Genomic DNA, 120,759 nt, shown 5'->3' with positions numbered 1-120,759 from the left:
TTCAGACTGTTTGTCGGAGATTTTAGCCGGAGCGGCGGTGCTATACAAGCTAGGGCGACGGCGGCGACGCGGAAAACGAGCGGGAGCCCTCGTAAAGCTGAGGCAGAGAGGGTTCCGTTCTGCCCTACCGTCAATTCATCTGGCGAATGTCCGCTCCCTGGCGAACAAGATGGACGAACTGCTGCTCCTCACTTCAAGGAACACGGACTTCAGCAGATCCGCCGCGCTGTGTTTTGTTGAGACGTGGCTTAGCGAACGAACCCCCCACCACGCCATGGAGTTAGCTGGGTTTCGGCTAACGCGTGCAGATCGCAGCGCGGAGCTCTCCGGAAAATCAAAGGGAGGTGGTCTCTGTTTCTACATTAATGAACGTTGGTGTACCGATGTCATGGTGTTGAAAGAGTTTTGCAGCCCTCTCCTAGAAACACTTTTCATAAACTGCCGGCCGTTCTATTCACCACGGGAATTCTCCTCGATCGTCATGGCGGCTGTTTACATCCCACCACACGCACGTGCGAGTGAAGCCACGCAGATGCTGGCTGACCAGGTGACAGACATGGAGAAACTTCTACCAAATTCACTAATCATTGTTCTGGGTGATCTTAACAGGGCGAACCTCGCACACGAACTCCCCAGATACAGACAGCACATAACGTGTCCCACCAGAGGGGCACAGACACTGGACCACTGCTACACCGTAACTAAGGATGCATACCACTCTGTGGCTCGTGCAGATTTAGGACTCTCGGACCACTGTCTAGTTCATCTGATCCCTGCCTACAGACAGAAACTAAAAACTTCTAAGCCTGTGCTGAGGACTGTCAGGAAGTGGACAGTGGAGTCAAGGCAGGACCTCCAAGCCTGCTTTGACTGCACCGATTGGAGTGTTTTTGAAGCTGCAAATTCAGACTTGCATGAACTCACTGACACTGTCACATCATACATCAGTTTTTGTGAGGATCTGTGTGTGCAGACTAAGACCTTCTGCACGTACAACAACGACAAACCTTGGTTTACACCGAACCTTAGGAGGCTGCGCAAAGTCAAGGAGGAGGCCTACAGGAGCGGCGACCGGGACCTGTTCAAGCAGACCAGAAACACACTGAACCGAGAGGTCAGGAAAGCCAGGAGGTGTTACGGGGAGAGCCTGGAGAGACACCTCTCTGCCAATCCTGATCCCTCAACAGTGTGGAAAGGCCTGCAGAGCATCACGGGCTTCAAGAAACGAACCCCCCGTCCTGTGGAGAGCCCAAGGCTCGCTGACCAGCTAAACAGGTTCTACTGCAGGTTTGATCGGTCCTCCCACACAACGGGACCTCCTGCAGCACAATCCACACAATCCACATACTCACCTCCCCCCACAACTGCTCTGTCCACACCTCCATCACCGTGGTCACCGACTCTCTCTCTTGCAGAGGCCGCGCCCACACTCCAGATTCGCGAGGAGGAATTGCGCCAGATGTTCCGGAGACAAAAGATCAGGAAGGCACCGGGCCCAGACGGCGTGTCACCTTCCTGCTTGAAAGTCTGCGCTGAGCAGCTGGCGCCCACCTTTGCACGGATCTTCAACCGTTCCCTGGAGCTGTGTGAGATGCCCTCGTGCTTCAAGAGCTCCACCATCGTTCCAGTAGCCAAGAAGCCCGCCATCACAGGTATGAATGACTATAGACCTGTTGCACTGACATCTGTGGTCATGAAATCTTTCGAGAGGTTAGTACTGAACCACCTGAAGGATGTCACGGGCCCCCTGCTGGACCCCCTCCAGTTTGCCTACCGGGCAAACAGGTCGGTGGATGATGCGGTCAACATGGGACTGCACTACATCCTGCAACACCTGGACACCCCAGGAAAGTACGCCAGGATCCTGTTTGTGGACTTCAGCTCGGCGTTCAACACCATCGCTCCTGACATCCTCCAACAGAAGCTCATCCAGCTCGCGGTGCCTGCCTCCACCTGTCAGTGGATCACCAGCTTCCTGACCAACAGGAGACAGCGTGTGAGGCTGGGGAGCATCACATCTGACACCCTGACCACCAACACTGGAGCCCCTCGGGGATGCGTCCTCTCCCCACTGCTCTTCTCCCTCTACACCAACGATTTCTCCGCAAGTGACTCTTCCGTGAAGCTCCTGAAGTATGCAGACGACACCACTCTCATCGGACTGATCCAGAACGGTGATGAGACTGCGTACAGACAGGAGGTGGAGCGGCTGGTCCACTGGTGCAGCCAAAACCACCTGGACCTGAACCCGCTCAAGACCGTGGAGATGACAGTGGACTTCAGGCCAGGCCCTTCACCACTTTCACCCCTCACTATCCGCAGTAATACTATTCTCTCATCAGACACCTTCAAGTTCCTGGGAACCACAATCTCTCGGGACCTGAAATGGACCGGCCACATAGACTCTGCCCGGAAGAAGGCCCAGCAGAGGCTGTACTTCCTGAGACAGCTCAAGAAGTTCAACCTGCCACGGGAGCTGCTGAAGACCTTCTACACTGCCATCATCCAGTCTGTCCTCTGCACCTCCATCACTGTCTGGTTTGGAACGGCCTCCAAACAAGACAAGCACAGACTGCAACGGACAATAAGGACTGCAGAAAAGATACCGTATTTGCCAGTGTATTGGTCGACCTTTTTCGATCCAAAATCAACCGAAAAAAATCGACCTCGACTTATACACCGAGTCATAAAATTTAACTTCGTATTCATCGCTTCAAATGTGATGGTAACCAAGGCCGTTTCTCATGCATCTCATTGTGCGTTGCACTTAGAAAATTTGAACCGGGCGGCGTGCGCGAGTGCGCGGCCCGCTGGAAGTCGAATGAGGCGCCGCGATCTCCTCCGCGGTGCTTATAAACAGCCGATCCGCTCGGCGGGGGCTATTTACGGCCACTCGGCGCGTGCACACGGGCTCCCGGATGTGCCGGGCGGCGTGCGCGAGTGCGCGGCCCGCTGGAAGTCGAATGAGGCTCAGCGATCTCCTCCGCGGTGCTTATAAACAGCCGATCCGCTCGGCGGGGGCTATTTTCGGCCACTTGGCGCGTGCGCACGGCCTCCCGGATGTGCCGGGCGGGTGCGCGAGCTCGCCGGCCGCTGGAAGTCGAATGAGGCGCCGCGATCTCCTCCGCGGTGCTTATAAACAGCCGATCCGCTCGGCGGGGGCTATTTTCGGCCACTTGGCGCGTGCACACGGCCTCCCGGATGTGCCGGGCGGGTGCGCGAGCTCGCCGGCCGCTGGAAGTCGAATGAGGCGCCGCGATCTCCTCCGCGGTGCTTATAAACAGCCGATCCGCTCGGCGGGGGCTATTTTCGGCCACTTGGCACGTGCGCACGGCCTCCCGGATGTGCCGGGCGGGTGCGCGAGCTCGCCGGCTGCTGGAAGTCGAATGAGGCGCCGCGATCTCCTCCGCGGTGCTTATAAAGTGCCGATCCGCTCGGCTTGGAGCTATTTCCAGCCTCCCGTTGGTGCCGGGCGGCGTGCGCGAGCTCGCCGGCCGCGATCTCCTCCGCGGTGCTTATAAACAGCCGCATGCGCACGGCCTCCCGGAATTTGAACACATCCATCCATCCATCCATCCATCCATCCATCCATCTTCTTCCGCTTATCCGGGGTCGGGTCGCGGGGGCAGCAGCTTTAGGAGGGACTCCCAGACTTCCCTCTCCCCAGCCACTTCAACCAGCTCATCCCGGGGGATCCCAAGGCGTTCCCAGGCCAGCTGAGAGACATAGTCTCTCCAGCACGTCCTGGGTCGTCCCCGGGGTCTCCTACCGGTGGGACATGCCCGGAACACCTCCCCAGGGAGGCGTCCAGGAGGCATCCTGATAAGATGCCCGAGCCACCTCATCTGGCTCCTCTCAACGTGGAGGAGTAGCGACTCTACTCCGAGTCTCTCCCGGATGACCGAGCTTCTCACCCTATCTCTAAGGGAGAGCCCGGACATCCTGCGGAGAAAACTCATTTCGGCCGCTTGTATCCGAGATCTCGTTCTTTCGGTCACGACCCATAGCTCGTGACCATAGGTGAGGGTAGGAGCGTAAATCGACCGGTAAATTGAGAGCTTTGCCTTTTGGCTCAGCTCTCTCTTCACCACAACGGACCGGTACAGGGTCCGCATTACTGCCGACGCTGCACCGATCCGCCTGTCGATCTCACGCTCCATCCTCCCCTCACTCGTGAACAAGACTCCAAGATACTTGAACTCCTCCACTTGGGGCAGGATCTCATCCCCGATCCGGAGAGGGCATTCCACCCTTTTCCGATCGAGGACCATGGACTCGGATTTGGAGGTGCTGACCCTCATCCCGACCGCTTCACACTCGGCTGCGAACCGTTCCAGCGAGAGCTGGAGATCACGGCCTGAAGAAACCAACAGCACCACGTCATCTGCAAAAAGCAGGGACGCGATGCTGAGGTCCCCAAACCGGACCCCCTCAACGCCTCGGCTGCGCCTAGAAATTCTGTCCATAAAAATTATGAACAGAATCGGTGACAAAGGGCAGCCTTGGCGGAGCCCAACCCTCACTGGGAACGAATCCGACTTACTGCCGGAAATGCGGACCAGACTCTGGCATCGGTGATACAGGGACCGAACCACCCTTATCAGTTGGCTCGGCACCCCGTACTCCCGAAGCACCCTCCACAGAACCTCCCGAGGGACACGGTCGAACGCCTTCTCCAAGTCCACAAAACACATGTGGACTGGTTGGGCGAACTCCCATGCACCCTTGAGGATCCTGCCGAGGGTGTAGAGCTAGTCCACTGTTCCACGGCCAGGACGAAAGCCACACTGCTCCTCCTGAATCCGAGGTTCGACCTCCCGACGGACCCTCCTCTCCAGCACCCCTGAATAGACCTTACCAGGGAGGCTGAGGAGTGTGATTCCCCTGTAATTGGAACACACCCTCCGGTCCCCCTTCTTAAAGAGGGGAACCACCACCCCAGTCTGCCAATCCAGAGGCACTGTCCCCGATGTCCACGCAACGTTGTAGAGGCGTGTCAGCCATGACAGCCCCACAACATCCAGAGCCTTTAGGAACTCTGGGCGGATCTCATCCACCCCCGGGGCCTTGCCACCAAGGAGTTTTTTAACTACCTCAGTGACTTCGACCCCAGAGATTGGAGAATCCGCCTCAGAGTCTCCAGGCCCTGCTTCCTCAAGGGAAGGCGTGTAGGTGGAATTGAGGAGGTCTTTGAAGTATTCTCCCCACCGACTCACGACGTCCCGAGTTGAGGTCAGCAGCACGCCATCCCCACTGTAAACAGTGTTGACGTTGCACTGCTTCCCCCTCCTGAGACGCCGGATGGTGGACCAGAATTTCGTCGAAGCCGTCCGAAGGTCATTCTCCATGGCCTCACCGAACTCCTCCCACGCCCGGGTTTTTGCCTCAGCAACCGCCGAAGCCGCGTTCCGCTTGGCCATCCGGTACCTGTCAGCTGCCTCCGGAGTCCCGCAGGCCAAAACGGCCCGATAGGACTCCTTCTTCAGCTTGACGGCATCCCTTACCGCCGGTGTCCACCAGCGGGTTCGGGGATTGCCGCCACGACAGGCACCAACGACCTTACGGCCACAGCTCCGGTCGGCCGCCTCAACAATGGAGGCGCGGAACATGGTCCACTCAGACTCAATGTCCCCCGCCTCCCCCGGGACGTGGGAAAAGCTCTGCCGGAGGTGGGAGTTGAAACTCTTCCTGACAGGAGATTCTGCCAGACGTTCCCAGCAGACCCTCACAGAGCGTTTGGGTCTGCCAGGTCGGACCGGCATCTTCCCCCACCATCGGAGCCAACCCACCACCAGGTGGTGATCAGTTGACAGCTCCGCCCCTCTCTTCACCCGAGTGTCCAAAACATGCGGCCGCAAATCCGATGACACGACTACAAAGTCGATCATCGAACTGCGGTCTAGGGTGTCCTGGTGCCAAGTGCACACATGGACACCCTTATGCTTGAACATGGTGTTCATTATTGAAAATCCATGTCGAGCACAGAAGTCCAACAATAGAACACCGCTCGGGTTCAGATCGGGGGGGGGCGTTCCTCCCAATCACGCCCTTCCAGGTCTCACTGTCATTGCCCACGTGAGCATTGAAGTCACCCAGTAGAACGATGGAGTCCCCAGAAGGAGCGCTAATTTGAACACATTTCGTCAATAAATTTCCCATATTGAATTTTGAAGTTTAATATAATGCAACAATTGAGCTCGACTTATACAAAGGATATATCATAAAATCGTAAATTTCCGTCGAATTTTAGGGGGTCGACTTATACACCGAGTCGACCTGTACACCGGCAAATACGGTAATTGGAATCAACCTCCCATCTATCCAAGACTTGTACTTGTCCAGGACCAGGAAACGTGCAAGTAACATCTCAACAGACCCTTCGCACCCAGGTTGCAGCCTGTTTGAACTACTCCCCTCCGGACGCCGTTATAGAGCTCTGTACACTAAAACCAGCAGACACAGAGACAGCTTCTTCCCCCAGGCTGTCGCTCTGATGAACTCACACCACTCTTAGAGTCTCAGAGTCATTACTGTGCAATAACATCCCGCTTGCCACACCTTTTTTGTCTACACTGTTTGTACTATGTGTCCTCTCTGCATCCATTGCAGCCTGGTCATCCTAGAAGAGGGACCCTTCCATCTGTGGTCTCTTCTCAAGGTTTCTCATTTCCCCTAGCTGGAGTTTTGAGTTTTTCCTTGCCCTCTTGGGAGTTTAAGATCAGGGGGTGTTTGAGAATATCTTTCGTTCTTCACATGTCCTGAGTGTTGTTGTTAGTCACCTAAATGTTGAACAGAGGCTGTGATTTACCGAAGTCAAATTCCTTGTTTGGCACGCTCAAACATGGCGAATAAAAAACTCTTGAATCTTGAATCTTGAGAACCGCACTCGGGCGGCGACTTCGGGGAACAGAACCGCGCTCAGGCGGCGACTTCGGGGACAGAACCGCACTCGGGCGGCGACTATGGGGAACAGAACCGCGCTCGGGCGGCGACCTAGGGGACAGAACCGCACTCCGGCGGCGACCTAGGGGACAGAACCGCACTCTGGCGGCGACTTGGGGGACAAAACCGCACTCGGGCGGCGATTTCGGGGATAGAACCGCACTCGGGCGGCGACTTCGGGGACAGAACCGCACTCGGGCGGCGACTTCGGGGAACGAACCGCGCTCGGGCGGCGACTTGGGGACAGAACCGCAATCGGCGGAAACACAAACATGAACCGCACTCGGGCGGCAACCCAAACATAGAATGCATTCGGATGGCGACTCTGGAAGTCCGTACAGTAATTGGCAGCGATTCTGGAAGTCTGTACCTCGATCGGCGGCAACTCTGACAGTTCGTACCGCGATCGGTGGCATTCGGAATGCGGGGCTGTGCGCGGCGGCAAGAGCCACCACGCGCCACAGCAGTGGGAGTGGGGCCAGGGACGATCGCGGGTCCGGCGCAGCTGGCTTGAAATCTGGCGACGCCCGCAGGTCCTGCAACGCTGGGATGGAGCCCGGTAATGGCCGCGAGTCTGATGGGTCCGGGAGGCACTCCGATAGCGGCTGCGGGTCCGGCGTCGCGGCAGCGAAGTCCGATGACGGTCGCAGAGGCGATTGTGCCGGGAGGAACTCCGATGGCGGCCGCAGGTCCGGCGTCGCGGCAGAGAAGTCCGATGACGGTCGCGGAGCCGATGGCACCCGGGGGGGATTCTGATGGCGGCCGTGAGTCCGGCGTCGCTGGAGCAAGATCCGATGGCAGCTGCAAACCCATGGGGCTGGAACAAGCTCGGACGACGATCGGGCGTCGCAGCGGGAGCTGGTGGTGGAGGGGGGTCCAAGCGCTGGTCGTTGTGATGGTCGGATCATTCTGTCACGGTCGGGTGGAGCATGGAGCAGGACGACCAAGTGCAGCTTGGACCAGGGTTTATTGAAGCAACTCAAAAGGCAAACTGACATGACTTAACACACAATAACTTGACTGACTGACCGGGACGTGAAACAAGAAGACAGCAGGACATGACGGCATCAAGACAGTACGACAACCCTGAACGACAGCAACCAACACGACAGCAACCAACACGACAGCAACCAATGATCCGACAGGGAGTGAGGGGCAGACAGGACTTTTATACACGACAGGTAACGAGAGGCAGGTGGGAATAATCACACTGATCATGGGCACACAGGAGGGGAGGGGCGAGCACACAGACAGAAACCAAGACAACAGACACATAGTGGAGCAGTTGGGGACGAGACGTGACACCATCGACCAATCATCTCACAATGTTTTGCATGCTTTAATATTCATATTGTGTTTCTTTAAAACTGGGCAACCCGGAAGAATGTGTCGTCTTTTGGTGGTCACAAAAACGCACGAGTTTTAGTGTGAGGGACCCGGGACCCAGGCCTGTATTAGTGCGCTTTGTCAGGAATAAACAATTGGTAAATTTGGTCTGATTGATCTACTGGTCTTCTCTTTGACAGAACGAACTCGCAAAATTGTTAGGTGCGCCAGTGTGTGGATTAGGACATAGCAATTTATGTGTTAAGTGTTGATCGCAATTTGGAGTCAGATCAATAACTAAAATCCGTAACCTAACAATACAAATTTATAGTTTTAGGGTTCTCAGGTTAAAAGAGGCAATGCGTGATTGGCATGTTTTTGCAGATATATTATTTCACTTTATCTTTTTTTTGGTTGCTGCCATCACCACTAGATGGCGACTCTAAGAAAAAGGAGGTGAACAAAGGTGCGGGTGTAGGGGCAATTAAGGGTAGAAAAAGAAGTGAAGCATGATGCTAGTGTTTTTTTAATCTATTTTTTACTTAATTTATCATGCTTTGGTTTTGTAATGACTAAAGGTACTATATAAACAGTTCTACAAATCCTGTTTGTATGTGTGCCACACGTTTGTCGCAATTAAGCCCGTGACTGAAGATGGCGTGTGCGGTAAAGACGGCGGCCCGGCAACTTGTACAATACATACTTACCTGGCAGGGGAGACACCGTGATCAAGGAAGTGGTTCGACCAAGGTGAGACTCAACCACTGCACCCCGGTTGTGCTGACTCCTACGAATTCCCCAAATGTGGGAATTTCGACTGCATAATTACTGGTAGCGGGGGACTGCATTCGCGCTCTCCTCTGATTTAAACAAAAATTACGCGCAGAAGTACGTGGAATTTAAGTCTGCGGCGCTGTGACTTAGCGATGTGCACTTCAGGAAGTGATTCGTTCACTGAAAAGATTCGTTCTTTATGAACGAATCTTTCACTCACGAGCCAACAGTAGTTAATGTTGCTGATTACTTTGAATTGAATATTATTTATTGCTGTTTTTTAATTTAATATTATGTATGTGTTTTTTTATTGTATTTTTTCAGCATAAAATGGCAGTTGGTTAAGAGTTTAGAGTTTAAATATATTTTTTTAATTTCAGGCAAAGTGATGCACATTGAATCTGTTCTGTTCTGTTACAGACTGAAAAACAATGTTATTAATAAAGTTGCTCTGTTTTTTTAAGTTGATCTTTTTTATTTATTTTTTTGTTTTTCTTTAATCATTAAAGAAACATTAATGTTAATAAAAAAGTCAAAGGCTGCTTTATTGTCAATTTCTTCACATGCCAAGACACACAAAGAGATCTAAATTACGTTCCAACTATCCCACGATGGCAAGACATAGTTCACGATCTGACTTTTTTCTGACTTTGAAGTCTGAGAATAAAGTCAGAATTCTGACTTTTTGGCGTGGCGGCGGCAATGTCAGTTTGTGGTGTGGTTTTGACCAGCGAGGAGGACATGTCAACGAGTTCTTTTTAGCGTGGCAGAGGATATCATTTCAATCTTGGAGGAGCAGGGGCTGACTAAATAAAGGTACAAATTATTAGATGCAAGTATTTGAAGTTTCCTGTCCCACCAAAAACAAAGGAACTGTAACTCAAAACGATCAATAATATTTACCCAACCAAGAAACCTTTGAAGACGAAATTTAAAATGGATGTAGGGAACTGTGTTTTTTTGTGGAGGTGAAATTGAAAATCTTTTCTTTTGGTGTGCGTCATCGTTTTAGCGATTGATTTGACCCACATGCAGGAAACCAACTCAGCAACTCAGAATGAGGGATGAGTGTTTACTGGAGGAGATGCGGTGGGGGCAGAGTAGGAGGATCTGAGCCAGGAGCAAGGAGCGGGGGCAGCAACGGCGGAGTGTGAGGAGTTCAGCCAGACGGGGTGGATCTTGGCGGTGAGCCGTGTAGGGAATCTGCGAGCTAAATACACAAGACTTGGTCAGAGGATTCGACGTGGCTGTGGCAGAGATCTTACTGCAGACCGGAGGATCAGGAGAACGTGGCGTCGATGAGTAAGAGGTTATCAAGGAGCTAGCGGCACAACCGTGAAGGTGATCACAACAGGTAGGACACTCAGGCGACGTGCGGTTGACAGCGTGCTCCTTAAGAGCCCTCCTTTAACGAGCCTGATGAGCCGCACCTGGGCCCTCTGCCACTCTGCTCACGGTTGCTCCCTGTGGAAAAAGGAGGTACACCACCCCGGACCCTGACAAAAGCATTGTGTTCATTTTGTTGGCTGCTGCGTATATAACTGACTCCGTGTAGCATGTAGCTCCGTTGCTAATTGATAGCGCTTGAGGGGATGCGCCGCATTTACACGTGAATAAGCATTATGTGTATCTTTGTTCATTCAGTAGTCAGTTTTATTAAACGGACCACGTCACGTACGCTATATACGTCACGGTAACGTCACAAATTGTCGGTAAAACACTGCAACTCGCGGCATCAAACCACTTATGCCATTTTAAGTATGTGCACACTCACACACATTAAGTCAACTGATGATTGAAATAGTGTATGAAATTAAATAAAAAGACACATATAGACTTCAGGTATAAATGTAGCTTAATAAATTCTTCATTAAAAATTAAACAGTTGCAACATGTTTGTCGGGTGTAGATTTGATTTACAATAAGTATTATATTTGTGCTTCCTTGTTTAAAATTAAGTTATTCTGTGTGACTGAATTTTTTTTCTATCGTCGTGCAGATTGACAGCGATCTCAACGCACTGATGGACGATGCCACCCTTGCCAATTTCGGAGACTGTATTGCACTAAACAGCCTACATCCAAAGGAAAAAATGGACTTTTAGAAAAACTACGTGGAAAAATGAAACTCAGGAAAGAAAGTGACAAAGAGGACACTACCTCAAAGACACAACCACAACAGACAAAGAGGCAGAAAACAACAAGAAATATTGCCATCGGATAGATACGCAGTGAAGGAAAGATGACCAAACAGGTGAGGGAGAAGCAGGGAGAGGGTATCAGAAAACTTCGAATGTCCATAGAAGCTGGGTTTAAAGACATTTATAAGGAAGGAAAAAAAATGTTTTTCCCAGATGGAATTTCTCCCAAAGTATCACAACTGGACTTTGAGTTTGAGGCGTGGGATTTCAAACAAAACTGCCTCACTGCTGACACCTGCCACTTCATCGGCAATATGTACGAGGCTGCAAAGCTAACATTGTTGCGCTTTTACATTGCAACAAGACAAAAGACAACCAAGATGATGTCCACACACATGTGGAAGTTTCGTCAGACAATGGCAGTGAATACAATGCCGCAAAAACTGACAGGGTTTACCTGCACAAGATTAAGAAAGCAGAACTGGATAAGAGTTTTATCCAGAAAATTTCCTATGTAATGACCATCAACCTGAAGAGTTGGAAATAAATTAATCCAGAACCGTGCGCTCTGTTTGCGAAGGGTGGACCCTTCAATGCGCTGATTGGCAGTACTTCTCCCGTAAACAAAACTTTTCTTCCCAGCAAAATTGTCAAGAGTGGTTTTGTCGCAAAAACACTTGCATCTGTTCAACACGGCCATTTTCTGTGCCCGTCTGCACGGATCCTCTCTGGACATCCACCAATGTGAGAAACTGTTTTGATCAAATAACTTGCAACCACCTTCGGATCACTGTTTGTGGTATAGGCCTCTGCCCATAACACATACTGGCTAAACCCATCAATACAACCATTGATGCAAATCCCATAGGGAAGTGATGTCCAAAGTCCGGCCTGCAGGCCAAATCCGGCCCCCTGTCAGATTTCATACGGCCTGCAGCTTCGGTCTTATAATGTATTATTTATGACCTGCCTACAATGTTAAACTGAATAAAAAAAAAAAAAAAAATCATGAAGCTTAAAACTGTAATTCGTTCTATTACCAAAAGGTGGCAGCACCACCCTTCTCTGCTCATTTCTACTACGGCGACTGGAAAGAAAACGAGGAAAGTTGACATTGAGGGCCGTCGCTTTCAAGAGAAACGGGAATTATAATACTTCTTCACTGAAAATCAAGGCAATTGTGTTTGTCTAATTTGTAAACAGACGGTTGCCTTGCTTAAGTATTTCAACCTAAAGAGACACTATCAGACTAGACATGCTAACACATACGACAAGCTAACAGGTAGTGACCGCACTGGTAAAGTGAAGCAGCTCCAAGCTGAACTGGCATCACAACAGTGATTCTTCACGCGGGGCTGTGAGTTAAAAGTAAATATTAATATTAAATATTACGAAGTGGCCATGTTAATACTGTTGACGTTATGAACCTGTAGATATGACACAAACTATTACTTTCTGAAATATATTGTAAATGACGAGCAAAATGTTTTAAGTTTTAACAACAGCCAACTTTGCATTACTTATAACTCCTGTTTAAAATGATCATGAGGCAAAAATTGTTACGACTCGTCCCCGATCGTGTCATAGTTTTGTTCGTGTGTCTGTGTGCTCGCCCCTCCCCTCCTGTGTGCCCATGATCAGTGTGATTATTCCCACCTGCTTCTCGTTACCTGTCGTGTATATAAGTCCTGTCTGCCCCTCACTCCCTGTCGGATCGTCGATGTCGTCACGTTTGCTGTCCTTGTGGTTCCTGTCTGTTTCGAGTCTGTTTCTGTTTGCCATCCCTGTCGGTCAGTCTGTCATGTTATTAGTTTGCCAGTTCTCGTCTGTTTCCCTCGATGCCTCGTTCCACTTCCCTTTTCCCTCAATAAACCCTAGTCCAAGCTGCACTTGGTCGTCCTGCTCCATGTTCCACTCCGATTCGTGACAGAACAATCCGACCACTACAACGACCAGCGCTTGGACCCCCCCTCCTCCATCAGATCCTGCTGCGATGCCCAATCCACGACCACCAATCCGTGCATGTTCCAGCACCATGGGCTTCGCGGCAGCGATCGGACTCTGCTGCCGCAACGCCGGACCCGTGGCCACCATCGGACTTTGTTCCGGCGATGCCGGACCTGCCGCCGCCATCAGACTGCTTCTGGCGCCAGCGGCTTTGCGGCCGCGATCCGACTCTGCTGCCGCGATGCCAGACCCGCGGCCGCCATCGGAGTGCCTCCCGGCGTGATCAGACTCACGGCCGCCATCGGGCTCCACCCCAGCTTCGCAGGACCCGCGGACGTCAGCAGACATCAAGCTAGCTGCGCCAAACCAGCGATCGTCCCTGACTCCACTCCCACTGCTGCGGCACGTGATGGCTCTTGCTGCTGAGCACAGCCACGCCTTCCAGAGTTGCCGCCGATTGCGGTACAGACTTCCAGAGTTGCCGCCGGTTACGGTACGGACTTTCAGAGTCGCCGCCGATTGCAGTACGGACTCCTAGAGTTGCCGGCGATTGCGGTACAGACTTCCGGAGTTTGCCGCCGATTGCGGTACAGACTTCTGGAGTTGCCGCCGATTGCGGTACAGACTTCCGGAGTTGCCGCAGATTGCGGGGCATTGGATTAATTGTCACAGCCCCCCAATTAAATGTACAATATCTACGAAACCGTAGCAGAACAAACAAAAGTTTTTGTAGCACAAACGAAGCAAAAACGAACGGTTCCATTTTGGGTCCATTGGAAGTAAATGGGGTGCTGAGTGACGTCATCGCTATAAATTAAATGTGTAATATCTACGAAACCGTAGCAGCACAAACAAAACATTTTGCGGCACACACCAGCACAAACGAAGCACAAACGAGCGGTACCATTTTGGTTCCATTTGGAAGTAAATGGGGGGCTGTGTGACGTCATCGCTATAAATTAAATGTGTAATATCTATGAAACCGTAGCAGCACGAACGAAAGTTTTTGCAGCACAAACCAGCACAAACGAACGGTACCATTTTAGGTTCATTTGGAGGAGATGGGGTGCTGGGTGGACTCTGGATGACCTAAAAAATAATCTTTCATCACTAAAAAAACGTCGCAGCACAAACGAAATTTTTTACGGCACAAACCAGCACAAACGAAACAGACTATTTTCCTTAAATTTTGCATGGAGTGGGGGGCCAGCTTCACGCAGGTCTTTGACCTTTATCGTTGTTAAAACTCATCAATGGGCAGACAAAAAAGAAGATATTGACAGTTTATTTTAAAAATACCTTCAAAGGCTTTAAAACTCAAACAGAATAAGCTAATATTGGCCCTCCCTGTGTGGAGTTTGCATGTTCTCCCCGGGCCCGCGTGGGTTTTCTCCGGGCACTCCGGTTTCCTCCCACATTCCACAAACATGCTTGGTAGGCCGATTGAAGACTCCAAATTGTCCCTAGGTGTGAGTGCGATTGGTTGTCTGTCTCTGTGTGCCCTGCGATTGGCTGGCAACCAGTTCAGGGTGTCCCCCGCCTACTGCCCGATGACGGCTGGGATAGGCTCCAGCACGCCCGCGACCCCCGTGGGGACTAAGCGGTTCAGAAAATGGATGGATGGATGGTAGAGGAAAACTTTCATAAGTCTTCAAAGCATCTGCTGAAGACTTGTACATGATCTGACCGACTGTACTCACAACTGCTGTAAACTGTGACAGGAGGTCGTCAGAGGCGGCACAGAAGAAGGTGTCCGACAACCATCGGCACTCCCACTTACTGGGCTTAGACCCTTACTTTACAGAAAGTCATCCAAATGGCCGGGTCAGTTCATTTCAAAGAAGCCACCTTTTATCTTCTGAATCCAATTCCTCACAGAGGCGACTTTGAGGAGCTTCCACAGTTCTCTTTGGCGCCTCTCCTGCAGACCCATCAGGACTAGTTCACTCTCAGTGCATCTCCTGCACCATGCCTTCCACCTTCGGAAGCAGATCCATGACGCGCTGACGACAAACGCCCGTCTTACTGCTAGAATTAAACGAGCAAAGAGCATGTGACTCTACAGAAAGTTTGATGAGCGTCGATTCTTTTGAATGTTTTTTTTTTCCGATATTTTGATGCAAAATGTTCCTAAATTTGATCCCGCTCCAAAATTTAGGCACACTCTCTGCCGGACGTTAAGACGTGGTTAGGAACTATTAGGACTTGGTTATGGCGTTGTTTGGACTTGGTTAGGAACTGTTAGGACTTAGTTCAGGACTGCAATGAAAGACGAAGGAAAGCAATTGCAGTATAGAAGATTACATTTGACTCTACATTACAGTACACTCACGTTTTTGTCAAATAGATGTTTTAGCAACTTCTTCTGCTCTGAAGTGGATGTAAGCGTACATCAGTAGCTGAGGTGTGTATAGAAGTCTCGAAGCTTCGTCTCATAGAACTGCACCGCTTGTACCACCAGACGCAAGATTTTCTGACCATCCCCTGAACAACACTGCTCTGGGTGCCAGATGGAAAGTTTCATTTCATTAAGACACAAAATTTCTCAGAGGGGAAAAGATGCATGAAGAATCCAAATCTTTTGGTTTCTCTCTCAGCTTGCACAGCATTTCCATGGCCTTTCCTTCACTAATAGAAAAACAGGTCAAGTTAACAGCGCAATTGTTGGAATAATTCAAGTGAAGCCTTGGCCTGCCAGACCTGGAGGTCTTGTCTTTACGAGTTTATGACTTTACTTTTATCTAGGTTCTTCCTCTTTAGTGACAGGGATGTCTTTTGATCCCTGTCAGCCATATGTATCCTTGCTGTCCTTATGTTGTCTGTGTGTTTTTGTTCCTGTAAGAGGCCTTCACTAACAATGAGCAGAGCTTATTTGCATAGGCGAAATGTTCTTATTTGGTTCAAAGAAATTCATTCCTTTTAGTTAACTGTAGGTTTGGTTCATAGATTGTTGTTGATCAGAAGTGTTTTTCTATGTTAAGTATTATATACAGTTTGAAGTAGTTGCATACAAGTTATCCCATATTTACTCAATGTTTGTTTAAGGAACTGCATACCAGTTACCTCACATTTACTTAATGTGTGTTGAAGTGTTTAGGACAGGTTACTCATTATTATTGTGTGTTAATTTACCAAGTAGATAAAGTTAGCAAAGGTTTAGTTGCATTGTTCCACAGGAAAGCGGCAATCAACGTGATTCAAGTTATCTGATCACAGTCGAGGACGAGTCAGCCAACCATGGGGGAAGAGAGCTGGTTGAGGAAAGAGGACAAATTCTGCGGGGGTCACGGGCCGACAATGAAGTGCTAATTCACACCACACTACGTTCCTTAGCTAATCAGCGTTGCTACAGCCACAATCTCCCCTCCCTTTAGTGTAGCAACGCCTCTGTAACCAGGGCAACCAAAACATTAAAAAGAGGAGCACGTGGAGTAAGGACTCAGAATTGATGGAGATTGTTACTGAGGTTCCTTTCTCTATCGTTCTCCTCGCGAGTAAACCTGTTCTGGTTGTCTTCTCTTCCTTCCAGCGTGTGATTTAATGTCTGATGGTACTTAGACCTGACAGCAATTCTCAATAACTGTTGTGTTAAACATTCATTGGGATGTGACTCACAGTGTGTCCAAAGCGTCGCCGCTGAACATCCAGAATCTCTTATTGCAGGTGCATCATCTCCTCAAGTTCACTTACTTTGGTCTGCGCACACGCACACACACACACACACACATGCGCACGCACATACACACACGCACGCACGCACGCACGCACGCACGCACGCACGCACGCACGCACGCACGCACGCACGCACGCACACACACACACACACACACACACACACACACACTTTTGTACCTGACCACAGCTACTGGCAGTCTGCTCCATTTCTCTCCACACTCCCAGCAGTTTGTCGGAAGCTAAAGAATGTAAAGAATTCCTTATTTATGTTTGTCATCAGACGAAAAATTTTATGTTTTTACCGGAGCTGTGTAAAATACAGATTGTCGGCAGGATTTGAACCTGCAAAGGGAAACCCCAATGGATTTCTAGTCCATCGCCTTAACCACTCGGCCACAACTACCCAGTAAATACTTTGGGGCAAGGTCCTCACTTTGTCGAAATATATATGGCAAGGATCGAGCAACAAAAGATTTTAATACAAAATCTATATGTTTGTTGGCAGGATTAGAACTTGCGAGGGGAGCGCCCAATGGATTTCTAGTCCATTCCCTTAACCACTCGGCCACAACAACACACGCTGTGATACGCACTGTCCAAATCCATATGGCGAGTATCTCATATTACACCACGAAATTATAAACAAATACTTGAATCGTTGTTGTCAGGACTTGATTCTGCGAAGGGAAACCCCGACAGATTTCAAGTCCATCGCCTTAACCGATCGGCCACAACAACAAAGTAAACAATTATGGGAAAGGTCCTCACATTGTCAAAATGCATATGATGAGGATGTAGCAACACAACAAGATTCAAGAATTTTTATTCGCCATGTTTGAGCATGCCAAACAAGGAATTTGACTTCGGTACATCACAGCCTCTTTTCAACATTTAGGTGACTAACAACACTCAGGACGTGTGAAAAATTACAAATATTCTCAAACATCCCCTGATCTTAAACTCCCAGGAAGGCAAGGAAAAACTCAAAACTCCAACTAGGGGAAATGAGAAACCTTGAGAAGAGACCACATCCCTCTTTCAGGATGACCAGGCAGCAACGCATAAGAATGGAAATACCTTAGATCTGGTATTATCCCGGGGACTAGGAACCTCAAATATAACAGTACTGCCATACACTACTGTTCTGTCTGATCATTTTTTAATAAAATTTGAAATTTTAGTTCCTTGTCAAAGACAAGAGAGCAATCAGAATTATAGCAGCCGTAATTTTAACTCCATGACTGCAACTGCGCTATCGCCATGTTTCCCGCGTACAGTGGCTCTATCGATAATCTTACAAATGAATTCAATGCGACATTATTAAAAGCCATCGACTCTGTGGCACCGCTACGTCTGAAAACTCGCCGTAGATGGCCAACTCCGTGGTTCACAGATGAAACACGTACGTTTAAACAATTATGTAGAAAGCATGAGCGCAGATGGCGTTTAACCAAACTTGAGGTTTTCCATCAGGCATGGAAGGACAGCCTCCTGAAATATAAAGATGCGCTTATTTTAGCAAAAACTCGTTATTTTTCGCAAGTCATTAATCTTAATAAAAACAATCCTAAATACTCACTTCACTGGTTTCTTTTATATCAAACAAATTGTTTTAGGTTATTCACCTGACATGTTTCGGCGGTTTCTTCCGCCTTCATCAGAGTGTCACAGATGTGATAGTGACGCGTCTTTATCAGCTGATGGATGAAGGCGCCCGAGAACCATCAACAGGGATGAGGGAGCCTATATGCTCTCTCAAACCTGGAACAGCATTCTGGAGAGGTGAATGGACAGCAGAGGGCGTGGCTCACCTGTCAAATCTGACAGGTGAGCCGCGCCTTCATCCATCAGCTGATAAAGACGCGTCACTATCACATCTGTGACACTCTGATGAAGGCGGAAGAAACCGCCGAAACATGTCAGGTGAATAACCTAAAACAATTTGTTTGATATAAAAGAAACCAGTGAAGTGATTAAATAAGGAAAAACAAAACTTAGTACAATTAATCCTAAATACTTATTTGATACAGTGGCAAAGCTAACTCTGCGCCAGCCGACCCCCGATAGCTCCTTCCACTCAGCTGACGAGTTTATGAAATTTTTTGCTCAAAAGATTGAGTCCATTAGGGACGAGATCAAGAATACCATGCCAATCGCTCCGCCGGTTACTAGCGCTGGGGATCATGCAATAACCCTCTCAAATTTTAAAAGTGTGTCCCTTGAAATGCTTACAAAATTGGTTAGTACGGCTAAACAAACAACATGTTTACTCGACCCGCTTCCAGCCAAACTACTTAAAGAATTATTTCCAATTTTAGGACCGTCCGTCTTAAATATAATCAATCTGTCTGTTTCCTCTGGGATAGTGCCAATAGCCTTTAAAACCGCTATTATTAAACCACTACTTAAGCGAGCAAATCTTGACCCGGACTGTCTCAGTAATTATAGGCCAGTTTCAAACCTCCCATTCATAGCAAAACTTCTCGAAAAAGTAGTAGCACAGCAGCTTATTGATTACATGGTCGCTAATAATCGATATGACTCTTTTCAGTCTGGTTTTAGAGCTAATCATTCTACAGAGACAGCACTTGCTAAAGTGACTAATGATCTCCTCATAGCTATGGATTCAAATACGTCGTCTGTATTGTTACTACTTGATCTTAGTGCTGCCTTTGACACTGTATACTTCGATATTTTATTAGGGCGTCTTAAAAGTTGTGTTGGTATCTCAGGGTCAGCACTAAACTGGTTCAATTCCTATCTATCAGGCAGTGGTCCATGGTAATACGTCCTCTGAGCTTTATAATGTTACGTGTGGTGTCCCACAGGGATCGGTACTCGGACCGATTTTATTTAATATTTATATGATTCCGCTTGGGGACATAATACGTAAATATAATATTAGTTTTCAATGCTACGCGGATGACACCCAATTATATATGCCTTTATCGATGACAGATCCACAGGACTGCTGTAATCTCGAGGCGTGCCTTGCGGAGATTAAGCAATGGATGTCTCTCAACTTCCTTCGTCTTAACCCGGATAAAACTGAGATGTTGATAATTGGTCCTACTCGTTATCAACATTTATTTAAGGAAACCACTATAACTATAGATAACCGTACTATCACTCAGAGTGATACGGTAACTAATCTCGGGGTAATATTTGACCAAACGCTCACCTTTCAAAAACACATTAAGAATATAACCAGGATTGCGTTTTTTCACCTTCGTAATATTGCTAAGATTTGTCCTATCCTCTCGACCGGGGATGCGGAAACTATTATACATGCGTTCGTCACGTCGCGCCTGGACTACTGTAATGTATTGTTCTCTGGTCTTCCTAAATCCAGTATCAAAAGTCTACAGTTAGTGCAAAATGCCGCTGCGAGGCTGCTCTCACGGTCAAGAAAATTTGATCACATTACCCCAATATTAGCCAAATTACATTGGCTCCCGGTCCATTTAAGATGTGACTTCAAGGTTCTTCTACTAACCTATAAATCACTGCATGGCTTAGCGCCTTCATATCTCGTCGACCTAGTCGTTCCTTATGTTCCGTCTCGTAACCTTCGTTCGCAAAACGCTAGTCTTTTAGTTATACCGAGGGCCAAGAAAACGTCTGCAGGGTCTAGAGCATTCTCTATTCGGGCTCCAGAGCTTTGGAATGCCCTACCAATGGATATTAGAACTACTACCTCAGTAGAAACATTTAAGACACGTTTAACGACACATTTCTATGAGATGGCCTTTAACTAACTTGTGATGGCCAATTTGGCCGGAGTTTGTTCTGTTCTCTCTGCTCACCTCCTCCCCGGCTGGGGAGGGGGTTAGGTGGCTCAAAAGCTGATAGCGGCTGGCTGGATTCTCGGGGACCAGTTCGGGATGGGGGAGCTGCGGCTCGGCCCCCTTGAGGACACTGCCAGGACAATCGAGGGCACCTCCGACATCCATTTTCATTGATTTTCATATTATGTATTACTTGTGCACTCTCTGCATCCATTACAACCTGGTGATCCTGAAAGGGGGATCCTTCCATCTGTGGTCCCTTCTCAAGGTTTCTCATTTTCCCCTGGCAGGGTTTTTTTGAGTTTTTCCTTGCCCTTTTGGGAGCTTATGATCAGGGGATGCTTTGAGAATAATTGTCAATTTTGGCTATGTGAAGCCCTTTGAGACTGTTTGTGATTTAGGGCTATACAAATAAACTTGACTTGACTTGACTTGACCAGGCTGCAATGGATGCAGAGAGGACACATAGTACAAATATTGTAGACAATTCAAAAAAGGTGTGGAGAGCATGATGTTATTGCACAGCAATGACTCTGAGACTCTAAGAGTGGTGTGAGTTCATCAGAGCAACAGCCTGGTGGAAGAAGCTGTCTCTGTGTCTGCTGGTTTCGGCGTACAGAGCTCTATAACGCCGTCTGGAGGGGAGTAGTTTAAACAGACTGCAATCTGGGTGAGAAGGGTCTGTAGAGATGTTACTTGCACGTTTCCCGGTCCTAGACAGGTACAAGTCTTGGACAGATGGGAGGTTTATTCCAATTATCTTTTCTGCAGTCCTGATTGTCCGTTGCAGTCTGTGCTTGTCTTGTTTGGAGGCCGATCCAAACCAGACAGTGATGGAGGTGCAGAGGGCAGACTGGATGATGGCAGTTTAGAAGGTCTTCAGCAGCTCCCGCGGCAGGTTGAACTTCTTGAGCTGTCTCAGGAAGTACAGCCTCTGCTGGGCCTTCTTTCGGACAGAGTCTATGTGGCCGGTCCGGGAATCTAATACAAAAGCTGTATCATTGGTGTCAGGATTCGAACCTGCAAGGGTGAACCCTCATGGCTTTCTAGTCCATCACCTTAACCACTCGGCCACAAAAACACAACAAATGCATGTGGTGAGTATCTCCTAATACACCACGAGCTTCTAATTAAAACGTTTGGATTGTTGTCTGCAGGACTCGAATCTGCGAGGGGAGGCCCCAACTGCCTTCAAGTCCATCGCCTTGACCACTTGGCCACAACAACACGCATTGTGAAGGTCCTCACATTGTCAAAATGCATATTGCAAGGATCTAATTCAAAATCCGAAATGCTGTCAGCAGGATTCGAACCTGCGAGAGGAGACCCCAACGCATTTCAAGTCCATTGCCTTAACCACTCAGCCACAACTACACAGTAAGCAAGTTTGGCCAAGGTCTTCACATTGTCAAAATGCATATGGTGAGGGTCTGGCAACACAACAAGATTCTAATACAAAAGCTATATCGTTGCTGACAGGATTCGAACCTGCGAGGGGAGATCCAGGTGGATTTCAAGTCCATCGCCTTAACCACTCGGCCACAACAACACACGTTGACTAAGTCCTCACATTGTCAAAATGCATATTTCAAGAATCTAAATTAATAATCTGAAATGCTGGCAGCAGGATTCAAACCTGCGAAGGGAGACCCCCTATGGACTTCTAGTCCATTGCCTTAACCACTCTGCCACAACAACACAAACTGTAAGAAACACTATTAAAATGCATGTGGTGAGTATCTCATAATACAACGAGATTCTAATAAAAATTATGTATCATTGTCGGCAGGACCTGAACCTGCGAAGTGAGACCCCAAAGGATTTTGAGGCTATCTCCTTAACCGCTCGGCTACAACAACACACACTGGCGAGGTCTTCACATTGTCAAAATGCATATTGTGAGGAGCTAGCAAGATTCTAAATCAGACTATGAATTGTCAGCAAGATTCAAACCTGCGAGGGGACCCCATCGCCTTAACAACACACTCTGTAGCACACAATGTTCAAATGCATGTGGTGAGTATCATAATACACCACGAAAATCTAATAATATTGGATTCTAATAATATATATCTCATATTACACCACCAGATTCTAAAAAATGTGGGTCGTTGTCGGCAGGACGCGGACCTGCGAGGTGAGACCCCAATGGATTTCTAGTCTCCTTAAGCACTCGGCCACAAGCACACTCTGTAATACACACCGTCCAAAAACATGGTGGATAATGCGATGATGGACTTCAAATCCATCGGAACTTCTAATACTATCTTCGCTGCTGATTGTACTTCAGTCCATTTCTAGTAAGGTGTTAGGGTTTTCCAGGTTATCTTTATCGTAGGATTATATTGGAATGTAACCTGTAATAATTACCCTCGCCTGTCCTGTCTTAACAAAAGTAAGCAATCAAAGTTGTTTTGTTTACACAACATCGTGAAGGACCCCCTGCTGTGCTTTGATCAGCCAGGGGGTTCGGCCATTTGTCAACTCTGACCCCCACTCTCACCCCCACTCTGTTTCTCTCAATAAAAATGGTCCTGCAAGAGGCCTGAGTCAGACCTCCATTTCGATCATCGCTGCACGCACAGCGACGAATGGACTCTTCACCTGCAGGTGTCCAAAAGGACTTACTTGTCTCCTGTGTGGTTCTTGCAAAATAAGTTGGAGTGAGCAAATCTCTAACATAAGGTCCACCATCAAATTACATTCAAATTCAATTAATCCAATGATCTGTTCCCATTCAAAGAAACAGACTTAACATCATACCAATTCCAGTGGCGGTCTGCTCCTGGTATTTGTCCATGTCTATATGAAGGGTGGCGTTGAAGAAGTCCAGCTTGGCCATGAGTCTCTGGTGCATGGACAGTATCTCGTTCTTCTGCTTGGACAGGGATGAGTTTTGTCTCAGCAAGCTCATGCTGGGAGGAAAATATTGTCATTTTTGGATACAGTTCACACATTCATGTGTGTGCGTGTGTGTGCGTGTGTTTCCTACTTGGCTGCTTTCTGTCCCTGCTGCAGTCTCTGCCATTCCTTCTTCACGGAACGGATGGTGTGCCACGCCTGACCACAAGTCCTCCTCAGAGGGCTGTAAGGCAGAACGCGCTCTGGATCCTTTTCTGGTAAAGAAGAAGACTACAATAATTTTACCATTAATAAATATCATAAAATCTAGCTTTATATCTGATAGGTTTTACAAAAAAAAAATAATATGATAATCAGGGAGTTAAAATAAATCAAACTGTGGAAAAAAAGAGTAATTTTGTAAATTTAATTTAATTTAAAGTTGATTGTTAAATGGTGACAAATTCAATACTTGTGTTTCGTACACAGTATTTTTACAATATATTTGATATGAATGTTTTTTATTTACCCGTTAGCCCTTTGTTAATGTTCAAACTGAATAATGTTACATTGACTCACGCGATGAAGCATACTTTTCAGTAATACAATTTTTGCCTTATTTTTTATCTTGGTAATTCTAATGCTAAGAATGTTTAAAGAGTTACACTATTCTATGGCACACACTAAGAATAAAATACATTTTAATTCCAACAAAAGGAGGAGGAAGACTCATGGATAAAACTAATGTTTTCAGGGAGGACGCGAGGAGTGGTTCGTAACTACAAGATGAGCGATCAAACAGGAAAACGAGAGGGAAGTCTGTCCGCCGCCCATCTATCTCCTGCACATAGTATGAGATTTGAGACATGATGTGCCATTGATATTTTTCATGCGAGAAGTTCTATCAATCAATCGATCACTATGCCAGTGCCTCTTGAATTTCTTAAAAGTAACGAAACAGTCAATATTATTCTAAGCCACATTGAACTTTGACAACTGAGAAAAATGTCAGAAAAAATGAACTGTTGAACCAATATGAGGCACATTCAAATTAAGCATATGTATCAGCATACAGTTACATTCAAGTTATTTATATCAAGCACATTCAAATGATCACTTAATATTAAAAAAACAAACTTCATATGTTTTGGTCTCAAATGTCATATATTTGACAAATCACCAGCAATATATATTGATAACATTCCTATAACTAACGTGTGTTCTACACGATTCCTCGGCATTACGATTGATGGATCATTGTCCTGGAAATCTCATATCATGACTATTTCCACAAAAATGGCCATGAGAATTGGTATTGTACGTAAAACCCGTCATCTAATCAGCCCCGAGGCAGCCACTATGCTATACTATTCAATGATCTATCCGTATATTTACTATTGTAATATCACTTGAGCTAGTACTCACCAGAACCAAACTTGAGCCTATATATCATCTGCAGAAACGAGCTCTGAGAGTAATATGTTGTGTACATCCGAAACATTCATCTCAGCCTCTTTTTACTCGGCTAGGTATTGTCGTGTAACATGGGGGTAGAGATGGTCCAAATGGTAGAATATGGATTGTTCACAGGAATAAATTGGCAGAGCTGAAATTCCAAATTTGTCCAAAAGATGTCGCCAGACCAAAACGGGAGACCAATAGAGGGGCCAGAATAAGCTAAACCGGTTAAAATGGATATAAAAAAGGAACACGGTGTCAGAGTGTGAGTCACGCATGGAAGCACAAATGTGATTTTTATTTTTATTTCTTTGCTTGGCTAAAAATGTATTCTGTAACCGCTTTAAGCAATATTATTTGTCAATTCGATCAAGAGACCCGTCACTGAGAATAGTGGCGTGACATAAATTGTTTGGAGAAGCACAAATGTGATTTTTATTTTTATTTCTTTGCTTGGCTAAAAATGTATCCTGTAACCGCTTTAAGCAATATTATTTGTCAATTCGATCAAGAAACCCGTCACTATAGAATAGTGGCGTGACATAAATTGTTTAAGAAAGTAGGTCAAGGGTGAAAAGGGGAAGTGAAAGGTTTTACCACTAGCTGTGCATTTGGTGGAAAGTACTGCGTGGTCAGGGCGGAAACAGCGGCTGAAGGCCACAGATAACAAAGCGTGGGGAGGCTGGCCAGTTCCCTCTATGGGCGTGGGAAAACTGGCCAGTTCCCTCTATAGGCGTGAGAAAGCTGGCCAGTCCCTTCTATAGGCGTGGGAAAACTGGGCAGTCTTACCCTATAGGGAAAGTACCGGAGAAAAGAAAGGGGAGGGGGGGGGACGGAGAGGTCTATAAAAGGTCCTGCAGGAGCAGCTTCAGGGCTTTTTCCCCCAAAAGAGCTCTCATACGTGAAGAGGCCCGGAGGAGTTTCAAGATTTTTTCCAAAGTCCCAAAGATCTTTGTGTGAGACGCAGGATCACTGGACTGAAATTAACTTGGATTTACTCCTAAAAATTGGACTGGACAACTTTAAACGAGAAATTGGTGAGGATGACCGTTTTTATGTATTTTAGCGAGAGGGGGGAATAGTCATCGGGCCGCCGGCTTCCTCGTGGCCAGCCTGTTTCTCTAATTTGGATTTTAGAAGCAAGATCGAACTGATCACTCGACTTTGCTTCCACCAAAAATAGCACGCAACTGGTATTTACCTCTTCCCTTTTTTATGAACTGTGTTTTGCAATCGAATTGTTCTGGGATTGAATGATTTTATTAACACGGGTATCAGTGAGTGAAATTGTTCAGTTTCTGGAGTAATTGAGATTTGTAATTCTATTCCATGTTTCTTCAATAAATGTGTTTTGTATATTACTTACTTCGTTGTGCGCGGATTTGTACTAAATATGCAACCGAAGGCTCAGGCCCGCTTCCCCTTTTAGACGGGCCGCGTAAAAAGGAACTCCGAACAAGTTAGAGACTTAAATAACTTCCGTAGTTATCTGAGCCACGAGTGAATTTCGATCCGTTCGAAAGTTGTTTCGTCTGAATAAAATTAAAGGAAGTGTTTAAATCAGATTATTGGTTTTGTGTAGAACGGAAAGTTATTTAACTATTTGAAAGGCTCAGGCCCGCTTCCCTGTCATGCGGTCGCGTTTATTTTTTCAGTTTTTTGTCTCGTCAATTGTCGTAACTTTACTTCCGGTTTTATTTTGTCATCCCTTCCGTTTCAGTTCGTGTTTCCGTCCTCGGTGTTTGGTTGTCTTGTCTTCCCTGATCCCGATTGTGTGCACCTGCGTAATCGACACTAATTGTCATCACCTGTGTCCCCGCCCTTTTGTGTGTATTTAGTCCGTGTCTTCCCCTTGTCTTGTGCCAGTGTGTCTTGCCTCGTCCCGACCACCAGCGATCCCTTGATGTCCGAACTCTCTGTAAGAACCCTCCTTTTTGTCTCGCCACCGAGCGACGCTTTTGTTTGTGCCTTGGTCCCCATCGCCTTTTTGTCTCGCCCCAGTGCGACTCCTTTAGTTGGTACTTTGTGCTACGTGTTTTCCCTCGTCAGAGGCGTTTTGATTTGTACTTTTAGCCTTTTGACTCGCCTCAGTGCGACACCTTTTGTTTGTACTTTTTGCCACGTGTTTTCCCTCGCAAGAGGCGATTTGATTTGTACTTTTGCTCAGTGTGCTTGCTGGAATAAATCCCAGAAAGAAACGACTCTGCATCCGAGTCCTCCGTCTTGTCCCCTGCCTGACAGTACACACTGGCCAGTCATGGACTCGGCAGAGTCGGAGCACCTGTGCGCCGCAGTGCGTTCCCATGCCTCACAGCTCGCCCAGCACCAGAAGCAAGTGGGCGACTTGGGGAAAGAAATCCGAGGAATCGCTAAGTGCCAAGAAGAATTCAGAGGAGCGGTCGCCACCCAAATAGCACAGCTGGGTCAGCAAATGCAGGACGTGCTCTCGCTCTTGAACGCGGGACCAGCAGCGACTTCCAGTACACCCGCTGCTTCCTCAGTTACTCCCCTTGCCATAGCTCCCATGACCGGCGGTGCCAGACTGGCTCCTCCAGAGCGCTACTCCGGTGAACCCGGCCTTAGCCGGGCATTTATTACAGAATGCGGGATGCATTTTGAGAGGGCCCCAGCAGATTTCCCCACCGAGCGCTCCAAGGTGGCCTACATGGTTTCATACCTGACGGGAAGGGCCCGCACGTGGGCCACCGCGGAATGGGCCAGGGATTCCGTCTCCTGTCACTCTCTCCCCGCGTTCATCAAGGCTCTGCGAACGGTGTTCGATCCAATCTCCGCTGACCGAGAAAAGGCTCGCCAACTCTGTCAGATAGTCCAGGGACAAGACACCGTCGGGGACTACGCCATCCGGTTCCGCACGCTGGCCGCGGAGTGCGGTTGGAACGCGACGGCACTATATGACGTCTTCCTCCGGGGCCTCTCTGGGTCCATACAGGATCAGCTAATCCCCTTAGACCTTCCCACCGACCTCGACGCCCTCATCGCTCTGGCTATCCGCACTGGCAACCGGCTGCAAGAGTGGAGGAAGCACCGAAGCAGGACCACCCCCGCCTTCGTCCCAGTAGCCGGCCCTGACGTTCACCACTCCAGGCTGGACGGGGATCGGCAGCGCCAGGAGCCAGAACCGAGGCAGTTGGGCAGAGCTAAGTTGACCGAGGAGGAGAAGTTACGACGACGCCGAGAGGGAAGATGCTACTACTGCGGTGAGCTCGGACACCTCCTTCTCTCCTGTCCAGTAAGGAGGACCCTGAAGGTGAGCGCCTTCTCTGCGGCTCCGTGCCCGGAGCGAGTGCTTCCCAAGGGCAGGATTACACTGTTGGGAAGAGAAATAGAACTCGAAGTACTAATAGACTCAGGAGCAGATGAAAGCCTGATAGACTGGGCATTTGCTCGCCGGTGGGGGGTAAAGACTGAGCTGATGAACACCCCCGTGAAAGCTAAGGCACTCAATGGACAGGCACTTTTTGAAATAACTCACATAACAGAACCAGTCTCGTTGTCGATAGGTCCCCACCAGGAGAATATAAGGCTACATGTCGTGACCTCTCCAATGAACCCTCTCATTCTCGGGTATCCATGGCTTCAACGCCACAACCCCGTCATAGACTGGGGATCAGGGGAAATAACGGGATGGGGTCCCGACTGTCATGATTCCTGTGTCAGGTCTAACCCGCGCGCTGTGCCTCCTGCTCGAGACGCGCAAACCCCCGACTTAACCGGGGTCCCTGCGTGTTACCACCCATGGGCCGAGGTATTCAGCAAGGCCAAGGCTACCTCCCTACCTCCCCACCGTCCGTATGATTGCGCCATTGAACTCCTGCCGGGTTCAACTATACCTAAGGGGAGGCTTTATTCTCTTTCGGGCCCTGAAAAGCAAGCCATGAACGAATATATAGACTCCTCCCTGCAAGCAGGACTGATTCGACCATCATCGTCGCCTGCCTGGGCGGGGTTCTTTTTCGTGGACAAAAAGGACGGCACCCTACGCTCCTGTATTGATTATAGTCCTCTCAATCAGATCACAATCAAGAACCGGTATCCGCTCCCACTGATGTCGACCGTGTTCGACCAACTACAGCAAGCCCGGGTGTTTACAAAGTTAGATTTGCGCAACGCATACCATCTAGTGCACATCCGAGAAGGGGACGAATGGAAGACCGGGTTCAACACCCATCGAGGACACTTCGAATACTTAGTCATGCCATTTGGTCTCACCAATGCTCCCGCTGTGTTTCAGGCCATGATCAATGATGTTTTTGTATATGTATATTTGGACGATATTTTGATTTATTCCCCAGATCTGAGGACCCATAGGATTCACGTCGAGACGGTGCTGCGACGTCTTCTTGCACACAAACTATACGTAAAGGCCGAGGAAAGTGAATTCCACAAGGACACCGTATCTTTTCTCGGCTTCATCGTGGCCCCGGGCAAGGTTGAGATGGACCCGGCGAAAGTCAGCGCGGTTAAGGAATGGCCTACCCCCGACTCACGCAGAAAGGTGCAGCAATTCCTGGGCTTTGCCAATTTTTATCGGCGGTTCATCAAGGGCTTCAGTGCCACGGCGGCTCCCTTGCACGCACTCACGTCTCCTAAGGTCCCCTTCCGCTGGTCAGCAGAGGCGGAGGCGGCCTTCCAGGAGCTAAAGAACCGTTTCAGCACCGCTCCCATCCTCACGCTTCCTGATCCGTCGCGACAGTTTGTGGTGGAGGTGGACGCCTCCAATCAAGGAGTCGGGGCCATCCTATCACAGAGAGCCAAGAGCGACAACAAACTACACCCGTGCGCGTTCCTGTCTCGACGGCTGACGCCCGCCGAACAAAATTATGATGTGGGGGATCGCGAACTGTTGGCAGTTAAACTGGCACTGGAAGAATGGAGACATTGGCTGGAGGGTGCACAGCAGCCTTTTTTGGTTTGGACAGACCATAAAAATCTTGAATACATCAAGTCAGCGAAAAGATTGAATTCCCGCCAAGCCCGCTGGTCACTTTTTTTCAATCGCTTTAACTTTTCTCTATCTTACAGACCGGGATCCAAAAACACCAAGCCTGACATCTCCGCTTGCCCAGGTCCCTTGCAGTCCACCCCACCTTTCACGTCGGGAAGGTCAAGCCGGTGGTGGACAGTCCATTGGTGCCGGATCCTGCGCCGCCTCCGCCTCCGCGGACTGTGGGAGGTGGGACGGTCTACACCGTAAAACAACTATTGGATGTGCGCAGAAGAGGCCGGGGCTGGCAGTACCTGGTGGACTGGGAGGGTTATGGGCCGGAGGAGCGGCAATGGGTGCCGCCTAGTTATATTTTGGACCCGGGACTGTTTGATGACTTTTATGCGGCTCACCCTGGGGCTCCTGGGCCGTCTGGGATCCGGCCCTAGGGGGGGGGGGGTTCTGTCATGCGGTCGCGTTTATTTTTTCAGTTTTTTGTCTCGTCAATTGTCGTAACTTTACTTCCGGTTTTATTTTGTCATCCCTTCCGTTTCAGTTCGTGTTTCCGTCCTCGGTGTTTGGTTGTCTTGTCTTCCCTGATCCCGATTGTGTGCACCTGCGTAATCGACACTAATTGTCATCACCTGTGTCCCCGCCCTTTTGTGTGTATTTAGTCCGTGTCTTCCCCTTGTCTTGTGCCAGTGTGTCTTGCCTCGTCCCGACCACCAGCGATCCCTTGATGTCCGAACTCTCTGTAAGAACCCTCCTTTTTGTCTCGCCACCGAGCGACGCTTTTGTTTGTGCCTTGGTCCCCATCGCCTTTTTGTCTCGCCCCAGTGCGACTCCTTTAGTTGGTACTTTGTGCTACGTGTTTTCCCTCGTAAGAGGCGTTTTGATTTGTACTTTTAGCCTTTTGACTCGCCTCAGTGCGACACCTTTTGTTTGTACTTTTTGCCACGTGTTTTCCCTCGCAAGAGGCGATTTGATTTGTACTTTTGCTCAGTGTGCTTGCTGGAATAAATCCCAGAAAGAAACGACTCTGCATCCGAGTCCTCCGTCTTGTCCGCTGCCTGACATTCCCCTTTTTGACGGGTCGCGGAAAAAGTAACTCAGAGGAAGTTGGAGAATTAAATAACTTTCGTAAATATTTAAGGGAGGAGTGGATTTCGTTAAAAGTGAATTGTTGGAAATTTACTTCTTCTAAATAAAATAACGACGACGGTTAAAATAAATCAGTGGAGTTGGAGGAGAATAAAAGTATTTCGATTGTCCGTCGGGCGCGGCCCAGTTCCTAAAATTGTCGGGCCGCGTCAAAAGCTAAACGGGACACGATCAAAAAATAGACTTGCCTTCCAAATTAATTATTGGGCAAATCTAAACAGAGCACGACATTTTTATCCGGTTTAGAATAAGTTGTTATTCTTTTTAAAGCAATTAAGAGGGGTGAAGAACTCCGACGGTTAAGAGCTAGATCTGCGTATACGAAGTTAGAATTAATCATATAAAGGGCATTAATTTTCTTCTTAAATGCTATTATTGTCACACTTTTATTAATTCGATTCTCTTTCGAATAAAAAAGTTGGTCGGCTCGCTGCATGAGCGACCAAGTGGAACGGACCCATATCAACATTTACTTCGGCAAAACTAGTGCTTGGGTGCGCTATACAAACGAATCCCTGAGGTCTTAACAAAGACATCTAAAAAATATCCGTAACGAATAAGAACTTCAAACATTAGCGGGGAGCCATCAATACGATGCGGTCACTTCGAAGTCCTGCCTCGAATTGAGTTACTCGGCACGAGCTTCGGGTGACTTGAGAGGGATTGGCGTCGTACAGAAATTAGATTGATTCCGGAGGAGTTAATTTAACTCGGGTGGTTAGATTACGGACAAATCTCCGAACCCGGCTAAAACAAACCCGTTACTGGGAAGCCGGGGGCACCTTAATCCGAGAGGTGCGTTTGACATTTTGGCGCCCAACGAGTAGGAGGGGGGTTGTGAGTAAAAGTTTAGAAAAAAAAAAAAAAAATAATGAGACAATAGAAGAACATTTGTTTTTTTTGTTTTGCTCACAGCTCCAAAACGAACCTGTGTGGAGTTTTTCAGTTTTTTCTTCCCAGAAACTGTCTTAATTCCGCTCACTGATACAAATAAATGTCAGAACGGCCTTGAGTGACATAAGTACAGTCTCTTTAAGGAATAGAGTTTCCTAGAAAAGAACCTTGATAGCACGGGAGGATTAGAACTGTATTGTGTCATGGTAAACGGTGACCGTCACCCCTCAGCACATTACTTTAAGCATGAGTAAGGAGGAGATCCTTCACAGCTTGTACTGTATGGGGTGCTGAAAGTAATGTTTGTAGTGTACGCAGAGTATGCGGCAGAACTTGCAAGAGAAAGAGGGGCCGGTACATGGGCATAAATAAAGAAGATGAACCAGTCGATGAGGAGCCTGCAAATGTTTTGGATTTCATGCCAAAACCAAGGCCAAAGAGAAGGCAACCAATTAGGAGACCGACCGAAGAGAGGCCTTTTGAAAGATCAAAAGAGAAGACTTGTCTCCCCTCTTCCTTTTCCTTTTTCTTTCTCAATTTAACTTTATAATAAACCTTCATTTCTCCCTTACAAAATTTTTTTTTTTTTTTTGTTCCCGGACACTTGTGTGGATTACAAATTTTTTGTTCCCGGACACCTATGTGGATTACAAATTTTTTTGTTCCTGGACACCTGTGTGGATTACAAATTTTTTGTTCCCGGACACCTGTGTGGATTACAAATTTTTTTGTTCCCGGACACCTGTGTGGATTACAAATTTTTTTGTTCCTGGACACCTGTGTGGATTACAAATTTTTTTGTTCCCCGACACCTGTGTGGATTACAAATTTTTTTGTTCCTGGACACCTGTGTGGATTACAAATTTTTTTGTTCCTGGACACCTGTGTGGATTACAAATTTTTTGTTCCCGGACACCTGTGTGGATTACAAATTTTTTTGTTCCCGGACACCTGTGTGGATTACAATTTTTTTTTTTTTTTTGGTTCCCGGACACCTGTGTGGATTACAAATTTTCTTGTTCCCGGACACTTGTGTGGATTACAAATTTTCTTGTTCCCGGACACTTGTGTGGATTACAAATTTTTTTGTTCCCGGACACCTGTGTGGATTACAAAATTTTTGTTCCCGGACACCTGTGTGGATTACAAGGATTTTTGTTCCCGGACGCATCAGAGGATTACAGATTTTTGTCCGCTGAACTCACAAAAGGATTTTTCTTCTTTCCGCCCTTTTCTCTTTTTTTCCTGCTGTTGAAGACTACACTTCTAAGGCTTGTATGGTTCATGATTCTTAACTGTTGGCGACCCTCTGTGACTTACAGGTTCCCAAGAATTGAAAGGCTGAGTGGCTTCGGGCTGATGATTAGTCGTCATTTCCTGTTCGCTACAATAACGTTTGAATTAGAATTTGCAATTGAATGTACCCTTGTTAGAATTTCCTGTCAGTAGAAAACCTGGTGGGGAAAAAAGAAAAAGAGAAAGAAGGGCATCCCGCCGTTGAGAGCATCAATAAGCGAGGCAAAAGTTCTCATATTGGTGTTCTGAGTAGAGGCGACGCAAAGGGCGCCGCTGAGTAACTAAGAGCTGGATCGACCCTGTTCCGAATGCGCACGGAAAGGCTTCGAAAGGAGACAGCTCGACCCTACAACTAGAGAAACTGCTATTCATTGAAAAGATGGCTAGCGGTAGAAGGAGATTGGATCCCGAACCTGGAAATCCTATGAAAGGAACCGGAAAGGAGGGGTCTAATCCAGACTCTCCAAGACGACATGAAGAACCAGCATGTGTAATATTGTATGGAGGAGGCTTAGAGAAGTGGCCTCAGAAATGGACTGAGTACATAGTGGGATCAAACCCGTCGATAGAGGCGGGATGCCTCTCGACGCGGATGAAAGAAGCCATCGAAAGGGATGGAAGATTTTTTGCCGAGCAACCAGGAGAAGATGGACTATGGATGAAGAGAAGCCCTATGAATGGACTCTTTACACCGATGGGTCAAAAAAGGAAGGAGAGCAGAATGCCCACTGGGGTTTTATTCTGAAGCAAAATGGAGTGGAGCGTTGCCGCCGCAAAGGAAAGACACCCGGCAGCGCGCAAGCAGGAGAGGCCACGGCAGTGTTGGAAGGACTGTTAGAAGCGGAAAAAAAATCACGCTGGACGCGTAAGACTTATAACTGACAGTCATTATTGCGCGCAAGCTCTCAAATTCGATCTAGCCGTTTGGGAAGAGAATAGCTTTGAGGGCGCAAAAGGAAAACTAGTGGCCCACTATGAAGTGTGGAAAAAGATAGCCGAGTTACGGCTAAATTTGAGTCTGGATGTGGTTCACCAGAAATCTCATGTGAAAGAAGGAGCTTATTGGAGAGGTAATAACGAAGTTGATCGATACGTCCAGAAAAGAAGAATAAAAGTTGTAGGAGCAGAAAAATGGGACAAGACCCCTCGCGGAAAAGTGGTCCCAGATGAGAGCGTGAGGCAAGTCGTGTCGGCAGTGCATGAAGCACTAGGCCACGCGGGTCCACTGCCTACGCGAAAAAAGTTAGAGATGCTGGAACTCTGGGTCCCTGACCGGACGATTCGTGCGGTCCTGCGGGATTGTAATCCGTGCAACAAATACAACGCAGGGCGAAGAGGACGACGCACGGATGGATTGACGATTAGGAGTACTGTGCCGTGGGGCTCGGTTTGTATGGACGTAGCTGGCCCCATGGGAATAAGTGGCGCAAAGGGTGAGAAATACCTTGTTGTGCTGGTTGACTCGATGTCAGGACACGTCGGGCTGAAAGCAGTGAGAAAAGCCAATGCAAACAGTGTGACCAAGACACTAGAAGATGGGTGCATGTGGCTAGGAATCCCAAAAGAGTTGAGAACAGACAATGGAACACATTTCAAAAACGCCCAGGTGGACGAATGGTGTCGTAGGTGGGGAATAGTCAGAGTCTATTCGCCTCCTTATACACCACAAGCAAATGGGGTGGCAGAATTCTATTGGTCTGGTCAAAACCTGGTTGGGAAAAAATGCAAACGGAAAAGAGTGGAGTACTAAATTGCTTGATTTGGTTGCAGACCTGAGCGGGAGGAGCAGAAGCAGCCGGCCCTCCCCGTCCGAAGAACTGAACCAACGACTCTTTGTGTCACAAGAAGTGGGCAGAACCCAAGACGGCTCGTCCCAGAATAAAGAGAAGTGTCGGTTCAGCGTTGGACAGAAGGTGTGGATCAAGTCGAGGGACCTGAACAGCAACACGGCAGTGAAGGCCAAGTACGACTGCTCGGACATAGTTAGTGAAGTTTTGGATAGAAACACAGTACGACTAAAGAAGAAAGGTATCCAAGGAGTTGAACAGCTGAAGCCGTTATCGGCTGACCCGAGTCAAGCCAAGAAGTAATTTAAATAACATATGGCAACGGACCACGGAACAATCCCGGCCTTCGTGCGCATGGCCGCACACAAAGGTGCGGTCATCGTAAGAAGAACACCAAATGGGATCCAAACCGGAAGGGCCCTAAATCTGGTGAGATTGGCCAAGCGGGGTTGCACACCCGGTGGACCAGAACATTTTCACTGGACATGGGTCAACGAAGCTTGTGTCATTTGTTTGACACCCAACCTGTTGCCTACTATGTGGTCGGGAGTAGGCTTCATGATGCCACCTGTACTGACCACCGAAGTAAGAGAGCTGGAATTTGCCCAGAGAAATGAGGACAAGCTTCCAGTCAAAGTATTAGATGCCATGGTATGCCACCAGTGTCGAATTACCATCTTGGCACGAATGGTGTTTTTTTCACAGTGGGAGATCGGACCAACTACGGATGTACGGGCTCGACAAATTAACTCGTGCACGTGTGTGTGGGACGGCGATGAGCTGAAATATTGCCTCATGTGTTTAGATCGCATGGCAAGAGGAAAATTATTGAAAGTCGGAGAAGCAGAGTGATGGCAAATCACCAGGGCAATGACCCCCCTGGCGACCCTCTATCCAGTGTTGGGAGGAGCATCTTGGCCGGCATATGATAATAATCAGGCCATGAAGAACCTTTATCTGGCCTTGGGCCATTGTTGGCCTTGGCCAAGGCCAGTCGGCCGGCCTGCCCCCGACAGTTATACAGAAAAGGCCGACGAAATGGCCTTGTTTGCTCGTGAGTCGGTTCTTTCCGCAGGAGGAACCGCAGTCCTTGGGGACCTGCTTGAGGGACCTTGGAGGCCCATGACTTGGGCTCGGGCTATAGCCCAGTTGTTGGCGTGCAAGGACGCACCATTGGTCAAAGTGGAGGCAGCCCCTGCGGAAACAAGCCCGACCGTGAGCAACATGTACTGCTATCGAAGTGTTTTGGACACGAGTAACAAAGACTTCCAGTATGTGACCAAAAAGGGAATATACTGTTTTGCCCCTGGGAATAAAGTCGGATCAGTCCTTATAGTGAATGAGGGTGAAGCAGCACTGGTAGGGATTACAGTGAAAATGGCAATCATTCCCTACGAAGTAATATATTCCCTGGGAATCAAATTGGAGGCCAAAAGGCTTAGCCAGTTTGCAGTCATGGGAAACATTGGGCCCCAGGTACAAGATATTCCTGGTGAACAAATACAAACAAGGAAAGAGCCAGACACAGTAGCAGCGATGGAACCTCAAGGAAAGGCCAAACAGACGGATGACCTTGACCAGTCGGAAGTAAAAGAATGGAAAGAAGGTCCCGGCCAGGAGTTGGCACAGAAAAGTCCAGCTGTAGGGAACATGCTCCGGTCAGTGTTGGTGGAGGGAAGTGACGTTGAAAAAGGCAACACTGAAGCGGAAAGTCAACCCACTTCACTCCTGCCAGAAGTGGAAGTCCAAGTGGAAAGTCAAACCACTTCACTCCTGCCAGAAGCAAAAGTCCAGGAGGGAAACTTATCATGTCCAAAAGCGGAGGGCGGTGGCATAAGTGACCAACCCAGGAAGATTTTACAAGACTGGACCCCTTTTGATTGGACGAAGTTGTATCCGGCAAATTGCCCTACTCCTGGCTGCGACGGAAGCGGTAGCGCCCGACCAGGGGCAACACACCACCGCTCATTTAGAGCTTGCCCGGTGTATGTGGGGAGCCTCGAGATGTGTCCCACGCCTGGATGTGATGGAAAAGGGAACACCAGATGGGGTCCGGAGCGTCACCGCACCCTTAAGACATGTCCAGTGCTGGCAGAAATGAAGCGCAAAGCCTCCGAAACCAGGAAACAAGCCGGTAGCCAAGAGAACAACATGTCGAATGATGCGGTAGACACCAGGCCCGAGGAACCAGGTCCGTCTGCATCCGATAGGCCGCTGGGAACGTTGGCTCGAACGGCCTCCTATTATGCAGTGTGGTCCACAAAAACAGAACCTCAAAAGAAAAAGAGGGGTCGGGCCGCAGTAGAGGAATTGACTAGGCTGTCGAGCCGGCCAGATTCCCAGGGGGAGAACGACTGAAAAAAAAAAGAGAGAAGAATGTGTACATACATGTATATAAAAATGAGTGTGCATATAACGGTGTGTGTATACATGTGTATATAGAAGTCCTATAACAATGTATTGTTAATGGACTGTACATAACTAATAACAGAAAGAAAACCAGACGGAGACCGCCGGAGGAAGGGCCCAGCCGAAGAGGGGAACGGTTTCTTTGGCGCAAGGGAGGAGCTTGGGAAGGAGGAGGGGCTGGAAGACCTCCTATGAAGCCAGGAGAGAAGAGCCAGATCTTCATTCAGGCCTGAGGAGTGACCCACCATGAACTACCCGCGCGGAGCCAAGAGAAGGAGAACAATGACTCTGGAGAGTGGGGGGTCACCAATGACCCTCCCAGGCTACACGGATGATCCCGCTGGTGGCGACCTAGCGGAACCGGCGGTTGGGCGAAGCCCCTGGACCAGGGCTTCCACAGACAACGATGGGAAGAACTGGAGGAATCCGTTTTTTATGGAAGAAGAGCAAGAGATTTATGTAAATCAGGAATGGATAGCTCTGGAGCCAATCTACGCGAACGCAGTTCCCGTGAAAAAGGATCCAGAGCCGAACTTTGAAAGTCGAGGAGCAACTTTATTTGCAGACAGCGGGTATGAGATTCCCAGCACTTCGCCTTTCTGCAACGAACCACCGAATCTACCCGACAACCCTCCAATGGATTGGAGTACAATTGAATGGAGACCATCTACTTTCCCTCAGCCGGCGATATCATGGAAGAAGAATCTGGTGACGGATTGGCTGACAGCTATAATACTTTCAGTCATTTTGACAGGCATCCTACTCAGCTTCACACTTTGGAAGAGCGCGGCCCGCTATGACCCGATGGAGATGATCAATATCGAGTACGATGGAACGAAGCTCTTCAATCAAACCTGTTGGGCAGTGCACTTTGGAAGCGTCACCGTGAAATGGAATACATCCATAGCACCAGACATCGCTACCAGACAATATTGGACATCGGTGCTGCGACGACGAGAGAAGATGATCGCCTTGCCACTGGAACCAGGAGCAATTCCGCGCGCAGGAGACGAGGAGGAAAGACGGTATAAGACAAAAAGGGAAATAGTGAGTGAAGTAACTCACTTTCCCGATCATTTGGGTCTCGTGAATTGGACAGGGCAAATAATGAGTAACATCAGTGCTTGTGATATGAGGTATTTTAAAGCGCCAGAAAACTTTGCTAACCTAACGATAAGTTTGATTTGCAAGAACAAACGTGAAGAGAAAATTGTTAAAAGAAATTGGATTTTGAAAGTGGGCGAGGAGCATGCGGAATGGTATAGCAATGCCTCGTGTGTCCCGTTGCCCGAATCAAAAGGAGGGTATTGGGAGAAAAGTGGAAAAAGGCCGGATGAATTTTCATTCCCGGCCCCAATGAAGAACTCCACGTGCCGTGGCACTTATCCCGGATGGGAGCCGTGCTGGAGTTGTTTAGATTTGGTTTGCGAAAAAACTCAGGATTATTCAAGTAAGCGTCGCCTTAACCGGGTGCCGAGAAGCCTGCCCGACAGCCAGAAGTCAGTATTTTGGGACTGTCAGAGAGTTTTTAGTAGGCTAAATGCGTGTTACTTTAACGTGGGACAATTTTGTGAAAATAATTATCATGTGATAATGTGGGCATATAAATTCCAAAAGATGAAGTCCCCTGTTGCGGTGTCAACAAGGGGAGGGAGGAAGTTCAACCCAAATAAGGAACCAGTAGATTTTGAATTTTGGCTAAATAATTAATTTCCATGGTTATGGCAGGTAGAAAAACGGATTGCTGTGCCCAGCAGTTACCAGGGCAGACACCGGTTATACCCGTCAGCAAGGCACTTATGGGTTCAACGGTTACCCACTCCTGCCGATTTGTTGACGGTAACTCCGGGAGAATTTGACAAAATTGACCAATGTGTAGTGGGGAAAATTTATGCTGGATTGCATGGGAAGGATTGGACAGCTGGGAAGTCACCAAGATGTGACCTGGATGAGATCAAGCGATCCGTCTTGGGCACCAGGTGGGTTCACAACTGTGCCAGTCTCTTAGTAAACAAAACAGTGAAAGGAATTTTACAGGCATGGTCTGAAATAAACGTTCGGGACCCCACCAAGACATGGTGGGGATTTAACGGGTATGAGATGAAGCAATGGGTTATACCCTGTTTAAACGTAACAACAAATTACTGGGTTCAATACCAATTTATGTCAACGGTATATTCAAAAGAGACTGATATCAAGCCCACAGGAATTTACTCCCCATATATTTATGTGAATCCCCGGCCCTGGTCGATGACTTGTAACACTGAGAAAACAAAATGTTTGATTACCTTAGCTCGTGAACAATGTGTTACACTGCCTAATTGGAAAGAATATTGTTTAGATAAATATCAAGATGAAGGATACAGGAGTGTGGAAGGGGCTTTATGGGAGTACGTCTCGCCACAAAACAGGTGGAGGCGTCAGCCCGCTAGAGACCGGGCGCCTTGTACTACCTGGGTACAAAATGAAGGATTGCTAAATCTAGGCGAGCCAGTGTCTATCCCATATCGGCTGCCTGCGCTGATGCAGATTGCTGAGGGACGTGCGTTCCGAAAGAGTCTGTGTGAAGGGCGGCAGTTTATAGGTTTTGATTGGATTGGCCCCAATAGAATTTTTAATAATGGAACATGTTTCTCCCCTTCAGAGCATTGGATAAAATGTGGCCATGGAGAAAACATTCATGATTGCACTTGGTATGAGAAAATAGGGGCGGCGCTTCAGTCAGCAACAAGTGCCGCGGTTGAGGCCTTTGGTGATGTGATCAGCGGTGCATTGGAGGTGGTACTGGGGCCAATCTGGGCGTGGGTGCTAGTAGGGTTTGCGTTGATAGGAATAGCAACAACTCTGTGCATTGCCATAAAAGGTAGTATTAAGAGGCTTTTGTTTTACCCCCGCGAGAGAGAGGCGTCTCTAGTTAGGCAAATGACGGCCCACAAGAGGGGTGGTCGGAACGTCTTATTAAAAGGAGAAGTCGGGCGGCCGTCGGGCATTTGAGCCTGACAGCTCAGAGACTGGAACTTCAAGAGACAAAAGAGAGAGAAAAAAAAGAAGAACTAATCATGGCAACAAACAGCTCAAGCGGGTTTTTAAATCCAAGAGGGAGGCCAGGAGCGATGAGAGTGAGTAACGAAGTTCAATATTGGGTTTTATTCAGTATCTGGACAGCCTACTGCTGTTCTGGGTCTTGGGATTTGCAACAACTCACTCGCCCCGTGATTTTGGTCATATCAATATTCAAGGTTTTGATTTTGAGATTTTTATACACAAGACACACGATGGGTTTGGGTCTTTTTGTAGTCTACATGCATGGCCGAATGTATGTTGACCCTGATACCCCCAGAGGTATCGCCAAAATTGTATTGCTTATTTTGTGGAGTGTTTTGGAAGTGGTGTCAATTTTTGTTTATTATGTTGTTTTCGGGGTTGTCATATTAGAAGCAATATTAGTGATAGGAATGGCCATGTATGTTATAAAGATGGTAGCCAGACTTGACCAGCATGCCCGCACCTCTGTCGCGTGGAGATGGCGTACAGCCAAACTCGTACTCTGGTGCATAGTATGGGGGTCATTGTCTGTGTTACTTTGGACCGAAGTGGTGGACCAATTGGCAATGATAACCTGGTTTTTTACATACTCTGTTTTTTTTCCCCTCCCGCCCCGAGAGGCGGGAGGGCAGCCGCCGAGAAGCCCCTCTATTGTATACCGAGGGGCTGGCAGAGGGGTGATTGTTTGATGTGTGACATGAAAAATGTTAAAATTTGTGCTTCCATGTGTTACAGACTGTACACCGTATTACGGATGCACCTAAATGCATCCTATGCGGGATGAGCCACATGAAATTGGCCTGGGTGATCGGGAGATCTTATGTGGGAAACTGTTGTTATCAGGCCGGCTTTAGTTTGGCTTGGCTGGTCCCTGACGGTCTGTATGTAAAAGAGGGAGAGCAGTCCAGCTTGGACCATCTCGGATGGGAAGGATGTGCGGATTTGATGACCACCGCGACTCTGCTCGAGACAACTACAGGGCCCCTGATGGCACGTACGGTTCTCATGCATGGAGCAGGAGTAACCCACGGCACTATTTGGCCTTTGATTCACATGACCTGGCGTCAACAGAACGGCACCCAATGCGTCACTTCACATTGGCAATGTGGGCGCTGTCTGACGGTGAGCGCTCCTCATCGCTTTCTCCCGGCTGACTTTTACACGCACCCAAACGCAGGATATGGATTACACCGACCTATGGGGATGCCCAGCGAGGCCCCTGTGGGGCTTGTCCGGCCTGCGCGTCGGGGAGGAGGACGGTGTGTTGGACATTGGACCCTGGATGGGTCTTACGTCCGGTGCAGAGAGAAATGCGAGGGTTGCATGGGGCGTCGGGATCCAGACGGCAGCCGTACGTATGGAGGGCCTGGCTACAATGATGATCCTCCCCTCGACTCGCCCACCAGCCCCATACGGCTGATAAGCCCGCTGGATGTGGATGCAGCTCCTTCTGAGTCTGAGGACGATGATGAGGCTCGAGACGGAGGACGCGGGAGCGAGGCTGAAAATGAGGAAGCAGATGTCGAGAGTGTGGCCACGGGGCGTTCAACACCGGAGCTGAGAGCCCTCGCCGTGAAGAACCACGCTGACGACGACAACGCTGCTAGTCGGTTGTCGCGCCTGATCAACGCCCTCGCAGAAATCGCCCGACAGGGAGACATGGCAGCGGCCTGCCCTACTTTAACGACCGCTGAGGTTGTGAATATCTCAGACGAAGACGACGACATGGCTGTGTAGCTCTTGGGGATCAGGGATAATTTATACCTGTTTTCAATCCAAGGGGAGGGTGTCGTGTAACATGGGGGTAGAGATGGTCCAAATGGTAGAATATGGATTGTTCACAGGAATAAATTGGCAGAGCTGAAATTCCAAATTTGTCCAAAAGATGGCGCCAGACCAAAACGGGAGACCAATAGAGGGGCCAGAATAAGCTAAACCGGTTAAAATGGATATAAAAAAGGAACACGGTGTCAGAGTGTGAGTCACGCATGGAAGCACAAATGTGATTTTTATTTTTATTTCTTTGCTTGGCTAAAAATGTATCCTGTAACCGCTTTAAGCAATATTATTTGTCAATTCGATCAAGAAACCCGTCACTATGAGAATAGTGGCGTGACATAAATCGTTTAAGAAAGTAGGTCAAGGGTGAAAAGGGGAAGTGAAAGGTTTTACCACTAGCTGTGCATTTGGTGGAAAGTACTGCGTGGTCAGGGCGGAAACAGCGGCTGAAGGCCACAGATAACAAAGCGTGGGGAGGCTGGCCAGTTCCCTCTATGGGCGTGGGAAAACTGGCCAGTTCCCTCTATAGGCGTGAGAAAGCTGGCCAGTCCCTTCTATAGGCGTGGGAAAACTGGGCAGTCTTACCCTATAGGGAAAGTACCGGAGAAAAGAACGGGGAGGGGGGGGGGACGGAGAGGTCTATAAAACGTCCTGCAGGAGCAGCTTCAGGGCTTTTTCCCCCAAAAGAGCTCTCATACGTGAAGAGGCCCGGAGGAGTTTCAAGATTTTTTCCAAAGTCCCAAAGATCTTTGTGTGAGACGCAGGATCACTGGACTGAAATTAACTTGGATTTACTCCTAAAAATTGGACTGGACAACTTTAAACGAGAAATTGGTGAGGATGACCGTTTTTATGTATTTTAGCGAGAGGGGGGAATAGTCATCGGGCCGCCGGCTTCCTCGTGGCCAGCCTGTTTCTCTAATTTGGATTTTAGAAGCAAGATCGAACTGATCACTCGACTTTGCTTCCACCAAAAATAGCACGCAACTGGTATTTACCTCTTCCCTTTTTTATGAACTGTGTTTTGCAATCGAATTGTTCTGGGATTGAATGATTTTATTAACACGGGTATCAGTGAGTGAAATTGTTCAGTTTCTGGAGTAATTGAGATTTGTAATTCTATTCCATGTTTCTTCAATAAATGTGTTTTGTATATTACTTACTTCGTTGTGCGCGGATTTGTACTAAATATGCAACCGAAGGCTCAGGCCCGCTTCCCCTTTTAGACGGGCCGCGTAAAAAGGAACTCCGAACAAGTTAGAGACTTAAATAACTTCCGTAGTTATCTGAGCCACGAGTGAATTACAATCCGTTCGAAAGTTGTTTCGTCTGAATAAAATTAAAGGAAGTGTTTAAATCAGATTATTGGTTTTGTGTAGAACGGAAAGTTATTTAACTATTTGAAAGGCTCAGGCCCGCTTCCCCTTTTTGACGGGTCGCGGAAAAAGTAACTCCGAGGAAGTTGGAGAATTAAATAACTTTCGTAAATATTTAAGGGAGGAGTGGATTTCGTTAAAAGTGAATTGTTGGAAATTTACTTCTTCTAAATAAAATAACGACGACGGTTAAAATAAATCAGTGGAGTTGGAGGAGAATAAAAGTATTTCGATTGTCCGTCGGGCGCGGCCCAGTTCCTAAAATTGTCGGGCCGCGTCAAAAGCTAAACGGGACACGATCAAAAAATAGACTTGCCTTCCAAATTAATTATTGGGCAAATCTAAACAGAGCACGACATTTTTATCCGGTTTAGAATAAGTTGTTATTCTTTTTAAAGCAATTAAGAGGGGTGAAGAACTCCGACGGTTAAGAGCTAGATCTGCGTATACGAAGTTAGAATTAATCATATAAAGGGCATTAATTTTCTTCTTAAATGCTATTATTGTCACACTTTTATTAATTCGATTCTCTTTCGAATACAAAAGTTGGTCGGCTCGCTGCATGAGCGACCAAGTGGAACGGACCCATATCAACATTTACTTCGGCAAAACTAGTGCTTGGGTGCGCTATACAAACGAATCCCTGAGGTCTTAACAAAGACATCTAAAAAATATCCGTAACGAATAAGAACTTCAAACATTAGCGGGGAGCCATCAATACGATGCGGTCACTTCGAAGTCCTGCCTCGAATTGAGTTACTCGGCACGAGCTTCGGGTGACTTGAGAGGGATTGGCGTCGTACAGAAATTAGATTGATTCCGGAGGAGTTAATTTAACTCGGGTGGTTAGATTACGGACGAATCTCCGAACCCGGCTAAAACAAACCCGTTACTGGGAAGCCGGGGGCACCTTAATCCGAGAGGTGCGTTTGACAGTATCCTCACTGTTTTTCAAGTCAATCATCTTCAAATTGGTCATTTTGTTCGTGGCTCATTGGGGAGAGCCCTTTCCCTATTTTATCGAGAGGGGCTGGACTCTCTTCCACTCTGGAGTTGCCCACGGTGAGAGGCGTCGAGCAGGTGTGTGCATACTTATTGCCCCCCGGCTGGGCACCTCCACATTGGGGTTCACCCCAGTGAACGAGAGGGTAGCCTCCCTCCACCTTCGGGTGGGGGGGACGGATCCTGACTGTTGTTTGTGTCTATGCACCAAATGGCACCTCAGAGTACCCACCCTTCTTTGGGTCCCTGGAAGAAGTGCTGGAGAGCGCTCCTTCTGGGGGCTCCATCGTTCTACTGGGTGACTTCAATGCTCACGTGGGCAATGACAGTGAGACCTGGAAAGGACTGAGTGGGAGGAACGGTCCCCCTGATCTGAACCCGAGCGGTGTTCTATTGTTGGACTTCTGTGCTCGACACGGATTTTCTATAATGAACACCATGGTCAAACATAAGGGTGTCCATATGTGCACTTGGCACCAGGACACCCTAAGCCGCAGTTCGATGATCGACTTTGTAGTCGTGCCATCGGATTTGCGGCCGCATGTTTTGGATACTCGGGTGAAGAGAGGGGCGGAGCTGTCAACTGATCACTACCTGGTGGTGGGTTGGCTCCAATGGTGGGGGAAGATGGGTTTTTGGACATTTTGGGTTGCCGACCCCTGGCCTAACACGTGAAAGGTCCTCAGTTCGAGACTGGGTAGAAACAGCTTCTTCTACTATTTCTTGGCATTGTTGGTTCCTTTGCAAAATCCATGACACATTAAAACAATTTTGCGCTGCAATTATGTTGTGGTACCTGTTAGATAAATTGTATATATATGTTATCACGCGTTCCCTAATGAGTACTTATTAATAACGTTATTGCACAGAATGCTTGCTGTTTCGCCTTGCAGACATCACCCAGTCCACAACAAGTCAAACGATGCTGTCTGGAGCTTCCTGACCTTCTACACCTCTGGGAATCCAAGAAAGCTGTTGATAGCTCAAACTATTTTGTTGATGTCTGCACATGGCATTTCGTCTATGCACTCTTCATGTTTCTCATGGCATCCTGTCTGCGACTTCTAGTTTCACATAGAATCTCGTTTCTTCTCTCATGAGACAAAGCCCACGCTTCCCCCCCCCCACCTATCAGGGGCTAGTCTCACATTGTAGGTAGGGCATTCCTGAATAAAAAGAGTGAGGAGTGTAAACAGACCTTCGGTGTATTTCGGGACTGCTGTAAGTCTGAATGCACTCCTCGCGAGAAAAGACTCAACATTCTGCCTCACTGGTTTTGTCTGCTGATCCTTTTTCTGATTTTGAACCTAACATATTTTTGGGGGCTCGTCCGGGATCTCAATAGACCTATTTCGGGGTTCCGGCCGACTTTTTGACGCAGGACAAGTCCTTGGCCAAGGCATATAGATAGAGAAACCCTTTTCACGGGGCTGTCTCGATCAGTCGGTTGGACACCGGAGTGGTTGACGAGATCATCCCAGGAGAAGGCCCAGCGGACTGTGAGTACGAATCTTGATTCTGTTGAAAGTAATGAAAGTGCAGTGACAAGAGGTCACTTAAAACCTTGACAATTCTAGACCCTATCAAGTGCAATTAGAAACAGTTAAATTCCGCTGGGATGATGGAGTCCCCTGACTTAGTCAGTTAAATTCCATGGGAGGGCGGACTCCTCTGTTTTCTAAAGAAGTACAGGTAATTTGGAGCAGTTAAATTCCGCTGAGGTGTCGTGGGGCCTCCTAGTTAACCTTCCTAATGTGTTAGCTTTCTGCTGCCATCTGGGGTGTTTTTTCTTAACTCTTGTTTAGCTGGTTTGGCTTCTTTATCCATGAAAAGATAGGTTTTATATCTACTTTAAGAAAAAGGCAAAAATAAGTTTTTCTTACACAATAGGAAGGTTAAAGAGTTTAGAGTTTGTTAAGATCCACGGGAGGGCGGACTCCCCTGCTTGCCTGTGGGAAGATAAGAATGCGCATTGTGTGTGTGTGTGTGTGTGTGTGTGTGTGTGTGTGTGTGTGTGTGTGTGTGTGTGTGTGTGTATGGTTTGACTGAGAGTGATCTCATTTGAGCTCTCCTTTATGTAAACAGTGGTTTTGTGAGAGCAGAGGAACGGAGACTTACCACTCATTGAATATTTTACCACTGTCCTGTGAATAAAGTTGGCTTTAGGACACTGTAGGTGCCATTCGAATTGCCAACTCCGAAATTTAGAAAATAAACCATGGGGACAGCAAGTAGCAAACAAAAACCGCTACCCCGACATGAATTAAAATGCAAAGATTGGAAATTGATGGAAGAAGTCGACACCGAAAAAATAAAATATCTTGACAAATGCATATTTTGGAGAGAGGTGGGGCATTGCATTATGCGACGTGGCGGTGGCGAGGCTCTCCGCACTTCAGTTGCTCCCCCCACCCTTGTTATCAGCTGGGAAGATTGTCATGTCTATGTTGTGGGCCCGTGTGTTTGTTTCTGTGTATGTTTGTCTTTGTGTATCAGTTCGTTATAAAGGATGGAATTGCGTTAAATTGGTGCACGAAAGCGGTCGTCACCTTATCGTGGTGGAGGGGTTTGCGTGCCCCTATGATCCTAGGAGCCATGTTGTCGGGGGCTTCATGCCCCTGGTAGGGTCACCCATGGCAAACGGGTCCTAGGTGAGGGGCCAGACAAAGCACGGCTCACAAGCCCCTTATGATGAGTAATATAAATGGACTTAGTTTTCCCTCGCCCGGACGCGGGTCACCGGGGCCTCCCTCTGGAGCCAGGCCTGGAGGCGGGGCTCGAAGGCGAGCGTCTGGTGGCCGGGCCTTCGCCCATGGGGCCCGGCCGGGCATAGCCCGAAATGGAAACCCTCACCTATGGTCACGAGCTATGGGTCGTGACCGAAAGAACGAGATCCCGGATACAAGCGGCCGAAATGAGTTTTCTCCGCAGGATGTCCGGGCTCTCCCTTAGAGATAGGGTGAGAAGCTCGGTCATCCGGGAGAGACTCGGAGTAGAGTCGCTACTCCTCCACGTTGAGAGGAGCCAGATGAGGTGGCTCGGGCATCTTATCAGGATGCCTCCTGGACGCCTCCCTGGGGAGGTGTTCCGGGCATGTCCCACCGGTAGGAGACCCCGGGGACGACCCAGGACGCGCTGGAGAGACTATGTCTCTCAGCTGGCCTGGGAACGCCTTGGGATCCCCCGGGATGAGCTGGATGAAGTGGCTGGGGAGAGGGAAGTCTGGGAGTCCCTCCTGAAGCTGTTGCCCCCGCGACCCGACCCCGGATAAGCGGAAGAAGATGGATGGATGGATGGATGGATGAAAGCGGTGTGCTAGACAACGGGTTATCAGATTTGCATTGTTAAATGTAAAAAAATAGAAATGATAGAATAAACTGAGGGTTGTGGTCAGAAACTCGTCCAACGAGGAGAGTGCCCAGCCCTCATAAAAATGTGAGAGTAAGAGAGAACATACATTGTAGAATTGGATAAAATTAAATTATTGATTGGTTATGACATAAGACTATACAAGGACACATGTAAGGACAAGTCAAAGATTTGAATAACTTAAAGTTGAGTTAAACTTGAGTTAAAAACAACATTGCAAGGGGGGCACTTTTTATCAAAAGGACACCAAGTAAAGTATTAAGTTGTGGGCATTCGTGATTGGGATTGAATTAAGGATAAAATTAGGTCAATGATTAGAAATCAATGGTGCTTTACACAAAAAGGCTTAAATTTTAATGGGGAAATATTTGGAGTACTGTGTTGGTCTACATAGGTCATGGACCTAGTTTATTTGGTTTTGATTGTGGTTTGGGTTTATTTTGTTTATTGTTAAGGTGTTCCTTGTTATTCTCTTATCCCCTGCATTGCAAATGTCTTCTTGATGCAGATAGGTTAACAGGCTGGGACTTTAGTGAGGAGATAATTTGTCGATTGATGGGGGTTAGTAATTGTCCAAATTCTAGTCACATGTTTTGAGGGACCACAGCAGCAACATTATATTTAATTTCCAGGCCATTATTTGGTATGATATGACAGTGTCTAGCTAAGTAGACTGTTCTATCAAAAAATGTGAGAGTGAAGGAGGACGTTTGATTTGTAATCTGACATTTGGGTCCCATTTTGAAGAGCATAGATTGTTTTTGTTTGTTTATTTTTAAAAGATATGTTTAACAGTTTATCTCGGTGCAGTAAGGATATAGCAATGTTGCAAGACTTAAAATTAAAAATTAAAAAGCAAAATTACATTCTCATTTTCCCAGATGAGAGGAAAATCGAAAGATAAGGAAGACGAAGAAAAGATAAACAAGAACTTGCTGTTGCACAGACAGGAAGATGATAACACAGTGTCAGCACAAGCTCGCTTAAAAACCGCAGCTGAGAATGTGATGAATGAAAATGAGAAAAATGATCAAATTACAGAGACAGATGTTGTGGCACGGCAAAGCGAACCATCCTTTCCGTCTTTGTACCCCAAATTAAACAACTCATTGCTTCCTATAATTTGAGAGGTGATGAAGTACAACAGGTTTTCATGGCATCCTTAACCAAACATTGGGCAAGCGTTAAAGGCACCTGGAGTCCTTTTGATCTCCAGGGCCGTCCATTGGAATATAACGGGGTGCCATTACAAATACAAATTGACCAACTATTGCAGGATAGAAATAATATTTCAACGTAGAGCAAATTACAAAGACATTGGCCGGACTAAACAAAAACAAGATAAGTTGTTTGAAGACTTTAGGCACAGACCAGAAAGAGTGTTCAACTGATGTCTATGATCAACAACTCAAAAATGCTCTACATGAATATTTGCGACCAGTATTATGTCGACAACGAATAAATTCGACAATTTTTTTCCCTATAGAATGGTGCCGTTTGGGTTTGAAGTACATAGTCGCTTCAAAGGAGGAAAAGCATGATTTAAGATACGCGATTGATCTATGAGAAGGCTATCCCTTGTGCCAGGGGTGTCAAACTCATTTATTCGCGGGCCGCGGTTTAGTCATGGCTTCTTTTGGAGGGCCGGTATGACTGTCATACTCGAGTAGATGTGTGAGCGCCTCATATTGTGGGGGCTGCGGAACAAGCTGACGAGTACCTCGCTTTCAAATCAGACAAGTAAAAACTGGTCTAATATTTAAAATTTAACATATTACTAAAAGTGAAGATAATTTGCGATTCGAGTGATGGCACATGAATATGAAGCACAATTTGACACCTGTGCCTTATACAAAGGTAAAGTTGGATTGGAATTTGATGAAACGGATACCTGTGTGGTTGATTGATTGATTGATTGATTGATTGATTGATTGATTGATTGAGTGAGTGAGTGAGTGAGTGAGTGAGTGAGTGAGTGAGTGAGTGAGTGAGTGAGTGAGTGAGTGAGTGAGTGAGTGAGTGAGTGACTTTTCTGTCGCCTGCACGTCATCTTTCCTGCATGGCTACGTTGCTGTCTCAGCCGCACCTGACCGTTGAAAGATGCGAGACACTCAATCCTGCCACTCTCATTCCCCTTCCTGACGACGGCGAATTCCATGATTGTGTCGATGCTGCCCAACAAATTGCAAAGGCTCGGCCTGATTTGGAAGATACGCCTCTGCCAGATGGTCATGTGGTTTTTGTTGATGGGTCTTCTAAGAAAAATGAATCTGGTGTGACCCTTACTGGGTGTGCCATTGTTACTGCCGACGTGGTTTTGGAGGCTGCTAAACTGCCATCCAATATGTCTGCGCAGGCCGCTGAGCTCATTGCTTTGACTGGGGCCTGCAAGTAGTTTGCAAACAAATCCGTCACTATCTGGACTGATAGTCAGTATGCTTTTGCTACAGTGCACGTTTTTGCTCATCAGTGGAGCAACCGTGGCATGATAACTTCTGCAGGGAAGCCCGTCACCCATTCCACATTACTGACTCAACTTTTGGACGCTGTCCAGCTACCTTTAAAGGTAGCGGTTTGCAAGTGTGCTGCTCACACTGCGAGCTCTGATCCTGTTTCTCTCGGTGATGCTTTTGCTGACGAATCCGCTAAGGCCGCTGCAGAGGGCCTGCTCCATGTCCTCTCGTCTCTCACAGCTCATGATTCGATGTCACATATCTCCCCTGATGTGTTGCTTGACATGCAGTCTCAGAGCCCCTCCCAGGAACGGCTCTCTTGGGAAAAACGGGGTGCAACTAAAAACACTGTTGGTCTTTTTGTGTGACCTTTGGGCAAACCTGTCTTGCCTCATAACTTGTTCAAATGGGCTGCTATTTCGAGTCATGGGGTCACCCATGTCTTGACGGGGGGTATGGTGAAACAAGTTGAAGCTATTTATACAACATATGGCTTTGCAGCTTTTTCACAACAATTTTGCAGAGCGTGTTTGATCTGTGCTAAACATAACCCACAAGGCAATTTAGGACCTCAGAGAGGGAAATTCCCGGCTCCGTTGTATCCGTTTCAGACAATACATATGGATTATATCCAATTACATAAATGTGAAGGGAAAGAATATTGTTTGGTCATAATAGACGCATTTTCTAAATGGGTAGAAACATTTCCTACCAAACATGCTGATGCACTCTTGGTGGCAAAGGCCTTATGCAAAGACATCATTCCAAGATACGGTATTCCAGAAAAAATTTACAGCGACAATGGTCCAGATTTTGTAAATCAGATAGTGCATAACATTGGGAGAATGTTCCACATAAATCTAAAGAACCATTGTTCCTATCGTCCACAATCAGTTGTTGAGAGATCTAACGCGACTATAAAAAACAGATTAAAGAAATGTATGGAAGAAACCAAACGACCATGGACTCAGTGCTTAGACCTGGTCAAAATGTACATAAATATTACAAGTACAACAGGGCTAACTCCCTATGAAACTATGTTTGGAAGACCTTACAAGCTTCCTCAGTTCAAGAACACATGGGAGATCCCCGAGAAAGCCGCGTTAGCTGATTACATGAGAAAAATTTTGGAACGTCAAAAGAATCTAACCAATAACACTGATGGTGAACCCATTTCTCCGCAGGAAAACCCCAAAGTGGTACTGGGAGACTGGGTTTTGATCAAGAGTATCAAGAGGAAGAATTGGCATTCACCCAAGTGGGAAGGTCCCTTTTTGGTACTACTCACGACACCTAATGCTTTGAAAATAGCCGAACGCAACACGTGGATTCATTTATCTCATTGTAAAAAGGTGATCTCTGCAGACCCAACCTAAGTACGGAAGGTGAGCAAAGTCTGGTAATAGTGCCTGATCCTGGTGCCAAGATCCATCGTTGACACGAAAGCTAGCAGAAGCCAATTTCCAAGACACCAACCCGAAGCTCAGGATGTTGACTGAGGAGATCCAAAACATGAGCATTAGAGAGTCATTTGGTAAGTGCTTTAATCGAGCTGTAGCCTGCGCAAAGTCTACCATGTGCTTTTGGTTGCTTTTGCTGGTTTGTGTTACCATTATATTTTTTTTCGGGAGTTATTTTATTTGGAGGGATAGAGTACCATGAGCCTCGAACATTCTTCTCTCAGGCAGCTACCAACGCTAATTCTAATCGATATGGCTCATGGGGAAAAAATTGCTAGACATAAGCGCGACACTAAATCCCCTTTTAATCAGGTTGTTTGTATTCCAGAAACCGTCTGCGTTCCAACTTGCGTACCATGGCTTTTGTCTTGGACTTACAATAAGTCATTAATGTTTACTGTGGCTCCTAATACATCTTCTTCTATTATTTTACCTATGAAAAGTTTGAAAGGTTTCGAAATGGTCACCCCGCTCTCTGGTTCCAGTGAAGAGGCTGTGTTCTTTGCTAAACGAGTGACTTTGAAAAATCAGGGCAAAAGCCGCCTTTTGACTCTTACACTCCCTGATGGTCAAATTGGTCCTCTGGAATCGATCCTCGCTTTCCTATTGCTATTTGCCTTAATAAAACAATGTCGGTCGCAGACCGTCCCGTTACAAATAATTACATCCTGTCAGCAGGAGCAAAAATCACAAGTATGCTCCTCACTGATGTAGACAGCTATTTTGTAGCCTCCACAGGAATAAGCGGTCAAACCAACAACTGGCTTCTTATGACTGAGCAGGCCGCGAGGATGGCTAACACCAGTTGCATTGCATGCATGGGTCCAAGACCTCTTTTTGAAAATCATACCTGCAAATATAGTTCCTAAGTGTGCTGTTGTTTTAATGTTAAACTCATCCATTTCACCCACTCATGATTGTTTTAAATGGGATAAGGTTTACCCTGTTGCCTCTATGACAAAATCTAAACCCCTTTTTTCGTCTGATGTAGCTAAGGGTAATTTTACATGCATTAGATTACCTGGTACCGGTGAGAAGCTCGGCGCCCTACCTACTCCATGGTGTGGGTCCATGGCCAATGTCACTGCCCCTTTTTTGCCCATTGTTGTGATGTCGTTGTGATATTTGGTTTTGGTGTAATAGTAACAAACTTTATGATAGGTTGCCTTTCAACAGCTCCGGAATTTGCGCTTTGGTAACCCTATTGCTACCTGTTCATTTGATACCGATGTCCTCTTATGATCTAACATCTTTTGCTAAGTCCGTAGTGCCCGTATTCTGGCCGAGAACGAAACGAAACGCCGAATGGCGGGGCACAGCTAATCCAACCTACATCGACGCCATTGGTGTTCCTAGAGGAGTACCGGATGAGTACAAGCTGGCGAATCAGATAGCAGCTGGTTTTGAATCCGCCCTGTGTTGGTGGTGTACTATTAACAAAAATGTTGACAGGATTAACTACGTCCATTACAACGTGCAGAGGCTTGGTAACTGGTCCAAGGCGGGTTTCAAGGCGGTCCACTCCCAACTGGCCGCTACTTCCCTCATGGCTTTCCAGAATCGAATGGCCCTTGACATGCTACTCTCAAAGGAGGGCGGTGTCTGTGCCATGTTCGGTGAGCAATGTTGCACGTTTATTCCGAATAATACTGCAGCCGGCGGAAGCCTGTCCCAGGCCCTTGAGGGCCTGGGGACCTTGAACGGGAAGATGAAGGAACACAGTGGGGTGAACACAGAGGTTTGGACCGACTGGTTGAACGTGTTCGGAAAGTACCGCACCCTGGTCTCCTCTGCCCTGGTCTCCATTGCCGTTTTCTCTGCCATTTTGACCTTGTGTGGATGTTGTTGCGTCCCTTGTCTCCGATCCCTAATTAACAGGCTAATTACAACTGCTATCTCTCCACCAGCTGAGACTTTCCCGTTGCTCCAAAGGGATGACCTTTCGATTGACGGGGGTTCCTTCTCTAGTGACGACCCCGTCGGCGATTCTATTGTGGTAAACCTGTCCGGCGATTCTATTGTGGTAAACCTGTCCGGTTTGTTTCCTGAACCTGGCTTTGCCGATTATGACTCAGTTTCCTCCTGAGTGTAAGTTAGTTCTTGCGAAATGTGATCCCTTGGCTGAAAATCTTTTTGAAGTGGCCATGTGGGTGATGAGTTGGTCTCCGGGAACTTATGATAAAACAGGGGGGAATTGTTAGATAAATTGTATATATATGTTATCATGCGTTCCCTAATGAGTACTTATTAATAAAGTTATTGCACAGAATGCTTGCTGTTTCGCCTTGCAGACATCACCCAGTCCACAACAAGTCAAACGATGCTGTCTGGAGCTTCCTGACCTTCTACACCCCTGGGAATCCAAGAAAGCTATTGATAGCTCAAACTATTTTGTTGATGTCTGCACATGGCATTTCGTCTATGCACTATTCATGTTTCTCATGGCATCCTGTCTGCGACTTCTAGTTTCACATAGAATCTCGTTTCTTCTCTCATGAGACAAAGCCCACGCTCCCCCCCCCCCCCCACCTATCAGGGGCTAGTCTCACATTGTAGGTAGGGCATTCCTGAATAAAAAGAGTGAGGAGTGTAAACAGACCTTCGGTGTATTTCGGGACTGCTGTAAGTCTGAATGCACTCCTCGCGAGAAAAGACTCAACATTCTGCCTCACTGGTTTTGTCTGCTGATCCTTTTTCTGATTTTGAACCTAACAGTACCTGATTTGAGACTGGGTGAAAACTGGAAAAGCATATAGAAATGTAGGAATGTAGATCGTCTCTCTAGTGACGCTGCGGCGCTCTACGTGGCAAACCGGTACAAAGTGAGGTTAAAAAGATGTAAAATAACACAAAGTAATAGAGAGCGAGTCACCGAGGTGGCCATCCGCGGCGCCATCTTACGATGCAATGATATCAGCCACCGCAGCTATATAATAACTCTGCTGCAAACACTGGTTAACGCACATGGGTTGAAAACCTGCTTACATAAATTTGTAGTCGTGCCATCGGATTTGCGGCCGCATGTTTTGGATACTCGGGTGAAGAGAAGGGCGGAGCTGTCAACTGATCACTACCTGGTGGTGGGTTGGCTCCAATGGTGGGGGAAGATGGGTTTTTGGACATTTTGGGTTGCCGACCCCTGGCCCAACACGTGAAAGGTCCCCAGTTCGAGACTGGGTAGAAACAGCTTCTTCTACTATTTCTTGGCATTGTTGGTTCCTTTGCAAAATCCATGACACATTAAAACGGTTTTGCGCTGCAATTATGTTGTGGTACCTTATTTGAGACTGGGTGAAAACTGCTGACTCTGTTAGATTCCATTTGGTAGCTCTTAGCTGTGTCTAAATTCGCATCACGTGTCACACAAATGCAGCCTGTAATTAATGAGCATGTGACATTGGCCTGTCGAAAATGGCAGAGCACGGGAGACAGCTGTGTTTCAAAGTAGGCCTCATTCAATAGTTGAACCCGAGACATCTCGCGCCCTAAGCGAGAATTATGCCCTTCGACCAACGAGCCCCGTCTCAAATTAGCTGGCTCTGTTACATTCCGATTGGTAGCGAATATGACATGGACCTAAGGACTGCATTTCGCTGATTAATGAATTTTGATAAATATCTTAGCCAGTTTGCGCATATCCTTTCAGGGTCATAATTGTATGTCTACTGCTGCCTCGTGGCAGCCAGGCCTAAAAAAATGATAGGAATGCCTGAGGGAGTTTCACCAAGATGAATTAGGAAAAACTTTATGAAATAAAGTTGATATTAAAACACAGGTGGACGTAATGTCTGGAAGCTTGTGTTTAACAGAAGGCTGTTTGGCAACAGTGAACAACGGACAAATTCAGCAAGGTAACTTAATTAGGCCGTGACCCAAATTCGTTCCGGGGATGCTGCGGCCACAACGCTATACGATCATGCAATAGCATACAATGAGTTTAGGGTCTTTTCTTTAGGATCTTCAGCCAGGACACCCAGGCATACCATGAAAAAATGTTGATGTTAAAACGTTGGTGGAACTATCAGACTGCGCAGATCCGATGATCCCAAAGACTTGAGATGAGACAACATTGGAAAAACTTCTTTGTTGACAGTGTCTGTAAGTCACTTCAACGCATAAGTTTCAAGTGCACATAGCTAATGTTGACCAAAAAATGGCATGTAAGCTAGCCAGGAATTGAAACTAGAATCTTCTGTTCCATAGTCAGATGCATTATCCATTGCGTCCATTGCCCCAGAATAGGTTGTACCCTCTACGTTTGTGTGTAACATTTTTGCAAAAATTATTCAAACGGGGGTCGGCTCGGTGGCGCGCTAGGTAGCACGTCCGCCTCACAGTTAGGAGGGTGCGGGTTGGATTCCGCCTCCGGCCCTCCCTGTGCGGAGTTTGCATGTTCCCCCTGGGCCCGTGTGGGTTTTCTCCGAGCACCCCGGTTTCCTCCCACATCCCAAAAACATGCTTGGTAGACCGATTGAAGACTCCAAATTGTCCCTAGGTGTGAGTGCGAGTGCAAATGGTTGTTTGTCTCTGTGTGCCCTGCGATTGGCTGGCAACCGGTTCAGGGTGTCCTCCCCCGATTGCCCGATGACGGCTGGGATAGGCTCCAGGACGCCCGCGACCTCCATGGGGACTAAGCGGTTCAGAAAATGGATGGATGGATGGATTCGAGCGGGCTGCGGCCACAACGCAGAGTACTTATCACTATACAATCATGGCTTATATGCGGAAGCATAAAATGAGTTCAAAACCTTTAGTATCTTCAGCCAGGACACCTAGGCAGACCATGAAAGAATGTAGATGTTAAAATGTTGGTGGAATTATCCAACTGCGCAGATCCGATAATCCCAAAGATTTGGGGTGAGACAACATTCAAAAAACGTTTTTCTTTGTTGACAGTGTCACTTCTTTTGTGGATTACCTCTTCTTCGTTTCACATCTAAAGTATTGTATCATATTACTTTGCGGCTTATACCGCACCGCACATACCATATCATGCCGCCCATACAAGTCATGCATGAGATGCGGTGGCTGAGATATTCAGGTGATGTGTTGCTACCCCATTGTGCTCTCCACTCATGATTTCATATCACATCCTCGCCGGATTTTCATTATCTTCACATCCAAAGTATCTTGGGACAACGTACATAATGTGATGTGTCAACACAAGTTGTCCAAGACGAGGTGGCCGAGAGTTTAAGGCGACGGATTGATAAACCGCTGTGCTCTGGACGCATTAATTCCCATCCTCGTCGAAGGGTGATTTTAAATCTGTAATCCGACTTGTATTTGACTCAACATAGTAATATTTATACTCTTTGGCAGCTCGGTGGAACACTGGTTAGCACGTCCGCTTCACAGTTAGGAAAGTGCGTGTTCGATTCCACCAACAGCTGTTGCATGTTGTTGATGATGTCTGTTGTTGGGTAAGGAAAACTAAGATGTGGAGTAACGGTTGGTTCTTTATTGGCAAGATCTTGGGTTGTTTAATGGCGGTCAATGCACATGGCACTTCAGCAGATGTAACAACACCCCCCATCTCCAGGTCAGAAGATTTTATACTGTCCGGAAAAGGCGGGAAAGCGTCACCTGACCATTTGGTATCTATGTGTATTGGAGAGTCACTGCCCTGTGTGTGTGTGCGTGTGTGTGTGTGTGTGTGTGTGTGCGTGCGTGTGTGTGCGCGTGCGTGCCTGTGTGTGCGTGTGTGTGTGTGTGTGTGCGTGGGTGTGTGTCTATTCCATGGTGTAATGGTTAGCACTCTGGACTCTGAATCCAGTGATCCGAGTTTTAAGTTTCAGTGGGACCTCAAATATTTGGTCTAATAGTATTTGATAAAATAATCACATGTTCTCCGAGTTACAATGTCAACTGGTGGACCTTACTTTAGATCTTGGATGGTTCGAAAGCAAATGCTCTTCTAGATTACCGTGTAATGTTGGCATGGTGTGATTGTGAGCACTCTGAAATTAGCAATACAAGCTCAGGTCTTGGTGGAACTTCCAATTTGTATTCATTTACCTGGAACAAAAATTTGGAAATTCCAATTCAGTACATTGTGTACAGCACTATGAGTGTGTAATCACTGCTTCCAATAATTTTGTCAATTTAGTAAAATGAGCGCCTTAGTGCATTGTGCTCAGAAAATTTATGTTCCTCCTTCTGTCACTGCCAGGGTTCCATGGTGTAACGGTGAGTACTCTGGACACTGAATCCAGCAATCTGAGTTCAAGTCTTGGTGGGACCTCAAATATGTTGTCATATAGCTGGGAAGAAATTGCGAAATGGTCTCTTGTGTGCTGCCCCATAAAAGCCTATGCTTCTATACACCTGAGGGTTTTTTGAACACTCTGGACTCTGAATCCAGTGATCCCAGCTCAAGTCTCGGTTGGACCTCAAACCTTTGGTCAAATGCAAAAGTTTCATTCGTATGCAAAATCAATTTCAAGATTTTCCTTTTCCTGTTGGATAAAATGTATATACATTATCACGCACTCTCGAACCAATGCTTTTATTGCAATACATGCTTGTTGTTTTGGCCTTGCTGTTTTCATGATGTGCAACAGAAAGAAGAAGGACACGACTGGGTCGGGCAGGATGCGGTTGACAACTCAGCAAAAAGCCACCTGCTGAGTCCTGAGGCACTTCACCAAAAAAGGATGTTCTGTTGCCTTTGCGAGACCAGTTCAGATATGCAAATTTATAAATCAGGTGTGTTTGGACCTCCGCAGTGGAGGCTCTGCCGGACCCCTGAAACCGACTCACCGAACCCCTAGGGTTCGACCGAACCCAGGTTAAGAACCACTAGCTGTTATTTCTGCAAAAGCAGGATCTACTAAATATTGATATTGAAATATTGTCATTTTTCTCTTGGGGTGCCCAAATGTCTGTACGTGCCTACTTTTGTTGAAATAATGATTGCACAATGTCTGCAAATCCAATAAACTTCATTTCACTTCTCAAATATCACTGCCGCCATCCACCGGGTATGGATTCGGGCTAGCGCCCAAGATTAGATTGGGCTAGTTGATCAACAGCAATGTTTTAAAGAAGGGCTCGTCTGGGAGTTGAACCCAGGACCTCCCACACCCAAAGCAAGAATCATACTCCTAGGCCAGGGGTGGGCAAACCTTCTGACTGGCAGGCCGAATTTGGTTCTAAGTTTTGATCGGGGGAGCCGAACCAGGAGCAGATGGATGTAGTGTTTGTGTGAAGTAATAGAAATGACATGTAAAGGTCATTGCATAAAAGGTTTGTACTTTTAGTAGGGAGTAAAGCATGAATATTCAAAAAAGCTTTTTGAAAACAAATGCATTTATTAACAGCATTATAAAAATATTTCACCAAAAAACTACTATCAGTGATTCTCATTAAATACGACACTGTTATTGTGAATAATGGTTTCCATCACTTCAGCGCCTGCATGTCAGATTTATGAAATATGTTTATCTAATGAGGCAAAATCACATCAAACGGCAAACATTCTGACCAAATACATCATCTTGAAGAATCAGTGAAAGAATACTTCTAAATAAAGTAATAAATAAATCAATAGTATTGTTGGTCTCCCCCTTTTTTGCTCGTGCATCATGGTCTGGAGTAAAATTTGTTGTGGTAATTCTTAGGATAGAGCCGAGGTGTCGGCCCGTTAACCTAGAGCTGTGACGGGCTTTGTTGACGTTCATGTGGCGGAACGTCTGCTCACACACGTAGGTCGAGCCAAATTGTCCTCTCTTTTTTTCTAAACACTCGGCACTCAGTGTCCACCTATCTTTTCCTCGGGCCACTCATTTTACTGGAAGGATTCCAGGGGAAGGTTTGTGGGTCGCATTAATGTAAAACTGTATCTGAAAGCTCAGCGCGCGAATTACGAGAATGCTGACGTCACAGCCCACACTCGAAATTCGTCACTGATGGAAATTGAGCGCGGAGTGCGCCGGGTCCGTACTACTTAGTACATACACGCACTTGTGAGTGTGCACCGAGCTTTCTAACACGGCTTCCGGGAGTAAATGCGCGGGCGGGCGCTTCCCCATCTATTGGGGAAACATACTAATTGCAGGTAAAATGACCCAAAAAAAAGTTCAATAATACAATTTATTCAGGTTTGGCGGCCGGATTAAACGGCCCCGTGAGCTAGATGTGGCCCGCGGGCCGTAGTTTGCCCATGTCTGCCCTAGACCAACGAGCCACGACGAAAGCTTACAGACCATGATCATTCCGTGTAACGTTGGCCTGTCAAACACTCCACATAATGATAGACAACAGTGTTTCCAAGAAGAGCTCGTCTGGGAAATAAACCCGAGTAATCATGCACCCTAAGCGAGAATCATTCCCCTGCACCGATGAGCTCCATAGTAGACCAGCTGACCCCGTTACATTCCTATTGGTAGCCCATGTGACATGGACCTGAAGACTGTCATGTAACATGGGGGATGGGGAGGACAGATGGTGCAAAAAGTGAATATGGATTGCTCACAGGAATAAATTGGCAGAGCTGAAATTCCAAGTTTTTGCAGCAGATGGTACAAAAATTGAATTAAGGATTATTGAATAAATTGGCATTGTTGAAATTCCAAATTTGTCCAAGAGATGGCGCCGAACCGATACATGAGACCAAAGAGGGCCAAGATAAGCCGAACTAGCGGAAATAGAGATAAACAGGAACACGGGGTCGGATTGTGTGTCACGCACGGAAGCACAAATGTGGTTTTTATTTTGATTTCTTTGCTTGGCTAAAATGTATTTTGTAACAGCTTAAGCAATATTATCAGTCAATTTGATCAAGGTGCCCGCTACTGTGAAAATGGTGGCATGTTAAAAATTGTTTGGAAAGAATGATACAAATGTTATTTTTATTTTTAATTTCAATTTCTTTGCTTGGCTAAAATGTATTCTGTAACAGCTTATGTTAGGGTTTTCCAGGTTATCTTTATCATAGGATTATGTTGGAATGTAGACTATAATGATTAACCAATCTTGTCTTGCTCTCACAATGCAGTAAAATAAAGTGGTTGCTTCCTCTGCTTGAGTGACCAGCTGCAGAGGAAGCAATCAAAGTTGTTCTGTTTTCCACAACATCGTAAAGCACCCCCTGCTCTGGTCTTACCAGAGGCCGGGGGTTCACCAAACCTGTCAACTCTCAACCCCCACTCTGTTTCTCTTAATAAATATCCTCTTGCACGAAGGAGAGTTCAGAGCTCTATTTGAACATCGCTGCACGCACAGCGACGAATGGACTCTCCACCTGCAGGTGTCCAAAAAGGACTTACTTGTCTCCCGCGTGGTTCTTGCAAAATAAGTTGGAGTGAGCAAATCTCTAACAGCTTAAGCAATATTATCAGTCAATTGGATCAAGGTGCCCGCTACTGTGAAAATGGTGGCGTGTTAAAAATTGTTTGGAAAGAATGATACAAATGTTATTTTTATTTTTTATTTTTATTTCTTTGTTTAGCTAAAAGGTATTCTGTAACAGCTTAAGCAATATTATCAGTCAATTTGATCAAGGTACCCGCTACTGTGAAAATGGTGGCGTGTTAAAAATGATAGAAAGAAATAGATCAAAGGTTTGGATTTTTTATTTTATGGTTGATTGAAGTGTAACTTTGAAGAGTTATTTTCATGAAAAGGGAAGTGAAGAAAAGAGGAAGTGAGGGGTTTTACCAGGGGCTAGCTGTACATTTGGTGGAAAGTAATGCGTGGGACAAATTAAGGGCGGAAACAGCTGCTGTAGAGCAACAGGTGTATGGGCGTGGGAAACTGGGCAATCTTACCCTATGGGGAGGGTATAGGTACCAGAAGAAAGGGGGGGGGGGGCAGAGAAGTCTATAAAAAGACCTGCAGAGGCAGTTACGGGGCTTTTTCCCCCAAAGATCGCTCATACGTGAAGAAGCCCGAAGGAGTTTCAAGATTTTTCCAAGTCGCGGGATCTTTGTGTGAGACGCAGGGTCGTTTGCTTGGATTAACTTGGATTTACTCCAAAGAATTGGACTGGACAACATTGCATGAGGAACTAGGTGAGGGGAACGACTTTTCTGTATTTACGCGAGGGGGGGAACCTATTTCTCTAATTTGGATTTTAGAAGTAAGATCGAACTGATCACTCGACTTTACTTCCACCCAAAAATAGCACCCAATTGGTAGCTACCTTTTCCTTCTTTCATGATCTATGTCTTGCAATCAAATTACTCTGGGATTGAATGATTTTATTTGCACGGGTATCAGTGAGTGAAGCTGTTCAGTTTTTGGAGGAATTGAGATTTGTAATTCTGTTTCATGTTTTGTTGTGCGCCAATTTGTACGCTATGTGCAATCGATTGTTTGGGGTTGATTTGATAATTTGAGTAATAGACGGGTGATTATTATGATATAAAATCGTACCGTAATAAATAAAAATAGCGAATTAAAATTGTAGAATTAAAAGTACTTTAATTGTCCGTTGGGCGCAGGCCCGTTCCTAATTTTGTCGGGCCGCGTCAAAAGTTAAATTGGACAATTTTGGGGAGTAAATCGCCTTCATAATTATTCGAGGGATGAATGAATCTCGTTAAATATTTAATCCGTTCAAAAATGTACTGCATCTGAATAAAATAACGAAGGGGTGTAAATTACTTTAATTGGATTAGTGTAGAATTAAAGTTAGTAATACTCCGGTGGGCGCGGGCCCGTTCCTATTTTTGTCGGGCCGCGTCAAAAGGTAAACTGCACGAATTTGAGGGATAAAATTGCCTTCAAAATTAATTGCAGGATAAATATAATTCGAGTAGGACATTTTGATTCGTTTCAAGAGAGTTATTATTCCTTTTAAACAATCGAGTTGGTTGAATCATTTCGACGGTTAAGTGTTTAGATATACGTATAAAAAGTTAGAATTAATAATTTAAAAGCATTAACTTTCTTCTCAAATACTATTACTGTCATGCCTCTATTAATTCGATTATTTTCCGAATAAAGACAAGTAGGCTCGCTACTTGAGCAACAAAGTAGAACGGACCTATATCAACAGTTACTTCGGCAAAACTAGTGCTGGGGTGCGCTAGACAAACGAATCCCTGAGGTCTTAACAAAGACATCTAAAAATATCTGTAACATAACAAAAGCATCAAACAACCAAAGGGGTGCCATCATTACGGCGCAGTCATTTCGAAGACTTGCCTCGAATTGAGTTACTCGGCAAGCGCTTCGGGTGAATTGAGAGGGATTGGCGTCGTAAAGAAATTAGATTGATTCTGGTAGAATTAATTTAACTCGGGTGGTTAGATTACGGACGAGTCCCTTCACCCCGGCTCATCGAACCCGTTACCTGGTGGCACTTTGATAAAAAGTGTGCGTTTGACAAGACTGAATGTCAGTGATTAATGGAATAAATGGAATCTGGTTGGCCTAAGGCTCCTAATTCCCTGACTTCAAGCCCTAATGCTACTTCTAAAACCCTAACAATAACCAAACCCTAATAATTAACCCCTAACCTGCTAACTCGTTAACGGTAACCCCCTCACCTTTAACCCTAACCTCTAATGCTCCCCCTAAAGGTAGTGCCCTCTAAACCTGAAGGCAGGCATATATGAACCAGACCAGCAGATTGCCTCATTTCAGTACTGTTTTAGAAAAGTTTACAGATGGTTAAAATCCACATAATAGTTATGCGCGCATGTGTTCTGTGAGCGTTCCCCTTTCTGCCTCCTCCCTTTCCTTTCTCCCACCAAGCAGTCCATCTTGCCCCAACACAGTTCCTCGTTAGTATCGTGGATAGTATCTCTGCTTGTCGCGTGAAAGACTGGGGTTCGGTTTTCAACCCAAGTGTGTTAACCTATGTTTGCAGCAGGGTTATTATATAGATGCATTGGTTGTGCGTTCATCTGAACTTAAGTGAGTGACCTGTACGTTTTTCAAAATGAACTCAAACTTTTATCTGTAGCCGCCTTCTACTAAATCAGTGGTCCCCAACCTTTTTTGCGCCACGGACCGGTTGTCAGAAATATTTTCGTGGACCAGCCTTTATATAAATAAATAATACATTTATATACTATGTGCCTTCTTATTTTTACTTTGTGTATTGTTTACTTGAATGTTTTGTTTGTCTGTGAACCAATTGGGTGTAATATGTCTTGTCTCCACCGTGCGATAGTAGGAAACGCAATTTCGATCTCTTTGTATGTCTTGACATATGAAGAAATTGACAGTAAAGCAGACTTTGACTTTGACTTTGATAATGCCTTACAGTAGTCCAGGCGCGACATAATAAACGCATGTATAATAGTTTCTGCATCACCGGTCGAGAGAATCGGACGAATCTTAGCAATATTACGGAGACGAAAAAGCGCAATTTTAGTTATGTTCTTAATGTGCTTTTGAAAGGAGAGCGTTTGGTCAAATATTATCCTGAGATTAGTTACTGTATCTTTCTGAGTGATAGTACAGTTATCTAGTTATAGTGCTTTCCTTAAATAAGTGATGATAACGGTCTGGACCGATTATCAACATCTCAGTTTTATCTGGGATAAGACGGACGAAATTGAGAGACATCCATTGCTTGATCTCTGTAAGGCACGCCTCAAGATTACAACAGTCCCGCAGATTTGTCATCGATAATGGCAGATACTATAATTGAGTGTCATCCGCGTAACATTAAAAACTAATGTTATATTTACGTATTATGTCCCCAAGCGGAATCATATACATATTAAATAGAATTGGTTCGAGTACCAATCCCTGCGGGACACCACACGTAACGTTATAGAGCTCAGAGGTCGCATTACCATGGACTACTCGTTGTTTTGCTATGAATGGGAGATTTAAAACCGGCCTATAACTACTGAGACAGTCTGGGTGCTAGTGTTGTTGGACCTACGCTGTTGACGAGACCTATTGCGAGCTAGCACGCCTAAGATTATCTTCTATGTCGGGTGCTCTGCCTGCAGGGATACACATTACCGTGGCTGGATTTTTAAGTGCGATGTTTTTCGGGTAATGGAGTAATGACCAAGGTGCGAGAGCCAGTAGGCCGAGATGGCTTGCGACGGCTATGCGTCTTAACTGGCTCATCGCGGTTAGCAAGCCGCTTGGGGCTAATGCTAACTGGGCTAGCAGGCTGACTACAGTGGGCATCTGTGTCCGCCACATCTACTGTTATCACACTATTCTGCTCTAGCTGGTGGACACGTCCCTCTAGCAAGGACAACCTCTCTAAGAGAAGGGTGCAGTTGGTGCACAAAGCCGTGCAAACCTCTTGATCAGCAGCCATACTTACGTGTCCGATGATCGACGGTAGACAAACAGCCACGAAGCCTCCGCTGAGAGCCAAACAGTGACGTGTTTGAAATGGCAGGAATTGACGGTCCGTTACTTTCAACAATAGTAAACTCCCAAAAGTGGAGTAAAAAACGTAAAAAGCGAGGAAAAACTAGAAAAGCATATAGAAATGTAGGAATGTAGATCGTCTCTCTAGTGACGCTGCAGCGCTCTACGTGGCAAACCGGTACAAAGTGAGGTTAAAACGATGTAAAATAACACAAAGTAATAGAGAGCGAGTCACGAGGTGGCCATCCGCGGCGCCATCTTACGATGTAATGATATCAACCAATGCAGTCATATAATAACTCTGCTGCAAACACTGGTTAACGCACATAGGTTGAGTTTTAGGGTTAGCGTTAGGGCTTGAAGTTGGGGAATTGGGAGCCTTAGGCCAACCAGATTTCATTTATTCTATAAATCACTGACATTCAGTCTTCAGGTCCATATCACATGGGCTACCAATCGGAATGTAACAGTGTCAGCTGGTCTACTATGAGGCTCATTGGTGCAGGGGAATGATTCTCGCTTAGGGTGCTTTTATTACCCGGGTTCAACTCCCGGACCAGCTCTTCTTTGAAACACTGTCGTCTGTTGTTGTGTGGTGTGTTTGACAGGCCAATGTAACATGGTCCGTGAGCTTTCATTGAGGCTCGTTGGTCTAGGGCAGGGGTGTCAAACTCATTTTTGTCGCGGGCCACATTGTAGTCAAAGTTTCCCTCGACGGGCCATTATGACCTTCAACCCAAATAAATAAACGCCTCATATTATATACAGTATAAGCTACAAAACAAACTGACAAGTAATTGTTTTTTCAAATCAGACTCGTGTAAACTTTTCAAATATTTTAAAAAGATGATTTTTAAAAGTTGACTATTTGCAATTTTAGTATGACTTAAATTTAATGCACAATTTGTCTTCACGGGCCAAAGAAAATGTTACGGTGGGCCATATCTTGCCCCCAGGCCTCAAGTTTGACACCGGTGGTCTAGAGGTACGAATCTTGCTTTGTGTGTGAGAGGTCCGGGGTTCAACTCCCAGATGATCCCTTTGTTAAAACATTGCTGTTGATCAACTAGCCCCATTTCATCTGAGGTGCATGTCACATGGGCTGTCAATTAAAACGAAACGGGTTGAGTTAATTTACCTTCTGTTGTTTTGATTCTCATCACTTGCCGTCATCTGTCATCCATTGCGCCACTCACCCTACAAGACTGTATCGACTGTAAACTTGTGTGGAAAACTGTCATTGTCAAGGCTGTTTAGCAACAGTGACCAGCAGACAAATTCAACAAGGTAATTTGATTATGCCATAACCCGGATTCGAATCGAACACAATGGAAGTAAACACTACACGATCATGGCCTGTATGCAGTACTATTAAATCAGTTGTGCATATTGGCCATGATCGTATAGTGGTTAGTACTCTGCGTTGTGGCCGCAGTAACCCAGGTTCAGATCTTGGTCACGCCATAATCAAATTGCTTTGTGGAATTTGTCCTTTGGTCACTCTTGCTAAACTGCCATCTTTTGGACAATGACGATTTTCCACGCAAGTTTACGGTCAATAGCCATAACTAGGCTCAGTGGCCTAGTAGTAGAGTGTCCGCCCTGAGACTGAACGGGTGTGGGTTCAAACCCCGGCTGGGTCAAATACTATACCAAATACTATAAAAATGGGACCCATTGCCTCCCTGCTTGCCACACAGCAGTAAGGGTTGGAATTGGGGGGTTAGATCACCAAAATAATTCCCGAGCACGGCACCGCTGCTGCTCACTGCTCCCCTCTCCCCCAGGGGATAGATCAAAATCACATGGGGATGGGTTAAATGCAGAGGACAAATTTCACCACACCCGGATGTGTGTGTGACGATGATCATTGGGACTTAACTTTGTAGGGCGAGTGGCACAATGGATAAAGCATCATGGCGTATTCAAATAATGTCACAATTTTTTTTTTTTTTTCATTTTTGCAAAAGTGTTACACACAAGTTCAGATGGCCCTAATCCATGCATGGCGGATGACGACAGTGATCAACACAGTGATATTTGGGAAGTGAAATGAAGTTTGTAGGATTTGCATACAGTGTGCAATCATTATTTAACCAAAAGTAGGCAGGTGCACCGCCCGAAGAAGAAACCATGGATAACTGATGAAATATTGGAGCTATGTGATAAACGCAGAGAGCTGAGATGGAAAAAGAACACAACAGAGGGCCTGACACAATACAGAAAGACCAACCTACGAGTTAAAAAAGAAATAAACCAAGCTAGATGTTAGGTTCAAAATCAGCAAAAGGATCAGCAGACAAAACCACGTGAGGCAGAATGTTGAGTCTTTTCTCGCGAGGAGTGCATTCAGACTTACAGCAGTCCCGAAATACACTAAAGGTCTGATTGCACTCCTCACTCTTTTATTTAGGAATGCCCTACCCACAATGTGAGACTAGCCCCTGAGGTGGGGGGAAGCGTGGGCTTTGTCTCATGAGAAAAGAAACGAGATTCTATAAACAAAAAGTCATAGACAAGATGTCATGAGAATCGAAAAGAGTGCAAGGACAAAATGCTATGTGAAATAAGAAGTCACAGACAAGACACCATGAGAAAAGAGTGCAAGGACAAAATGCCATGTGCAGACATCAACAAAATAGTTTGAGCTATCAACAGCTTTCTTGGATTCCCAGAGATGTAGAAGGTCAGGAAGCTCCAGACAGCATCGTATGACTTGTTGTGGTCTGGTGGACGTCTGCAAGGCGAAACAGCAAGCATTCTGTGCAATAATTTTATTAATAAGTACTCATTAGGGAACGCATGATAACATATATATACAATTTATCTAACACTAGAGAAGCGTGGATTGGAGACCAGTGCAAAGATATTGAAGACAGCCTACTCAAAAACAACAGTAAAAAGGCCTTCCAGACAATCAAAGACCTCACCTCCACAAAGCAATCAAGGACCACAATAATACAAGACTCCAAAGGGAATTGCTTAACCGAAGAAGCACAAGTGAGACAGAGATGGACAGAATACTGCTCCGAACTATACCCCCTTAAAGAAAAGGGAACCCAAAAGTCCTTACTGCCCCTGCAGCAACAAACAATCACAAGTACCCTATACTGCGAGAAGAAATAGTTACAGCAGTACAGTCACTAAAACCAGGAAAATCACCAGGCGTGGATAACATCACAGCGGAACTGATCAAGGCGGGGGGTGACCCGATCATAGATGCACTTTTACTTATCTGCAACAAAATCTGGACAACAGGCGAGTGGCCAACATCATGGACACAATCACTTATTATCACCCTTCTCAAAAAAGGCAACGTCCAGCTCTGCCAAAAATACCGCACTATCAGCTTCATCAGCCATCCCAGTAAGGTAATGCTAAAAGTTATATTAAGAAGACTAATGCCTAAGCCGAAAAGATAATAGCAGAAGAACAGGCTGGATTCAGACCAGGTCGCAGCACCACAGGACAAATATTGAATCTTCGGATACTGTGCGAAAAGTACCAGCAACACCAACAGGATCTTACCACGTATTCATTGACTTTAAGAAGGCATTCGACCGCGTGTGGCATGAAGCGCTTTGGGCAACCACGAAACTCTATAACATCAATGAGAATATAATTGCAGTCATTGAGAACTTATACAAGACAGCCACAAGCGCGGTATACCTACAAAACAACATAGGAGAGTGGTTTAGGACAACAATAGGAGTGCGTCAAGGTTGCTTGCTATCCCCCATGCTCTTCAACATCTTCCTTGAAAGAATAATGACAGAGGCCCTTGAACAACATGAAGGCTCAGTGAGCATTGGAGGCAGAAAGATCACCGATCTCCGCTTTGCGGATGATATTGATGGTCTTGCCGGCGACGAACAAGAACTAGTCGACCTGATCCACCGATTAAAAGAGACAGCCACAGACTATGGCATGGAGATAAGTGCAGAAAAAACAAAACTAATGACCAACAACCCCAACGGATTCACCGGAGATTAACAACCAGACCCTAGAGGTAGTCAACAACTATAAATACCTAGGTGCTGTGGTCTCAGAGGAAGGATCTAAACCCGAAATACTTGCCAGGATTGCCCAAACAACAAATGTAATGACCAAGCTGAAGACCATCTGGACCAACAAAAATATCTCTACTAGCTCGAAGATCAGACTAATGCGCTCCCCAGTAATCGCAATCTTTCTATATGCTTGTGAATCCTGGACCCTAACAGCAGACACTGAAAAGCGAATCAAGGCACTGGAAATGCGATGCTACAGAAGACTCTTTGGAATATCTTACAAAGACCACATCACAAACGAAGAGGTAAAATCATGTGTAAAGAGTGCAATCGGACAATACGTCGACCTACTAACGACAGTCAAAAGGCGGAAACTGGAATGGTACGGCCATGTCACAAGATTAACAGGACTTGCCAAGGCGATCCTGCAAGGCACAGTGAACGGAGGCAGAAAGAGAGGGAGACAGAAAAAGAGATGGGAGGACAACATAAAGGATTGGACAGGCCTAAAAACATACGAGCTATTGAGAACAGCGGAGAACAGAGAGGAATGGAGAAAACTGACTGTCAAATCCTCAGCGGTGCCCCAACGGACAACGGTCTAAGGGATTGGAAGTGGAAGTGGAAGGCAGGTGCATACATTTGGAAACCCCAACAGAAAAATGACATCAATATTTAGTAGATCCTCCTTTTGCAGAAATAACAGCCTCCAAACCAGTGGTTCTTAACCTGGATTCGGTCAAACTCTAGGGGTTCGGTGAGTCGGTCTCAGGGGTTCAGCAGAGCCTCCACTGCGGAGGTCCGAACACACCTGATTTATAAATTCTTGATAACGCATATCTGAACTGGTCTTGCAAAGGCAACAGCAGAAGTCACACTGATTTGCTATGTCATTTGTCGTGAATTCATGCATTGTGTTGGTTTTATTATTTGAACAAGGTGGTGTTCATGCACGGCGCATTTTGTGCGCCAGTAAAAAACATCTGTCTTGAATTTGAAAAAAAAAAAGAAAAAAAAATCATTAAAGTTATTGCGCATAAGAAAGCGGTGGGGTTGAGCGGCTCCCTGGGAGAACCACCTTCTTGATCACAGTGTCTCCCCTGCCAGGTAAGTATGATTTGGACCAGTTGCCGGGCCGACGTCTTTACCGCACACACCATCTTCAGTCACGGGCTTAATTGCGACAAACGTGTGGCACACATAGACACTTAGTGGATGAAACAAGATTCGTAGAACTGTTTATATAGTACCTTTCGTCATTACAAAACCAAAGCATGATAAATTAAGTAAAAAATAGATTAAAAACCACTACCATCATGCTTTGCTTCTTTTTCTACCCTTAATTGTCCCTACACCCACGCCTTTGTCCACCTCCTTTTTCTTAGAGTCGCCATCTAGTGGTGATGGCAGCAACCAAAAAAATAAAAATAAAGTGAAACAATATATCTGCAAAAACATGCCCATCACGCATTGCCTCTTTTAACCTGAGAACCCCAAAACTATGAATTTGTATTTATTGAAAACCTCCAACATTACCAGTGAATAATATTTTTTTTTTCTGAAAAAGTTTTGAAAATGACATTGTCTTGAAAATTTGAGAATAAGAATTGGAATAAAAATTCTTGAAACAATGATAGTGAAGGAATGGGGTCGAAATACAAAAAGTCCTGCCTAGCTACAAAAACAGATATGCTCAAACCTCATTGAATAAAGTACATAAGCAGACAAGTATATTCACATATTAAAGCAATAAAAGAAATATTTTAAGCATATAATTATACTTACACACCAAATCAATAAAGAAGACATAACTAGACATTTTTGATAGGTGGTAATGACTTTATGATCTGATATGTATTTATGAGCACTTTGAAATAACAATAATGTTTTTGGATATATTGCCTGAATAGCTTAATGACCCTAAAGGAACTGTTTAATGCATGCCTGATGATTTTCTAAATCACGGACACTGCCAAAGTCATCTAAAAATGTTCAGTACTTGATTGTATCTTATGTTTTGACTAATGCTAGACGCCAGTTTTCGATGACTTCTGAACTTTCTGGACAGAGGGAAATATTTTGCCTAACAAAGAAAAGATATGGTTGAAAGCATGATTAAACTAAGAATATGATGACGTAAGCAAGTACATGGAGTATCAAAAGAACGAACAAACAAAAACATGGTAAGTGGTGAGTACAAACTTTCCATAGTCAGGGAACATTAATAAATTGATGATGTCACAGCCATAAGCTCACATAATTCTGTACAAAATGACAAAATTGAAAGAATGATGATTGGGCGGTGTGCGGCAGTGGGCGAAGTGGATGTATGTGCAACAATTGTTTACAGGAAGGACACTTGGAGATAAAACCGGTAGAGGTGCCAGAGGAAGAACGGCTGGAGGAAAACAACCAAGAACCCGGCCAAAGGTGATCGCCAAGGCCGAAAGACGGGATGGAAAACAACAGCCCCCACACACACCGAATCGCCCATAATCAGCACCCACCCACACGGAACCAGCTCTCACCAAACCAGTACCCACTCTCATGGAATCAAACTCTCCTGCGAACTTGCCACACGCCCTGACTCATCACCCATCAAACTCGGCCCACACTGGCATGTGCAACTGAATATAAGCTAACCAAAGAACCTTGAACGTTGCCTTTTCTGAATGGAGACTTTCTGCTCTTGAGCATAGTCGCACGAAAGGCCCAGCGCTGTATTGTATTTTCCTGAAAACAGAGCTTTCTTAACAAGAATTGTGACTGAACTCAACCAACCTGTGTCAGTCTAAATTTTGTTTCGGTGTCTTAGCCTTTTCCTAAAACTGAAGAAATAAAACGAGCACGCGGTGAGTAAATTGGATAACAGGTGATTGGCTATGGCTTTTACCGTGAAGCTCGGATAGCGCTCTTCCCAAATTGTGGACCAAAAATCGAACAAATGGTGACCATCCGACGTGATTTCTTCAGAAGGGAAAGTGCATGCCCCAGGAAGGATTCTTCCTTCTCCGCTCTTGCTCAACAATATTGCAATACAATGGGCACCAAAGGTAAGAGGGAACCTTTTTTTTCAATAAAATCTCCCAGTTCAGCAATATTGTGGCGTGAAAGCAGAGTAAAATTAAAAATGAATAATTTTAGCTCTGTGTGCAGGAATGGTGGTTGTATATACATTTACGATTGTATGGATGATTTCTTTTTGAAAAGAGAAAGGTGGTGAGGACTTTGTCTGATCAGCGAAGGGCGCTCACACCGCTGGAACTTGTGGGATGCCAATGGCTAGCATATGGGCACCGGAGTGGCCTCAATAGTAGACGCTTAGGGACTTTACTGTTGACTAGGGTCAGGGTCGATTAGATCGGCCAGGCCACCAATAAGAGTCAGGGACTCGTGAAAAAAAAAAAAAAAAGGTGAAGGCATTGCTGATATAGAAGGACGGATGCCTGGCGACCTCAATAGTGCGACCTTAGTGACTTATATTGTTGTCCAGGGCGAAGGGTAACTGGGTTAAACAGGTTGCTACATAAGTGTTGAAGTGTGTCTATGTTGATATTGTGTGGAAAGCAGGCTTGGCTGTCAGATGGGACAGCGACGCAGCTGGAGACGTAAGTGATTAGTTGTGCTGCTGCTGTTCATAGGGTGGAAGTGATGATTTGTCGTTCATGAAGAACAATAAGTTGATTTGTATAAAATTGTTGATTTTTTTATTTGGCATGTGAGTTGGAGTCAGAAAAATGGCTTAACAATAATTTGATAAAGACTGTATATACAATGCTCAAAAAAATTAAAGGAACACATCAGATTTCAGTGGTAAAGTTTTTTTGGTTGGATATCTATACTGATATGGACTGTTTAATGTCTCAGGAACAAGATGGCGGCGCGTGCACACGCAGCGGCCACTCTCTGTCCCGTTCGGTGTTGTGTGAGTGTTTACTGAGTGTTTGTCCGGCAGTTTTGTGTGTGTTCGTCTCGTGTGATACGTCGTGCTACTAGTGCGGCGGGCATGTTCTGCTCAACATCGGCGGAAGTGGATTTTATGGCGTTCTGGACTTTGGTGCGGAGAGATTAAGGGCGCTCGGACTGCTTCGTCATGGAGCGACGCCGGACTGGCCTGCTCTTCCTCCCCCGGTTGGACTGTGTCGTGAGCTCGGACTGCTCTGTCCTGGAGCATTGTTGGGATGCGTCGGCAGTGGGTCTGCGAAGCAGCAGAAGAGGGGCCAGCACGGAGACGTCGGGCCAGGCTTGCGGCCAACCCAGCTCGCCCAGCGTTCCATTCTCCTGGCGTACGTTCGTTCGCGACAAGATGGGTTGCGTTCGTCTGATAGGATCCACGAACCGGACAGTGCGTGCCTGCTGTGTGCTCGTGTTCACAGTGGCCTGGTTGACTGTCATCTTACCGGACTCTGCTGTGCATCGGGAGCGACTAGCGTGCTATCACGCTTATTGTTCATGGATGTTGACTTCTTGTGTTATTTTTCCCGTGTTGTTTACTTGTATGTGCGTTGTGAACTCTGTCTTGTCACCCTGGGATAGTGAGAAACGTAATTTCGATCTCTTTGTGTGTCTTGACATGCGGAGGAATTGACAATAAAGGAGACTTTGACTTTGACTTTGACTTTGAAAAGGATGCCACATCTTTTGATGGAATTAAAGGTTTTCAGCCTACAGAGGACTCAGTATACAGACACCCCAAAAATCAAAGTGAAAAAAATGATATGGCAAGCTCGTCCTTTCTGCCTAAATTCAATTTCTGCAACTCAAAATTATTTTCAATATCTTGTGTGGCCCCCATGAGCTTGTATGCATGCTTGACAACGTCGCAGCATGCTCCTAATGGGACGACGGATGGTGTCTTGTGAGATGTCCTCCCAGATCTGTCTAAGGGCAGTGAGCTCCTGTAAAGTCTGAAGAGCAACCTGGCGGCGTATGATGGACCGAAACATTATGTCCCAGAGGTGTTCTATCGGGTTTAGATCAGGTGATCGAGAGGGCCAATCAATTGTTCAATTCCTTCATCCTCCAGATATTGTCTCCATACTCTTGCCACAATAGGCCGGGCATTGTTGTGGATCAGGAGGAACCCAGGACCTACTGCACCAGCGTAGGGTCTGACCATAACTACAAGGATTTCATCGCGATACCTAATGGCAGTCAGACTGCCGTTCTCTAGCCTGTAGAGGTCTGTTCTTCCCTCCATGGAAATGCCACCCCAGACCATCACTGACCCACCAGCAAACCGGTCATGCTGAATGATGTTGCAGGCAGCATAGCGTTCTCCTTGACTTCTCCAGACCCTTTCACGTCTATCACAGGTGCTCAGGATAAACCTGCTCTCATCTGTGAAAAGCACAGGGCACCAGTGGCGGATTTGCCAATTCTGGTGTTCTATGGCAAATGCCAATCGAGCTCCACAGTGCTGAGCAATGAGCACAGGAAACACTACAGGACGTCGTGCCCTGAGGCCACCCTTGTGAAGTCTGTTTCTGTTTGGGCAGAGACATTCACGCCAGTAGCCTGCTGGAGGTCATTCTATAGGGCTCACGCAGTGCTCAACCTGTTCCTCCTTGCACAAAGCAGCAGATATCGGTCCTGCTGATCGAATGAGGACCGTCTACAGCCCTGTCCAGCTCTCCTAGAGTAACTGCCTGTCTCCTGGAATCTCCTCCATGCTCTGGAGATTGTACTGGGAGACACATCGAATCTTCTTGCAACAGCACGCATGGATGTGCCATCCTGGAGGAGTTGGACAATCTGCGCAACTTCAGGAGGGTTAAGAAATCGCCTCATGCTCCCAGTCGTGATAATGATTCTAGCTAAAGCCAACACTTGTGAAAAAACAGTTAAAAAAGATCAAGAGGGAGGAACTTGAAATGGCCTCCACCTGCAAAATCAGTCCTGTTTTGGGACCATCTCGTTGTTGCCCCTCTAGTGCACCTCTTTTTAATTCCATCAACACCAATGCAGCTAAAACTGATTAACAACCCCCTCTGCCACGTACTTGACCAAAACCTTATCAGAAAAGTCTAATTGAATTCATGCGATACCCTGATAAAAAAACGTTCCTTTAATTTTTTTGAGCAGTGACAACTGGTGACAACACATATTTTGGTCTGCCAGTGAACAACTGGGTACTTTACTGTTTTGACTTAGTAGCTTCGCGATGACACATCCTAGGTCGACTATTGCGCTGTTGCGTCATGTCACCTTCCCGCTTCTTTCCCGGAAACAGGAAGTGCCCTCGAAGTCTAACTTACCCCTGTTTTTTAGCGCAACTTAATATCAACAAGACAGTGCTACAAACTATATACAAATAACAAGGAACAAAAATAAATTCACACAAAAATAATTTGCACACCATGCAAAACTTGAAGCTTCGCCAGAGCCACAACAGCTCTACCCAGCGGTGAAAGACACAACTGCTTCGACTTCGGCAGTTACACCAAAGAAGCATCATGTGTCCATCACTACTCAAAAGCGTTCAGTGTGTCACAGCACTGTCGACCTAAACTCCGTGTGCGTACTACTGCGCAAAAGTTTTGTTTTAAACAGAAAGCACTAGCAGAAATTATGCAGTCGAGATTCCCACATTTGGGGAATTCACAGGGGTCAGTATGTGGCATTAGCATTAGTTGCTATATGTAACTGGAATTGGTAGTCTCTTCATTTAAGTCGTTGCCTCAGACCCATTTCTTGCTATCGCTTTTTGGCCTTTAGGCTAAGATCAAGTGTAGTATCTGTCCTTATCAGTTTAATATCTGATATGTCCCCTCACTGGGGACCACATATTAAGTTGATTTTTGGAGTAGGGAAACGGGGAAGGGGCTTACTCCACTCCACGCATCAACCTGGTATTGTAGTACTTGCAGGAGCGGTGCTCCACCTCTCCTGGTCAAATCCGTAATTCATATTGAAGGAATGGGGTCAAAATACAAAAAGTCCTGCCTAGCTACAAAAACAGATATGCTCAAACCTCATTGAATAAAGTACATAAGCAGACAAGTATATTCACATATTAAATAAATAAAAGAAAAATTTTAAGCATATAATTATACTTACACACCAATACATTTTTGATAAGTGGTGATGAGAAAGGTTTTTATAACTTTATGATTTGATATATATGTCTGAGCACTTTGAAATAACAAATGTCTTTTGATATATTGCCTAAATAGCTTAATGACTCTTAAGGAACTGTGTAATGCATGCCTGATGTTTTTCTCTAAATCATGGACACGGCCAGAGTCGTCTTGACCATTCACTACTTGATTGTATCTTATGTTTTGACTAATGCTAGACGCCAGTTTTTGATTACTACTGAACGCTCTGCACAGAGGGAAATATTTTGCCTAACAAAGAAAGAATGAGGGAAGACAGTGTATGTCCAAGATTGGAGAAGAATGTTCACAGGAAGGTCACGTGGAGATAAAACCAGCAGGTGCCAGAGGGAGCCAGCCAAGGACTCGGCCAAAGATGATCGCCAAGGCCGAAAGACGGGATGGAAGACAACAGCCCCCACACACACCGAATCGCCCATAACCAGCACCCACTCCCATGGCGAACTTGCCCCACCCCAAAGACTCATCACCCATCAATCTCGGCCCACAATGCGCAACTTAATATAAGCTGAACAAAGAACCTTGAACATTGCCTTTTCTGAATGGAGACTTTCTGCTCTTGAAGGGCCCAGCGCTGTATTGTACTTTCCTGAAAACAGAGCTTTTTGTACAAGAATTGTGATTGAACTCAACCAACCTGTGTAAGTCTAATTTCTGATTCAGTGTCTTAGCATTTTCCTAAATCTGAAGAAATCAAACGAGCACGCAGTGAGTAAATTAGATAACAGGTGATTGGCAATGGCTTTTGCCGTGAGGCGCAGATAACGCACTCCCTAAATTGTGGACAAAATCCAACAATATGTTAGAGTACCATTTCAATCCGTTTGCTTCATTTTTGCAGGGCTAAGCAATTTGACTTGATGGGGTCTGATCTAAATGTAAGACGATTCGACTTGAGAGGCACCAAGACTTTACGCAACCGTTCTAAAGTATAATTAAAATGTGTTCCTTTGCCTGAAATTTTCCTATCATTGTTCCAAGAATTTTTAATACAATTCTTATTCATTTTCAAGATGGCGGCGCGTGCACACGCAGCGACCTCTCTCTGTCCCGCCCGTACGGTGTTTTGTTCGTTTAATGAGTGTTTGTCCGACAGTTTTATGTGTTCGTCTCGTCGTACTAAGTCGTGCTGCCAAGTACAGCAGGCAGGTTCTGCTCGACATCGGCGAAAGTGAGTTTTGTGGCGTTCTGGACTTTGATGCGGAGACATTAAAGGCGCTCGGACTGCTCCGTCCTGGAGCGTCGTGGGACTCGCCTGATATTCCTCCCCTGGTTGGAAAGCGTCGGAAGCGGTGTGCGAGGAGGCAGAAGAGGGGCAAGCGCGGAGGCGTCCGGGCCAGGCTGGCGGCCAACCCAGCGCGCCCGGCGGTGCCCTCCATTCTTCTGGCGAATGTTCGATCGCTGGACAAAAAAATGGATTACGTTCGCCTGCTGAGGTCTACGAACCGGACGGTGCGGAACTGCTGTGTGCTCGTGTTCACCGAGACCTGGTTGAGTGATAACATTCCGGACTCTGCCGTGCATCTGGAGCGGCTAGCGTGCTATCGGGCGGACCGTGCCATTGTATGAGGGGGAAAGTCGCGAGGAGGTGGAATATGCGTCTACATCCGAGAAGAATGCTGCCGGGACTCTGTAGTGGTATGTAAGCACTGCTCGCCGCTTGTGGAGTTTGTGATCATTAAGTGCCGTCCTTTTTATCTGCCGAGGGAATTTACCGCGATTCTGCTAGTCGCGGTATACATCCCGCCTTCCAACATCGAAGGCGTCAGGATCGCGGCTCTTAGTGAACTGTATCAGGCTGTCAGTGAACAACATACGGCGCACCCTGACGGTTTCACCATCTTCGCTGGGGACTTTAATCATGCTAACCTGAAGTCTGTTTTTCCGAGGCTTCACCAGCATGTTAATTTTCCAACACGTGGTGACAGCTTCCTGGACCTGGTCTACTCTACACATAAAAGAGCTTTCAAGGCCGCCCCCCTCCCCCATCTTGGACTTTCTGACCATCTCACTGTTATGCTTTTGCCTGCATACAGACAAAGGGTGAAGGCATCCAGGCCGGTTCGCAAGCGGGTATGGGTGTGGCCTGAGGGTGCCTCTGATGCGCTTCGAGACTGCTTTGGCACTGCTGACTGGGACATGTTTAAGCGGGCGGCCACTTGCAATGATCGGACAGACATAGAGGAGTATACTGACTCTGTTTCCTCTTACATCACAAAGTGCATTGATGATGTGACTCACTCGAAATCCATCGTCACTCGGGCTAACTGGAAGCCATGGCTGACCGGGGCTGTCCTCAGGCTGCTGAGGGCCAGGGACAAAGCCTTCAGAGCGGGGCATGAGGCTGGCTTGAGGGCAGCGAGGGCCGACCTGTCCCGGGGCATCAAGGAAGCGAAAAGGGCGTTCTCTTGCAAGATTATCGCCCACTTCAAGGACAGCAGGGACGCACGGAGCCTTTGGCAGGGCATTCAGACCATCACGGACTACAAGCCCGCGCCGCAGAGCTGTGAGGGTGACGTCTGTCCGCTCAACAATCTTAACCGCTTCTTTGCTCGCTTCGACGCTCAGAACAGCACTTGCCCGCTGAAGACCACTCCCCCTCCACACGAGCAGCCCCTGTGCCTCTCTGCCAACAGCGTGAGGAGGGTGCTTGCCGCTATCAACACCCGTAAGGCAGCGGGCCCTAACAACATCCCAGGTTGAGCGCTGAAGGACTGCGCTGGGGAGCTGACGGGTGTCTTCACGGACATCTTTAACATTTCCCTGCAGCAGGCCATTGTCCTGTCGTGTTTCAAGGCTGCCACCATCATACCTGTGCCAAAGAAGCCTGCTCCGTCCTGCTTCAATGACTACCGCCCCGTGGCACTGACGCCCATCATCATGAAGTGCTTTGAGTGGCTTGTCATGGAGCACATCAGATCCATTCTCCCCCCCCACCATAGACCCCTTCCAGTTTGCGCACCGAGCCAAACGGTCCTCTGAGGACGCCATCTGCTCTGCCCTCCACTCGGCCCTCACCCACCTGGAGAGTAGGGACTCGTATGTGAGATTGCTGTTTGCTGACTTCAGTTCTGCCTTCAACACCATTGTGCCACAAAGACTCATCTGCAAACTCGACAAGCTGGGCCTCAGTACCTACCTCTGCAACTGGCTACTGGACTTCCTCTGTCAGAGGCCTCAGGTGGTACGTGTTGGCGACAAAATCTCCGCCAGCATCACGCTGAGCACGGGGGCCCCCAAAGGCTGTGTGCTCAGTACGCTGCTCTTCACCCTGCTGACGCATGACTGCACTGTGTCCTACAGCGACAACCGCATAGGGAAGTTCGCTGATGACACAACTCTGGTGGGTCTCATCACCAAGGGCGACAAGACTCAATACAGGTTGGAGGTTGACCTTCTGACCGCGTGGTGCAGGGACAACAACCTCCTGCTGAACGTCAACAAGACCAAGGAAATTGTTGGTGACTTCCGGAAGGGTCACACCCAACACCTGCCGCTGACCATCGACGGTGCAGTGATGGAGAGGGTGAGCAGCACCAGATTCCCGGGGGTTCACATCAGTGAGGATCTCTCCTGGTCCGCCAACACCGCATCGCTGGCGAAGAAAGCTCAGCGCCGCCTGTACTTCCTGCGGAAACTCAGGCGAGCAAGTGCTCCTCCGGCCGTCATGACTACATTCTACCGTGGCACCATTGAGAGCGTCCTCTCCAGTGGTATCGCTGTCTGGGGTGGTAGCTGCACTGAATACAACATGAAGGCCCTGCAGCGCATAGTGAACACGGCTGGTAAGATTATTGGTGCTTCACTCCCCTCCCCGCAGGGCATTTACACCACCCATCTCACCCGCAAGGCGACCACGATTGTGAGTGATGTTAGTCACCCCGCTCACTCTGATCTTCTGCCCTCTGGGAAGAGGTACAGGAGCCTGTGCTCCCGCACCGCCAGACTCACCAACAGCTTCATTCTCCAGGCTGTTAGGATCCTAAACTCTCTTCCCTCTTCTGCGTAGTGTCCTGTACTTATTTGTTGTGTTATTTGTTTATTTATTATTTATCCATCACTCTTATTTATTCATTGTTTGTGCCTTCTTGTTTTATTTTCTTGTGTTGTTTACTTGTATGTACATTGTGAACTATGCCTTGTCACCGTGGGATAGTGGGAACGTAATTTCGATCTCTCTGTGTGTCTTGGCATGTAAAGAAATTGACAATAAAGCAGACTTTGACTTTTGACTTTCTCAGTTTTTTAAGAAAATGTCATTTTTATAACGTTGGAGGTTTTCAATAAATACAAATTCATACAGTTTTAGGGTTCTCAGGTTAAAAGAGGCAATGCATGATGGGCATGTTTTTGCAGATATATTATTTTACTTTATTTTTTCTGGTTTGTTATGGTTGCTGCCATCACCACTAGACGGCGACTCTAACGAAAAGGAGCTGAACAAAGGTGTGGGGGTAGGGGCAATGAAGCGTAGAAAAACAAGCAAAGCATGATGATAGTGTTTCTTAATCTATTTTTTACTTAATTTATAATTCTTTGGTTTTGTAATGACCAAAGGTACTATTTAAAAAGTTCTACGAATCCTGTTTCATCCACTGAGTGTGTATGTATTGCCACACGTTTTTGGCAATTAAACCCGCGACTGAAAATGGCGTGTGCGGTAAAGAGGTCGGCCCGGCAACTTGTGCAATTCATACTTAACTGGTTCGAGAGACAACGTGATAAAGAAAGTGGTTCATCCAAGGTGAGGTTCAGTCATCGCACTCCGGCTGTGCTCGCACCTGCAAATTCCCCGAATTTGGGAATCTCCACTACATAATTTCTGACAGCGGGGGACTGCGTTTGCGCTCTCTCCTGGTTGTTCTCCTGGTTGTTCTGAATAAAACGTAAATTACGCCCAGTGGTACTCACATGGAGTTTAGGTCTGCGGTGCTGTGACACACTGAACACTCTTGAGCATGTTATTAACTGTACTCAGTGTACTTCAGAGCGTTTCAACTTTGCAGTATGCTGTGATATTGCGTCAATATTATGTCCTTCATTACTTTATCAAATGACCACATGCTGCATTACTTTAATTCGTCACATATTAACGTCATGTTAATGCAGTTTGACTCTTTAGCGGTCGGTGGACATGTCATTTCATTTCCATACTGTTTGGTGAGCTCATACTGTTTTGTGGATTGTAATGTGCCAGGGCTCCTTAGACCTGGTTGACACCAGGTGAAGGGAACCACTGGGGATGGTAGAAAGGGCCTTCCTCTTTTTCCTTGTCATTAGACTGGCGAAGTTTTTTCTTGAGGAAGGGCCGGCAGCTTTTTGGGGCTTCTAACGGGCCATGCCAAATTTGTTACTTCGCAGTTTGTCACCGTTATAAGGGTATTACCTAAGGGGGGTGGTACCGTCATTTGAATAATGTGGGCTTCAACTTTCTTTACTCGTGGTTCCTGAGAGGCCTCAGATTGTTGTCAGGTAGAAATTGACTAACTAAATAGTTTGAGTTGTCCTAGTTAAAATAACCTAAAGTAGCATGCCTCGAGCATAATTTAGTCTGTGCAGGTATAGGCCAAATTGTAGACGTGACCATAGAAAATTTGGTTGGGAGAAGATTTTTTGGTTGTTTACTGATGTCATCTTTTGTTAAACTGTTTATGGGACATTTGTAACGTCCCGAAGGGGGGAATGAAGTGAATTTTGAACTTTATGCGTATCTGTATGTTGCACTAGATGATCCACTTGTAGCAGTAAGACTATCAAACTATTTTTGCTGTACAGAGGAGCTTTACTTTCAGTAGTGTATAAGTACTTAGTAGAAGATAGAAGGGCCAGTTGTCCGTGACCAGGGAGAATTCAGTTGCAGCAATGTGTGCAATCCTATAATAAGGTAAAGTGGCTGTTGTCGTCCATCACCAACAGCGCTGGTCAAGATCTCCTTTTTAGGACTGAAGTAAACTAGTAAATTGAAAACTACAGCTGTTACCCAAAGCTGTGACATCAGCTTCTTGTCAGGTATAAAAGCTACGGGCCTGACAAGAGGGGGGGTTCGTTCCAGCGGGGGCTCGTTCCAGGGGGTGCTCGCTCTAGCGCGGGCTCGCTCGCTCTCGCTTGCTCTCTCTTTTTTTTTTGGGGGGGACTTTTTTACATCCATATCTGGAGCCACTCAACTTTTTGGAAAGACTTCACTCTGACATCGGTTGAATAAAATATTTTCCCAATCAGCCGTGGGTCTCTGAAGTGCTCATTCGTCGGGAAACGGCCACCGATCACCGAGTGTTTTTTGGAGACCAGCGAAGCAGCAAAAACCATATACCCCAGTAGGCTCACTTGACATTTTTTTAACGGTTCGCGGAGGCGACCGGGACCACCGGGAGGCTGTGAACGCGCGCCGGGTAGCCGGAAATAGCTCCAAGACGAGCGGATCGGCTGTTTGTAAGCACCGCGGATGAGATCGCGGAGCCTCATTCGACTTCCAGCGGCCGGTGCACTCGCGCACGCCGCCCGGCACCGCCGAAAGGCCGTGCGCATGCGCCAAGTGGCCGAAAATGGCCCCGGCCCAGCGGTTCGGCACTTTACAAGCACCGCGGATGAGATCGCGGGGCCGCATTCGACTTCCAGCGGCCGGTGCACTCACGCACGCCGCCCGGCACCGCCGAAAGGCCGTGCGCATGCGCCAAGTGGCCGAAAATAGCCCCGGCCCAGCGGTTCGGCACTTTACAAGCACCGCGGATGAGATCGCGGGGCTGCATTCGACTTCCAGCGGCCGGTGCACTCGCGCACGCCGCCCGGCACCGCCGAAAGGCCGTGCGCATGCGCCAAGTGGCCGAAAATAGCCCCGGCCCAGCGGTTCGGCACTTTACAAGCACCGCGGATGAGATCGCGGGGCCGCATTCGACTTCCAGCGGTCGGTGCACTGTTGCACGCCGCCCGGCGTTGTGCTCGATTACATGCTACAAGGAGTATATATTACAAATGAGACTTTATTCTTAATTGTGATCATCATTCATCCATCCATTTTATTACTCAGGTATTTTCAAAGCAAATTAATATTGTTGCATTTATTAATTTGCTTTAAAATGACAGCGCAATATAATTAAAAGCTGACACTCTAGCAATGTCAAACGTGTTCATTTAAGAAAAAGCCACACACGTTTTGTGATCAAATCTTTCATAACGAGAATGATTTGAGTGAATTGATTTGAATGAATAATTGAAGAAATTTCAGTTCTGAAGGCTCATTTTGTCCCAAGCAAAGTGAAAAGTGGTAGGATAAAAATTGTAACAGGAACGCTATAAAAAATGTCAAGCCGTGAATATTTGTGCCCCACTCCCATTTTGAGAACGGTGAGTCCTGGACATCGACTGGCTTTTTTTCAGTCTTCCTGGGGGTCTGCTCAGGTAGTGTGGCAAATTTGAACAGGTTCCCTCATACCTAGCCCAAGTGCCCCGTGAGGATATGTTCCCCCCCTTATTTTGAGAACGGTGAGTCCTAGACTCTGACTGTTTTTTTTCTGTCTTCTTGGGGGTCTGCTCAGGTAGTGTGGCAAATTTGAACAGGTTCCCTCATTCCTAGCCCAAGTCACAGGGGGGGAACATATCCTCACGGGTGCCCCGTGAGGATATTCAAGATTCAAGATTCAAGAGTTTTTTATTCGCCATGTTTGAGCGTGCCAAACAAGGAATTTGACTTCGGTAAATCATAGCCTCTGTTCAACATTTAGGTGACTAACAACAACACTCAGGACATGTGAAGAACGAAAGATATTCTCAAACACCCCCTGATATTAAACTGATCTTAAACTCCCAAGAGGGCAAGGAAAAACTCAAAACTCCAGCTAGGGGAAATGAGAAACCTTGAGAAGAGACCACAGATGGGAGGGTCCCTCTTCTAGGATGACCAGGCTGCAATGGATGCAGAGAGGACACATAGTACAAACAGTGTAGACAAAAAAGGTGTGGAAAGCGGGATGTTATTGCACAGTAATGACTCTGAGACTCTAAGAGTGGTGTGAGTTCATCAGAGCGACAGCCTAGGGGAAGAAGCTGTCTCTGTGTCTGCTGGTTTTAGTGTACAGAGCTCTATAACGGCGTCCGGAGGGGAGTAGTTCAAACAGGCTGCAACCTGGGTGCGAAGGGTCTGTTGAGATGTTACTTGCACGTTTCCTGGTCCTGGACAGGTACAAGTCTTGGATAGATGGGAGGTTGATTCCAATTATCTTTTCTGCAGTCTTTATTGTCCGTTGCAGTCTGTGCTTGTCTTGTTTGGAGGCCGATCCAAACCAGACAGTGATGGAGGTGCAGAGGACAGACTGGATGATGGCAGTGTAGAAGGTCTTCAGCAGCTCCCACGGCAGGTTGAACTTCTTGAGCTGTCTCAGGAAGTACAGCCTCTGCTGGGCCTTCTTCCGGACAGAGTCTATGTGGCCGGTCCATTTCAGGTCCCGAGAGATTGTGGTTCCCAGGAACTTGAAGGTGTCTGATGAGAGAATAGTATTACTGCGGATAGTGAGGGGTGAAAGTGGCGAAGGGCCTCGCCTGAAGTCCACTGTCATCTCCACGGTCTTGAGCGGGTTCAGGTCCAGGTGGTTTTGGCTGCACCAGTGGACCAGCCGCTCCACCTCCTGTCTGTACGCAGTCTCATCACCGTTCTGGATCAGTCCAATGAGAGTGGTGTCGTCTGCATACTTCAGGAGCTTCACGGAAGAGTCACTTGCGGAGAAATCGTTGGTGTAGAGGGAGAAGAGCAGTGGGGAGAGGACGCATCCCTGAGGGGCTCCAGTGTTGGTGGTCAGGGTGTCAGATGTGATGCTCCCCAGCCTCACACGCTGTCTCTTGTTGGTCAGGAAGCTGGTGATCCACTGACAGGTGGAGGCAGGCACTGCGAGCTGGATGAGCTTCTGTTGGAGGATGTCAGGAGCGATGGTGTTGAACGCCGAGCTGAAGTCCACAAACAGGATCCTGGCGTACTTTTCTGGGGTGTCCAGGTGTTGCAGGATGTAGTGCAGTCCCATGTTGACCGCATCATCCACCGACCTGTTTGCCCGGTAGGGAAACTGGAGGGGGTGCAGCAGGGGGCCCGTGACATCCTTCAGGTGGTTCAGTACTAACCTCTCGAAAGATTTCATGACCACAGATGTCAGTGCAACAGGTCTATAGTCATTCAGACCTGTGGTGGCGGGCTTCTTGGCCACTGGAACGATGGTGGACCTCTTGAAGCACGAGGGCACCTCACACAGCTCCAGGGAACGGTTGAAGATCCGTGCAAAGGTGGGCGCCAGCTGCTCAGCGCAGACTTTCAAGCAGGAAGGTGACACGCCGTCTGGGCCCGGTGCCTTCCTGATCTTTTGTCTCCGGAACATCTGGCGCACTTCCTCCTCGTGAATCTGGAGTGCGGGCGCGTCCTCTGCAAGAGAGAGAGTCGGTGACCACGGTGATGGAGGTGTGGACAGAGCAGTTGTGGGGGGAGGTGAGTATGTGGATTGTGTGGATTGTGCTGCAGGAGGTCCCGTTGTGTGGGAGGACCGATCAAACCTGCAGTAGAACCTATTTAGCTGGTCAGCGAGCCTTGGGCTCTCCACAGGACGGGGGGTTCGTTTCTTGAAGCCCGTGATGGTCTGCAGGCCTTTCCACACTGTTGAGGGATCAGGATTGGCAGAGAGGTGTCTCTCCAGGCTCTCCCCGTAACACCTCCTGGCTTTCCTGACCTCTCGGTTCAGTGTGTTTCTGGTCTGCTTGAACAGGTCCCGGTCGCCGCTCCTGTAGGCCTCCTCCTTGACTTTGCGCAGCCTCCTAAGGTTCGGTGTAAACCAAGGTTTGTCGTTGTTGTACGTGCAGAGGGTCTTAGTCTGCACACACAGATCCTCACAAAAACTGATGTATGATGTGACAGTGTCAGTGAGTTCATGCAAGTCTGAATTTGCAGCTTCAAAAACACTCCAATCGGTGCAGTCAAAGCAGGCTTGGAGGTCCTGCCTTGACTCCACTGTCCACTTCCTGACAGTCCTCACCACAGGCTTAGAAGTTTTTAGTTTCTGTCTGTAGGCAGGGACCAGATGAACTAGACAGTGGTCCGAGAGTCCTAAAGCTGCACGAGCCACAGAGTGGTATGCATCCTTAATTACGGTGTAGCAGTGGTCCAGTGTCTGTGCCCCTCTAGTGGGACACGTTATGTGCTGTCTGTATCTGGGGAGTTCGTGTGCGAGGTTCGCCCTGTTAAGATCACCCAGAACAATGATTAGTGAATTTGGTAGAAGTTTCTCCATGTCTGTCACCTGGTCAGCCAGCATCTGCGTGGCTTCACTCGCACGTGCGTGTGGTGGGATGTAAACAGCCGCCATGACGATCGAGGAGAATTCCCGTGGTGAATAGAACGGCCGGCAGTTTATGAAAAGTGTTTCTAGGAGAGGGCTGCAAAACTCTTTCAACACCATGACATCGGTACACCAACGTTCATTAATGTAGAAACAGAGACCACCTCCCTTTGATTTTCCGGAGAGGTCCGCGCTGCGATCTGCACGCGTTAGCCGAAACCCAGCTAACTCCATGGCGTGGTGGGGGGTTCGTTCGCTAAGCCACGTTTCAACAAAACACAGCGCGGCAGATCTGCTGAAGTCCGTGTTCCTTGAAGTGAGGAGCAGCAGTTCGTCCATCTTGTTCGCCAGGGAGCGGACATTTGCCAGATGAATTGACGGTAGGGCAGAACGGAACCCTCTCTGCCTCAGCTTTACGAGGAATCCCGCTCGTTTTCCGCGTCGCCGCCGTCGCGCTAGCTTGTATAGCACCGCCGCTCCGGCTAAAATCTCCGACAAACAGTCTGAATCAGAGAGAACAGGAGAGAAAATACCAGAAGAAGACTGGCCGATGTTTAACAGTGCTTCTCTAGTAAAAGTGATCCGGGATGGACAGCAGAAGACACAGAAAACACACAAAATAAGACAAAGAAACAGAGAGTGACTCACCGTGGCAGCCATCCACGGCGCCATCAGATATGTTCCCCCCCCCCCCCCTTATTTTGAGAACGGTGAGTCCTAGACTCCGACTGTTTTTTTTCTGTCTTCTTGGGGGTCTGCTCAGGTAGTGTGGCAAATTTGAACAGGTTCCCTCATTCCTAACCCAAGTTACAGGGGGAAAACATATCCTCACGGGTGCCCCGTGAGGAAACGTTCCCCCCCCCTTATTTTGAGAACGGTGAGTCCTAGACTCCAACTGTTTTTTTTCTGTCTTCCTGGGGGTCTGCTCAGGTAGTGTGGCAAATTTAAACAGGTTCCCTCATTCCTAGCCGAAGTTACAGGGGGGGAACATATCCCCACGGGGCACCCGTGAGGATATGTCCCCCCCCCCCCCTTATTTTGAGAACGGTGAGTCCTAGACTCCAACTGTTTTTTTTCTGTCTTCCTGGGGGACTGCTCAGGTAGTGTGGCAAATTTGAACAGGTTCCCTCATTCCTAGCCCAAGTTACAGGGGGGGAACATATCACCACGGGTGCCCCGTGAGGATATGTTTCCCCCCCCCCCCCCTTATTTTGAGAACGGTGAGTCCTAGACTCCAACTGTTTTTTTCTGATGATTTGTGCAGTGATACTGTTATTACTGCACTTTACCAATGTTTTTGGCCTTTCTTTGGTCAAACAACTTTGTTTCTTTACCATATAACATACATCAAAAATAATGACTTTAAACTTTATTAAAAAACATTATTATCTATTTGTTTATTTATTTATTTAACATCCAATATTGTAAAGTTATCAGTGCACGTCTGTCAATAATTTCAATAAAATGTGTAAATAACAAAATTAATGCCAATTGAGTTTTTTAATAAAATTGTTATAATGTCTTAATAACGTTGTTGGGCCACTAATTGGCCCGACAACAATATTAAGACATTTAACTTCTTAACTTCATTGATAATTTTGCAAGATATAATTCAATAAACAGTACGAATACGGACAGACCTTGAGTCTGTAGCCCAAGTTACAGGGGGGGAACATATCCTCACGGGTGCCCTGTGAGAATATGTTCCCCCCCATTTAAAACGGTGTAAATGTAAATAAATGATTTGTGCACTGATAACTTTACAATATTGGGTGTTAAATAAATAAATAAACAAATAGATAGTAATGTTTTCTTTTCTTTGTTGGTCAAACAATATTGTCTTGAATTGAAACTTGTCACCGAAGCACCCATTTTACCCCACTTTGTAAGTGCGCACTTCACGTCATTTCACCATTTGTTTTCTGACAACAATACGCTGCCGCACGATGGACCCAACTATTTACCAACAAATTATTGCCTACAAAACAAAACGTGAATACCCAAATGGTATTACGAAGAAGGAGAAGTACGTATTGAGAAGAAAAGCTTCTTTTTACGACGTTGAGGGTAAGATACACAACGTACATAAATCAAGCAAATTAGATCCAGAGACGCACCAAAAATTCACATTGCAGAACCTGCTAATTTCTACACTAACGTCAGAAACTTAAGTTTTAGAGTAATTACTCTATAACACAAATTATTGACTTATAAAATGTTGAACGCAATATATATAACACACCTATGAAGGAAATTGTTGAATTTGTTGAGTGCAACTCAAGCTAATGTTTTTTTCAAGTAACTATTTGTAGATCTATTGAGTAAATATTTGATAAATTATCAAACTAAAGTAACATATTTGGTTGTAGACCCATTGAGTGAACATTTGATATATTATGAAATTTTTTTTTTTTTTTTTGTCCAAGTAGCAAATTTGCAATTAGGTGTATTGAGTGAGTACTTCATGAATTACCACAAGTATGGTGCTAATTCGACGTTTTATTTTTACTTCGACTCAGGAGGGGAGCTGTATTATTGCCGCCAAAAAGGCACAGGCCAGGCAGTCCAAGTGAAGGTTGTCTGTGGTGCTGAAGAGGCAAATGAAATTTTTAAGAGTTTTCATGCCAGGGGCACACGCCGGGCAAAATAAAACAAGACACAGCATCTCTCTGAGATATTACTGGCAAGCGATGTCTGACAATACAAAAAGAGTATACTTATTTGTTCATTTTTTTAAGCCTGCAAACATAATGAATGAAACTATTCCTTTGTATCTTTTGCAAACAATTCAAAATGATTATCTAAGATCTTCCCTTTCTTTTTGCATGCATTTATTAACAATGACTACTTTTCCACAAAACTTGCCATTGTTAGGTGTCCCAGTGCACCGAATGTCAGGCAGCCGGCATATCAATAAAAAGCCCAACAGAGGTCATGCCTATACAGGTCAGTTAATCCAAATAATGTTCTCTATTTTGACCCAAGGTCTATATAGTATTTTGTATGTGGCATACTTTATATAACTATTCTTCTCAGCAACATCAGTTTAACACAATTTGTTTTTATAAATATTTATTTATTAGGTGTCTAAGCCATTTGAACTCTTGGGCATGGACCTCATTGGCAAACTGGCTCAGACAAAAGATGGATACCAATATATTTGCGTGATGGTCGATTATTTCACGAAATGGCCTCAAGCCTATCCATTGAGGTCAAAGTCTGCTGCTGATGTTACCGCCTGTATCCTAAAATTCATCTACCAATTTGAGTCGCCAAAAAGGATCTTGACAGATCAAGGCAAATAATTTGTCAATGCAGTAAGTACTACAGTGTTTGGCAGAAATTATCTTCATCATAGCTGCCAAATACAAGTCCCTGAGGGCATATCTGGCCTGCAACTTTATTTTGTGTGGCCAATGAAAGCAACGAAAGGATGTCGAACTTCATAAAATAGCTGGAGTAAAATAAAAATAAAAAAGTTTCTTACTGCTCATTGTATTTTGACCGTGTTTTGTGACTGTTGCACTTGTGGGTGTTGTATTTTCCTTCTGTGTATTTGTGATGCAAAGCCAGTGTAGTGATGCTGTTAAGCTCACATTCTCAAACACTATTTCACTGCGAAATTGCCCAACTCAATTACTTATTCTTTCCCCTGGCAACTGCAGATCAACAAGAGAGTATGTGAAATGCTTGACATAAAAAGAAGCCTTTGCTCACCATACCACCCTCAAACTAATGGGTTGGTGGAAAAATTAAATGGAACAATTCAAAGGTGAGTATACTTCATTTACCCACATTAATCTTTGACAATTTTTTGTTATGATGTCGCTCATGAGTTTGTTTTTGTTTTCAAGGCACTTTCAAAGTAAATAACATGCACTATAAAAACTGTTAGGTCAGAAAAAACACATTTTGGTTGAAAAATTGTCATTGGAGTCATTTATATACAATTCTCCAAAATTAATAAAAAAACAACAACACTGTCACCAGCGCAATTTTAAAACTGATTTTGTTTTTTAGAGCTCTGGGCAAAGTGGTTTGTCAGCATCCAGAAAGGTGGGATGAATATTTGGATGCAGTTATGTTTGGTTTGCGGACCAAAAAACAAATGACAACAAAGTACTCGCCTTACTTTCTAATGTTCGGCAGAGAGGCACGCTACCCCATTCAAGTGCCAGAGCACTACGAGGTAAGATTTTGGCACATCAAGATCCATGATCCATTACAAGGATATACAGTATCATGGAGAAGTTTTTATACGATCAAAGAAAATTTGCTTGTTGAATTTGTTTAGGTACATCTTAATTGTAAAACACAAATATAAAACTAACACTTGTTGACACTTTAATCATGACAGCAAATGTTTGCCTTTTCTGAAGGTTGATGGCACTGTGGAGGATGTGGTGGGGATGGAAGTTATGGCACAAAACCATAACGAACAAGACCAACTATTTGAGCAAGTTAGAGAGCACATTAGAAAAGCGCAGGAAAAAACAAGGCACCCAAAAACAATCTCAGGGACCACACCAACTGTACACATAGGAGATCTTGTTCTAAGACAAAATATCAGGTCTCAACAAAGAAAGGGAGGAAAATTGAACCCCAATTTTTTGGGGCCATACAAAATTGTGGCGATTGAGGGTAAGACAGCTGACCTCCAGGATGAGAATGGAGCCTTGGTCCCCAAAATAAACATTGACCACCTAAAACCATACAAAGAAAATAAACAAAGAGTGCCTCATAGGTATGAAAACAAAAAAGGAGCATCCTCCTGGATGACACAGTCACCATCCCCACCAGCCTCAGCACTTCCAGCCACTGCTCCTCCACCCACTGCTCTTCCCGCCGCAGATCCTCCAACCACCGCTTCCTCTCCCACTGCTCCACCAGCTGCAGCTCCTCCAAGCACCGCTCCCTCTGCCACTGCTCGTCCAGCCTCATCTCCTCCAGCCACTGCCCCCGCTGCCACTGCTCCTCCCGCCGCAGCTCCTCCAACCACCGCTCCCTCTCCCACTGCTCCACCAGCCGCAGCTCCTCCAAGCACCGCTCCCACTGCCACTGCTCCTCTAGCCTCAGCTCCCCCAGTTACCACCCCCTCTCCCACTGCTCCTTCAGCCACAGCTCCTCCAGCCACGGCTCCCTTTTCCCCTGCTCTTAATACCGCAACACCACCACGACTGTCTTTGACTTTTAGACAAAGGAGGGAAAATGTGGACAAATGTAAGATGTATTCATGATAGACTAGACTTAGACTCAACTTTATTAATCCCTTGGGATTACTCCTTCAGGGAAATTCTGTGTCCAGTAGGAGTAAAATACAAAATACACAAGAAAAACACAAGAGATCAAGATATACAGAAGATGCAGAAATACACACAGTGCAAGAGTTAGCAATGAAATGTAAAAGAGGCAAAAAGATAAACTAGGCAAGAAAATTGAGGGAGGTAAAAACACTACACAGTAGTTGCCATAATATTGCACATTGTATATTGACGTGTGAATGTGTACAGTTATTACAAGCATCTCCATGTCCCTGTACATGTCCATGTCACCTCCTCCCCCCCAGTGAGGAGTTGAATAGCTTGATGGCTTGGGGGACAAAGGAGTTCTTCAGTCTGCTTGTCCTACAATTGGGGAGGAGCAGTCTCCCACTGATCCGGCTCCTCTGATTAGTGATGACAGTGTGCAGAGGGTGACTGACATTGTCTATAATGTCCAACAGTTTTTTCAGTGTCCTTGCCTCTGCCACCGTCTCCAATGAGTCCAGCTTCTTGCCGATCAGAGAGCCGGCTCGCCTGACCAGTTTGTCCAGTCTGGAGGTGTCCTTCTTGGATGTGCTGCTGCCCCAGCACACCACGGTGTAAAACAGGACACTGGCAACCACAGACTGGTAGAACATCTCCAAGAGTTTGTTGCAGATGTTAAAAGAACGTAGTCTCCTCAGGAAGTACATCCTGCTCTGTGTCTTCCTGTGAAGGTGGTTGGTGTGAGTTGACCAGTCCAGTTTTTTTATCCAGCCACACCCCAAGGTACTTGTAGGAGTCTACAGCCTCCACCTCAGCCCCCTCCAACAGTACGGGCCTAGGCTTAGGCCTGTTCCTCCCAAAGTCTATGACCAGCTCCTTGGTCTTGGAGATGTTGAGCTCCAGTTGGTTGGCACGGCACCAGGTGGCGAAATCCCCCACCAGGCTCCTATACTCTTCCTCTCTATCGTCCCTGATACACCCGACAATGGCTGTGTCATCCGCGTACTTCTGTATGTGACACAGCTCAGAGTTGTAACAGAAGTCTGAGGTGTACAAGGTGAAGAGTACAGGGGCCAGCACTGTGCCCTGTGGGGCTCCAGTGCTACTGACCACAGTGTCAGAGATGGTGTCTTTTAGTCTGACGTACTGTGGCCTGTCTGTGAGGTAGCTGGAGATCCAGGTCACCATGTATGGGTCCACTCCCATCCTGCCCAGTTTGTCTCTGAGCAGGGGGGGCTGGATGGTGTTGAACGCACTGGAGAAGTCTAGGAACAGAATCCTCGCTGTGGCGCTTCCCTTATCCAGGTGGGAGTGAACTCGGTGCAGTAGGTGGAGGATGGCGTCCTCCACTCCAACATCTGACTGGTATGCAAACTGCAGGCAGTCCTGAGCATGTCGCACTTGAGGTCTGAGGAGACCGAGGAAGAGCCGCTCCAATGTCTTCATCAGGTGTGAAGTGAGTGCCACCGGCCGAAAGTCATTCAGTTCACTGGGCCGGGTCTTTTTAGGAACAATGCGTGATGCAGGATGTCTTCCATAGTGTAGGCACTATCCCCAGCTGCAGGCTGAGGTTGAAGATCCGTTGAAGTGGTTCCCCCAGTTCAGCAGCGCAGGTTTTCAGTAGTCTGGGACACACCTTGTCCAGGCCTGGTGCTTTCCTGTAAACATATTAAAACTGTCATGCGGTCACGTTTATTTTCCGGATTTCTGTCTTGTCTGTGTCGTAACTTCACTTCCTGTTTTATGTTGTCATCCCTTCCGTTTCAGTTCGTGGTTCCTTCCTCTGCTTTCGGGTGTATTGTATTCCCTGATCCCGATTGTGTGCACCTGTGTGGTTGACGCTAATTGTCAGCACCTGTGTCCCAGCCCTTTTGTGTGTATTTAGTCCGTGTCTTCCCCTTGTCTTGTGCCAGTGTGTCTTGCCTCGTCCCGACCACCAGCGATTCCTTGACGTCCGAACTCCCAGTAAGATTCCTCCTTTTTGTCTCGCCACAGAGCGACGCCTTTTGTTAGTGCCTTGTTCCCCATAGCCCTTTTTGTCTCGCCCGAGTGCGACGCTTTTTGTTTGGACTTTTGCCGAGTGTTTCCCTCGCAAGAGGCGCCTTGAGTTGTATTTTTTGGTCATCGTTTGTTGGAATAAACCAGTGAAAAGAAAGACTCTGCATCCGAGTCCTCCGCCTTGTTCCCTGCCTGACAGTACACACTGGCCAGACATGGACTCGGCAGAGTCGGAGCACCTGTGCGCCGCAGTGCGCTCCCACGCCTCACAGCTCGCCCAGCACCAGAGGGAAGTGGGCAATTTGGGCGAGGCAATCCGAGGGCTCGCAAAGAGCCAAGCAGATTTCAGAGGGGCGGTCGCCGCCCAGGTAGGAAAGCTGGGTCAACAACTTCAGGACATGATCTCGCTTTTAAACGTGGGACCAGCAGCGACCTCCAGCACACCCGCTGCTTCCCCCGTGACTCCCCTTGCCTTAGCATGACCGGCGGTGCCAGACTGGCTCCTCCAGAACGCTACTCCGGCGAACCCGGCCTTAGCCGGGCCTTTATTACTGAGTGCGAGATGCATTTTGAGAGGTCCCCGGCGGATTTCGCCACCGAACGCTCCAAGGTGGCCTATATGGTATCGGACCTGATGGGAAGGGCCCGCACGTGGGCCACAGCGGAATGGGCCAGGGATTCCATCTCCTGTCGCTCTCTCCCCGCTTTTGTCGGGGCTCTGCGTACGGTGTTCGACCCAATCTCCGCTGACCGAGAGAAGGCTCGGCAACTCTGTCAGATATCCCAGGGACAAGAGACCGTCGGAGATTACGCCATCTGTTTCCGCACGCTGGCCGCGGAATGCGGCTGGAATGCGACGGCGCTGTATGACATCTTCCTCCGAGGCCTTTCTGGATCCATACAGGATCAGCTAATTCCCCTGGATCTTCCCACCGATCTCGACGCCCTCATCGCTCTGGCTATCCGCACCGACAACCGGCTGCAAGAGTGGAGGAAGCACCGCGGAAGCAGGAACGCCCCCGCCTTCGTGCCAGTAGCCGTTCCTTCCGCCCTAGATGCGAACCGCCCCAGGCCGGACGGGGATCGGTAGCACCAGGAGTCGGAACCGATGCAGTTGGGCAGAGCAAAGCTGACAGAGGAGGAGAAGATACGACGACGCCGGGAAGGTAGATGCTACTACTGCGGTGAGCTCGGACACCTCCTCCTCTCCTGCCCGGTGAGGAGGACCCTAAAGGTAAGCGCCTTCTCTGCTGCTCGGTCACCGGGGCGAGTTCTCCCCAAGGGCATGATTACACAGCTGGGAAAAGATATAGAACTTGACGTGCTAATAGACTCAGGAGCTGATGAAAGCTTGATAGACTGGGCATTTGCTCGCCGATGGGGAATAAAAACTGACCTGCTGAACACTCCCGTGAACGCCAAGGCACTCAATGGACAGGCACTTTTTGAGATAACACACATAACAGAACCTGTCTCGCTGTCTTTTGGGCCCCACCATGAGAAAATACGACTACATGTCGTGACCTCCCCAATGAACCCCCTCATTCTCGGGTATCCATGGCTTCAACGCCACAACCCCGCTATAGACTGGGGATCGGGGGAAATAACGGGATGGGGGGCCTACTGTCACGATTCATGTATCAAATGTAACCCGCACTCTGTGCCTTCTGCTCCAGACTCGCAAACTCCAGACTTGACCGGGGTTCCCGCGTGTTACCACCAATGGGCCGAGGTATTCAGCAAGGCCAAGGCTACCTCCCTACCCCCCCACCGTCCGTATGATTGCGCCATTGAACTCCTGCCGGGCTTAACCATACCCAAGGGGAGGCTTTATTCCCTTTCGGGACCCGAAAAGCAGGCCCTGAACGATTATATAGACTCCTCTCTTCAAGCAGGGTTGATTCGACCGTCATCGTCACCTGCGGGTGCGGGGTTCTTTTTTGTGGGCAAAAAGGACGACACCCTACGTCCCTGTATTGACTACAGTCCCCTCAATCAGATCACAATCAAAAACCGGTATCCTCTTCCCCTGATGTCGACCGTGTTTGACCAATTACAGCAAGCCCGGGTGTTCACGAAGTTAGACCTGCGCAACGCGTGCCACCTAGTGCGCATCCGGGAGGGGGACGAATGGAAGACGGGTTTTAACACACATCGAGGACACTTTGAATACTTAGTAATGCCATTTGGCCTCACCAATGCCCCTGCGGTGTTTCAGGCCATGATAAATGATGTTCTGAGGGACTGTTTGGATCGATTTGTGTATGTATATTTAGATGATATTTTGATTTATTCCCCGGATTTGGAGACCCATAGGTCTCACGTCGAGACTGTTCTGCGACGCCTCCTTGACCACCAACTGTACGTTAAGGCCGAGAAAAGCGAATTCCACACAAACACCGTATCTTTTCTCGGTTTCATCATAGCCCCGGGCAAAGTAAAGATGGACCCGGCGAAAGTGAGCGCGGTAACTGAATGGCCTACCCCTGACTCCCGCAAAAAGGTGCAGCAATTCCTGGGCTTTGCCAATTTTTATAGGCGGTTCATCAAAGGCTTCAGTGCTACGGCGGCTCCCTTGCATGCGCTAACGTCCCCCAAGGTTCCATTCTGTTGGTCGGCGGAGGCGGAGGCGGCCTTCCAGGAGCTGAAGAACCGCTTCAGCTCCGCTCCTATCCTCACGCTTCCCGACCCGTCACGACAGTTTGTGGTGGAGGTTGACACCTCCAATCGAGGGGTAGGGGCCATTCTATCCCAGAGAGCCAAGAGTGACAACAAGCTCCATCCGTGCGCGTTCCTGTCCAGACGGCTGACACCAGCCGAACAGAACTACGACGTGGGAGATCGCGAACTGTTGGCGGTAAAACTGGCTTTAGAGGAATGGAGACATTGGTTGGAAGGAGCACAGCAGCCTTTTCTGGTCTGGACAGACCATAAAAATTTAGAATACATTAAGACGGCCAAGAGATTGAATTCTCGCCAAGCCCGCTGGTCACTCTTTTTCAACCGATTTAACTTTACTCCGTCTTACAGACCGGGATCCAAAAACACCAAGCCTGACGCGCTCTCCCGTGTCTACAGCCCAGGTCCGGAAGTTAAGAAGCCCGAACCCATTCTGCCTCCTCATTGCATGGTAAGAGCAGTGACCTGGCCTATCGAAGGCCTGGTGCAGCAGTCCAATGGCAACGAACCACCCCCTAGTGGATGCCCTGAGAACAGACTGTTTGTTCCCTATCAATTACGGTCCCAAGTTGTCCATTGGGCTCACACCTCCAGACTCTCCTGTCATCCGGGCATGCGCAGAACCCTGTTTTTCGTCCAGCAGCGATTCTGGTGGCCCTCCATGGGGGCAGACGTCAGAGAATACGTCTCAGCCTGTCCCGTCTGCGCCCGGAATAAGAACTCCCACGGCACCCGTATGGGGTTGCTGCATCCCCTCCCCATTCCATCGCGTCCGTGGGCCGAGATCTCCATGGACTTCGTCACGGGGCTTCCGGCCTCAAATGGGCGAACTACCATACTCACTGTTGTAGACAGATTCTCGAAGATGGCTCACTTTATCGCTTTGCCCAAGTTGCCGTCCGCTAAACGAACGGCAACAGTAATGATGGACCACATATTCAGGATTCATGGTTTCCCAAAGGACATTGTTTAAGATAGGGGTCCCCAATTCATACCCAGGTTTTGGAAAGAATTTTGCAGGCTCATAGGGGCAACCGTGAGTCTCACATCGGGCTATCATCCGGAGGCAAACGGAACACATCAACCAACAGTTGGAGCTGGGTCTCCGCTGCCTTGTCTCCCAAAACCCCTCCTCGTGGAGCAAGAACCTCACCTGGGTGGAGTATGCCCACATGCGGTCACGTTTATTTTCCGGATTTCTGTCTTGTCTGTGTCGTAACTTCACTTCCTGTTTTATTTTGTCATCCCTTCCGTTTCAGTTCGTGGTTCCTTCCTCTGCTTTCGGGTGTATTGTATTCCCTGATCCCGATTGTGTGCACCTGTGTGGTTGACGCTAATTGTCAGCACCTGTGTCCCAGCCCTTTTGTGTGTATTTAGTCCGTGTCTTCCCCTTGTCTTGTGCCAGTGTGTCTTGCCTCGTCCCGACCACCAGCGATTCCTTGACGTCCGAACTCCCAGTAAGATTCCTCCTTTTTGTCTCGCCACAGAGTGACGCCTTTTGTTAGTGCCTTGTTCCCCATAGCCCTTTTTGTCTCGCCCGAGTGCGACGCTTTTTGTTTGGACTTTTGCCGAGTGTTTCCCTCACAAGAGGCGCCTTGAGTTGTATTTTTTGGTCATCGTTTGTTGGAATAAACCAGTGAAAAGAAAGACTCTGCATCCGAGTTCTCCGCCTTGTTCCCTGCCTGACAAAAACATACATTATGGATATGTGGCACATAGGTCTTGTACTCACAAAGTGTTTTATAAGTGCCACTTGCTGCTATGGAATGAACCACATTTCCAATTGCATTTTGAGGTATTGTTCTGACTTATTTTTGGCAGACGTTCAAGATGCCTGGAAGGGAAAGCACGTCCATGTTCTCCTATCAAAAATCGGATAGTACAAATTGTTCTTTTGGGACATTATGAACGTTGGACCCAAATCTGAGCTGGAATCTGAGGTAAAATTATGTTTTCATATCTGAAACTTAGGTTTCTCGGTTTGACTATTTTGTTTCAAGTCTTAATTGGCAGCACTGTATTTTTTTGGGGGGGTGGGGAATATTTTCTGTTTCAATTTGTTTGCCGTTTCAATTACAGGTTATTAACGCGTACCTCCTGTTGTTGGTGAAAAAACGCAACCAAATCAGCGTGGAAAAGGTTTCCTATATTGACTCATTTGCAATGACTAATTTATGGAATGGAAAGAGCCAGAGACTCAAGGTCTGTCTGTATTAGTACTGTTTATTGAATTATATCTTGCAAAATTATCAATGAAGTTAAGAAGTTAAATGTCTTAATATTGTTGCCGGGCCAATTAGTGGCCCAACAACATTATTAAGACATTATAACAATTTTATTAAAAAACTCGATTGGCATTAATTTTGTTCTTTACACATTTTATTGAAATTATTGACAGACATATTTTTTTCTTCTGTTTATTTTTAGATCAACCCGGTGGAATACAAACTTATTGTTGGCATTGTCAATGAGCATAATCATTGGAAGCTGGCGGTAAAGAAATGTTTTAATGCCACAAGAGGGAGTAACATTACAGCAAAAAATATATAGTTATGTGCAAAATGTTTGATAATTCATGCATATGAATAATAAAACCTCATATTTTGTGTTTAAAATATAGGCAATCATGCCAGGAGAAAAAAGGTCCTTATTGCTTGATCCTCTTGGTGAGTCTCAAATGGACATTAAAAAATGCCTGGAATCAACCCGGTAAGCACAGCTTCTAAAAGTCAGAGTTCTATTGTGATATCAACATTTAACTGAAGCTGTGCGCTTTCTTTTGAAAGTGGACTAGGTTTTTGTTTTTATCAATACGAATTATGTAATTGACGGATAAAACTTGAAATTTGTGTTTATGTGCTGGCTCTTATATTTCAGGGCGTTCATGCGCAACAAAGGGTGCAATGTTTCCAGGTGGACTTGTGGCACTGTCCCCCATCCCAGGCAACAAGATTCAACCTCTTGTGGTGTCTTTGCTTTGAAAGTATGCATTTGATTTACAGACTATATTTACAAAACTCATATCACTCAATTATGCAAAAACTTAAACAAACATTACTCAAAACAAAAAAAAACTAATTTAGAGTTCATACAACAAAGGACTAAAACAAATTATTGTCTGACAGTAGAATTTTTTGTACGAGATATGGGCTAAAGATGGCAAACATTTAAGGCATTCTTTATGCACTGTCAACATCTGACATTGTCTTTTTCAGTTTGCAGAACATCTTCTTTCAAATGAAGCAAAGGCACGCGATATAAATAGGTACAGGCTGCAAATTGCCACCACACTTCTATTAGAGACTGGTAAGTAACATGCACCCAAGAGATGTTATTGCCACCCAAAGAATGGTCCTGACTGTGCTATCAATGCTATATACAACTCAGTTAAGTTTTACACAGTACGATAGCAATTCTTCTGTCTTTGTTTTCACAGATGATTTATCTGACTTGTGCTTTGTTTGTGGGGAAGCTACACATGACACAGACAACAGATGGGTAATTATGTCAGGTCTTGTTAACTAATGCATGTGATGATTAAGAAATATATTGAATTACACATGCATTGTAAATTATTGTAAATCTGCTGCATTGTATGATCTTGCTTTTTTCTTTGTTTACCAGATTCAGTGTGACGAGTGTTGCAGGTGGTTCCATCTTGTATGTGTCGGGGAGCCTCCAACCGAAGGCTCTTTTTTGTGTACAGCATGTACAGAAATTAAATGCTAAATATTTGAAGCTTTCTTGAAGACCATTTTGCTTTTTTTATTACATTTTTTTATTTTTTTATTTTATTATTTAAAAAACATTTTTTTTTAATAAAGTTTAAAGTCATTATTTTTCATGTATGTTATCCATCCATCCATTTTCTGAACCGCTTAGTCCCCACGGGGGTCGCGGGCGTGCTGGAGCCTATCCCAGCCGTCTTCGGGCAGTAGGCGGGGGACACCCTGAACTGGTTGCCAGCCAATCGCAGGGCACACAGAGACAGACTACCAATCGCACTCACACTCACACCTAGGGACAATTTGGAGTCTTCAATCGGCCTACCAAGCATGTTTTTGGAATGTGGGAGGAAACCGGAGTGCCCGGAGAAAACCCACGCGGGCCCGGGGAGAACATGCAAACTCCACACAGGGAGAGCCGGAGGTGGAATCGAACCCGCACCCTCCTAACTGTGAGGCGGACGTGCTACCCAGTGCGCCACCGAGCCGCCTTCATGTATGTTATATGATAAAGAAACAAAGTTGTTTGACCAAAATAAGGCCAAAGACATTGATAAAGTGCAGTAATAACAGTATCACTGCAGAAATCATCAGAAAAAAAACAGTTGGAGTCTAGGACTCACTGATCTCAAAATACATATCCTCACGGGGCACCCGTGAGGATATGTTCCCCCCTGTAACTTGGGCTAGAAATGAGGGAACCTGCTAAAATTTGCCACACTACCTGAGCAGACCCCCAGGAAGACAGAAAAAAAACAGTCGGAGTCTAGGACTCACCGTTCTCAAAATAAGGGGGGGGGGGGACATATCCTCACGGGGCACCCGTGAGGATATGTTCCCCCCTGTAACTTGGGCTAGGAATGAGGGAACCTGTTCAAATTTGCCACACCCCGCTTCAATGGCAGAACGCGGATGAATTTAAAGACATCAAATGAGAATAATCCTTTATAAAAATTAAAATTGACTGACGCAAACGTGAATTCTTCATGTTTTTATTGAAAACAACATAGTGCTGACGCCGTACGACGCCGTACGGCATCGGTTTTTCGCTTTCCAAACAAGGCGTGCGCGCTCCCGCGGCAGGGGGAACAAAATCTCACGGGGGAACCAAATTGAGCACAACACCGGGCGGCGTGCGCGAGTGCACCGGCCGCCGGAAGTCGAATGGGAACCCGCAATCTCATCCGCGGTGCTTGTAAAGTGCCGAACCGCTGGGCCGGGGCTATTTTCGGCCACTTGGCGCATGCGCACGGCCTTTCGGCGGTGCCGGGCGGCGTGCGCGAGTGCACCGGCCGCTGGAAGTCGAATGCGGCCCCGCGATCTCATCCGCGGTGCTTGTAAAGTGCCGAACCACTGGGCCGGGGCTATTTTCGGCCACTTGGCGCATGCGCACGGCCTTTCGGCGGTGCCGGGCGGCGTGCGCGAGTGCACCTGCCGCTGGAAGTCGAATGCAGCCCCGCGATCTCATCTGCAGTGCTTGTAAAGTGCCGAACCGCTGGGCCGGGGCCATTTTCGGCCACTTGGCGCATGCGCACGGCCTTTCGGCGGTGCCGGGCGGCCTGCGCGAGTGGACCGGCCGCTGGAATTCGAATGAGGCTCCGCGATCTCATCCGCGGTGCTTACAAACAGCCGATCCGCTCGTCTGGGAGCTATTTCCGGCTACCAGGCGCTCTCACGTCCTCCCGGTGGTCCCGGTCGCCTCCGCGAACCATTAAAAAAAATGTCAAGTGAGCCTACCTTAAGAGAGTTAGAGTTACTCCCGCCGTTCGGCCGCTTAAAGTGCCACGGGAGGCGTAGCAACGCGAGAGTGTGCGCTAAGTGCGAGAGGTGGTGTTTTTACTCGCCGCGTCCGCCAGGGCGAGGCAATTCCCCGCCACGGCGGCACCGGCAGCTTCCGAGCGTCTCCCCGAGCGCTCGGAATTCCGTGCGGGGGGAAGATGAGAGCCGTGCGAGGTACCAGGTGGAGCCGGACGGTCACCAGCGCCGCTCGCCATGCGCGCCGGCCGCCGGAAGTCGAATGCGGCCCCGCGATTTCATCCGCGGTGCTTGTAAAGCGCCGAACCGCTGGGCCGGGGCTATTTTCGGCCACTTGGCGCATGCGCACGGCCTTTCGGCGGTGCCGGGCGGCGTGCGCGAGTGCACCGGCCGCTGAAAGTCGAATGCGGCCCCGCGATCTCATCCGCGGTGCTTGTAAAGCGCCGAACCGCTGGGCCGGGGCTATTTTCGGCCACTTGGCGCATGCGCACGGCCATTCGGCGGTGCCGGGCGGCGTGCGCGAGTGCAGCGGCCGCTGGAAGTCGAATGCGGCCCCGCGATCTCATCCGCGGTGCTTGTAAAGTGCCGAACCGCTGGGCCGGGGCCATTTTCGGCCACTTGGCGCATGCGCACGGCCTTTCGGCGGTGCCGGGCGGCCTGCGCGAGTGCACCGGCCGCTGGAAGTCAAATGAAGCTCCGCGATCTCATCCGCGGTGCTTACAAACAGCTGATCCGCTCGTCTTGGAGCTATTTCCGGCTACCCGGCGCGCGCTCACGGCCTCCCGGTGGTCCCGGTCCCCTCCGCGAACCGTTAAAAAAATGTCAAGTGAGCCTACCTTAAGAGGGGCGGAGCTGTCAACTGATCACCACCTGGTGGTGGGTTGGCTCCGATGGTGGGGGAAGATGCCGGTCCGACCTGGCAGACCCAAACGCTCTGTGAGGGTCTGCTGGGAACGTCTGGCAGAATCTCCTGTCAGGAAGAGCTTCAACTCCCACCTCCGGCAGAGCTTTTCCCACATCCCGGGGGAGGCGGGGGACATTGAGTCTGAGTGGACCATGTTCCGCGCCTCCATTGTTGAGGCGGCCGACCGGAGCTGTGGCCGTAAGGTCGTTGGTGCCTGTCGTGGCGGCAATCCCCGAACCTGCTGGTGGACACCGGCGGTAAGGGATGCCGTCAAGCTGAAGAAGGAGTCCTATCGGGCCGTTTTGGCCTGCGGGACTCCGGAGGCAGCTGACAGGTACCGGATGGCCAAGCGGAACGCGGCTTCGGCGGTTGCTGAGGCAAAAACCCGGGCGTGGGAGGAGTTTGGTGAGGCCATGGAGAATGACTTTCGGACGGCTTCGAGGAAATTCTGGTCCACCATCCGGCGTCTCAGGAGGAGGAAGCAGTGCAACGTCAACACTGTTTACAGTGGGGATGGCGTGCTGCTGACCTCGACTCGGGACGTCGTGAGTCGGTGGGGAGAATGCTTCGAAGACCTCCTCAATTCCACCTACACGCCTTCCATTGAGGAAGCAGGGCCTGGAGACTCTGAGGCGGACTCTCCAATCTCTGGGGTCGAAGTCACTGAGGTAGTTAAAAAACTCCTCGGTGGCAAGGCCGCAGGGGTGGATGAGATCCGCCCGGAGTTCTTAAAGGCTCTGGATGTTGTGGGGCTGTCATGGCTGACACGCCTCTACAACGTTGCGTGGACATCGGGAACAGTGCCTCTGGATTGGCAGACTGGGGTGGTGGTTCCCCTCTTTAAGAAGGGGGACCGGAGGGTGTGTTCCAATTACAGGGGAATCACACTCCTCAGCCTCCCTGGTAAGGTCTATTCAGGGGTGCTAGAGAGGTGGGTCCGTCGGGAGGTCGAACCTCGGATTCAGGAGGAGCAGTGTGGCTTTCGTCCTGGCCGTGGAACAGTGGACCAGCTCTACACCCTCGGCAGGATCCTCGAGGGTGCATGGGAGTTCGCCCAACCAGTCCACATGTGTTTTGTGGACTTGGAGAAGGCGTTCGACCGTGTCCCTCGGGAAGTTCTGTGGAGGGTGCTTCGGGAGTACGGGGTGCCGAGCCAACTGATAAGGGCGGTTCGGTCCCTGTATCACCGATGCCAGAGTCTGGTCCGCATTTCTGGCAGTAAGTCGGATTCGTTCCCAGTGAGGGTTGGACTCCGCCAAGGCTGCCTTTTGTCACCGATTCTGTTCATAATTTTTATGGACAGAATTTCTAGGCGCAGCCGAGGCGTTGAGGGGGTCCGGTTTGGGGACCTCAGGATCGCGTCTCTGCTTTTTGCAGATGACGTGGTGCTGTTGGCTTCTTCAGGCCGTGATCTCCAGCTCTCGCTGGAACGGTTCGCAGCCGAGTGTGAAGCGGTCGGGATGAGGGTCAGCACCTCCAAATCCGAGTCCATGGTCCTTGATCGGAAAAGGGTGGAATGCCCTCTCCGGATCGGGGATGAGATCCTGCCCCAAGTGGAGGAGTTCAAGTATCTTGGAGTCTTGTTCACGAGTGAGGGGAGGATGGAGCGTGAGATCGACAGGCGGATCGGTGCAGCGTCGGCAGTAATGCGGACCCTGTACCGGTCCGTTGTGGTGAAGAGAGAGCTGAGCCAAAAGGCAAAGCTCTCAATTTACCGGTCGATTTACGCTCCTACGCTCACCTATGGTCACGAGCTATGGGTCGTGACCGAAAGAACGAGATCTCGGATACAAGCGGCCGAAATGAGTTTTCTCCGCAGGATGTCCGGGCTCTCCCTTAGAGATAGGGTGAGAAGCGCGGTCATCCGGGAGAGACTCGGAGTAGAGTCGCTACTCCTCCACGTTGAGAGGAGCCAGATGAGGTGGCTCGGGCATCTTATCAGGATGCCTCCTGGACGCCTCCCTGGGGAGGTGTTCCGGGCATGTCCCACCGGTAGGAGACCCCGGGGACGACCCAGGACGCGCTGGAGAGACTATGTCTCTCAGCTGGCCTGGGAACGCCTTGGGATCCCCCGGGATGAGCTGGATGAAGTGGCTGGGGAGAGGGAAGTCTGGGAGTCCCTCCCTGCTGCCCCCGCGACCCGACCCCGGATAAGCGGAAGAAGATGGATGGATGGATGGATGGATAATTATCAATCCAAAAGCTACGTGTTTCTTTCTAACGTTCAACCTGCTCAAAATCACTCACTCTACTAATTTTCCATAGTAGTCGCCAACGACTTCAACCATTCAACCTGTAATTTCTTTTCATTCAGGCTATCATTCATCAATGTTCATTTGCATCTCACACACAGTCTCCAAAAAGGAGTCTTTCTATCACATTGGTCCCAATTCATCCAAGCTCACCACACAACATCCATATATCATTTTCAACTCAGGTTTCCTGGTAGAACAATCCACCAATTCAAAAAAAAAAATTAACTAAAACAAACAATTGGCAAATTAATCTGAATTTTTTCTTTGTTTTTAAATTTGAAGGAATCAATCTCTCAGATTTAGCTTGCATTTAGAATTTTGTATAATCTTGTATAATTGTTTCTGTTCTGCGGTGTAAATTGAATAGACCACAGTCTAGCAATTTTTTTTTTTTATACCAAAAATTTGAGCCAATGTTCATCATTTTAACACACATGCACAGCTCTCGCACGCAAAAGGTAGTTCCCAGCACCAATGATTCGTCACAGGCTGGCCATTTCCTGTGGTCGATCATGAGCTGGTCCCTCCCATGCACACGAGGACAGCACATTCTAATTTTATTTATTTATCTTCTAGAAGCAAGTTGCATTTCTTTACTACTTGATTTGCATATTTTAACTTTAATGTAACACAATTTGAGCTCTAGTCATTTGTAATTTGGGCATACAAACAGCATTGTCATACTTCTTGTATGGACAGGACTTCTAATAATCTAAAAAAAAAAATCTAATAATCTGACAATGAGATGTTTTGCTGTCATATGGGCATCTATTCTTTCTTTCTCTGTATGAGCATAAGCGGTCAAAGAGGAGGAAGCTTGTCATGCTAAAAATTTGGCTTTTCCTCTGCTCCTTCCTCCGCCCTTTGATTGGTATTGTTTTGCAAAACGACACTTTCGTGCAAAGTGTCCTCGTCTCCCACAGTTCCAACAGTTGTCTGAATCTGATGGGGGTTTTGATTTGAATGGTGGCTTGCGACCTTGTTGGTATCTAACTCTTCCTCTGCCCCTTTGGGAACTTTGGTAGAAAATCGTTGTATCTTCATTTAGATCATTATCATCATCTATATGAAATACATCAGAACTTTTGCCCTTCTCAATCCCTTTATCAGCGTCTCTGGGCCACTGCATGTTTTTTGTAAACCAAGCAGTGTCCGCTTCCACCAAGTGTTTCCTCGCCCAATTGCCTAAGTCAGGAGGGAAACCAGTGAGGAGCGCAATTTTAAGATGTTGCTGATAAGCACTCTCATCTGCATCATTGAATGGGATGCCACTATGTACCCAGAATTCTTTTTCATTTTCAAATCTCAATTGAATGGCGGCCTCATCACTTTTCAACTTTCTATCTTTTGTCTTTTGGATTTGTTCTCTTCTTTCTTGTGAAGCTTTCAACCACACTGTAGCACTTCTACCACTTCAGCATGTATTGCATACAATTAAGAAATCTACTTGCCATGAACTTCTCATCTCAAAGAAGAGCAGACCAAGAGATTTACCGTTCTTATTTCCCATCTTAATTTTAGTAGTTTAAATGTTTTACAATTTTTTTTCAATTTTTGTTTTTCATTGAGGATCCTCAATGCAGGTTTAAATTGACCTTTCAACAGATTACTAGCCTGTTTTATTGCCGTGGATCAACGCTAGAACTGCTTTTTAGTCAATTTATCCTACCAGTCACACACTCAATTACACAAACTCCAGCGCTTTTTTTTTCAGGCCTATCCAGGGATGAGTGTAAAACCCTCCCAAACCGCTTTGGAAAAACGGACAAAAGAAAAATTCTACACCCTCCTTCAATTAAGAAAAAGAAGCTCTGTTTTTCTTAGCCCGTTTCTTCCACTGGGACTTGCACCCAAGCTATTCTTTGGCTTGGAAAAACATACAAAGAAAAATCTACGCCCTTCTTTGATTAACAAAAAAGAAGCTCCGTGTTTCTTAGCACGTTCCTTCCACTGGGACTCTAACCCAAGCCAGATCCCTCAGCTCGGAAAAACAGACAAAGAAGAGTCTACACACTTCTTCGATGAACGAAAAAGAAGCTCTGCCTTTCTTAGCCTGTTTCTTCCACTGGGACTTGAACCCAAGCTGGCTCCCGTGCACCTCTACGTGTTACGCGTTTAACAACACAACACAACTTCAGGCCTTTAACTTACTTGTCCCCCGGTTCGTTGCACTGCCGGGTCCCGTCAATCCACCTCTGTCAGACGAAGGCAGACCTAAGATGCTGGCCCAGCGAAGAATTTCCTTCCCAGGTCTTTCTCCTCCAGGTCCTCTTAATGGACGCTGGCTTGTCGACAATGCAGCACGTCCTCCTTCGTCAGCCAGATAGCGGGTATGAGGGATCCCGGGTTTCGGCACCAAAATGTTAGAGATTTGCTCACTCCAACTTATTTTGCAAGAACCACACGGGAGACAAGTAAGTCCTTTTGGACACCTGCAGGTGGAGAGTCCATTCGTCGCTGTGCGTGCAGCGATGTTCGAATAGAGCTCTGGACTCTCCTTCCTGCAAGAGGATATTTATTAAGAGAAAAAGAGTGGGGGTTGAGAGTTGACAGGTTTGGTGAACCCCCGGCCTTTGGTAAGATCAGAGCAGGGGGTGTTTTACGATATTGTGGAAAACAGAACAACTTTGATTGCTTCCTCTGCAGCTGGTCAATCAAGCAGAGAATGCAACCACTTTATTTTACTGCGTTGGGAGAGCAAGACAAGATTGGTTAATCATTATAGTCTACATTCCAACATAATCCTATGATAAAGATAACCTGGAAAACCCTAACAGTAGATACATAGATTCCAATGATAAAAAGTATATTATTCCCAACACCAACCCAACCAGAGTGACGGGAGGGGCACAATTCAAAAAATGTGCTCAGCTCGTCGAGAAAATGCGATTTAAACAATAAAATTAAAAATGCACCTAAAACCTAAACCAAACGCTGCAGATGGTCATTTCTTCATGCGCAGTGGTCAACTCGGCACTCTCTAGCCGCCAAGAGCACTTTTTACTATGCCAACCAAACCAGAGTGACGGGAGGAGCACAATTCAGAAAACGTGCTCAGCTCGTCGAGAAAATGCGATTTAAGCCATACATTTATAAATACTTATAAAACCCAAAACAAACGTTGCAGGTGGTTATTTTTTCATGTGCAGTGGTCAACTCGGCACTCTATAGCCGCCAAGAGCACTTTTTACTATGCCAACCTAACCAGAGTGACGGGAGGGGCACAATTCAGAAAACGTGCTCAGCTCGTTGAGAAAATGCGATTTAAGCAATACAATTAAAAATGCACCTAAAATCTAAACCAAACGTTGCAGGTGGTTATTTCTTCATGCGCAGTGGTCAACTCGGCACTCTCTAGCCGCCAAGGGCACTTTTTACTATGCCAATGTGGTATATGGTTTTTGCTGCTTCGCTGGTCTCCAAAAAACACTCGGTGATCGGTGGCTGTTTCCAGACAAATAAGCACTTCAGAGACCTACGGGTGATTGGGAAAAGATTTTATTCAACCGATGTCAGAGTGAAGTCTTTCCAGAAAGTTGAGTGGCCCCAAGGCATGGATGTAAAAAGCCCCCCAACCCCTGTTAGGCCCGTATCTTTTATACCTGGCAAGGAGCTGATGTCATGGCTTTGTGTACCAGCTGCGGTTTCCAATCTACTAGTTTACTTCAGTCCTAAAAAGGAGATCTTGACCAGCGCTGTTGGTGATGGACGACAACACCTACTTTACCTTATTATAGGATTGCACACATTGCTGAAACTGAATTCTCCCTGACCAGCAAATATAGAATAGAATCGTATCACTGATGCCAGGTGGACATTCTAAGGCCACCTACAAAAATAGAGGGAATTCCAAATTACACTTCATTCCCCCCTTCCGGGACAAAGTAATAGTCCCGGAAACGGTCCAACAAAAAATGACATCGGTAAAGGTCCAAACATCTTCCCCCAACCAAATTTTATATATGCTCACGTCTACAATTTGGCCCAAAAATCCTCAGCCTAAATCACGCTCAAGGCATGCAAGGTAAGGTTATTTTAACTAGGAAAGCTCAAACTTTTTAGTTAGCCAATTGCTCCCTGACAACATTCTGAAGCCTCTCAGGAACCACAAGTAAAGAAAATTGAAGCCCATATTATTCAAATGACGGTACCACCCCCCTTAGGTAATACCCTTACAACGGTGACAAATTGCGAAGTAACAAATTTGGCGTGGCCCGTTAGAAGCCCCAAAAAGCTGCCGGCCCTTCCTCAAAAAAAAAAAAAACCTGTCAGTCTAATGACAAGGAAAAAAAGGAATGCCCTTTCTACTATCCCCAGTGGTTCCCCTCACCTGGTGTCACCCAGGTGTAAGGAGCCCTGGCACATTACAATCCACAAAACAGTATGAGCTCACCAAACAGTATGGAAACGGAATGACATGTCCACCTATCACCAAACAGTGAAATTGTACCGTCACATGATCACCATGCCAGCAGGTAACAAAATGAGGTAAATAATATTGGAATAAACAACGAGGTACATAGTAACGAGGTATCAAAACATGCTATTAAATCAAGCCCCCGAAATGTCGCCCCCCTTCTTCATGTGTAAGTGTGTGCCGAGGCAGAGTCCATTCCCCGAATCTTCAGCGATAGAATGTGCTGGGTATCACTGCCCAGGGCCTGCTGTCCATACAAAGTCCTTATGTCCAAGTCACTGTCCATAGAGTCCCTTGCACGGCCCCGGTCAGCATTCAGAGGTTCTGGAACAAATAAGAACTACTGCCAGTATCGAGTGATGACAATGGCACTCAACGCAAAACACATGCAACTTTGACACAATAACGATGGTAAACCGATCACGGGCTGGGCAACAACATATGGTGGACCACATTCCAGTGGAATCATGCAACACATCACACAAAAAGGAAAATGAAAACCCAAGGAATTGATGCTACGCCGATGTTCCCACTCCTTCATCCCCTAACTTTGTGTTTTCATTTTCATGTATAGCTCTATTTTTAGTATTTTTCTGGTATTAATTCTCCTCTCCCATGCACTCCCCTTATCATGTTGTTATGTTTAATCCGAGTACCTGTCATTCACCATCATTTCATCAGAGTAAGTCAGATCAGTCTTACAGTCGATCGGGAGCAGCGGCATCTGGGTCTGGTCCCTTGGTGTTACCACGCCTATCCACCGTAATATCATGGCCTTTGCGCAAGTCATTATCACAGTGCAAAAACAAAGCATCACACATAGTGATATCCCGAGCGCCCCCAACACCTGCGCCACTATCGTCCCCATAGGTCCCAGTCTATTTTGTATCCAGCTGATTGCTGACCAACCAGCGCCCTCAGACGGCCCAAAAGAATCTCGGATGACTTTAAGCGCGTTGATGATACTGGTAATGTTGTCGGTGTTATCTGGGATCAAAGTGTAGCAAGCGTCATCTGTCAAGTTTAGGGCTATGCACAACCCCCCTTTCCTCGCCAAGATATAATGCAAAGCCATGTCATGCTCAAGCAGGGTCAACCGATGGCTCTTTTGGGTAGGTGACAACTGTCGGAAGCCCTTGATTGTCTCATTCGCAAATCCCTGGAGGGTATACGTAATGTTATCAATGTGATCTGCCAAAAATGTCACCCCATACCAGGGAAAGACCCCAAGGCCCCATTTTTCTCCCAGGCTAATTATCCAATGGTACGCGTCCGTAGTGTGAAACTCCGCCATCTCCCTCTTGGCCCTGCTTGGGACCGCCTGATAAGTCTCCCCCTCTGGCTTGTGGCCCCTCTTTATTGTCATCACCTCAAACGGGAGCTTCAGGGTAGCAGAATAGCAGCAACCCAACCATCCATAAGGCAAAAACAAATAAGCTTTAGTCCCACAAACTCACCAGATGTCTCTAAGGTTACCTATGGTTGTGTTTCCAGGCACCGTGCGATTCTCCACCATCACCGTAATCACGTTATAGGAGTCGGGTAGAGGAAAGGTCACCGGATGGATGGCTCCCCTTTCCCCCCATGCTTCACCTGGGAACTGCATAGAGTAATAGTCGCAATCTGCCACCCCCATAGGCACCCCCGGACCATCGTAAGTCACATTAGCGCAAAAACAGGCGTGCACCTTTATAGATGGCACATCTATGGATTCTGGCACCGCAACTTGAATGTCCTCATGCACGGCGAGCATATCCAGGTAGGGAAGTTCACTTATCCACGCGCACACCCCTGTGGGCTTAAAAATCTTCCTGACCTGAGCGTCAGTTTCAGGTGCTTTCCACGACTGCTCGTACACCAACCAAAGCAGTAGCCTAAGTTGGCAATCGTCGGATACTGGCACCGGAACAGTCTGAAAAAAAGCTTTCAGCGTACTTGGTGATTTTACCCTTACCAAGCACGGCCCACTCACTGCCTTGGACGACTTGATCAAATGCACCATCAGTTGATACCACATGTTTCTTCCTGCCCATTCGTCAACCCCAGGTAATGCCAAAGCATCGAACCCATAAGCCTTCCAAGCAGCTTCCCGTCTTGCCATAGCATGCAAATTGGTTCGCACCTCCGCCGGGGACCAGTCCGAGTCCGCAAACGCTTCGTGGACAGTTCCTAGAACGTCAGGCGTCGGCTTTACCGCCTCCGCCGTCTTAATATACTCCGTGACTGGGCTGTCTCGTTGTTCGTCATCAATTTCTTTTTTCTCCGTCAATGTCACGAAAGTAACACTGTCTACCGTCGTTTGGTTGCCCATGCGTTCTGCCTTTCCCACTCCCATTTTGAAACAGGTACACGTATAGTTTCCAAAACCAGTCATGCCAATTTTTGTCAGAAATAGAGCGCAATCTCCTAACACCTCAAATCGCCTATACGTATTTAGTAACAGTACATTGTCCACATGTGTTCGCTGGGCCAGGGCAAGGATGTTACCGGTGCTGTCTTTCCTTTTGCCGGTGTGTCTGCACAGGGACCCTCCTGCCCTTGCGCAATTACATGGCAGTATGACAGCTCTTCCCAACACTCCCTCAACATTGCTCAATGTAACGCTCCGGCCGGACTCTGTGGCGGACTGGGCGTCCGTCGCTGGGTCCTGTAGGGTGACCGTGTCCAGTGGGTACACCATCTCCAGTGGTAGTTGGCTCGGTGTCGCTGTGTTGAGGAGAGTCACCTGCATCTGGGGAGGGTGCGTCGTCAAGATTGACATTGTCGAACTGTTGGCTTCTTCGGTCGTCGGCTGTGTCGCCCCCGATGGCCTCAGGAACAGATACAGCAGACACGTTATCCACCACAGCTCGACCTTGCCTGTCTTCATCCCGATCTGGGCCCCTGGGCGACTCTTGTTCTGGCAGTTGTTCGGAGTTCTCGCAGCCGCGACTCCCTCTTTGGGGTTCTTCATCTTTGGGCACCTTAACGCAGAGTGTCAGATGGTACCAAGTTGGCGACCCTTTTACTTGCACCGCTGTTCCAGTACAGCGGACAACTTCAAATGGCCCCTGCCGTCTTTCGTTGTACCACTTGCGGCGGAACACTTTCACATACACCTTGTCTCCTGGCTGAACTGTGTCTTTAGTATTTGCTTCGAGTCTCTCTTGTGCTTCTTCTTGTTTCTGCCTGTCAACAACATAGGTGGAAATATTCCTATGTATCATGGTTAAATGTTTGACATAGGCTTTCATTTCGTCCTCCAAAAGTGACAGGCTTGGGCCTTTCCCACTGGTAAGCAAACACGGCGAAGGCATGCGTCTACCAGTTACCAATTCAAATGCAAATAGTGGAGTTCACTCGACCGGCAAACCATCAGTGCCAGTGGTAAGGCAGCTATCCAATTCAAGCCTGTATGTTGACAAATTTTGGAAATTCGATTTTTTATGACGCCGTTCATTTTTTCACAAATGCCTTGGCTTTGTGGATGATACACTGCTCCGAGCTGTTTAATTCCCAATTTTTGCATTATGATTTTGACCGTTTTATCCACAATCTCTCTCCCGTTATCTGAAGAAATCCTATCCGGCAGACCCCATCTGCTGATAACTTCACGGCACAGAAACTTGGCCACAGACTGAGCATCTTTCCGTTTAGTTGGACAGGCCTCCGGCCATCTTGAGAACCGGTCTATGACCACCAACATGTATCTTTTCCCTTCGACAGGTTGTATCATGTCGACAAAATCCACCACTAGTTCTCTCATGGGGCCATTAGGAGTCGGGATGTAACCCGTGGGGGTGACTACCCCTCTTCTCACATTGTTTTTCAAACAGATTGCACATTTTCCAATTACCTGGTCGATTTGTTCGAGCAAATATGGCGCCCAAAACCCGTATTCTGCGGTTATTTTTCTCTTTACCTCCCCCCTTGACACATGGGCCAACCCATGTGCCTGGATTAACAGTCCCAGCAAATCTGGCGGCGCCACCACCAGACCCTCGTGATTTCTCCACAGTCCAGTAGGGTCTTGACTCGCACCCCTTTGCTCCCAAAGGTGTTTATCCATCGGGTTAACGGCTGCTTGCATTAAGATCACATCTCTGACTGTGACCCTGTGTTCGAGGTCGACCTCATGCGTAATTAACAAAACTTTCCCCTTCCGGCTGCCTTTCGTGACAGCCCTGGCTGCCTCGTCCGCCATTCTATTTCCCTGCGTAACCCTGGACGCATCGGACATTTGAGCAGCACATTTTGCAATGGCTATTTCTCTAGGTTTCATCATGGCCACCAGCAGCTTCATTATCTGCGCATGATGCTGGATGGGGGAACCGTCAGTCTTCTTGAACCCCCGATTCCTCCACACAGCACCAAACAGGTGGCACACACTATGCGCATATGCCAAATCTGTATAGATTGTCACTCTTTCCCCTTCTGCGAGCAAGCACACTTCTGTTAACCCCACCAGTTCAGCAAGTTGGGCCGGGGCCGGTTGTGGCACCACTTCGTTTACAAACTCAGGTCCCTGCGCTTGCACGACCGCATAGCCAGCGCATACATTTTCTCCGACTCGATAACAAGAGCCGTCTGTCCAAAGTTCGAGATCCGCCTCCCTCAGGGGGATGGCTTGCAAATCAGACAGCAGTCTAGAGTATTTTTTTGACTCATGCAAACAATCGTGGGGGTCCCCATCCTCTGAAGTTGGCAAAAACTCAGCTGGGTTTACAGTAGTACCCCTTGCTAGAGTGACATCCCCTTGCTCCAAAAGCCTGTAATAGTACCGGAGCCGGGGCTCTGTCAAGGTGTACTTGCCATGGTTCAACAGAGTCCGAAGGCTATGGTGAGTAAGAATTGTCACAGGATAGCCCATGGTGATAGCAGAGGCTTTGTCATACATCAAATAGACTCCAACCATTGCTCTATAGCATGGCGGCAGGCCCATCTCCACCTCGGAGTAGGATGTCGAATAATAGGCCACAGGTTGGGGTCCAGACCCCGTACCTTTAGGCTGACAAAGAATTGCACATGCAAACCTACCCCCCGCCGAGATTGATGTGAATAACAATTTTTTTTTTTTGAGTAATCTGGTAAAGCCAATGCCGGAGCCTCTTGCAACCTTGCTTTGATTGTTTCAAACGCCACATGGCCATCCTGTGTCCAATCCAGCGTGACGTGGAGATCATTATTGCCTGTGCCTTTGATCATAGCTCTTAGCGCCCCTACCAATTTGGCGTATTCTTCGACCCAAGAGGCCGAATATCCCGCAATTTGCCGAACAGTTCTGGGTTTCGGAGCCGTTCGTATCGCCTCCAAATGGCCATCTGAGATACGTCTCTGTCCATACGATATTGTCTGGCCCAAATAGTCAACCTGTTTTTGACAGTATTGTAATTTCTTTTGAAACACTTAATGACCATTTTCTGCCAAATTTTGCAACAGTTTGATCGAGTCTTTGTGGCACGTCTCGACATCCGATGCACAGACAATAATGTCGTCCACATATTGAATAACAGTGCTCTGCACCTATCTTTCGAGCCCTTCGAGATCATCTTTTAACACTTTGTTAAACACATGAGGGCTATGTTTGTAACCCATAGGAAGTCTCTGATACTGATAAAACTGTCCTTTGAACGTGAACCCGAAAAGTCCTTGTGATTCGCTACTGAGTGGGACACTGAAAAAGGCGCCACAAAGGTCCACCACTGAGAAGCATTCCGCATCCGGCGGAATCTGTGCCAGCAGGGTGTGCGGATCTGGCACATCGGCTACATTGTCAATCACCACTTCGTTCACGGCTCGAAGGTCATGTACTAGCCGGTGGGTGTTGTCAGGCTTTTTCAAGGGCAGTATTGGCGTATTACTAAGAGGGGTCTGCTTTACCCTCAACACATTTGCCACGAGCAATCCTTCGATCTGTGTTTCAATCCCCCGCACTGCTTCCTCCTTCAGGGGTTACTGTGTTTTCCGTGGAGGTCTGCAGCCTGGCCGAAGATCCACTGTTACCGGTTGTGCTGATTTTACAAGTCCAATATCCGTACTATGGCGAGACCACAGGTAGTCAGGGACCTGTTGTAGCATGTCCTCTTTGAGTTGATCTGTCGTCATACTGAGGATGGAGTCGTGCGCCAGCTGCACCGTTTGGGGCCATGTCCATGCGCTTAAACCATGATTTTCATGAAACGTTTATCAACACTCACCCACAGAGCATTGTTTCCTGCCAGCGGGGAAAACTTGAGTGTTTCCGCCTCCACCATCATTTTTCCGACATGTTGCTGCTCCCAGTCTTCTGCTATCAACAAAGTCACATGTGGGATGCTATTCTTGACTTTAAATTCCTTGTCAATGAATCCGTTTCTCTGGATGTTCATGGCCACTCCCTGTGGTCCCAGGATAATGCAAGTGCCGTTCAATTGCACTTCTTGAGGTTGCTGACGCAACCACTCTTCTGCCTGTGCCTGCGTTAGGTCTTTGTGATATTGTAGCGTGCAATGGAATGGGTACTCTGGGGTCCTTGCTCCTGGTCTATTGGAGCGGATAAACTTTTCCCACTTCTTGTATGGTTCCAACAGGTTGTCGCTGACATCTCCCACCCAAAATACAGTGGCCGTTGACTTCCCAGACCTTGACTGTATCATCACCTTGTGGCACGTTTTGTATGGTATTTCAACCTCACATCCATCGGGAGAACACTTTATGGTACAGTTCAATCCACACAGGGCATCTCTGCCGAGGAGGGCAATAGGTGTACGGTTTGACACCAGGACTGGAATTCTTATTGTGTGGTCAGCCAGCAGAGCTTTACTGGTCTTGTGGAAGGGATCAGCTGTTTAATACCCTCGAACCCTATTGTCCGCACAAAATGACCGGACATGGGGAGATGTGTAGCGTCTTCGGGCCGGATACAAGTGAAAGCCGCTCCGCTGTCAACCATAGCTGTCAAAGGCTGATCATTTACTTTCACTGTTATCGTTGGCTCCTGTTCCGGACCTGACCCTACCAGCTGACATCCCCCCTTAGGGCACTCTGGGCACCCCTACAATCCAGGCTCCAGTCCCCCAAAGGGGTTTACCGGGCCCTGAGGCCTTTGGCCTTGTGGTTTAATTCCCCCTCTGAAGCCACCTCCAGAGGAGTTGTTATAGGGCCTATCACACTGGCGAGACATGTGGCCTGGTCGTCCGCAGTTATAGCACACATTAGGTCTCTGTTGTAGCCCCCCCGGGAGATTAGGGCTTCCTGCCCGTCCTTTGTCTCCACGGGCCGTGGCTCCCCAGAGATGGGTCGGTCTGTTTCCCCATTGAGGGGCTGGGCTGAAGGGCACCGCCATGGCTGCCTGCAGAGTTAGGCCATGCAGGGACGTGGGCTGTAGTATGATTTGTTGCGGTGGAGCTTGCACCACGGCTTTTTTTCCTTTTTATTGTCCACAAGTTGCACTTGGTTCAGCCTCCTCACCACTTCTTGGTCCTGCTCCTTTTGAGCCATCTCCTTCTTGCTGAACCAATCAACTTGATGAGCGATGTGATCAGTGTAGACATTAGTCGTCATGCTTCCCAGTCCCACCACTTCAGCCAGTTTGCTCCTCACTTGCACGGGCAGGCCCTTTTGGATCTTATCCCGCAAGATAGATTTTTCCATTTGGGTTGTATCTGGATCATTTCCTGTGATGTGTCTCCAAGTCTGATATGCTCTTGCCACGTATGAGCGTGCGTTCTCTGTCAGTCCCAGGGGTTCGAGCACAATATTATCAGGGTTTGCATTGGTTGGGTACGCTGCCTTCAGTGCTCCCCACATCTGGCCCAGGACTGCTGCAAACAGGTCAGAGTCATTTGCTGATGTTGTAGCAAAGCGATGTAACCCTGCTTTTCCCAAAATGGTATGAACTCCTACCTCGTTAGCCAGAAGCCTCTTAATGTCTCCTACCGCGAACTGGGTTCCCACCATGCACTCCTCCAATTTGGATATCCAAGGGTGTGCTCCGTCTTGAATGGTGGGCAGCTTCTCAAGGATGCTAACATGTCGGAATTCTGCCATGGTTTGTATTCCAGCTGTTGTCCTCTCACCAAAACTGGTAGGATTGTATTTGCCCGCCTTGATCTTTGTCCCTGGCTCAAAAGGGACGCTGGTATTTTGGACGCTTCTTTCTTCAGCTTGCGTTCAGCGACCTCCAACCTTTGCAATTGTTCCTCCAGCTCCTCTTGCTCCTTTGGTTCCACACTCCAGTCCAATTCCTCCAAGCATTGCTTTTTCCTGTTCTTAATGCTCATTAAGGCGGTTCTTCTCCAATCCTCCATGGCCGTGGGGGTGGAGCAGGAGGTAGGCGTGGGATCCTTGTCTCCCCCGTCATCATCACTACTGTCGCTTCCACTGTCAGTACTACTAAAATATGTTCTTGTTCTAATCTTTTTCCCCGGAGTGCGTCCTTTTTCCTCCGCTTTTTTCAAAATGCTTTTGATTTCATAGCCCCCCGCTGCTCCTTCAGCATCACTCTGGCTGTCATACTGCAGCTCCTTTCTGGTGTAGTCAAAAGTGCCATGCTTCGCAAATCGTGTTCTATTTCTTTTGCGGGTAGGGCTAGGGTGCATGATGATGGTGGTCTTTGCTCTTCCTGTTTCGACAATGTCCTTATCCTCTGTCTCCAGCTGATAACTTCCTTCCTGGTTGATTATCGAAAGTTGTGTATAGACATTTCCACGGTCTTCACTCACATCATACGGTGGGGGATTCTTAACAGGGGACACATGTGAAAAAGGCATGTTTGCTTTTTCATTAGTTTCTTAGCTTCTTCCATATTTTTCTGCACTTCAGCTTTAATTTTCTCTTTTCTCTGTTGGAACTCTCGGTTCAATTTGAGTCCCTCTTTGTCAAATATTTTTAACAATCCCAATTCCCATTCTCTTTTTTCCTTCCTCTTTTTCCTTTTTTATGTCCTGCCTTGTATGCTGATACTAGTACATGTATAGTCTCAACTACTTCCCTGTTAAAAGTCCCTTCCACAGGCCAAGACCCCTCGATATCAGGCCATCTCTTATTCCATCTTTTGGATATTTCTTTAACCCCCTTAATAAGCGGGTAGTTTCTCAGCACTACCTCGATGGGGGTAGTCACCATTGGACTAGCATAGTTCCTTTCTCCCATTTTTTTTTATTTGATTTGTTTTGATTGCAGGTAACAATATCAACTAAACAATAGACATACGATTTTGCCAACCTCAGATGGACCCCTTAAGACCGGCTGTCTCAATTCTCAACTTATGTTAGAGATGACACCTTGTTTGAAAAACAATTGTTCACAAGTTTACAATGATCAGTCTGTAGTCAGTCTGCTATGCAATCCCTGTTCCCAGTGTGTGAGTGAAATGCAAGAGTTTGTGGACAAAATCACACTGGCCTTAAGAATATGAATGCGACGCTCCACGAAGCTCTTCTCCAGACGACTTGGAAGTTCAGTCTGTGTCTCTTTGTCCCCCTGGAGAAACGGATGTATCCGCCGTCTCAGGTTTTTTATGTAAACAGAAAATCAGAAGTATTGAGAGAGCCCCAGAGAGCAATATCAATAATTGGTCTTCAATTTTATCATTCTGTCTTTAATTTAAATTAACAAGTTGGGCTTTTCTTCAACTCCAATTTCTCATTGCTCCCAGAGGGTCCAGGGGGCACCAGCTGACCCTAGTATGGTCCCTCATTATTTACGAGGGGGCCACACTCTTTCTTGAGATACATACATGCATATTAGTGTCGTATTAGGTAGCATTCCCATGCTTCTTGTTTCTCCTGTTAGACAGCTGTGGCACATTAATTCTCCTGGGTTGCAGTTACCTCAGGACCTCCACTGTTGGTCATGCATTCTTTTGCTCCTTCAGCATGCCGTCCTCCATCATCCTGTCACATTTTCTCGCTACCAGCAAGGTAGGCCCCAAAATGGGCACAACTCCTGTCCCCCGACCCCACGTCACCCACACGGGGAGTGCCTAGCCTTAAAACACGGTGGGCAGGTACAGGTTGGCCAATCCCTGTCCCGCCCCCGAAGCCAGATTCCCCTCCCCGAGCGGGTACCGCAGGCGGGCACGCGCCCCTCAGTACCGAGAAACTCACTATCCTTTTAGCTTTTTGCTGCCTCTACAAGCACGCTCACTCACACGCACTCAAGAGCAAACACACACACTTACTCACGATCGCACACACACACGCTCACACACACACACCCATGGGTACACTCACACACACACACATGGGATCCCACACGTCTCTGCACGCGCAGACAAACATAGAAGACAGAGCAGGATTCGAATCCATTCCGCGTTTTGCTGCTTGCCAACTGCTGCTATGCAGTTTGGTGTTATCAGTGCACGTATGCACTGACAAATACGCACGTCTTACTTAACTTTTGTTTCGTTTCGTTTCATTTCTAATAGCGCTTTATATTTTCCCCTTTATTTTCTGCAGAATTCAACTTAAGTGTGCACACAAATTACTTTTCCCCCATGGTATACCAATCCTTGCACTCCAAGAGGCCTCATTGCCACGTTTTCCCTGTCAAACGCACCTCTTGGATTAAGGTGCCCCCGGCTTCCCGGTAACGGGTTTGTTTTAGCCGGGTTCGGAGATTCGTCCGTAATCTAACCACCCGAGTTAAATTAACTCCACCGGAATCAATCTAATTTCTGTACGACGCCAATCCCTCTCAAGTCACCCGAAGCTCGTGCCGAGTAACTCAATTCGAGGCAGGACTTCGAAGTGACCGCATCGTATTGATGGCTCCCCGCTAATGTTTGAAGTTCTTATTCGTTACGGATATTTTTTAGATGTCTTTGTTAAGACCTCAGGGATTCGTTTGTATAGCGCACCCAAGCACTAGTTTTGCCGAAGTAAATGTTGATATGGGTCCGTTCCACTTGGTCGCTCATGCAGCGAGCCGACCAACTTTTTTATTCGAAAGAGAATCGAATTAATAAAAGTGTGACAATAATAGCATTTCAGAAGAAAATTAATGCACTTTATATGATTAATTCTAACTTCGTATACGTAGATCTAGCACTTAACCGTCGAAGTTCTTCACCCCACTTAATTGCTTTAAAAAGAATAACAACTTTCTTAAACCGGATAAAAATGTCGTGCTCTATTTAGATTTGCCCAATAATTAATTTGGAAGGCAAGTCTATTTTTTGATCGTGTCCCGTTTAACTTTTGACGCGGCCCGACAAATTTAG

General features: G+C 47.2%; 4 long non-coding RNA genes and 5 other non-coding genes across 10 annotated transcripts; 6 read left to right on the top strand and 3 right to left on the bottom strand.

Moving 5' to 3' along the window:
* Window positions 1-8,967: 8,967 nt before the first annotated feature.
* Window positions 8,968-9,131, top strand: LOC125991823 (U1 spliceosomal RNA). Its single transcript, XR_007489463.1, has one exon. It is a non-coding gene; the product is annotated as a U1 spliceosomal RNA (small nuclear RNA).
* Window positions 9,132-9,593: 462 nt separating this feature from the next.
* LOC137839825 (uncharacterized) lies at window positions 9,594-13,071 on the top strand. Of its 2 annotated transcripts, none has more exons than XR_011086156.1 (3): window positions 9,594-9,858; window positions 10,055-10,396; window positions 11,042-13,071. It is a non-coding gene; the product is annotated as an uncharacterized lncRNA (long non-coding RNA). The 2 variants fall into 2 exon arrangements; XR_011086155.1 differs by having other exon boundaries at window positions 9,595-9,858; window positions 10,078-10,396.
* A 3,878-nt stretch (window positions 13,072-16,949) lies between these two features.
* Window positions 16,950-65,214, bottom strand: LOC137839824 (uncharacterized). The gene is made up of 4 exons (XR_011086147.1): window positions 65,114-65,214; window positions 23,585-23,708; window positions 23,356-23,507; window positions 16,950-17,043 (listed from the first exon to the last, which is right to left on the bottom strand). It is a non-coding gene; the product is annotated as an uncharacterized lncRNA (long non-coding RNA).
* Window positions 17,126-17,207, bottom strand: trnas-aga (transfer RNA serine (anticodon AGA)). Its single transcript has one exon. It is a non-coding gene; the product is annotated as a tRNA-Ser (tRNA).
* trnas-uga (transfer RNA serine (anticodon UGA)) lies at window positions 22,060-22,141 on the bottom strand. The gene has a single exon. It is a non-coding gene; the product is annotated as a tRNA-Ser (tRNA).
* Window positions 65,215-75,871: 10,657 nt separating the features above from the next.
* Window positions 75,872-76,058, top strand: LOC125991809 (U2 spliceosomal RNA). Its single transcript, XR_007489453.1, has one exon. It is a non-coding gene; the product is annotated as a U2 spliceosomal RNA (small nuclear RNA).
* Window positions 76,059-80,984: 4,926 nt separating this feature from the next.
* On the top strand, window positions 80,985-81,148 carry LOC125991806 (U1 spliceosomal RNA). Its single transcript, XR_007489450.1, has one exon. It is a non-coding gene; the product is annotated as a U1 spliceosomal RNA (small nuclear RNA).
* A 17,475-nt stretch (window positions 81,149-98,623) lies between these two features.
* LOC125991010 (uncharacterized) lies at window positions 98,624-99,527 on the top strand. The gene is made up of 4 exons (XR_007489167.2): window positions 98,624-98,723; window positions 98,949-99,014; window positions 99,142-99,230; window positions 99,399-99,527. It is a non-coding gene; the product is annotated as an uncharacterized lncRNA (long non-coding RNA).
* Window positions 99,528-99,757: 230 nt separating this feature from the next.
* LOC125991009 (uncharacterized) lies at window positions 99,758-100,264 on the top strand. Its single transcript, XR_007489165.2, has 3 exons — window positions 99,758-99,827; window positions 99,958-100,019; window positions 100,146-100,264. It is a non-coding gene; the product is annotated as an uncharacterized lncRNA (long non-coding RNA).
* Window positions 100,265-120,759: the final 20,495 nt, after the last annotated feature.

The sequence above is a fragment of the Syngnathus scovelli genome, chromosome 21 (genome assembly GCF_024217435.2).
Source record: "Syngnathus scovelli strain Florida chromosome 21, RoL_Ssco_1.2, whole genome shotgun sequence".
Taxonomy (NCBI): Eukaryota; Metazoa; Chordata; class Actinopteri; order Syngnathiformes; family Syngnathidae; genus Syngnathus; species Syngnathus scovelli.
The sequence above is the reverse complement of the archived record's forward strand: the minus strand, read 5'-3'. Positions and strand labels throughout refer to the sequence as shown.